This window comes from Anolis sagrei, chromosome Y (assembly GCF_037176765.1).
Source record: "Anolis sagrei isolate rAnoSag1 chromosome Y, rAnoSag1.mat, whole genome shotgun sequence".
Classification (NCBI taxonomy): domain Eukaryota; kingdom Metazoa; phylum Chordata; class Lepidosauria; order Squamata; family Dactyloidae; genus Anolis; species Anolis sagrei.
Window position 1 is genome coordinate 25,807,656 of NC_090035.1, and position 108,439 is coordinate 25,916,094.

Sequence of the window (108,439 nt, forward strand, 5' to 3'; positions counted from 1 at the left end):
CTCCCGGTTCCATGCTCCACATGCAAGAGCCTCTTCCAACTCTGCTCCACATGGAGGAGCCTCACCATCTTCCCCCATTGGAGCTAATGGATCCAGATTCTCACCTACAGAGTGAGCCCCTTATGGATCCCCCGGTGTCTCCTCCTATCCTCCCCCCTTCCCAATCATCTCCCCCCCCCCTCCTCTGTTCACGAGCCTTCCCCGGTTCCGCAACAAACTCCTCCTCAAAATCCATTACCTCTCGCTCACTCATCGCGTCTCCGGCACCGCTCCCCCTCCCCTTTGGAGCCCTATCGCAGCCAGCCTGCTCCAGCTCCCAAACACTCTCACATTCTTCCTCCTGATCAGTTCCAGGGATACCAAGACTATCCATACCCACCCTACCCCCCTCCTTACCCTATCTACCCTTTCTATTATCCTCCCCACCCTGAACATTTCAAAGGATATACTCTATCTGATTATGCCCCTGAGCATCCCTACCCCCAGCCCCCCCGGACACCTCCCACAGCTACACTCTCTCGCCCACCGCCTACACCAACCATGCCTCAGGAAGATCCTCCCCTTCAGGACCCCTCTACTCTTCCCCCTTTAGACCCCGAGACCATAGATCTCGAGTCTAATGATGACACACCTGAACTCCCTGAGACGCAGGCTGACACAGACCCTTCTCATTTACAATCAGAGGATTTTAAAAAGTTTTCAGCCTTGCTGATTCGCCTCTCCAGAACACTGAATCTTGCCACTCCTGAACCTTCTGACACAGTTCAGGACCTTCACTTCCTCAGAACAGCAAACCCCTTCAGCCACCATCCTTCCCACCTTACCTTACCTTCTCAAAATTCTAAAAAATACAGGGATCGCTCCAGCCCTGGTTCCAGCGACCCCTAAAAGAGCAGAAAACCTATACCGTATTGACCTTACCTCTGCCTCATGGCTGTCAAAAATGCCCAAAGCAAACTCTGTGGTAACTGATGCTCAACCAAAACCCATTCAAAGAAACCAAGCCTCTCCCTCTGACAAAGAAGGGAGGAAGCTTGATACCATGGCCAAAAAATTCTACTCCTCAGCATGCTTCTTTGCTCGCATGGCCCACTATAGAGTCTATATGAGCGTATACCAAACATGTTTATGGAACAAGATTTCCCCATATCTTGACCTCCTGCCCCCAGAGGAACAACCTATGGCTACAGCCCTCAAACAAGAGGCCCTTCTCTTGTCAAAACTTCAAAAAGACCTGGCAAAAAACACTGCTGATACATCTGGCAAACTCATTGCTGGCTCCGTGGCCTTACGCCGCCATGCCTGGCTGAGGGCAGCAATTCTCTCCCAATCAGCGCGCACGCTGATAGAGGACCTACCTATGGATGAAGCGGGGTTATTCAATCCAGAAACAGATTCCCAACTGAAACACTCACATGAGATGAAACAAACTGTTCATAAATATGACCAACAACCTTACCCTTATCAACGCCAGCGATGGCAACCATATTACCACCGCCCGCAATTCTACAACAGGCCTTACAGCTCACCCTTCTACAGAGGACGCTACCGCCCATATCCCTCTTCTACAGCCACCAGGAGACCTCTTCTTCCTGCTAGGGGTCAGTATCGTGGTCTTAGGTCCACATCTAACAATAAACGACGTTTTTAGCACTCCTCACGTACCTCAACCCCCCTCTCCCCACCATGACACCGTACCACTCATTTTTTTAGACAGACTACGCCAATTCCTTCATGCCTGGCAACTGATTAGTACGGACGCCTGGATCCTTGACATTGTTAACAGGGGTTATGCCATAGAATTTTTTTCCTACCCTCCTGTGGGTAACATCCTTCTCACTCCTCCATCCTCCACCATTTGGGAGGAAGTAAGCACCCTACTCCATAAAGGAGCTATTTCCCCTGTAGCTCCCCAGGAAGCATCCTCATGCTTTTTCTCTCGCTATTTTCTGGTGGATAAGAGGGATGGTGGCCTCCGCCCCATCCTTGACCTCCGTCAAATTAATACGTTCATCATTCCACGAAAATTCCGTATGCTTACTCTACCCTCCATCCTCCCCTTTATCCCAAAGGACTCCTGGCTAGCTACTATTGACCTACGAGATGCGTACTTCCACGTATCCATTAGGCAGACCCACCGTAGGTTTTTGTGTTTTGCTATACAACAAAATTACTATTGTTTCAATGTGCTCCCATTCGGATTGTGTACGGCCCCCAGGGTGTTTACCAAATGTATGTCCGTCATAGCGGCCCACCTCCGCCAACAAGGCATCACGATTTTTCAGTACCTGGATGACTGGATGTTGAATGCTCCATCCCAGTCTCAACTCTCTACTGATGTTCAATACACTTTGTCTCTCTTACAGACCCTGGGCCTGGTGGTAAACCAAGAAAAATCTCAGCTGACTCCTACACAGCGTATCCAGTTCATAGGAGCCGTCATAGACTCCACCATCCAGAAAGCCTTCCTCCCGGAGGACCGCTTCTCCAAGTTGCAGACAGCCATTTCAAACCTCCTACGTTCTCGCTCTGCGTCTGCCTGGGCCATCCAATCCATCCTTGGCCACATGTCCTCTACCACAAATGTCACCCCATTCGCACGCCTCCGGATGCGACCGCTTCAAAACTGGTTCATCCGTTCCTTCAACCCCCTCACGGACCCTCAATCCCGGATCCTCCACCTACCAAACTCCATCCTCCAGTCCCTCTCATGGTGGACAAAGGAATCCAATGTGTGCCTGGGGATGCCCTTCAACCATCCCCGTCCCTCCATGTCCCTCACAACCGATGCCTCCAACTCCGGTTGGGGAGCGCATCTCAAGGGCTTCAGGGTGAGCGGACACTGGTCCCCCCTCGAGCAGAAACTTCACATCAACGCACTAGAACTCATAGCGGTGGAGAAAGCCCTCCGGGCCTTCTCCCGAATCATCTCCAACCGCACAATTCAAATAGTCACGGACAACACAACAGTGAAATATTATCTCAACAAACAGGGAGGAACACGTTCACAAACACTTCTCCCCATCTCCATACGCATTTGGGAATGGTGCATTCAAAACAACGTCCTCCTCACGGCCATTCATCTCCCGGGCCAAGAAAACACCCTTGCCGACTCCCTCAGCAGATCTCTGAAAAACAATCACGAGTGGCAACTCCATCCAAGGGAATTCAACTCTCTCACTCTCAAATGGGGCAAACCATCAATAGACATGTTTGCCTCACCGACAAACACCCACTGCCACCTGCTTTGCGCAAGACTCCACCCTCACGCATCCCCAGGCTGTCTCGGGGATGCCTTCCTCTTCCAGTGGTCCCCCGGCCTCATCTACTTGTTTCTCCCCCTCCCCCTCCTCTCTCCAGTAATAGCTAAAATTATTCAGGACAACTCAAACTGCATCCTGATCGCCCCATGGTGGCCCCGGCAACACTGGTTTGCCACCCTCCTCCATCTCTCCCGGGGAGACTTTCTCCGCCTCAAGCCCACTCCAGACCTTCTCACAGTGGAAAACGGCCTCGTTCTCCACCCGGACCTGCAGTCCCTCCACCTCACGGCGTGGAGGATCAAACCTCATTAGGGATCTCTACAGAAGCCTCCCATATCATACTAGCAGCCCATAAACCAACTACACAGAGGCCATACACCTATAAGTGGTCTCTCTTTAAGGCTTACTCTCAGTCAGCTGGCCATGACCCTATCCAAGCCCCTACCCCTGTCATCCTCGACTTCCTAGTCCAACTCTCCAACAAAGGTTTTTCCCTCTCCTCTGTTAAATGTTATCTAGCTGCTCTTTCCCACTTTAGGAGGAAAGCAGGTTTGCCGTCCCTTTTTCAGGATCACTTGATCCAGTTGTTTCTCAAAGGTTATAAAAATGTTCATCCCCCTATATCTCCACCTTCTCCGCCATGGAGTTTAGAATTAGTTTTGTCACAACTTTCGAAACCCCCTTTTGAACCTATGGCATCGTGCCATATATCTCACCTATCATGGAAAACGCTATTCCTCGTAGCCATCACCTCTGCTAGGAGGTCCAGTGAGCTAGCAGCTCTCTGCGCAGACCCACCTTATATTCGTTTCCATGACGATAAGGTCGTTCTCCGCACCGATGTCACTTTCCTCCCTAAGGTAGTCTCCCGTTTTCATTTGTCTCAGGACATTGTTTTGCCTTCCTTTTTTCCTAATCCATCCTCTCCACTTGAATTGGCATTACACTCGTTGGACGTGAAACGAGCCCTGTCCTTTTACATTCATAGGACAGCTAATTACAGAAAATCCCCTAAGCTCTTTTTAAAGTATAGAGAAGACGTTCTGGGCCTCCCTATATCATCCCAAGGCCTTGCCTCCTGGATTGTTTCTACGATCCGTCTGGCTTACCAGTTGGCGGGCAAAGAGCTTCCTTCCCATGTCTGGGCTCACTCGACCCGCTCAGTTTCAACCTCACAAGCTTTTCTTAGAGGAGTTCCTCTTGACCAGATTTGCAAAGCAGCGACGTGGGCCAATCCTTCCACGTTTGCCTCTCACTACAAGCTGGACATCCTAGCCAAAAAGGACGCCGCTTTTGGCAGAGCTGTGCTCTTCTCCTGTGTGGCATGACCCTCCTCCAAGGTCAGTTAACTTGCTATTCACCCATAGGTGCTTATTTCACAGACGACACGAAGAATAAATATAGGTTGCTTACCTGTAACCATATTTCTTCGAGTGTACATCTGTGAAATTAGCACAACCCGCCCGTCCTCCCCGCTAGTCATGCCTTTACCTGGTTCCTCTTTGGCGCTAGGAAACTGGCAAGAAGCCACGCCTGCTGGCTATATACGGAGCGGGGGGGGGGGGAGGGGGAGCGATGGGCGGGCCATTCTTCTCATTCTAAAAGACTTTTTTAACTAGTATATTTCCGAAATGCTGCGCATGCGCGAGGTAGAACCCATAGGTGCTAATTTCACAGACGTACACTCGAAGAAATACGGTTACAGGTAAGCAACCTATATTTTCCTTCCCTTTCTGTTAGAACTCCATGTAGGAACAGACCACATTCTGTGCTTTTCCTTCTCCCTGTAAACATTCATTTCTAGGCTAGAGGTGCAATTCAGGTTATGTTCCGCTGTTTGGAAGGAAATAACAGCACTCCACCTCTGACCAGCCGGCTCATTAAAGGCAGCTCCACATTGATCATCATCCAATGCTGCCGTCTCAGGCCTCTAAACTCCATGTCTGGTGGATGTTAATAAAGGGCAACAAGATAGGAGGATCTCTCTAGTCCTTCTGCAGAATGGCCTTGGCTGACGTTTTGTGTTTCCTTCCAGTAAACAAATCAGTTGCTTGGCGAAAAACCCCAAAGTTAAAATCAAAAGAATATAGGGAGCCCCGTTGGATGCCCATAGGTAAAGGTAGACCCCTGACATTAAGTCCAGTCATGTCTGACTCTGGGGTGTGGTGCTCATCTCCATTTCTAAGCCGAAGAGCCAGTGTTGTCCGTAGATACCTCCAAGGTCATGTAGCCGGCATGACTGCATGGAGCGCCGTTACCTTCCCGCTGGAGCGGTACCTATTGATCTACTCACATTTGCATGTTTTCGAACTGCTAGGTTGGCAGAAGCTAGGGCTGACAGCGGAAGCTCACGCCGCTCCCCGGAATCGAACCTGCGACCTTTTGATCAACAAGCTCAGCGGCTCAGTGCTTTAACCCACTGCGCCACCGGGGGCTCCATGGATGCCCATATAGACCAGTAATATTAGCTGCAACTGATAGCTTTCAGGTAGATTATCTCAATGCTATGGCTTTTCCCATCCAAAGACCAATCAGGCCTACATGTATCCAGAATTTGTTGGTTTTTTCGGTGTTTGGAAGTTTAAGGCACTGGAAGAGTAGAGATCTAGATGCCACAAAAGAGAGGTTTAGGGATAGCATAAGGCCTGCAAGCTGGATGACCTCTCTTTGGGTCTCAGACCTTGGCACTGGACACAGTGCTCCTCAGAACACTTCTCCCTCCATTGATTCCTGCTTGGATTCCCACAGGTTTAGATGGGGAAAGTATAGCAACAAACAAAGCAGCTGCTGTAACCTTCCTACTTGGGGTTTTAACAGACACAACTCTCATAAAACAGGGCACACACCTAACTCAGTTTCACAAATCCTTTGCAGCCCATGATCCATTTTGTTGCCTTGTCTGGATCTCTGGCCATATGTTTCTCCTGCCTTTAGCCAATGTTGACTTAAATAAACCAGCGTCAGTGACACTTCCATTGTTCAGAAGATGTTCTCAGTTGTTACAGAGATTCTCAGTCGTTCTAGATGGCCACAGGCTGCATTCAAGGTCTGCTTTATCCACTTTAAGACTGTCCCACGGCCTCCTTCTTCCTCCCCTTGGTTTCCGTCATAGGACATTAATGGAGACACCGTTAAATCTTAAAATCTTTATTGGAAAATAAGTTGCAGTCAGTTCACAGACAATTAAAAGTACACAATCACAGATTGGTGGTTTTTGTCTTTCCAAATGGTCTTTTATCTTTCTAGAATAGTCATTATTATTATGTACATACAAAAAAACAACTGTAAACATTTTTTTAAAAAAAGAAAGAAGAAGAAACTTCTTTTACACAGATCACTTTTTGACCACAGTATACATTGGAGGAATAACAACTGCAACTGTATGTTGTTGTTGTTTTCTGTAGCAGCAGTTTCGTGCTTTGGAAGAGAGGTATCTGCATGTTTGGTATGTTTTATTGGACACTATGCGAAGGAGGTGGAAATGTGTACATCGCAGCAAACTGCAGGCCACTGGGAGGGAATCCCTCTTTTGCTCCCTTTCTTGTATTTCTATCATATGACTTACAAGCAACAGCGAAGGCTGTTATACCTATATATATATAAGTAAAATATATAGATATATCTATATAGATATATACAAATAGGTACAGGCATGTAGCCGGGGGGGGGGGGCTTTGAGGGGCTTAAACCCCCCCCCCCCCCCGAAATTCTCATGGTGGTTCGTGAAAAGGCCTTACTGGTGCATTATTTAAACTGTTATGTTTATTCATATCATGATCTGATCACCATACTCAATATATCCCATATGCATGGGGGTATTGGGGTAATGATACAAAAGGTTTGCTAGGCTAGACCCTCTTTCACTCAGACTCAGCCCCCCCCCCCAAATTTTTTTAGCCCCCCCCCCATTTTTTTAGCCCCCCCCCCCCCCCCCCGAAATGAAATCCTGGATACGGGCCTGTATAGGTATATCTCACAGGTAAAGGCAAAAGGGTTTGGCCCTTGTTGTGAAGAAACTCTGTACTAGAATGAAGGCGTTGTGAAGGGAGGCCTGGGTTAGTAACCTGTTTTTGCTCCTGTGGCATAAAAAGAAATTTGGCTTGGCAAACATTAGGACTTTTGCTAGGTAGCCCTAAAGGCTGGGGTTAACTGGATTAGTGAAGGCCACATAAGGCCTTCCTTGGCAGGGTTTTAGTTGGAAGTTCCTCTAAGATGGAGAGAGAGAGAGGTTATTCACTCAAAAGAAGGCCACCCAAATGTTTCCGTGACTTGAGCAGGAATTCAAACCCTAGGTTTTCTCCAAACTAGTCTCTGGTTGGAAATTCTCAATGCAGAGGGCCTGGGAGCAAAGGGAGGATGGGGTTTATGGCTTTGGGTGGAGAAGCAAATAGTTGGTACAGGAGGACCTGGAAATACAGAGGCACATTTTCTCTTGGCATTTTTAGGTCCTCCAGCACAATTCAATGGAATATTTCTGCAAACTAACCTTACGGTTGCACTGGATGGCCTGGAAATACTAGAGAGATGCCATTATATGCTTCCCATAATACACTTCCTCTAGAAGCAGCTCATTTGAGTAGGATTCACATTTCCATGCTGCTGAGTCCCCTGTGAAAATGGGGCTACATTTACTCAAGTCTCATGAGTCATTGAATCTAATGCACCTCCATTTTCAAATCCCTGAAACCAAAAAAAGTATTTGCTGATGAATATAATGTGCAGCAGCAGAAGGTGCACTCTTTGTAATATGCCCATTACAGTTGCTGCCTGCTTAGAATTCCTTCTGTAAAAATCATTGGAACACCAAAGCAATGGAAAAAGAAACCTTGGGGTACATCTGTGCTGTAGAATGAATGCACTTTAACTGCCTTGGTTCAATGCTATGGAATCAGGGGGCTGTACTTTTGCAAGGCCTTGAGTTTTCTCTGTTAAAGTGTGCAGATGCCTCACCAAACTACAAATCCTAGAATTACATAGCGTTGAGCTATGACATTTAAACTACGGGTGACATCCCTCAAATAGAAGCTGCAGGTGATTCTTAAGCAGCTTCCTCTATTGCTTTGGCTCAGCACTAAGATGACTGTATGACTCAGATCTAATGTGCACCCTAATTCTGGCAAGGTGATTTAGCCAAAAAAAGGTGTTAGATTCAAGTAAATCTAGTATATTATATGTCACAGATAGGATGCTGGCCACTGCCTTAGGCACCTTGAACACACCAGTGTTCAAGGGTATAATCTAAGCCAGTGGATTGGTCCATGGGTAACCTTCACAATTCCTTGTGCTGTCCAAGCTATTTGAGGATTCCCTTGCTGCACCTGGGTGAGCGGTGGGCCCTCCTTTTGGCCAAATGAGTTCTTTGGGGAAGTCACTTGACCGGGCCTTACTTGTCGGATAAGAAAGCCTTCCTACAAAGCGCCATTAAAGTCAATGCCTTTGGAGTCCTTTCAGGCTCAAGGAGAAAAAGAAACAAGTTGGGGTCAAGGATGGAGAAGAAAATACATCTGTAGGCATAAGGTGCATACATTCAAAATGGTAATATACAACACAACAACACTGCTTTCCACTCAGACAGAAGAACATGGACTCTCCTTTTTTTTTTCCTCCTCCTTTTTACAGGCAAATACACAGATACTCTGGAATAGATTCATCTTTTTATACAGTTAGAAAAAATACACTTGTACTGAACAGACATTTATATTTTGTACAATCTCAATAGAAAGAAAAGACATTAAAGGTGTATGACTGCTTCCGTCTGTTGCCTAAAAATATCGGAAAACACACAGTCGCCCGCTAGGATGGCAGTGTTCTCTCTAAGGGAAATATTGCTACAGTTTGACTGCTTTCAGACCCTGTTTGTTTCAGAAAACATTTCAGGTTCAGATCCTGCATGTTTAAGGTTTTTGGATACAAGACTGAACCCAGTTGTGTCCCGTTATGAAATTGTGAATGGGGGGCAGATGCTGAAATGTGAATACAGTCCGAATTGGTATTCTGATACCCATCAACATTTAATGGAGTTTAAATTATTCTAGTAATATGTCTCATGCAAGACTTATGAAGAATCTCTGTACACAAAGTTTGGGGTTTGCAGCAACTTTGGGAGGAATCCATAATTTTGGCCCCAAAACCTGCCCTCGACTTAAAAATGGGGTCAATTTACACATCAGTGTGTACAGGAAGTCGATCCCATTGATTCAATAGGTCTACTCATATGGAGATGGATAAGATGGATATGGGTTCAGGCCACTCGATCAATGGCTGATTGGTAAATCCAGCACTTTCTGTATAAGTTTAAACCAGCCATGGACAAACTTTGGCCTTCCAGGTGTTTTGGACTTCAACTCCCATAATTCCTAACAGCCTACCAGCTGTTAGGAATTGTGGGAGTTTATTTATTTATTTATTTACTTTACTTCTATACCGCTGTTCTCAGCCCGAAGGCGACTCACAGCGGTTCACAAGGCACAAAACACAGCAAAATTCAACGTCAATATAAAACCATTAATAACCTAATCTAATACACAATTAATACATAATTACTATAGTAACCATTCCCAAGCATCTCATCACTAAAAACATGATCCAGGTTCGTCGTCCATTGTTCCATTCCTATGTCGTTACCAGTCTTTGAACAAATCATTTGAACGCCTGCGCAAATAACCAGGTCTTTTGCGGAAAACCATCAGAGATGGTGCCAATCTGAAGTTTGCCCATGGCTGGTCTAGACCAATATATAGGTCATACTGAAATGTATAATGTTGACCCAAAACTTACCCGCAACTTATACATGATAATATATGGTAAGTCAATCCCATTGATTCAATAGGGATGGAGATGGGTTCAAGGCTACTCAATCAATGGCTGATTGGTCAATCCACTTGCTGTACAGATTCAACTTACAGATTACAATATGACCCTTGTTGAAGTTGAGAAGTCTATACAGAGTGTTTATCAATTTGCCATAGATTGAATGCATGTCTTTAGCAAAATGCCAGGTGCATAACACAGCCTTCCTCCTCAATGTATTGGATACCATTTTGAGAAGACCATTCCCATTGAGGGACACAGGATTTCCCATTCTAGACCCTCTTCTATTTATCCTTTCCCTCCAAAATGGCTTCAAATTCCTCTTTTTAATTTGGGAGATGGAGAAATGTATGAGTCGGAAAGTTGGGATGCTCCACTTGGCCTGTTTTAGGCCCTTCTGGACCTACCGTAATGCTTCATTTCTTGCTCTTGTGATGGCTGTTCCAAATCTGAAATGTTTCCCCCTTTAAGTGCAAAAATGTGATTTGAACAAATGAAGGGAAATGCTTTAAAGCCCAGAATACTATCTAAAAACCTATATGTTAAGCTAAAGTTTGCAGCCTAGATTCATTCATTTCAGGAATTTCAGAACTGTATAAAAAGTACCATAATTTAATATTTGGCTTAAGATTTTGGCACTTTTGGGGGGGGGGGATGAGAGGAACCCAAGTGATGTTTCCTATGGTTTAAAAGAGAAAGAATGAAGGAAGGAGGAAGTCCCTCGAATGGAGGAGAAAAGTGGAAAATTGGGGGGAAAGTTTTGGAAAAACTGACCGAGCGGTAGCTCGTTTCATGTGCGTTTTCCAGCCGTGAGCAGCAGCAACCGTCCTTGAATGTCCTGCTTAGAGGGAACACTGTTGAGTTTGTGTTTTGTGTGTGTGTGTATATATATATGTATGTATGTCTATATATCTCTTTTAAAAAAAGAAAGAAGGTCCTCGGAAAGGTAAAAGACAAGAACCAATACCACCATGGTACAGAATCACTGTATCACCAGATGAGCTAAGAGTTAAAAGTTGAACCCGGCACACATTTAAAACTCGCCATACATTTAGAAAACTAAGAAGAGGACTCTTGGACATTTTGCGACCAACCAGTTGACTATACTTTGCACCATAGAAAAGAAAGCCAGGCCCGTTTCCATTGGGCCAGGTCCCGTTTACTATACAACCACATGGGACGATACCCCCCCCCCCCAATAATAGCAGACCCCGCCATGCACCTCAATAGGCTGGCAACTGGTAGCCTTTGGGGCTCGTGTCCAAGGTCTCGGAGAATGGGGGGCTCTGGTAGGTGTCCGTGCTTTCCACGCCTGAGCCAGTGGGGTATCCGGGGTATCCTGCATTAGGATCTGGCGGGAACTGGTCCGTAGCAAAGAGCGACATGTCCGTCCCCAGGCGGAACCGCTGTAGCGCCTTCAAGGCCAGGACCACCTACATAAGGGGAGAAAGAGGATCTGTTTGGAGTGTGGGTGCAAATGGGTCTGTTCACACTTGGGGAAGGCGCCGAGCACTTCTCTGGGAAACTGAAGTCCTCCAAATTGACTATACAGTTATGATGGTGGACCTAGGTCAGGCATGAGCCAGCTCTCGCCCTCCAGGTGTACTGGACTTCAGCTCCCAGAATTCCTAACAGCCAAGGCTGTTAAGAATTGTGGGAGTTAAAGTCCAAAACACCTGGAGGGCCGGAGTTGGCCCATGCCTGTCCTAGAGGAAACGCTTCTAGCAAACTCCCTAGGTTCTCCAAGACAATCCTATGGTCATGTGGTAGAAGGTGATCATGGAGATGTGAAGGACTGCTTCATCTTGTGCTTCTCCTTTTCCCTCTTCTGCTGCTGCTTCTACTACTGCTACTTTTACTCCTTCTGTTTTTACTTCATCTTTGTCTGCTTCTCCTTTTACCCCTTCTGCTGCTACTTCTACCACTTTTTACTTCTATCTTTATTTCTGCTTCATCTCTTTCTGCTTCTCCTTTTTATCCTTTCACTGCTATGTCTACTATTACTTTTAGTTCTATTTTTACTTCTTCTGCTACTTTTACACCTTCTACTTCTTCTTCTGTTTCTCCTTTTATCCCTTCTACTTTTACTTCCATTTCATCATCTTCTGCTTCTCCTTTTCACCTTTCTGCTGCTGCTTCTACTATATTTTCACTTCATTTAATTCTTTTACTTTTACTTCTATTTATTTATATCCCACTTTTATCTTGACTGAGGTGCAACAAGACCTGGATTTTCCTAGACGAGAATTCCCCCAGGTTGTAAAAAAATTGCAACTTTTAATTAATTAATCCTGCAAAGGTGGAAAGCCTACTACAATTTATTTGGGAAGCAACTGTTATCTCTTTTTTGCTTTTTGCTTGACCAGGCGGTGCATAACGCATTTTAGACATCACATGAACTGTCAAGACTTGATGCTGTAGGTGTAGCTTTACATAGTATTTAGCACTGAGCAAAGTTCAAGTGGTACCAAACTGAATCAATTCTACAGTGCGGATGCACCACTGGTCATGGATTTGGGATGCGTGCAGGGGGTACTTGTGCAACTGGAAGGGCCTTGGTGGCTGAAACATTTACCCAGGAGATGATGGAGAAGAAGGAGAAGGCAATGGCCGCTCGTGCCGCATCTCCGGCGTGGGCAGCTGCTTTGCTGGGTGCCGTCCGCTGCCACTGGTTGGCCAGAAAGCAAAAGGACACAAACCACAAGAAGGCCCAGAAGCCTGCAAAGGAAGAAGGGAAAAATGCAAAGAGTGGTCAGTCACATATCATCCAGCAAGAGGATTCCTCTGCAGTACTAATTTCTTAAAGGAGTAGGGTACAGCGTTGGCTTTCTCTTTCCTTCTCAAAAGACTTCCTCCTTCACTCAGGCCTTTGACTTTATAATCTATACATTTGCTTTGCTACAAAACTACCGATGACAAAGGAGTCCTCTCCCATCTTGGTGCTTCCTGCCGGGACCCACCTGAGAAACCCAGGTCAGCCAGTACCACGCACTTGCGGTCCTTGACGCTGCTGATCTGCTGGAAGTAGAGGTCCACCACCAGGAAAAGGCTGCAGGCCAGGAAGGCAATGAGGCCAATGGTGATGGCGTAGTTACAGGCGCTTTCATTGGCATTGAATGCGCAGCGCAGCAACGGGGATTTGTCAGTGTTGATGTAGCCTTCGTTGATGATGGAGCCAAATACCACAATGGCAAAGACCTACAGGAGGGAGGAGGGAGGGGAAGGCAGTGAAACATCCATCCACGGATGTATATATGCTTCTGTCCATCTGTCAATCTGTCCACCTATCCATCCATCTTATCTATCCATCCTTCCTTCCATGTATTTATCTATCAATGTATCTATTCATCCAACAATCTGTCCACCTATCTATCCAGCTATTCATTTATCCATCCATCCACCTGCCTATCCATCCATGAATTTATATATACATCTGTCCACCTAACCATCCACCCACCTCTCCATTTATCCTCCTATCCATGTAGCTATCTATCTATCTATCTATCTATCTTATCTAATCTATCCATCCACCCACCTCTCCATCTATCTATCATCTATCTACCCACCTCTCCATCCATTTTTCCTTCTATTCATCTTTCCTTCCATCTATTTGCCTATCTGTCCTTGTATTTATATATCTATCTATATATCTGTCCACCTATCCATTCTTCCATCCATCCACCCATCTATCCAGCCATTTATTTATACATTTATCCATTCTTTCCATCTATCTATTTATCCACCCACCTATCCATCCATCTTTCCACCCATCCATCTGCCTATAAATATTCTTGTATTTATATAGGCATCTATCTATATATCTGTCCACCTATCCGTCCATTCTCTGATTCATCCACCCACCTATCTATCCATTCCTGTATTTATATATGCATCTATCTATTCATCTGCCTACTTCATCTATCCACCCACCCACCTACCCATCCATGCATATGTGTGTGTGTTTGTGTGTTGTGTGTGTATACACACACACCTATATATCTATCCATTGATCCAAACCCTTATCCATCCATCCACCTATCCATGCATGTGTGTATATATGCATCTGTCTGTCTGTCCGTCAATCCATCCATCCATTTGTGCACCTATCCAATTCCCTATCCATCCATGTACGTATATATGGAACGATCTGTCCATTTTTCATCTATCAATCCAACCTATTCATCCATCTGCCTACCTACATATCCGCCCATCCACTTATTCATATGACCAACCATGCATCCATCCATCTGGCCACCCACCATCCGTTTATTTATTCCTTTTATCTACCTAGCCATCCACCCTTCCATCCATCCACCCAAATTTTATCACACTTGTTTTCCAAAGTGTGATATATTTTGTTCCTTTTGGTTGACCAGATCAAGGTACCCCACACCATGGCTCTTCCCATAAAAAGATGTTCAAACCCAAGTGTGAAGTCTCGGCCTAGTTTTTACTCCCCTCTGTTTGCTCCCTGGAGTTGGACTGTTCCATTCTGGTAAGTTTTAGAGTGGGAGCTTAGGCTCCCCCTATAGGCCCACTCTTTTGGTTCAGCCCATTCTGGCTCATAGCCTGGTGGAAGGACCTTTTGGACATAGTTTTTAGTAGTTAGCCAGAACGTGTCTGGTCTGGCTTAGCAGTCTGAACAGGCCACCCTTAGCACATATATGCCATAGAATTGACCAATATTTGCCTTAGAGTTTATATCATTATAGTTATACATGCCTCATAGATTATAATATTTGCCCAAAGAGTATACAAGTATTTACCCAAAGAATATAAAGCACATACCACCATTATACCTCATAGCCTCCTGTTATCTATATTTACCTCAGTTATACCTTATACCTGTTTCTTAATTTTCTAATTCTATACCATCATAATCAAACTGCACCTTTGTATACCTTGTTTTGATTCATCTTGATTGTTTAGTAAACTTAATTGGTTAATTTTAGTCTCGTCTGTAGAGTATTATTTTGGGGGCATTAAAGTACATATAGGGCATACCGATGGTCACTGGGAAAATAGCCAGACACATAGTTTTCCCTTAATCTTCCCGGTTGTGCCATCATACCAAGAATAACGAGGAACAGCCGACGTACAAATGGAGTGACTGAGCGCATGAGGAGGATGGCGCTGAAATGACGGCATAATTGCTTTCTTTTTGCACTCTCTCCTTGGAGCTTTCCTTTGGGCTTTGATCTCATCCATGAATAATGAGGAGAGGCTCCTTCCCGCCCCATTCTGCCATCTGTAGAAACACCGGCAGCGATTTCAGGGGAATGTTTGCCAAAAAGGAGACACGTGGAGGAGAGGCGGCAGTACTGGGTTAGTCAGCCATTGGGTCAGTTTTGGAGAGGTCTACTCCATTTCCTCGCCTTCCAAATTCCTAATTTAGGATGCAAGAAGGGCGCCTCACCAAACTGCAACTCCCATTGGGTTGCTTTGAGTTTTTCATGCTGTATGGCTTTGTTTTTCATGCTGTATGGTTTTGTTCCAGCAGCATTCTCTCCTAACATTTTGCTTGCATCTGTGGCTGGTGTCTTCAGAGGTTCTGTTAATAGTGAGGCAAGTGGAGTGTATATATACCTGTGGAATAATGTCCAGGATGGGAAAAAGAACCCTTGTCTGGTTGAAGCAAGTGTGAAAGTTGCAATTAGTAAGCTTGAATAGAATGAGTAACCATGCAAAGTCAATAATGTAGGTGTCTGCATAGAGGTAGCCTGGTCTTTGTTGTCTTGAGGCATTCTCAGTTAACTGGCAATTTGATTGTTCGCTGTCTGCAATTTCCCTGTTTTTGAGTATTTACCCAATTTACTAGATTTTGTTCATTTTGGTAATTTAATAATGATAACCATGAAAATGAACAAAATATGATTACCAGTATTTAGAAAAACACCAGAATCAAGACACTACATAAGGAACACCACTCAAAAACAGAGGAACTCCACACAGCAAGAAATCAAGGACCAGTTAACACCTCCCAAACATAGGATGCCTCCAGGCAACAACAGCCAAGCTACCTCTATATAGAAACCCTCACTGATTGACTTTGCAAACTTCATGGCTACTCAAATGCTATTCAAGCTTGCTAATTGCAACATTCATACTTGCTTTAAACAGACAAGGGCTCTTTCTTCCACCCTGGACAGTCCTCAGATACACTCCACTTGCTTCACTGCCAACATAACCTCTGAAGATGACAGCCACAGCTGCAGGCAAAACGCCGGGAGAGAATGCTGCTGGAACATGGCCATACTGGCAAAAAAACTCACAGCAACCCAGTGATTACAGACATGAAAGCTTTTGAAAGCTACCTATTCTTCCTATAGGTAGAACGAATATGCTTTAAGCCCACTTTAATGGCGATGGCTCAATGCTATATGGAATAATGGGAGTTATTAATGGGAGTGGTAGTTTTACAAAGCCTTGAGCCTCCTCTGCCAAACTCCAAATCCCAGGATTCCATCACAATGAGCCAAGACTGTTAAAGCGGTATCAATCTGCATCCGCTCTACAGCATGGATGCACCTTTTGCATGACAGTCACGGGAAGGAAGTACAGTCAGAAGCAGAACAAGGTGCCATACTTCTATAGAAGTCAGTTAAAAATAAAACACTCCATTCCGGTTTTGGTGAAACAAAATGCAAACCGTTTGCACCACCGCTTTGGGGGTTTCGTCAATTTTTCAACGGTCTAGGTAGGAGCTTCCTTTTTCACAAAAGCAATGGTGCAAAGCACAAAAAAGGGGGGGGAATGGGTTTGAAAGGCCATTTCTTATTCTAAAACTCGCAGATAAGGTGGTTCAAACTGGACCAGTCCTACTGTGTAGATCATGCATGGGCAAACTTCAGCCCTCCAGGTGTTTTGGACTTCAATTCCCACAATTCCTAACAGCCTCTGGCCCCTTCCTTTCCCCCCTCAGCTGCTTAAGCGGCTGAGGGGGGAAAGGAAAGGGCCCGAGGCTGTTGGAAATTGTGGGAGTTGAAGTCCAAAACACCTGGAGGGCTGGGTTGCTCAGGCCTGGTGTAGATAGAGGCACCCAAAACAAAACAAAAAAAGGCACTCTGTGCGTGCTCTGGTGACACACACAGCTTGGTGGGATGCAACCACCCAGTTGCTGCTGGAAAGGCTAATAATAATAATCATTAATCTATTTATTATTATTGAATATTAACTATCCAGCCTTTCTCTGTTGTCGGAACTCAAGGAGTTCCACCAACACAAGAAAATGCTGCAGAGAAAAAAGGAAAGTGAAACGAAGCAGAAAGTAAGGAGAGGCCAAACAAGGCTGAGAAGCCAAATAAAAGTGCATCTACACTGTGGAATTAATGCAGTGTGACCAGGGGTGGCTCAACCCATTACGCAAAGTAAGCATTTGCAGTATAGTTGATTTTGGCCAGGGGCACTCTTGAGGTGCTCTTGGGGGAAAATACACCTTGACATATGCGAGTTGTAGTTACTGGGATGTATAGTTCACCTACAATCAAAGAGCATTCTGAACTCCACCAATGATGGAATTGAATCAAATATGGCACACAGAACTCCCACAACAAACAGAAAATATATATCAGTGATTGGTTTTGGGGGGGGGGGGGGGGAACGGGACCAAAATACTGTTTGCTTACCGTTAAAAATTACCTAGGGCCACATCTGAGTGTAACACCCCTTTGAATGCTATGACTCACTGCTATGGAATGCTGGGAGTTGTAGTTTCACAACTCCCGTGGTTCTAGGAGTGTTTGTGCTTCCCAGGGTTTGATACTTCTGAGCTAGGGTGGTTGAAGTGGAATCAAACTGCATTAATTCTACTGTGTACATGCACACGGCCATCGCAAATACACACATGCGCGCGCACACACACACACGCACACACACACACACACATGTTGTTTCAACAATACTAACCAACACAATGCCAAGACTGCAAGATGTCACATGGAATCCATCTCAGGCCTTGTGGATGCTGCAAGCAAGACATAGGAAAGCTTGCAATGCATGTGCATTTGCACATGCAAATACACATGCACTGGGCCTTCTAGATAGGGTTCTCCAACATCAAATGATCACAATGCCAAGGGTCCAAGGCGCCACACCATTTGTATTTCAGGCCAAAGAGATGCAAATAAGTCAGAGGAAGGCTTGCAATGCAAATGTGAGAACTCACCTGGCCATTATTATTATTCAATAATAATAAATAGATGAATTATTATTATTATGAGCCTTTCCAGCAGATTCTGAGTGGTTGCATCCCACCAAGCTGTGTGTGTCACCTAGATCATGTACAGGTGTTTTGGAATTCAACTCCCACATAACAGCCTCAGGCCCCTTTCTTCTCCTCAGCCCCTTAAGTGGCTGAGGCGGAAAAGAAAGGGGCCTGAGGCTGTTAGGAATTATGGGAGTTGCAAATCCAAAACACCTGGCCTTCAAGACAGTGCCAATCATCTCCATACCACAGTGCCATCCAGTCTCCATTTTGGGCAATAAAAGGCAAACAAAGTGAAGAAGGCTTGTAAGGCACAGGTGAAAGCTCACCTGGCTATTAACACAAATACACAAATCCATAGATACTAGGCCTTTGTTTTGACAATGCTAACCATCACAACGCCAAAGGCCCAAGGCGCTATCCTGTCCCCCATTTCAGGCCATAAACAAAGAAGACAGAGGAAGTCCTCCAATGCAAAGAGGGGAGCTCACCTGGCCATTAACACAAACACATAAAACACATTAGGCCTTAAAGACAATGCCAACCATCTCTATGCCAAGGTGCCATCTGGTCTCAATTCTGGAACATAAAAAAGCAAGCAAAGACAGAGGAAGGCCTGCAGTGCACATGTGAGAGCTTGCCTGGCTATTAGTACACACACACACACACACACACACACAAATGAATATGCATTGGGCCTTCCAGACAAGTTGCTTTGATGACATCAACTGATCACAATGCCAAGGGTCCAAGGTGCCAACCCATTTGTATTTCAGGCCAAAGAGATGCAAATAAGACCGGGGAATACCTGCAACACAAAGGTGAGAACTCACCTGGCCATTACACAGACACGCCAGGCCTTCCAGACAATGCCAACCATCTCTATGCCATGTGCCATCCGACCTCCATTTCGGGTCATAAAAAAGCATATTATTATTATTATTATATTATATTATTACTAGCTGTACCCTGCCACGTGTTGCTGTGGCCTATAGTAAATCTTTTCAAAGTAGAGGTAGATATCTGGAGTATTATGAAAGAGGAGTACCTACCTATTCCTTCCCCCTTTTTCTCCCCCTTTCCTTTCTTCCTTCTCTACCTCTTTCTTTCTTTCTTTCTTTCTTTCTTTCTTTCTTTCTTTCCTTCTTTCGCTCCTTGGTTTCATCCTTCTCTCTTTCCTTCATTCCCTCCCCCTTTCTTCCTTTGCCTCCTTTCTTCCCTCCATGTTTTCTTCCTTCTTTCACTTTTTATTTGCTGTGGCCAACCTTCCCTCTTTCTCTCCTTCTTTCCCTCCTTCCTTCCTTCCCATCTTTCCTTCTCCGCTTCCTTCTCTATCTCCTTCCTTCCTTCCCCCTTTTCCTTTCTCTTCTGCTGTCTCTCTTTTCTTCCTTCTCTCTTTCCTTCCCTCCCTCTTCCTCTACATCTTCCCCCTTCCTTCACTCCCTCTTTCCTTCCTTCATTCCCTTTTTTCTTTCCTCCTCTCCTTCCTTCTTTCCCCTTTTTCTTTCCCTCCCTCTTTCTCTCATTTCTTCCTTCTCTACCTCTTTCCTTCCTTCCCTCTTTTTCTTTCTCTTCTGCTGTCTCTCTTATCTTTCCTGTGGCCCAGTCTGTTGATCTTGAAAAAAAAGTAATGAGAAAGTGTTGGTTTCCAATATATATAATTTCTTTATGCTTGTGTGTAAACTTGAGTATTTTCTGTTGGTCATGGGGGTTCAGTGTGGCAAGTTTGCTCCAATTCTGTCGTTGATGGGGATCAGGGTGCTCTTTGAGGGTAGGTGAACTGTGAATCCCAGTGACTACAACTCACAAATGTCAAGGTCTATTTTCCCCAAACTCCATCTGTGTTCATATTTGGGCGTATTGAGTGCTTGTGCCAAGTTTGGTCCGGATCCATCATTGTTTGAGTTCCACAGTGCTGTCTGGATGTTGGTGAACTACAACTCCCAAACTCAAGGTCGATGCCCACCAAACCTTTCCAGTATTTTCTGTAGGTCATGGGAGTTCTGTGTGCCAAGTTTGGTTCAATTCCATAATTGATGGAGTTCAGAATGCTCTTTGATTGTAGGTGAACTATAAATCTCAGCAACTACAACTCCCAAATGACATTGGGAGGCATTTTCGTGGAGGAGGGTGAGTCCGCATGCTTTACACAGGGGGGAAGGGGGTGGGCGGAGTGAGAAGGGGGCGGAGTTTTGTGGCGGCGTGGGCGGCGTTTTGGTGGAGGAGGATGAGTTGGGATGCTTTAGACACTGGGGAAAGGGGGTAGATGGAGTTAAAGGGGGCAGGGTTTGGTGGCGGCGCGGGGGGCATTTTGGTGGAGGAGGGTGAGTTCGGATGCTTTAGACAGGGGGGAAGGGGTGGGCAGAGTGAGAAGAGGGCGAGGTTTGGTGGTGGCGTGGGAGGCGTTTTGGTGGATGAGGGTGAGTTAGGATGCTTTAGACAGAGGGGAAGGGGGTGGGTGGAGTGAGAAGAGGGCGGGGTTTAGTGGCGGCGTTTTGGTGGAGGAGGGTGAGTTGGGATGCTTTAGACATGGGGGAAGGGGGTGGATGGAGTTAGAAGGGGGTGGGTTTTGGTGGCGGCGAGGTGGGCATTCTGGTGGAGGAGGGTGAGTTGGGATACTTTAGACAGTGGGGAAGGGGGTGGGTGGAGTGAGAAGGGGGCGGGGTTTGGTGGCGGCGTGGGCGGCGTTTTGGTGGAGGAGGGTGAGTTGGGATGCTTTAGACAGGGGGAAGGCGGTGGGCGGAGTGAGCACGGGGCGGGGTTTGGTGGCAGAGTGGGAGGCGTTTTGGTGGATTAGGGTGAGTTGGGATGCTTTAGACGGGGAAGGGGGTGGACGGTGATAGAGGGGGGTGGGGTTTGGTGGCGGCGTGGGAGGCGTTTTGGTGGAGGAGGGTGAGTTGGGATGCTTTAGACAGGGGGGAAGGGGGTGGGCGGAGTTAGAAGGGGCGGGGCTTGGGGGCGGCTTGGGCGGCGTATTGGTGGAGGAGGGTGAGTTGGGATGATTTAGACAGGGGAGAAGGGAGTGGGCAGAGTGAGAAGGGGGTGGGGTTTGGTGGCGGCGTGGGCGACGTTTTGGTGGAGGAGTGTGAGTTGGGATGCTTTAGACACTGGGGAAGGGGGTGGACGGAGTTAGAAGGGGGTGGGGTTTGGTGGCGGCATGGGCGGCGTTTTGGTGGAGGAGGGTGAGTTGGGATGCTTTAGACAGGGGGCAAGAGAGTGGGCGGAGTGAGAAGGGGCGGGGTTTCGTGGCGACGTGGGAGGCGTTTTGGTGGAGGAGGGTGAGTTGGGATGCTTTAGACAGGGAGGAAGGGGGTGGACGGAGTGAGAAGGGGGCGGGGCTTGGAGGCGGCGTGGGTGGCGTTTTGGTGGAGGAAGGTGAGTTGGGATGCTTTACGCGGAGGGAAAGGGGTCGGCGGTGTGAGAAGGGGGCGGGGTTGGTGGCAACACGGGCGGCATTTTCGTGGAGGAGGGTGAGTTGGGATGCTTTAGACACTGGGGAAGGGGGTGGATGGAGTTAAAGGGGGCAAGGTTTGGTGGCGGCGCGGGGGGCATTTTGGTGGAGGAGGGTGAGTTCGGATGCTTTAGACAGGGGGGAAGGGGTGGGCAGAGTGAGAAGAGGGCGAGGTTTGGTGGTGGCGTGGGAGGCGTTTTGGTGGATGAGGGTGAGTTAGGATGCTTTAGACAGAGGGGAAGGGGGTGGGTGGAGTGAGAAGAGGGCGGGGTTTAGTGGCGGCGTTTTGTTGGAGGAGGGTGAGTTGGGATGCTTTAGACAGGGGGAAGGGGGTGGGCGGAGTGAGCACGGGGCGGGGTTTGGTGGCAGCGTGGGAGGCGTTTTGGTGGATTAGGGTGAGTTGGGATGCTTTAGATAGGGGGAAGGGGTGGGCGGAGTTAGAAGGGGGTTGGGTTTGGTGGCGACATGGGAGGCGTTTTGGTGGAGGAGGGTGAGTTGGGATGCTTTAGACAGGGGGGAAGGGGGTGGGCGGAGTGAGAAGGGGCGGGGTTTGGTGGCGGCGTGGGTGGAGTTTTGGTGGAGGAGGGTGAGTTTGGATGCTTTAGACAGAGGGAATGGGGTGGGCGGAGTGAGCAGGGGTGGGGTTTGGTGGCGGCGCGGGAGGCGTTTTGGTGGAGGAGGGTGAGTTGGGATGCTTTCGACAGGGGGAAGGGGAGGGCGGAGTTAGAAGGGAGTGGGGTTTGGTGGCGGCGTGGGAGGCATTTTGGTGGAGGAGGGTGAGTTGGGATGCTTTAGACAGGGGGGTAAGGGGTGGACGGAAATAGAAGGGGTGGGGTTTGGTGGCGGCATGGGCGGCGTCTTGGTGGTGCCATGGGCGGCGTTTTGGTGGAGGAGGGATGCTTTAGATAGGGGGGAAGGGGGTGGGCGGAGTTAGAAGGGGCGGGGCTTGGGGGCGGTTTGGGCGGCGTATTGGTGGAGGAGGGTGAGTTGGGATGATTTAGACAGGGGAAAAGGGAGTGGGCAGAGTGAGAAGGGGTGGGGTTTGGTGGCGGCGTGGGCGGCGTTTTGGTGGTGGCGTGGGTGGCGTTTTGGTGGAGGAGGGATGCCTTAGATAGGGGGGAGGGGGTGGGCAGAGTTAGAAGGGGGCGGGGCTTGGGGGCAGCATGGGCAGCGTTTTGGTGGAGGAGGGTGAGTTGGGATGCTTTAGACAGGGGGGAAGGGGTGGGCGGAGTGAGAAGGGGGCGGGGTTTGGTGGCAGCGTGGGCGGCATATTGGTGGAGGAGGGTGAGTTGGGATGCTTTAGACAGGGGAGAAGGGAGTGGGCAGAGTGAGAAGGGGGCGGGGTTTGGTGGCGGCATGGGCGACGTTTTGGTGGAGGAGTGTGAGTTGGGATGCTTTAGACACTGGGGAAGGGGTGGACGGAGTTAGAAGGGGGTGGGGTTTGGTGGCGGCATGGGCGGCGTTTTGGTGGAGGAGGGTGAGTTGGGATGCTTTAGACAGGGGGGAAGGGAGTGGGCGGAGTGAGAAGGGGCGGGGTTTCGTGGCGACGTGGGAGGCGTTTTGGTGGAGGAGGGTGAGTTGGGATGCTTTAGACAGGGGGGAATGGGGTGGGCGGAGTGAGCAGGGGCGGGGTTTGGTAGCGGCGTGGGAGGCGTTTTGGTGGAGGAGGGTGAGTTGGGATGCTTTCGACAGAGGGAAGGGGTGGGCGGAGTTAGAAGGGAGTGGGGTTTGGTGGCGGCGTGGGAGGCGTTTTGGTGGAGGAGGGTGAGTTGGGATGCTTTAGACAGGGGGGAAGGGGTGGGCGGAGTGAGAAGGGGCGGGGTTTGGTGGCGGCGTGGGAAGCGTTACGGTGGAGGAGGGTGAGTTGGGATGCTTTAGACGGGGGAAGGGGGTGAGTGGAGTAAGAAGGGGGTAGGGTTTGGTGGTGGCGTGGGAGGCGTTTTGGTGGAGGAGGGTGAGTTGGGATGCTTTAGTCAGAAGGGAAGGATGTGGGTGGAGTGAGAAGGGGCGGGGTTTGGTGGCGGCGTGGGCAGCGTTTTGGTGGAGGAGGGTGAGTTGGGATGCTTTTGACGGGGAAAGGGGGTGGACGGATATAGAAGGGGACGGGGTTTGGTGGCGGCGTGGGAAGCATTTTGGTGGAGGAGGGTGAGTTGGGATGCTTTAGACAGGGGGGAAGGGGGTGGACAGAGATAGAAAGTGGCGGGGTTTGGTTGCGGCGTGTGTGGCGTTTTGGTGGAGGAGGGTGTGTTGGGATGCTTTAGACAGGGGGAAGGGGGCGGGCGGAGTGAGAAGGGGGCAGGGTTTGGTGGCGGCGTGGGTGGCGTTTTGCTGGAGGAGGATGAGTTGGGATGCTTTAGACAGGGGGGAAGGGGGTGGTCGGAGTTAGAAAGGGCTGTGGTTTGCTGGCGGCGTGGGCAGCGTTTTGGTGGGGGCGTGGGCGGCGTTTTGGTGGAGGGATGCTTTAGAAAGGGGGGAAGGGGGTGGACGGTGATAGAAGGGGGTGGGGTTTGGTGGCGGCGTGGGAGGAGTTTTGGTGGAGGAGGGTGAGTTTTAGATGCTTTAGACAGGGGGGAAGTGGGTGGGCGGAGTGAGAAGAGGGCGGGGTTTGGTGGCGGCGTAGGCAGCCTTTAGGTGGAGGAGGGTGAGTTGGGATGCTTGAGATAGGGTGGAAGGGGGTGGACGGAGTTAGAAGGGGCGGGGTTTGGTGGTGGCGTGGGCGGTGTTTTGGTGGAGGAGGGTGAGTTGGGATGCTTTAGACAGGGGGGAAGGGGGTGGGCAGAGTGAGAAAGGGGCGGGGTTTGGAGGCGGCGTGGGAGGCGTTATGGTGGGGGAGGGTGATTTGGGATGCTTTAGACAGGGGGGAAGGGGGTGGGCAGAGTGAGAAAGGGGCAGGGTTTGGTGGCGGCGTGGGCGGCGTTTTGGTCGAGGAGGGTGAGTTGGGATGCTTTAGACATGGGGGAAGGGGTGGACGGAGTTAGAAGGGGGTGGGTTTTGGTCGTGGCGCGGTGGGCATTCTGGTGGAGGAGGGTGAGTTGGGATGCTTTAGACGGGGGAAGGGGGTGAGTGGAGTAAGAAGGGGGTGGGGTTTGGTGGTGGCGTGGGAGGCGTTTTGGTGGAGGAGGGTGAGTTGGGATGCTTTAGTCAGAAGGGAAGGGGGTGGGTGGAGTGAGAAGGGGCGGGGTTTGGTGGCGGCGTGGGCAGCGTTTTGGTGGAGGAGGGTGAGTTGGGATGCTTTTGACGGCGAAAGGGGGTGGACGGAGATAGAAGGTGGCGGGGTTTGGTTGCGGCGTGTGTGGCGTTTTGGTGGAGGAGGGTGAGTTGGGATGCTTTAGACAGGGGGGAAGGGGGCGGGCGGAGTGAGAAGGGGGCAGGGTTTGGTGGTGGCGTGGGTGGCGTTTTGCTGGAGAAGGGTGAGTTGGGATGCTTTAGACAGGGGGGAAGGGGGTGGTCGGAGTTAGAAGGGGCTGTGGTTTGCTGGCGGTGTGGGCAGCGTTTTGGTGGGGGCGTGGGCGGCGTTTTGGTGGAGGGATGCTTTAGATAGGGGGGAAGGGGGTGGACGGTGATAGAAGGGGGTGAGGTTTGGTGGCGGCGTGGGAGGAGTTTTGGTGGAGGAGGTTGAGTTTTAGATGCTTTAGACAGGGGGGAAGTGGGTGGGCGGAGTGAGAAGAGGGCGGGGTTTGGTGGCGGCGTAGGCAGCCTTTAGGTGGAGGAGGGTGAGTTGGGATGCTTTAGACAGGGGGGAAGGGGGTGGGTGGAGTGATAAGGGGGCGGGGTTTGGTGGCGGCTTGGGCGGCGTTTTGGTGGAGGAGGGTGGGTTGGGATACTTTAGACAGGGGAAAGGGGTGGGCGGAGTTAGAAGGGGGTTGGGTTTGGTGGCGGCATGGGAGGCGTTTTGGTGGAGGAGGGTGAGTTGGGATGCTTTAGACAGGGGGGAAGGGGGTGGACGGAGTTGGAAGGGGGTGGGGTTTGGTGGCGGCGTCGGCGGCATTTTGGTGCTGGCGTGGGCAGCATTTTGGTGGAGGATGGATGCTTTAGATGGGGGAAGGGGGTGGGCGGAGTTAGAAGGGGCGGGGCTTGGGGGCGGCATGGGCGGCGTTTTGGTGGAGGGTGAGTTGGGATGCTTTAGACAGGGGGAAAGGTGGTGGGCAGAGTGAGAAGGGGCGGGGTTTCATGGCGGCGTGGGCGGCGTTTTGGTGGAGGAGGGTGAGTTTTAGATGCTTTAGACAGGGGGGAAGGGGGTGGGCGGAGTTAGAAGGAGGCGGGGTTTGGTGGTGGCGTAGGCGGCCTTTTGGTGTAGGAGGGTGAGTTGGGATGCTTTAGACAGGGGGGAAGGGGTTGGGCGGAGTTAGATGGGGCGGGATTTGGTGGTGGCGTGGGCGGCGTTTTGGTGGAGGAGGGTGAGTTGGGATGCTTAAGGCGGGGGGAAAGGTGGTGGGCGGAGTGAGAAGGGGCGGGGTTTCGTGGCAGCGTGGGCGGCGTTTTGGTGGAGGAGGGTGAGTTTTAGATGCTTTAGACAGGGGGGAAGGGGTGGGCGGAGTTAGAAGGGGGCGGGGTTTGGTGGCGGCGTAGGCGGCCTTTTGGTGGAGGAGGGTGAGTTGGGATGGTTTAGACAGGGTAGAAGGGGGTGGATGGATTTAGAAGGGGCGGAGTTTGGTGGTGGCATGGGCGACGTTTTCGTGGAGGAGTGTGAGTTGGGATGCTTTAGACACTGGGGAAGGGGTGGACGGAGTTAGAAGGGGGTGGGGTTTGGTGGCGGCGTAGGCGGCCTTTTGGTGGAGGAGGGTGAGTTGGGATGGTTTAGACAGGGTAGAAGGGGGTGGATGGATTTAGAAGGGGCGGAGTTTGGTGGTGGCATGGGCGACGTTTTCGTGGAGGAGTGTGATTTGGGATGCTTTAGACACTGGGGAAGGGGTGGACGGAGTTAGAAGGGGGTGGGGTTTGGTGGCGGCATGGGCGGCGTTTTGGTGGAGGAGGGTGAGTTGGGATGCTTTAGACATGGGGGAAGGGAGTGGGCGGAGTGAGAAGGGGCGGGGTTTCGTGGCGACGTGGGAGGCGTTTTGGTGGAGGAGGGTGAGTTGGGATGCTTTAGACAGGGAGGAAGGGGGTGGACGGAGTGAGAAGGGGGCGGGGCTTGGAGGCGGCGTGGGTGGCGTTTTGGTGGAGGAAGGTGAGTTGGGATGCTTTACGCAGGGGGGAAAGGGGTCGGCGGTGTGAGAAGGGGGCGGGGTTGGTGGCGGCGCGGGTGGCATTTTGGTGGAGGAGGGTGAGTCCGGATGCTTTACACAGGGGGGAAGGGGGTGGGCGGAGTGAGAAGGGGGCGGAGTTTGGTGGCGCGTGGGCAGTGTTTTGGTGGAGGAGGGTGAGTTGGGATGCTTTAGACACTGGGGAAGGGGGTAGATGGAGTTAAAGGGGGCAGGGTTTGGTGGCGGCGCGGGGGGCATTTTGGTGGAGGAGGGTGAGTTCGGATGCTTTAGACAGGGGGGAAGGGGTGGGCAGAGTGAGAAGAGGGCGAGGGTTGGTGGTGGCGTGGGAGGCGTTTTGGTGGATGAGGGTGAGTTAGGAGGCTTTAGACATGGGGGAAGGGGGTGGGTGGAGTTAGAAGGGGGTGGGTTTTGGTGGCGGCGCGGTGGGCATTCTGGTGGAGGAGGGTGAGTTGGGATGCTTTAGACAGAGGGGCAGGGGTTGGGTGGAGTGAGAAGAGGGCGGGGTTTAGTGGCGGCGTTTTGGTGGAGGAGGGTGAGTTGGGATGCTTTAGACATAGGGGAAGGGGGTGGATGGAGTTAGAAGGGGGTGGGTTTTGGTGGCGGCGCGGTGGGCATTCTGGTGGAGGAGGGTGAGTTGGGATGCTTTAGACAGGGGGGAAGGGGGTGGGTGGAGTGAGAAGGGGGTGGGGTTTTGTGGCGGAACGGGTGGCGTTTTGGTGGAGGAGGGTGAGTTTGGATGCTTTAGACAGGGGGGAATGGGGTGGGCGGAGTGAGCAGGGGCGGGGTTTGGTGGCGGCGTGGGAGGCGTTTTGGTGGAGGAGGGTGAGTTGGGATGCTTTCGACAGGGGGAAGGGGTGGGCGGAGTTAGGAGGGAGTGGGGTTTGGTGGCGGCGTGGGAGGCGTTTTGGTGGAGGAGGGTGAGTTGGGATGCTTTAGACAGGGGGGTAGGGGTGGACGGAGTTAGAAGGGGTGGGGTTTGGTGGCGGCGTGGGCGGTGTCTTGGTGGTGGCGTGGGTGGCGTTTTGGTGGAGGAGGGATGCTGTAGATAGGGGGGAAGGGGTGGGCGGAGTTAGAAGGGGCGGGTCTTGGGGGCGGCTTGGGCGGCGTTTTGGTGGAGGAGGGTGAGTTGGGATGCTTTAGACAGGGGGGAAGTGGTGAGCGGAGCGACAAGGGGCGGGGTTCGGTGGCGGCGTGGGAGGCGTTTTGGTGGATGAGGGTGAGTTAGGATGCTTTAGACAGAGGGGAAGGGGGTGGGTGGAGTGAGAAGAGGGCGGGGTTTAGTGGCGGCGTTTTGGTGGAGGAGGGTGAGTTGGGATGCTTTAGACATGGGGGAAGGGGGTGGATGGAGTTAGAAGGGGTGGGTTTTGGTGGCGGCGCGGTGGGCATTCTGGTGGAGGAGGGTGAGTTGGGATGCTTTAGACAGGGGGGAAGGGGGTGGGTGGAGTGAGAAGGGGGTGGGGTTTGGTGGCGGAACGGGTCGCGTTTTGGTGGAGGAGGGTGAGTTTGGATGCTTTAGACAGGGGGGAATGGGGTGGGCGGAGTGAGCAGGGGCGGGGTTTGGTGGCGGCGTGGTAGGCGTTTTGGTGGAGGAGGGTGAGTTGGGATGCTTTCGACAGTGGGAAGGCGTGGGCAGAGTTAGGAGGGAGTGGGGTTTGGTGGCGGCGTGGGAGGCGTTTTGGTGGAGGAGGGTGAGTTGGGATGCTTTAGACAGGGGGGAAGGGGGTGGACGAAGTTAGAAGGGGTGGGGTTTGGTGGCGGCGTGGGCGGTGTCTTGGTGGTGGCGTGGGTGGCGTTTTGGTGGAGGAGGGATGCTTTAGATAGGGGGGAAGGGGGTGGGCGGAGTTAGAAGGGGCGGGTCTTGGGGGCGGCTTGGGCGGCGTTTTGGTGGAGGAGGGTGAGTTGGGATGCTTTAGACAGGGGGGAAGGGGTGAGCGGAGCGAGAAGGGGCGGGATTCGGTGGCGGCGTGGGAGGCTTTTTGGTGGATGAGGGTGAGTTAGGATGCTTTAGACAGAGGGGAAGGGGGTGGGTGGAGTGAGAAGAGGGCGGGGTTTAGTGGCGGCGTTTTGGTGGAGGAGGGTGAGTTGGGATGCTTTAGACATGGGGAAGGGGGTGGATGGAGTTAGAAGGGGGTGGGTTTTGGTGGCGGCGCGGTGGGCATTCTGGTGGAGGAGGGTGAGTTGGGATGCTTTAGACAGGGGGGAAGGGGGTGGGTGGAGCGAGAAGGGGCGGGGTTCGGTGGCGGCGTGGGAGGCCTTTTGGTGGAGGAGGGTGAGTTTGGATGCTTTAGACAGTGGGGAAGGGGGTGGGTGGAGTGAGAAGGGGGCGGGGTTTGGTGGCGGCGTGGGCGGTGTTTTGGTGGAGGAGGGTGAATTGGGATGCTTTAGACAGGGGGAAGGGGGTGGGCGGAGTGAGCACGGGGCGGGGTTTGGTGGCAGCGTGGGAGGCGTTTTGGTGGATTAGGGTGAATTGGGATGCTTTAGACGTGGAAGGGGGTGGACGGTGATAGCAGGGGGTGGGGTTTGGTGGTGGCGTGGGAGGCGTTTTGGTGGAGGAGGGTGAGTTGGGATGCTTTAGACAGGGGGGAAGGGGTTGGGCGGAGTTAGATGGGGCGGGATTTGGTGGTGGCGTGGGCGGCGTTTTGGTGTTGGAGGGTGAGTTGGGATGCTTTAGACAGTGGGAAAGATGGTGGGCAGAGTGAGAAGGAGCGGGGTTTCGTGGCAGCGTGGGCGGCCTTTTGGTGGAGGAGGGTGAGTTGGGATGCTTTAGACAGGGGGGAAGGGGGTGGACGGAGTTAGAAGGGGGTGGGGTTTGGTGGCGGCATGGGCGGCGTTTTGGTGGTGGCGTGGGCAGCCTTTTGGTGGAGGACGGATGCTTTAGATGGGGGAAGGGGTGGGCGGAGTTAGAAGGGGCGGGGCTTGGGGCGGCATGGGCGGCGTTTTGGTGGAAGAGGGTGAGTTGGGATGCTTTAGACAGGGGGGAAGGGGTTGGGCGGAGTTAGATGGGGCGGGATTTGGTGGTGGTGTGGGCGGCGTTTTGGTGGAGGACGGATGCTTTAGATGGGGGAAGGGGTGGGCGGAGTTAGAAGGGGCGGGGCTTGGGGCGGCATGGGCGGCGTTTTGGTGGAAGAGGGTGAGTTGGGATGCTTTAGACAGGGGGGAAGGGGTTGGGCGGAGTTAGATGGGGCGGGATTTGGTGGTGGCGTGGGCGGCGTTTTGGTGTTGGAGGGTGAGTTGGGATGCTTTAGACAGTGGGAAAGGTGGTGGGCGGAGTGAGAAGTAGCGGGGTTTCGTGGCAGCGTGGGCGGCCTTTTGGTGGAGGAGGGTGAGTTTTAGATGCTTTAGACAGGGGGGAAGGGGGTGGGCGGAGTGAGAAGGGGGCGGGGTTTGGTGGCGGCGTAGGCGGCCTTTTGGTGGAGGAGGGTGAGTTGGGATCCTTTAGACAGGGTGGAAGGGGGTGGATGGAGTTAGAAGGGGGCGGGGTTTGGTGGTGGTGTGGGCGGCGTTTTGGTGGAGGACGGATGCTTTAGATGGGGGAAGGGATGGGCGGAGTTAGAAGGGGCGGGGCTTGGGGCGGCATGGGCGGCGTTTTGGTGGAAGAGGGTGAGTTGGGATGCTTTAGACAGGGGGGAAGGGGTTGGGCGGAGTTAGATGGGGCGGGATTTGGTGGTGGCGTGGGCGGCGTTTTGGTGTTGGAGGGTGAGTTGGGATGCTTTAGACAGTGGGAAAGGTGGTGGGCGGAGTGAGAAGTAGCGGGGTTTCGTGGCAGCGTGGGCGGCCTTTTGGTGGAGGAGGGTGAGTTTTAGATGCTTTAGACAGGGGGGAAAGGGGTGGGCGGAGTGAGAAGGGGGCGGGGTTTGGTGGCGGCGTAGGCGGCCTTTTGGTGGAGGAGGGTGAGTTGGGATGCTTTAGACAGGGTGGAAGGGGGTGGATGGAGTTAGAAGGGGGCGGGGTTTGGTTGTGGCGTGGGTGGCGTTTTGGTAGAGGGGGGTGGGTTGGGATGCTTTTGACAGGGGGGAAGGGGGTGGGCAGAGTTAGAAGCGTGCGGCGTTCCTGACCGCATGGGCGGCGTTTTGGTGGAGGAGGCTTAGTTGGGATGCTTTAGACAGGGGGGAGGGGGTGGGAGGAGTGATAAGGGGCGGGGTTTGGTGGCGGCGTGGGCGGCGTTTTGGTGGAGGAGGGTGGGTTGGGATGCTTTAGACAGGGGGGAATGGGGTGGGCAGAGTCAGAAGCATGCGGGGTTTGGTGGCTGCATGGGCGGCGTTTTGTTGGAGGAGGGTGAGTTGGGATGCTTTCGACAGGGTGAAGGGATGGGCGGAGTTAGAAGGGGTGGGGTTTGGTGGCGGCGTGGGAGGCGTTTTGGTGGAGGAGGGTGAGTTGAGATGCTTTAGACAGGGGGGAATGGGATGGACGGAGTTAGAATAGGGTGGGGTTTGGTGGCGGCATGGGCGGCGTTTTGGTGGTGGCGTGGGCAGCGTTTTGGTGGAGGAGGGATGCCTTAGAAAGGGGGGAAGGGGGTGAGCAGAGTGAGAAGGGGGCGGGGCTTGGGGGCAGCATGGGCAGCGTTTTGGTGGAGGAGGCTTAGTTGGGATGCTTTAGGGAGGGGGTGGGAGGAGTGATAAGGGGCGGGGTTTGGTGGTGGCGTGGGCGGCGTTTTGGTGGAGGAGGGTGGGTTGGGATGCTTTAGACAGGGGGGAATGGGGTGGGCAGAGTTAGAAGCATGCGGGGTTTGGTGGCTGCATGGGCGGCGTTTTGGTGGAGGAGGGTGAGTTTATTTATTTATTTATTTGGGGTTCTTGTACCCCGCCCTTCTCACCCCGAAGGGGACCCAGGGCGGCTTACAGCTGCAAGGTGCACTTAGACGCCTGCTACACAAACAATCATCACAAAAATATAACAGTACAAATTCCCACAATTCAACATTATCCAATAAAATCAGTAAAATGATAAAATCAGTAAAACAATACAAACCTGGATCTTCCTCCTACCCATCAGTGTACATTAACTCAAAGATCTGTTTTTGGTTCCATTTCGACAATCCTGCCGATCTTACACATCTGATTGTCTTATTTGGTTGTCATTGTCTAATTGCCTGGTTGCCCAAAGGCCTGGTTCCACAGCCATGTTTTCACCCTCCTCCTGAAGGAGAGGATGGTTGGTGCTGTTCTGATTTCCCCCGGGAGTGAATTCCACAGGTGGGGGGCCACCACTGAGAAGGCTCTGCTTCTCGTCCCCACCAGCCTCACTTGTGAGAGTGGTGGGGTCGAGAGCAGGGCCTCCCCAGATGATCTCAAACTCCGAGGTGGGACGTAGAGGGAGATACGTTTGGACAGATACACTGGACCAGAACCGTATAGGGTTTTGTAGGTTAAGACCAGCACCTTGAATTGTGCTCGGAATTGAACTGGCAGCCAGTGGAGCTGGCACAACAGGGGGGTGGTATGCTCCCTGTATGTCGCTCCGGTGAGCAATCTGGCTGCCGCACGCTGGACTAGTTGGAGTTTCCGAACAGTCTTCAAGGGCAACCCCACGTAGAGCGCGTTGCAGTAGTCTATCCGGGATGTAACAAGAGCGTGGACCACCGTGGCCAGATCAGACTTCCCAAGGTACGGGCGCAACTGGTGCACAAGTTTTAATTGCGCAAAAGCTCTCCCGGCCACCGCCGAGACCTGGGGTTCCAGGCTCAGCGGCGAGTCCAGGATCACTCCCAAGCTGCGAACCTGCGTCTTCAGGGGGAGTGTAACCCCATCCAGCACAGGCTGTAACCCTATACCCTGTTCGGCCTTCCGACTGACCAGTAGGACCTCTGTCTTGTCTGGATTCAATTTCAATTTGTTAGCTCTCATCCAGTCCGACACAGCAGCTAGACACCGATTCAAGGTCTGGACAGCCTCCTTGGTGACAGGCGGAAAGGAGTGACAGATCTGGACATCATCTGCATAGAGATAACACCGCAGTCTGAAACTCCGAATGATCTCCCCCAGCGGCTTCATGTAGATGTTAAACAACATTGGGGACAGAATAGATCCCTGAGGGACTCCACACGACAATGGTTGTGGAGCCGAACAGGTGTCACCCAGTAACACCTTCTGGGACCGTCCCTCAAGAAATGACCGGAGCCACTGCAAAGCAGTACCCCCAAGTCCCATTTCTGTGAGTCGTCCCAGAAGGATACCGTGATCGACGGTATCGAAGGCCGCTGAGAGGTCCAGGAGAACTAACAGGGACACACTCCCCCTGTCCAGTTCCCTGCGCAGATCATCTACCAAGGTGACCAAGGCTGTTTCCGTTCCATGTCCCGGTCTAAAGCCAGACTGTGCCGGATCAAGATAATCAGTGTCTACCAGAAATCCCTGGAGTTGAGCTGCCACCACACGTTCCAGGACTTTGCCCAAATAGGGGAGATTGGAAACTGGCTGATAGTTGTCTAATTGAGTGGGGTCCAGTGATGGTTTTTTCAACAGCGGTTTGATAATAGCCTGTTTTAGGCTCGCTGGAATCTTGCCCTCCTTTAAGGAGGCATTAACCACCACCTTCAACCACTCTGCCAAACCCCCTCTGGCTTCTTTTATAAGCCAGGATGGACAGGGGTCTAGGATGCATGTGGTAGGCCGCACCTCTCCAAGGATGCTGTCCACATCCTCAAGCTGAACTAATTGAAAAGAATCCAACAAAACTTGACAAGCAGATGCTCTCGTTACATTCTCAGAGACTGCAGGTAAAGTGGTGTCAAAACCCGACCAAATCCGCCCAATTTTATCTGCGAAAAATCGAGCAAACGCTTCACAGCGAGCTCCAGAGCTGTCAGGGATCTCGCTTTTCGGCGGATTTAACAGACCCCTGACAACTCGAAAGAGCTCAGCTGGACGATTCTTCGCAGATGCAATATTGGCAGCGAAAGATGTTTTTTGTGCTGCCTCTATTGCCACACCGTAGGACCTTAAGAAGGTATTCAGATGTGTTTGGGTTGATTTAGTCGGGTTACTGCGCCACACGCACTCTAGCCACCTCTTCTTTCGCTTCATTGCTGCCAGCTCCTCAGTAAACCAAGAAGCCAGGTTAGCTCGGTTACTCGAGAGGGGGCGTTCCGGAGCGATTGTGTCGATTGCCCTAGTCATCTCGGTGTTCCAGTGAGAGACCAAGGCATCGACAGGGTCGCCAATCGAGGAGGTGGGAAACTCCCCAAGAGCCATCAGGAAACCATTTGGATCCATAAGCCTCCTGGGGCGGACCATTCTAATGGGTCCACCACCCCTGCGGAGGTTAGGAGGTACAGTAAGTCTAAACCTAATCAGGTAGTGATCGGTCCATGACAATGGAGCGATGGTCAGCTCCTCCGCCCCGACACTATCACCCCATCCCTGAGTAAAGACCAAATCCAGTGTGTGTCCGGCAGTATGGGTGGGACCAGATACTAATTGGGACAGGCCCATGGTTGTCATGGCGGCCATAAAGTCCTGAGCTGCACCTGAGAGGGGGGTCTCGGCATGGACGTTGAAATCCCCCAGGACTAAAAGTCGCTGGGAGCCCAGCACCATATCCGAGACCACACCTGCTAGCTCAGGTAGGGAGACTGTCGTGCAGAGTTGGGATGCTTTCGACAGGGTGAAGGGATGGGCGGAGTTAGAAGGGGTGGGGTTTGGTGGCGGCGTGGGAGGCGTTTTGGTGGAGGAGGGTGAGTTGAAATGCTTTAGACAGGGGGGAATGGGGTGGATGGAGTTAGAATAGGGTGGGGTTTGGTGGCGGCGTGGTCGGCGTTTTGGTGGTGGCGTGGGCGGCGTTTTGGTGGAGGAGGGATGCCTTAGATAGGGGGGAAGGGGGTGGGCAGAGTTAGAAGGGGGCGGGGCTTGGGGGCAGCATGGGCAGCGTTTCGGTGGAGGAGAGTGAGTTGGGATGCTTTAGACAGGGGGGAAGGGGGTGGGCGGAGTGAGAAGGGGGCGGGGTTTGGTGGCAGCGTGGGCGGCATATTGGTGGAGGAGGGTGAGTTGGGATGCTTTAGACAGGGGAGAAGGGAGTGGGCAGAGTGAGAAGGGGGAGGGGTTTGGTGGCGGCATGGGCGACGTTTTGGTGGAGGAGTGTGAGTTGGGCTGCTTTAGACACTGGGGAAGGGGGTGGACGGAGTTAGAAGGGGGTGGGGTTTGGTGGCGGCATGGGCGGCGTTTTGGTGGAGGAGGGTGAGTTGGGATGCTTTAGACAGGGGGGAAGGGAGTGGGCGGAGTGAGAAGGGGCGGGGTTTCGTGGCGACGTGGGTGGCGTTTTGGTGGAGGAGGGTGAGTTTGGATGCTTTAGACAGGGGGGAATGGGGTGGGCGGAGTGAGCAGGGGCGGGCTTTGGTAGCGGCGTGGGAGGCGTTTTGGTGGAGGAGGGTGAGTTGGGATGCTTTCGACAGGGGGAAGGGGTGGGCGGAGTTAGAAGGGAGTGGGGTTTGGTGGCGGCGTGGGAGGCGTTTTGGTGGAGGAGGGTGAGTTGGGATGCTTTAGACGGGGGTAGGGGTGGACGGAGTTAGAAGGGGTGGGGTTTGGTGGCGGCGTGGGCGGTGTCTTCGTGGTGGCGTGGGTGGTGTTTTGGTGGAGGAGGGATGCTTTAGATAGGGTTAAGGGGGTGGGCGGAGTTAGAAGGGGCGGGTCTTGGGGATGGCTTGGCGGCGTTTTGGTGGAGGAGGGTGAGTTGGGATGCTTTAGACAGGGGGGAAGGGGTGGGCGGAGTGAGAAGGGGCGGGGTTTGGTGGCGGCGTGGGAAGCGTTACGGTGGAGGAGGGTGATTTGGGATGCTTTAGACAGGGGGGAAGGGGGTGGGCAGAGTGAGAAAGGGGCGGGGTTTGGTGGCGGCGTGGGGGGCGTTTTGGTGGAGGAGGGTGAGTTGGGATGCTTTAGACAGGGGGGAAGGGAGTGGGCGGAGTGAGAAGGGGCGGGGTTTCGTGGCGACGTGGGTGGCGTTTTGGTGGAGGAGGGTGAGTTTGGATGCTTTAGACAGGGGGGAATGGGGTGGGCGGAGTGAGCAGGGGCGGGCTTTGGTAGCGGCGTGGGAGGCGTTTTGGTGGAGGAGGGTGAGTTGGGATGCTTTCGACAGGGGGAAGGGGTGGGCGGAGTTAGAAGGGAGTGGGGTTTGGTGGCGGCGTGGGAGGCGTTTTGGTGGAGCAGGGTGAGTTGGGATGCTTTAGACGGGGGTAGGGGTGGACGGAGTTAGAAGGGGTGGGGTTTGGTGGCGGCGTGGGCGGTGTCTTCGTGGTGGCGTGGGTGGTGTTTTGGTGGAGGAGGGATGCTTTAGATAGGGTTAAGGGGGTGGGCGGAGTTAGAAGGGGCGGGTCTTGGGGGTGGCTTGGCGGCGTTTTGGTGGAGGAGGGTGAGTTGGGATGCTTTAGACAGGGGGGAAGGGGTGGGCGGAGTGAGAAGGGGCGGGGTTTGGTGGCGGCGTGGGAAGCGTTACGGTGGAGGAGGGTGATTTGGGATGCTTTAGACAGGGGGGAAGGGGGTGGGCAGAGTGAGAAAGGGGCGGGGTTTGGTGGCGGCGTGGGGGGCGTTTTGGTGGAGGAGGGTGAGTTGGGATGCTTTAGACATGGGGGAAGGGGTGGACGGAGTTAGAAGGGGGTGGGTTTTGGTGGTGGCACGGTGGGCATTCTGGTGGAGGAGGGTGAGTTGGGATGCTTTAGACGGGGGAAGGGGGTGAGTGGAGTAAGAAGGGGGTAGGGTTTGGTGGTGGCGTGGGAGGCGTTTTGGTGGAGGAGGGTGAGTTGGGATGCTTTAGTCAGAAGGGAAGGATGTGGGTGGAGTGAGAAGGGTGCAGTGTTTGGTGACCGCATGGGCGGCGTTTTGGTGGAGGAGGCTTAGTTGGGATGATTTATACAGGGGGGAGGGGTGGGAGGAGTGATAAGGGGCGGGGTTTGGTGGCGGCGTGGGCAGCGTTTTGGTGGAGGAGGGTGGGTTGGGATGCTTTAGACAGGGGGGAAGGGGGTGGGCAGAGTTAGAAGCATGCGGGGTTTGGTGGCTGCATGGGCGGCGTTTTGGTGGAGGAGGGTGAGTTGGGATGCTTTCGACAGGGTGAAGGGGTGGGCGGAGTTAGAAGGGGTGGGGTTTGGTGGCAGCGTGGGTGCCTTTTGGTGGAGGAGGGTGAGTTGGGATGCTCTAGACAGGGGGGAAGGGGGTGGACGGAGTTAGAAGGAGGTAGGGTTTGGTGGCGGCGTGGGCGGCGTTTTGGTGGTGGCGTGGGCGGCGTTTTGGTGGAGGAGGGATGCTTTAGATAGGGGGAAGGGGGTGGGCAGAGTTAGAAGGGGGTGGGGCTTGGGGGCAGCATGGGCAGCGTTTTGGTGGAGGAGGGTGAGTTGGGATGCTTTAGACGGGGGAAGGGATTGGCCGGAGTTAGATGGGGCGGGATTTGGTGGTGGCGTGGGCGGCATTTTGGTCGAGGAGGGTGAGTTGGGATGCTTTAGACAAGGGGAAAGGGGGTGGGCGGAGTGAGAAGGGGCAGGGTTTCGTGGCGGCGTGGGCGGCATTTTTGTGGAGGGTGAGTTTTAGATGCTTTAGACAGGGGGGAAGGGGTGGGCGGAGTGAGAAGGGGGCGGTGTTTGGTGGTGGCATAGGCGGTGTTTTGGTGGAGGAGGGTGAGTTGGGATGCTTTAGACAGGGGGGAAGGGGGTGGGTGGAGTGATAAGGGGCGGGGTTTGGTGGCGGCGTGGGCGGCGTTTTGGTGGAGGAGGGTGGGTTGGGATGCTTTAGACAGGGGGGAAGGGGGTGGGCAGAGTTAGAAGCGTGCGGGGTTTGGTGGCCGCATGGGCGGTGTTTTGGTGAGGAGGGTGAGTTGGGATGCTTTTGACAGGGCGCAAAGCGGCACGGCAGAAGGATGGGGGCGTGGCTTGCCCGAGGTAGCGTTGGCCGGCAGGCCATGTGCGCGCGCCAAGGAACTTGCGGTTGGGTGCCATTGCGCATGCTCAGTTGTTTTGTCGTTTTGTGAGTGTGTTGTGTTATTTTTTATTTTGATTCGGTTTGTTTGTACCTAGTGGGTTGAGGTATGTGCATGGGAATTTTGGTTAATTTCCATTGGGGGCTTTTTGAGTTTTGCTTCTCGGTTCGACGCCACTTTCAGATTTATATATATAGATTATTTAAAAAGCAAACAAAGACAGAGGAAGGCCTGCCATTCACAGGTGAGAGCTCACCTGTCCATTGCACATAAACACATAGCAATACATTAGGCTTTCCAAACAAGGGCGACCATCTCTTTGCCAATGTGCCATCCAATCTCCCATTTCGCGCCATAAAAAACAAGCAAAGAAAGAGGAAGGTCTGCCGTTTACAAGTGAGAGCTCACCTGGTCATTGCAGATAACCACATAGAAATACATCAGGCCTTCCAGACAATTCCAACCATCTCTATGCTAAGGTGCCACTCTCCCGCATTTCGCGCCATAACAAAGCAAAGACAGAGGAAGGCCTGCAATGCACAGGTGAGAGCTCACCTGGCCATTAACACCAATATGCCTGGCCTTAAACAATTTCCATGCCAAGGTGCCATCTGTTCTCCATTTTGGGCCACAAAAAAGCAGGGCGTCCAATGCAAAGGTGGGAGCTCACTTGGCCATTGCACATAACCATTTACAAATACACAAACACGCCAGGCCTTTCAGACAATGCCAACCATCTCTATGCCAACATGCAATCCAGTCTCCATTTCAGGCCATTAAAGCAAGCCGAGGCAGAGGGAGGCCTGCAACACAACAGCGTGACCTCACCTGGTCGTGACACACAAACAAGCAAACATACAACAACATATAAACACATGGGCAAGCCCCCCCCCCTTCCTTTCTTTCTTCCATCCTTTCCAAATCAATATTGTACAACATATTTTTCTGCCAATTACAAATATATATATATATCAAATTTCCCATCATTTAAAAATAATAAATATATATACTTTGCGTCAATTAAAATGAATAAATATACAATTTTCCTGCCATTTTAGGAAATCATAAATGCATCATTTTCCTTGCTGTGTAAAAAATGAATAAGCAGATATTTTTTTCTTGTCTCACACACACATATATCTGCCACGAATAAGGGTGCAAATGGAAAAAGGAATCCCCTGCACATAAGGTCTTTATGGCATCTCCAAATACGGCCAAAAACTGGACCCAATGGGGACATTGGGAGGCCATCTCTCATTCTTTGTTTTTGTTGTTTCAGACAGGTGTGGCAATGCCTTTTAAATACTAATAATGACAATAATAATGTGTAGGATTGGATAGGCATTTTGGGAAGGACCCCGGAATTAAACTGGGACAATTGAAGGAGAAACCATTTCCTATTTCTGTTTATTTCCTTGAGCCATACAATCACTATTTAATAATAATAATAATAATAATGGTTTGCAATGGAGTTGGTTGGGCATTTGTGGGACACCATTGCTAGAATCCCATTAGAAGTCTTTCTTATTCCTGCTTATTTTATTGAACTACTATTTAAAAGACATTTAGTAGATGATGATGATGATGATGATGAGGTTTTCATGGGGTTGAATGGACATTTGGAAAGCACCCTTGCTGGAATCACAGAAAGAATAATGACAATAAATAATAATAATAATAATAACAACAATAATAATGTTTTCAATGGGGTTGAATGGACATTTGGAAGGCAGCCTTGCTGGAATCATAGAAGGAAGGAAGGGGGAAAGGGAAGAAGAAGAAAAAGAAGAGGAGGAGGAGGAAGAGGAGGAGGGGAGGAGAAAGATAATAATAATAATAATAATAATAATAATAATAGGAAGAAGAAGAAGAAGAAGAAGAAGAAGAAGAAGAAGAAGAAGAAGAAGAAGAAGAAGAAGACAAGAATAATGACAATAAGGCTTGTAATGGGTTTAGGTGGGCATTTTGGGAAGGCATCCTGACTAAAATCAAATTAGAAAGATAAAGAAACCCTTCCTATTTCTCTTTATCTTCCTGGAGCAACCACTTTTGTTTATAAAAAAGCAATATAATAATAATAATAATAATAATAATAATAATAATAATAATAAGGTTTTCATTAGGGTTGAATAGACATTTTGTGGGCCCCATTGCTAGACTCAAAATAGAAGGAAAAAAGAAACCTTACATCTCCCTCTTCTTGAACAAATACAATCACTACATTGAAAAATGCAAAATAATAATAATAAGGCTTGCAATGGAGTTGGATGAGCATTTTGGGGGACTTTGCTAAAATCAAATTAGAAGGATAAAGAAACCTTTTCCCTCTCCTTGGACAAATGCAATCACTATATTAAAATGTGATATAATAATAATAATAATAATAATAATAATAATATAAGGCTTGCAATGGGGTTGAGTGAGCATTTTGGGGAGGGGGGCACACTTGCTAAAAATCAAATAGAAAGATAGGAAACCTTTCCAATTCATCTCCCTGGATCACACAATCACTACATTAAAAATGCAATATATGAGAATAATGATAATAATATAAAATATGATGATGGTGGTGATGTTTGCAATAGGGTTGGATAGACCTTTTGTGGGGCACCTTTGCAATGTCTATATGAAAAAATGCAAAATATGAGGGGAATAATAATAATATACAATACAATGATGGGGATGATGTTTGCAATGGAGTCGGATAGGCATTTGGAGGGGAACCTTTGCAATCACTGTATGAAGAATGCAACATAATAATAATATGCAATATGATGGTGATGTTTGCAATGGGGCATCTTTGCAATCACTATATGAAAAATGCAATATATGAAAATAATAATAATGATGATGGTGTTTGCAATAGGGTTGGATGGGCATTTGCTCGGCTCCCTCCTAGGATAAAGAACCCTTTCCTTAGACCAATGCAAGCACTATATCAATAAAATGCAATAACCGATGCCTTGTTTGCATTGCCCCTGAGGATGGTTGGCAGCCCTCTTTTTGCATTGCAACCTGTCCCATTTTTGCATGGAAGTGACCTTTGCAATGCATTATAAAGATAGGTTGATATGATACTCACCCCAGAGATGATCCTAAGGATGGTTTGGGGCCTCTGGATGAACTCTATGGGGTCCACAGCAGCCCCTGCCCGCCCGGCCCCAAAGGATGCGCCTTCCATGGTGGATGATGGGCCTCTCAAATCTCTCCCTCTTATTGTATCCTTTGCAAAGATTTCCAAGGGAAGGGCGAGTCCTGTTTGCAGCGCCTCGCCTTTGCAGCAGCAAAGCAGGAGGAAGAAGAGGAGGAGCAGGAAGGCGACAGAGAAGGGGGAAGGATGGGCCACAGAGCCAGCCCACTCGCCCACACCTCCCCACTTTTTTCCCTCCCCTCTGGAGGCTGCAAAGGGGCGTCTCTCTAGCCCTTCAAGCCCTCTTTCTCCTTTCTCCCCCGCTAAGGAAAAATGGACTCGCCCGGCGCCACGGCCCTAAAGCAGAGGACGGACTGTACCATTGCAGAAATAGGGGGGAAGCGGAGGAGAGGTTGCAGCCTGGGAACAGGGAGGATTCTCATGGATTCCAAATAATTGTAATAATAATTGTATTGTAATAATTATAATAATCGATATAAATTATATATATATATATATATATATATATATATACACACACACACACACACACACACACATATACATAATTTAAATATAATAATAATAATAATAATAATAATAATAATAATAATATAAATAATTAATTAATAAATAAGCAAGCTTTTAGGAGCTGCCCTAGGTCTATGCAAAGGTCTCAATCTGGAGGGGGAAAACCTTCAAATGGCAAGCATTTGGGGCTGAGAAAGTGTCACAATGAGCATGGGGGGGGGGGTGACAAAAGTTGTTACAGCCTTCAATAATAATAATAATAATAATAATAATAGTCACACAATCCTAGACGCTTGGGAAGTGTTCGACTTGTGATTTTGTTTTTTGTTTTTTTGAATAAATTTTATTAAGTTTTATCGGATACAGCGAAAGAGGGGGAATATAGTCAAGAAGATAGTAAAGTAGGAAATTGGTAGTGAAAGGAGACTAAATACAAGTGAACGATTAGAAAAATATGTGCAAGAGAGAGAAAAAAAGGAAAAAAATACCCAAAAATACCAAAAAAATTTCCAAAAATACAAGAAAAAAGGGGGACTTCCTTCTGATTCTGTCCGTATACGTTCTATTTAGTGTCTAATGTTATATATTTCTTCTTTCCAGTTTGTTGTTACCTCAGTTCCATTAAATAATTTTGTACCCAATTCCAATATACTCGTCTATTATCGACCAGTTTGTCTGTCTAATTGGGTTACCAGTATTTTTTTTAAGTAAAAAAGTTAGTTTGTCCATGTCTTTAATTTCGTTTATCTTCTTTATCCATTCAAATTTGTCTGGTATTTCTTTCTGCTTCCAGAGTTTTGCAAAATGTTTATTATAGAGTGTTTATTATAATGTATTTAAACTGTATTTAGGTTTTACATTAGTTGCTATGGCCTAACTGTGAGGGATAGGTTGCCATGGTAACACAGCCTCAGAGGAGGTGGGCGGAGTTTAAGGAATAAAAGGTTTGAAAGCGTCAGTTAATATTTAGTCTGGTGGATGAGACCCGGGGAAGAGGAGAGCTAGTTAAGGGCTCTGGGAAATAGCAGAGTCAAGAAAGGACTCTGGGAAAAGTAGTTTAGTCCGGTGGATGAGACCCGGAGAAGAGGTTAAGAGTGTTGTGAAGCTGTGAGAATTCAGTAGTTCTTAGAATTTGTGAATATTTCTTCAGCAAGAGAGCTGAAGGTGTTACCTTGTTAGATTGCTTAGGTTAAAGAATCTAACAGAGGGGGTTTAAAGGATCGCCAGTAAGGAAAGACTGGTGATCAGTGGTTTGTTCCGAGTATAGGGCAAACAGTGTGGATATTCACAATAGGGAACTCTGAAGTAGTATAAGCACTTCACTAAAGAAGGAGTTTGTAGAATTGTAACATCAGAAGCCTGTATGTATCTCAAACCAGCCATTTTGTAACATCAAGCCTTGTGCCAAGTTCAAATTCTCAAAACTGCAACAATTACGTTCTGTTAACAATAAAACTTGTTCTCTTTATATTTCAAACCTGCCTCCTCCATTGCTTTTAGGCTTGGTGCATTCCACACTACCAAAGTCACCTCACAACACAACTAAAGATAAACAGAGACATAAACCAGCGTCTCTAAACATATTGGTGGCAGCTTAATTGATATCTAAAAGAAGGTTCCTCACAGAATATTGGCGGCATTAAAGAAGATTAATACTTCCTCACATAATTTTGTATTGACAAGCGGTGGGATTAACGCTTCCTCACATAATTTTGGTGACAAGCGGTGGGATTAACGCTTCCTCACACTCGTCTATTATCGACCAGTTTGTCTGTCTAATTGGGTTACCAGTATTTTTTTTAAGTAAAAAAGTTAGTTTGTCCATGTCTTTAATTTCGTTTATCTTCTTTATCCATTCAAATTTGTCTGGTATTTCTTTCTGCTTCCAGAGTTTTGCAAAAACCATCCTGGAGGCTGTTGTGAGGTACATAAATAAAATATCTTCGTTGGGGTCGAGAGTTATTTCCTTGTCTGTAATTCCGAGAAGATAGTATTCCGCTTTTCTCGGAATTTTTTTATTAAAAATAAGCTGCATTTCTTTGTGAATGTCTTTCCAATACTTCTGGATGGCTGGGCACGTCCACCATAAATGAAAAAAACTGCCATCCTGTTCTGAGCATTTCCAACAGGCTTTCGATGTTCCTTTGTACATGTGATGCAATTTGACAGGGGTCATGTACCACCTATGGAACATTTTCCACCAGTTCTCTTTTAGGTCCATTGCGTAGGAGTATTTAAGCTTTTTGTTCCACATTATTTCCCAGTCGCATAATGCTATGGGTTTTTTAAAGTTCTCGGCCCATTTAATCATACAATTTTTATTGCTTCTGTCTCCGTTGACCATTCAAGTAGCTTATTGTATAGTTTTGTTATGCATTTTGTTTCCGTTTCCATAAACTTATCCCAGAACACTTCTTTTATTTGAAAATCTTGCTTTTTATCGAGATTATATTTGTAAGTAATTCAACCAGGAGATTTTAGGACTTGTGATTTTGTGATATGAAATCCAGCATATAGATCTCATTTGTTGTGACAGGCTGTGTTTTTGTGTCATAATAATAATAATAATGAAAAACTCATCTATACTGATGAATCATAAGGAGGAGGGAAGAGGAAGCAAGCTTGTTTTATGCTGCCCTGGAGAACAATGGCTTCAAACTATAGGAAAGGAGATTCCACCTGAACATTAGGAGGAACTTCCTAACTGTGAAAGCTGTTCAGCAGTGGAACTCTCTGCCCAGTAGTGTGGTGGAGGCTCATTCTAAATAAAGACTAATTGAATTGTAACCTTCACTTCTTCATAGTGATACATTGTGTCTATTTCCTGGCTCACAAGTATCTGATGCAAAGGTCTCCAAACTACGGCCCGCGGGCCGGATACGGCCCCCCAAGGGCATCTATCCGGCCCGCAGGCTGTGGAGAAGGGTGAGAGGCGGGCAAAGGGGGAGGGAGGCAGCGGGCGAAGTGGGGAAGGCGGCGGGCAAAGCGGCTTGGGCCCGCTTTGCCCTCCACCTCCGTGGGTCTAGGCTCTCCTGCCCTCGGGATGCGGCCTCACCGCATCCCGGAGGTAGGAGAAGGGGGGAGGCGGCGGGCAAAGCGGCTAGGGCCCAGGCTCTCATGCCTTCGGGATGCGGCCTCGCCACATCCCAGAGGCAGAACAAGGGGGGGAGGCAGTGGGTAAAGCAGCTTGGGTCCGCTTTGCCCTCCGCCTCCGTGGGCCCAGGCTCTCCTGCCTTCAAGATGCAGCCTCCCCACATCCCAGAGGCAGGAGAAGGGGGGGAGGCAGTGGGTAAAGCAGCTTGGGCCTGCTTTGCCCTCTGCGTCCATGGGCCCAGGCTCTCCTGCCTTCGGGATGCGGCCGCGCCACATCCTGGAGGCAGGAGAAGGGGGGAGGCAGCAGGCAAAGTGGCTTTGCCCTCCGCCTCCATGGGCCCAGGCTCTCCTGCCTTCAGGATGCGGCCTTGCCACATTCCAGAGGCAGGAGAAGGGGGGAGGCCTTAAATCCAGGCATGTCTGTCTCTGGGACTCTGCTGCTCATCTCTATTTCTAAGCCGAAGAGCCGGTGTTGTCCATAGACACCTCCAAGTTCATGTGGCCGGCATGACTGCATGGAGCAGCGTTACCTTCCTGCTGGAACAGTATCTATTGGTCTACTCATATTTGCATGTTTTCAAATTGCTAGGTTTATATTTATTCTAAACTGCTAAGTTTATATTTGTTAAAATCTTCATTTTAATTATTGAATTATTTAAAGTGTTTTTTGCACTACAAATAAGATATGTGACGTGTGGATAGGAATTCATTCATGTTTTTTTTTCCAAATTATAATCCGACCCTCCAACAGTTTGAGGGACTGTGACCCGGCCCTCTGTTCAAAAAGTTTGGGGACCCCTGATCTAATGCATGAATTTATCCTTTTCCCGGCCGCGGGCAGCCACCAGCCCACCTGGGATGCCTTCCAGGTGTCCCAGGGAAGCCGAAACTGCATTTCTTTAAATTGTGGACACTGAAACCCCTCGGGTCCCCGTATCCACAAGTTGACGAAATGACTTCATTTTGGTACCATATTTTGGCCTCCCTCCCTCCTGATTCGTCAAAGCGCCGAGGTGACAGAAGCCCTCTGATTGGCCCAGGCATGCAGCAAAGACCTTGTGATTGGCCCAGGCGCTCGAGAAGCGGCCGAGCCTCCTCCCAGCTGTTGAAGCTCCAGCCAATCACCTTCAAGCCGGGCGGAGAGCAGGGAGCAGGAGATTCAAACCAGACAACTCTGTTTTTCTATTAAAATTACTTTTATTTCTACTCATGCATGCATTGTGAAATATTGCTGCTCTGCATCCTTTTCAGCTGAATCGCTAATAAATCATCTCAGTGGTGCTTCCTTCAACCTTGGTGAGATTCTTTTTGGGAACCTAGGGAAAAAACAATTATTTTAAAATTGGGCTTCTCTTTGCTCACCATTGTAGCGATCCCTCTTTGGTGGGGCCGCAGGGTCTCTCCTTCTGGATCAGGCCTTTTTAAATTCCCTATAGACTTGAAGAAGAAGAAGAAGAAGACAGTTTAATTACTCCATCATGATCAATTATAAATTAGGTGCTCTTACTGCCTATTACAGGGGAAACCAGCTGATTCCTAATCTATCTAAAAAGCAGACATGTGCTTTCATCTTAAGACGAGACAAGCATCTCAAGCTCTTAGGGTTGCCTGGGAAGGAATTCCACTGGAGCATTGTAGCACACCCAAATGCCTGGAAGTCACTTTCTGGACCATTCTCTGGTCTACAAGAAGCACTATTTGAATAACAAGCAAAAAGTGGGCTCCAAAAATAATATCATACGAAAGGTGACTGGCACATCCTGAGGATTACAGCCAGACACAGTGAAGACATCTGCCCTTGTGCTTTGCTACTCTGCTGCTGAGTACGCATGCCCGGTGTGCAACACATCTCACCACACTAAAACAATGGATATGGCTCTTAATGAGACATGCTGCATTATCACAGGATGTCTGTGCCCTACACCACTTGAAAAAATTATACTGTTTAGCTGGTATTGCCCCACCTGACATTGAGAAGTAGCAGCCAGTAGTGAAAGGATCAAGGCAGTGACATCTCTGGCCCATCCTCTTCTCAGATATCAGCCAGCATGCCAAAGCCTTAAATCAAGAAACAGTTTTCTAAGATCCAAAGAGATACTCACAGGAACACCTCAGCAAGGAAGAGTCCAAAAGTGGCAGGCTAAAACCCAGTACCTCGATCCATGGCTGATACCAAATGAGAAACTCCCTCCTGGGCACACAGAAGACTGGGCGACTTGGAAGATAGTGAACAGAGTGCCCTCTGGCACCACGAGATGTACAGACCACCTACTACAATGCAGTCTGAGCTCTGCCACAGCAACAAATTACTATAATAATAACGGAGATTCAGCCTGGATGATGGTGATGATGTAATAATAAGAACAATCTATATCTATATCTATTTATCTATATCTATATCTATGTCTATACATATAATAAAAGTCAAAACTTGTATGTGGCGGATGTGTGGCGGTGTGGCGGGAGGAGTATGTGCCAGCGTTTTGATTGGCCAGCCTGAAAGTTCCAACATTCGGATTGGCTGCTGCTGTGGTGCTATTTGCATATGGTCTCTGATTGGCCAGCTTCAAGAAGAGCCCCTGTTGGAGAAAAGAGTTCATGGAAGAAACGGGGACATGAGAAGGAAATTTGCATATGGTCTCTGATTGGCCAGCCTCAAACCCAACATTCCGAGATGACAAAGAGAGGAAAGGAAAGGCCGGGGGCTGGGTCAGAACACTCCCAATACAGACCGAAATAGGCACACAGAGCCTCCATCACCCACTCTACATCCTACTGCAGTTTGGAGGACTATGAACCATGGATGATGGGACTTGGAGTACCACCACTCACATTCTGAGACCGCTGTTAACCTCATCCAATGACTGATCAGGACCAAACTTGGCACATAGACCTCTCATGCCCCACTTTACATCCTGGTGTGGTTTGGTCGGGGATAGACCTTGGATTATGGGACTTGCAGTACCTTTGCTCAATTCTTGAGACCACTGCAACCCTCATCCAATTACCGATAAAGACCAAACTTTGCACACTGAGTCTCCATGACACACTCTACATCCTGGTGCGGTTTGGGGGAGGATGCACCATGGACGATGGGACTTGCAATACCAGCACTCCCTTCCTGAGACCATTACAACTGCCAACAGTGATGGATCAGGATCACAATTCGCACAGGGAGCCCCCATGACCCACTCTACATCCTACTGCAGTTTGGAGGAGCATGAGTCATGGATGTTGGGACTTGCAGTACCATCACTCACATTCTGAGACCACTGTTAACCTCATCTAATGACTGACCAGGACCAAACTTGGCACATAGTCCTCTCATGACCCATCTTATGTCCTGGTGCGGTTTGGCCAGGGATGGACCATGGATTATGGGACTTGCAGTACCTTTGCTCAATTCTTGAGACCACTGCAACCCTCATCCAATTACCGATAGACCAAACTTGGCACACTGAGTCTCCATAACACACTCTACATCCTGGTGCAGTTTGGAGGAGGGTGCACCATGGACGATGGGACTTGCAATACCTGCACTCCCTTCCTAAGACCATTACAACTGCTAACAATGATGGATCAGGACAACAATTTACACAGAGAGCCCCCATGACCCACTCTACATCCTGGTGCGGTTTGGAAGAATTTGACAATGGATGATGGGACTTGCAGCCACTTAACTCACTTCCTGAGACCACTGAGACCCTCGCCAATGACTCATCAAGACTAAACTTGGCACATGGAGCTCCAATGACCCACTCTACATCCTGGAGCAGTTTGGAGGACGACAGACCATGGATGATGGGACTTCAAGTACCTCCACTACCAAAGACTGCTGCAAAACTCATCTAATGACTAATCAAGACCAAAGTTGGCACACAGAGCCCCCATGACCCACTCTACATCCTGCTGCAGTTTTAGAGAAGGGTGGACCATGGATGATGGAACTTCCAGTACCTTCACTCACATTCTGAGACCGCTGCAAGCCTCATCCTATGACGGATCAAGACCAAACTTGGCACATAGACCTCTTATGACCCACTTTATGTCCTGGTGTTGTTTGGAAAAATTTGGAGATAGATGATGGGACTTGCAGTACCTTTGCTCACTTCCTGAGACCACTGAGACCCTCGCCAATGACTAATCAAGACTAAACTTGGCACATGGAGCTCCAATGACCCACTCTACATCCTGGTGCAGTTTGGAGGAGGACAGACCATGGATGATGGGACTTCAAGTACCTCCACTCCCTTCCGAAGATTGCTGCAACCCTCTTCTAATGACCAATCAAGATCACACTTGGCACACAGAGCCCCCATGATCCACTCTACATTCTGCTGCAGTTTGAAAGGAGATGGACTTTGGAGGATGGGACTTGCAGTACCTTCACTCACTTATTGACACCACTGCCACCCTCATCTAATGACTAATCTAATGACTGATAAAGACCAAACTCGGCACACAGAGCCCCCATGGCCCACTCTATATCCTGCTGCTGTTTGTAGGAGGATGGCCTGTTCCGTCTCCCAGGGGACTGGGTTTATTGTCTTTTTGGGTTGCTTAAATTGGTTGCCCCTTGCCTTTCGCCTAGGCCTCTGCAGCCTCTGCAAAGGCCAAAAAAGTTAGCAGCCAGAGGCAGGAAAGCCAGTTTTCAGGCCCTCTGCAATAATTGGCCAAAGAGTAGCTCTTTGGGCCCGCCCCTGTTTCCAGGATAGAAGCAGCCATTTTGGAGGTCTCCCTGCCCCTTCAGTTTTAGGAAGAATCCATGATGTGCTGTTGGCAGACAGGTACCTCTGCAAATACCATTGTAAAAACAATTTAGTATAATAGATTAATTGAGTTTAATTGAGACCGATAGATAGATAGATAGATAGATAGATAGATAGATAGATGATAGATAGATGATAGATAGATAGATGATAGATAGATTCATTGAGTTATTGAGCTATAGGGAATAATTGAATACAGATAGAGTTTATTATGCTATAGAGAAATTATAGATAGATCAATAGAAGAGCTACTGAGTATTTAGATAGATAGTATTGGGCATTTGCCTCCAAAGCTGATTTTGAGTTATAGATAGGAGAAAAATCTGCTTTTTCTTACCATAGGGGGTCAAGATTAGGGTAGAAGAATTCCACAATTCATTATACCTTTTGGAGGAAAGGTGCCTCAATATCTGTATATAAGAAAACTTGTCTCTATACTTTACTCATTGATTGTTGGTAACATTAATAAGCTGAGCCAAGTCTACAAGGACTTTGTTAATAAATACTCTGTTTATTGCTTAAAATTGAAGTGGACTCAGTTATTCCAGAAAGCTCAATCTGCCTAAAGAAAGACCCCAGCAGTTTCGCCCAGATATAGATAGCAGCACGCCAAAGTTTTATTTTAAAGCGTCTGGGTGTAACGGCAAATGGCCCATGGATGATGGGACTTCAAGTACCTTTACTCGCTTCCTGAAAAAAATGCAGCCGTTATCCAAAGACCAATAAAGACCAAACTTAGCATACAGAACCGCCATTACCCACTTTCTCTAATAACCCGGGCAATGCCGGGTCCCCAAGCTAAAATATAATGAAAGAGAGTGTTTGTATGGGACAGAGGAAGGGCGGAGGAAAGGCGGAAGGTGTATGTGGCAGCGTTCTGATTGGCTGCTGCTGTGGTGCTATTTGCATATGGTCTCTGATTGGCCAGCTTCAATAGGAGCCCCTGGTGGAGAAGAGGGTTCATGGCAGAAACGGGGCATGACAGAAGGAAATTTGCATATGCTCTCTGATTGGCCAGCCTCAAATCCAACATTCCGAGATGACAAAGAGAGGAAAGGAAAGGCCGGGGGCTGGGTCAGAACACTACCAATACAGACCGAAATAGGCACGCAGAGCCCCCATCACCCACTCTACAGCCTACTGCAGTTTGGAGGAGTATGAACCATGGATGATGGGACTTGCAGTACCACCACTCACATTCTTAGACCGCTGTTAACCTTATCCAATGACTGATCAGGACCAAACTTGGCACATAGACCTCTCATGCCCCACTTTACATCCTGGTGTGGTTTGGTCGGGGATACACCTTGGATTATGGGACTTGCAATACCTGCACTCCCTTCCTTAGACCAATACAACTGCCAACAATTCACACAGAGAGCCCGCATGACCCACTCTACATCCTGGTGCGATTTGGAAGAATTTGACTATGGATGATGGGACTTGCAGTCACTTCACTCACTTCCTGAGACCACTGAGACCCTCGCCAATGACTGATCAAGTACCTCTACTCGCTTTGCGAGACTGCTGCAACCCTCAACAATGACTGAACAACACCAACCCTGGCACATAGACTTCTCATGACCCACTTTACGCCATGGTGTGGTTTATCTGTGGATCAAGCATGGGTTATGGGACTTGCAGTACCTTCTCTCAATTGAGACCACTGCAACCATCATCCAATTTCCGATAAGGACCAAACTTGGCACACTGGGTATCCATGATGCAATCTACATCCTGGTGCAGTTTGGAAGATGATGCACCATGGACGATGGGACTTGCAGTACCTTCACTCACTTAGTGAAACCACTGAGACCCTCATCCTGATAAAGACCAAACTTGGCACACAGAGCCCCCATGGCCAACTCAACATTCTGGTGAGGGTTGGGGAGAACAGACTATGGATGATGGGACTTCAAGTAACTCCACTCACTTCCCAAGACTGCTGCAACCCTCATCTAATGACCAATCAAGACCAAACTTGGCACACAGAGCCCCCATGAGCAACTCTACATCCCGATGCTGTTTGGAGGAGGATGGACGATGGATGACGGGACTTCCAGTAACTTCACTCACTTTCTGAAACCACAGCGACACTTATCCAAATACCAAGAAAGACCAAATTTGGCACAGAGAGCCCCCTTGGCTAACTCAACATTCTGGTGAGGTTTGGGGGAGAACGGACTATGGATGATGAGACTTGCAGTACCTAAATTCACTTTCTGAGACCACTGTGACCCTCATCCAATGATTGATCAAGACCAAACCTGGCACACGGACCACCACCCCGCAACACCCACTCAACATCCTGGTGCTGTATGACCGAGGATGGGCCAGTAATGATGGGATTTGCAGTACCTTCACCCGATTCACTTCCCACATAATATTGCAGCCCCTACAAATCACAGACCAGGAACAAACTTGGCACACAGAGTACTCATGGCCCACTCTGCATCCTGATGCAGTTCTAAGGGGGATGGACCATGGATGATGGGAATTACAGTATCTTCACTCATTTCTACAGACCACTGTGACCCACACCAATGACTGATCACAATTGAATTTGGCATACAGACACCCCATTATCCACTTTACATCCTGGTGCAGTTTCGTGGATGATGTACCATGGACGATGGGACTTCCACATGGTAGTTTTAGTTCACCTGTACCCACTGAACCAAGCTGACATTGCATCTAGGTTAAACTTGGAGCACAGACAACATACTGTAGAAGTTTGGGCCAAAATGACCTTTCCTCAGGGGAGTTATAGTTCACGTACACCCAAAAATAGTGTCCCCCCCCCCCCCCCCCCCAGGCAATGGACAGGAACTACACTTCACACTAAAAAGCCTCAATGACAAACTGAACATACTACAGGAGTTTGTGGGAATTGACCTTAATTTTGGGAGTTGTAGTTCACAACAGGGGAAAGGAATGTTATCATTTTAATGATGCCTTTTTATGCTTATGAACACTTCAACTCGCAAACCTCCTATCCCAGCCCCCTTTGATCCTTCTGCTAAATATTTGAAGGCTGGCTCCATCCTGCTAGGCACTGAAAAGGAAAGGGCAGGGCTACTGACCAATCAGGTGGCACCACATGGCCTTCAGGGCTATTGACCAATTAGGTGGCACCGCATGTCCAAGATTCCTGTATTGCAGGAGTTTCCCTTCCCTAAGTATTCTAATATTTGATAGCTGTAGTATGCTCAGGAATTGAATTACTGTCTCTTTTGTAGGAGTCTATATTTTTTGTGCAGGCTCCATCCCCTCTTGGCTCTGTGCTAACAAAATGGATTCCCGTTTTCTCCGCCCCCTCAGCTCTGAGCTTTTATAAAATGGCTGCCTGGCTTTTGGCCTATTAAAGAAACCAGCTCATTACAGGCCCTAAAAGAGGATGCCACCTTCACAAATTGGCCTACAGAAGATAGCTTTTGCCTAGGTCGTTTGAACAGGCACTTTCATTCTACAAGGTAAGCCTCCAAACTTCCTATCCTAGCCTCCTGTAAAACTTCTCCTAAATTCTTGCAGGCCTCGCAGGCTGGCTCTGCCCTGCTAGGCCCCAAAAGAGGATGCTGTCCTCCCTGCACAACATCATTCCAAATAAGGTCGCTTTTACCAAGATCATTTGGATATAGCACTGTCCATCTCTTCAGGGTAAGGCATGGCTTTACTCTAAAGAGTAAAGACAATTTTTTAAATGTTTCCTTTTTATGTTTATGAAAAGTTCAACCACCCCTCCCCTTGCCGCCTTCAACACTATCCAGCCAAAAGGTAAAGTCCTACTTTATTCAAAACATAAAAAGTAAAAATATTTATCTTCTAAATGATGCCTTTTAAACAAAAGATGTAGTTTGACACAGTATTCCTCCCATTCTGACTCCTTTCCACCCCCCCCCCCCCTAAACAGCACTGTCCTAACACAAGGTAAGGCCGTACTTTATTCAAAAGACAAAACGGCAAATAATGATCTTTAACAAGTTTCCCTTTTGACAACAAAATGAGGTTTGGCAGACTATTCCTTTCATTCTGACTCCTTTCCATTTTCCCCCATATCAACTGCTGCACAACAGCCCGCCCTCCTCCTGGTTCAACATTGTTACAAATAAAGCAGATTATTGCAGGATCACTTGGAAAAGCACTGTCCCACTGCAAGATAAGGCACTACTTTACTCAAAAGACTACACAGCAAATAATTACTATATTTTCCATTTCTGCCTTCTTAACAAGATGAGGTTTAACACAGTATTCCTCCCCTTCTGACTCCTTTCCATTCGCCCCTCCCACCTCCATATTAGGCTATATATATATATATATATATATATATATATACATACATACAAACACACACACACACACACACATACATATATACACACACACACACGGGGTGTGTGTGTTTATGAAGAGTAGTAACCACCACCCCTCCTTTGGCCCTTCTGCTAAACCAGGGGTTCTCAAACGAAGGCCCGGGGGCCGAATACGGCCCTCCAAGGTAATTCACCCGGCCCTCGCTCAGGGTCAACCTATGTCTGAAATGACTTGGAAGCACACAACAACAACAATATTCCCATCACATCAGCCAAAAGCAGACCCACACTTCCCATTGAAATACTAATAGGCTTATATTTATTGAAATTGTTCTTCATTTTAATTACTGTATTGTTTTAAAGTGTTTTTGCACTACAAATAAGATATGTGCAGTGTGCATAGAAATTCATTTTTTTTTCAAATTATAATCCGGCCCTCCAAACGTTTGAGGGACTGTGACCTGGCCCTCTGATTAAAAAATTTGAGGACCCCTGTGCTAAACTCTTGCAGGCCTTGCAAGCTATCCTGAGCCTCTTAGGCCACACAACAGTATCTATATTCCCAGTTTAACATTGTTCCAAATAAGACTGCTTTTTCCAGGATCATTAGGAAATAGCACTGTCCTAACACAACGTAAGGTCCTACCTTATTCAAAATACAAAATGGAAAATAATTATTTTTAAAAAAACAAAATGGGATTTGACACACTACTTTTCTTTTGACTCATTTACATTTTTTCCCCATATCAGACCTTGTCTATCTATGTATATAATAAAAGTCAAAACTTGTATGCGGAGGACAAAAGTGTGGCGGGAGGAGTATGTGCCAGCGTTCTGATTGGCTGCTGCTGTGGTGCTATTTGCATATGGTCTCTGATTGGCCAGCTTCAAGAGGAACCCCTGGTGGAGAAAAGAGTTCATGGCAGAAACGGGGACATGAGAAGGAAATTTGCATATGGTCTCTGATTGGTCAGCCTCAAATCCAACATTCCGAGATGACAAAGAGAGGAAAGGAAAGGCCAAAGGGGGCTGGGTCAGAACACTCCCAATACAGACCGAAATAGGCACACAGATCCCCATCACCCACTCTACATCCTACTGCAGTTTGGAGGAGTATGAACGATGGATGATGGGGCTTGCAGTACCACCACTCACATTCTGAGACCGCTGTTAACCTTATCCAATGACTGATCAGGACCAAACTTCGCACATAGACCTCTCATGATCCACACAGAGCCCCCATGGATGATGGGACTTCAACTACCTTCACTCACTTCCTGAAAACAATGCCACTGTCATCCAATGACCAATAAAGACCAAACTTGGCATACAGAAGCGCCATTACCCACTTTCTCTAATAACCCCGGGCAGCACCGGTTCCCCAAGCTAGTCTATATCTATATATATAATAAAAGTCAAAACTTGTATGCGGCGGATGTGTGGCGGTGTATGTGCCGGCTTTCTGATTGGCCAGCCTGAAAGTTCCACGATTCTGATTGGCTGCTGCTGTGGTGCTATTTGCATATGGTCCCTGATTGGCCTGCTTCAACAGGAGCCCCTGGTGGAGAAAAGGGTTCATGACAGGAATGGGGACATGACAGAAGGAAATTTGCATATGGTCTCTGATTGGCCAGCCTCAATTCCAAGATTCCGAGATGACAAAGAGAGGAAAGGAAAGGCCAGGGGCTCTGTCAGAAAATTACCAATACAGACCACACTTTGCAAACAGAGCACACAAGACCCACTCGACATCCTACAGCAGTTTGGAGGAGGATGAACCATGGATGATGGGACTTGCAGTACCATCACTCACATTCTGAGACCGCTGTTAACCTCATCCAATGAGTGATCAGGACCAAACTTGGCACATAGACCTCTCATGACCCACTTTACGTCCTGGTGTGGTTTGGCTGGGGATGGACCATGGATTATGGGACTTGCAGTACCTTTGCTCAATTCTTGAGACCACTGCAACCCTCATCCAATTAGCGATAAAGACCAAACTTGGCACACTGAGTCTCCATGATGCACTCTACATCCTGGTGCAGTTTGGAGGAGGATGCACCATAGACGATGGGGCTTCCAATACCTGCACTCCCTTCCTACTACCATTAAAACTGCCAACAATGATGGATCAGGACCACAATGTACACAGAGAGCCTGCATGACCCATTCTACATCCTGATGCGGTTTGGAATAATTTGTCAATGTATGATGGGACTTGCAGTCACTGCACTCACTTCTTGGGACCACTGAGACCCTCGCCAATCACTGATCAAGACCAAACTTGGCACACAGAGCCCCCATGACCCACTCTACATCCTGCTGCAGTTTGAAGGAGGATGGACTTTGGATGATGGGACTTGCATTACCTTCACTCACTTACTGAAACCACTACCACCCTCATCCAATGGCTGATAAAGACCAAACTTGGCACACAGAGCCCCCACGACCCACTCAATATCCTGCTGCTGTTTGGAGAAGGGTGGACCATGGATGATGGCACTTCAAGTACCTTCACTCACTTCCTGAAAACAATGCAACCATCGTCCAATGACCAATAAAGACCAAACTTGGCATATAACCACCATTACCCACTTTCTCTAATAACCCGGGCAGCGCCGGGTCCCCAAGCTAGTATATAATAAAAGTCAAAACTTGTATGCGGCGGATGTGTGGCGGTGTATGTGCCGGCTTTCTGATTGGCCAGCCTGAAAGTTCCAAGATTCTGACTGGCTGCTGCTGTGGTGCTATTTGCATATGATCCCTGATTGGCCTGCTTCAACAGGAGCCCCTGGTGGAGAAAAGGGTTCATGACAGAAACAGGGACATGACAGAAGGAAATTTGCATATGGTCTCTGATTGGCCAGCCTCAATTCCAAGATTCCGAGATGACAAAGAGAGGAAAGGAAAGGCCAGGGGCTCTGTCAGAAAATTACCAATACAGACCACACTTTGCAAACAGAGCACACAAGACCCACGCGACATCCTACTGCAGTTTGGAGGAGGATGAACCATGGATGATGGGACTTGCAGTACCATCACTCACATTCTGAGACCGCTGTTAACCTCATCCAATGACTGATCAGGACCAAACTTGGCACATAGACCTCTCATGACCCACTTTACATCCTGGTGTGGTTTGGCTGGGGATGGACCATGGATTATGGGACTTGCAGTACCTTTGCTCAATTCTTGAGACCACTGCAACCCTCATCCAATTAGCGATAAATACCAAACTTGGCACACTAAGTCTCCATGATGCACTCTACATCCTGGTGCAGTTTGGAGGAGGATGCACCATGGACGATGGGGCTTGCAATACCTGCACTCCCTTCCTACGACCATTACAACTGCCAACAATGATGGATCAGGACCACAATTTACACAGAGAGCCTGCATGACCCATTCTACATCCTGGTGAGGTTTGGAATAATTTGTCAATGCATGATGGGACTTGCAGTCACTGCACTCACTTCCTGGGACCACTGAGACCCTCACCAATCACTGATCAAGACCAAACTTGGCACACAGAGTCTTCATGACCCACTCTACATCTTGGTGCAGTTTGGAGGAGGACAGACCATGGATGATGGGACTTCAAGTACCTCCACTTCCTTCCCAAGATTGCTGCAACCCTCATCCATAGACCAATCTAGACCAAACTTAGCACACAGAGCCCCCATGACCCACTCTACATCCTGCTGCTGTTTGGAGAAGGGTGGACCTTCAAGTACCTTCACTCACTTCCTGAAAACAATGCAACCATCATCCAATGACCAATAAAGACCAAACTTGGCATAGAGAACCACCATTACCCACGTTCTCTAATAACCCGGGCAGCGCCGGGTCCCCAAGCTAGTATATAATGAAAGAGAGTGTTTGTATGGGACAGAGGAAGGGCGGAGGAAGGGCGGAAGGTGTATGTGGCAGTGTTCTGATTGGTTGCTGCTGTGGTGCTATTTGCATATGGTCTCTGATTGGCCAGCTTCAATAGGAGCCCCTGGTGGAGAAGAGGGTTCATGGCAGAAACGGGGCATGACAGAAGGAAATTTGCATATGCTCTCTGATTGGCCAGCCTCTCCGAGATGACAAAGAGAGGAAAGGAAAGGCCGGGGGCTGGGTCAGAACACTACCAATACAGACCGAAATAGGCACACAGAGCCCCCATCACCCACTCGACATCCTACTGCAGTTTGGAGGACTATGAACCATGGATGATGGGACTTGCAGTACCACCACTCACGTTCTGAGACCGCTGTTAACCTTATCCAATGACTGATCAGGACCAAACTTCGCACAGAGACCTCTCATGACCCACTTTACGTCCTGGTGTGGTTTGGCCGGGGATGGACCGTGGATTATGGGACTTGCAGTACCATTGCTTAATTCTTCATACCACTGCAACCCTCATCCAATTACCGATAAAGACCAAACTTGGCACACTGACTCTCTATGACCCACTCTACATCCTGGTGCGGCTTGGAGGAGGATGCACCATGGACGATGGGACTTGCAATACCTGCACTCCCTTCCTAAAACCATTATAACTGCCAACAATGATGGATCAGGACCACAATTTACACAGAGAGCCCCCATAACCCACTCTACATCCTGGTGCGGTTTGGAAGAATTTGACAATGGATGATGGGACTTGCAGTCACTTCACTCACTTCCTGAGACTACTGAGACCCTTGCCAATGACTGATCAAGACCAAACTTGGCACACAGAGTCCCCGTGACCCACTCTACATCCTGGTGCACTTTTGAGGAGGACAGACCATGGATGATGGGACTTGAAGTACCTCCACTCCCTTCCCAAGACGGCTGCAACCCTCATCTAATGTCTGACCAAGATCAAACTTGGCACACAGAGCCCCCATGACCCACTCTGCATCCTGCTGCAGTTTGAAGGAGGATTGACTTTGGATGATGGGACTTACAGTCCCATCACTCACATTCTGAGACCGCTGTTAACCTCATCCAATGTCTGATCAGGACCAAACTTGCCACATAGACCTCTCATGACCCACTTTACGTCCTGGTGTGTGTTTGGCTGGGGATAGACGATGGATTATGGGACTTGCAGTACTTTTGCGCAATTCCTGAGACCACTGCAACGCTCATCCAATTACCGATAAAACCAAACTTGGCACACTGAGTCTCCATGACGCACTCTACATCCAGGTGTAGTTTGAAGGAGGGTGCATCATGGATGATGGGACTTGCAATACCTGCACTCCCTTCCTAAGACCATTACAACTGCCAACGTTGGATCAGGACCACAATTTACACAGAGACCCTGGCCACACAGTTAGCAGGTTAGGTTTCGCCCCCCACGAGTTAACAAATTTTGGGGCAAATGTATGCTCAATTGTATACCAAAGAGCTCTCGACATTGCTGCACAAAATGATCTAATGAACATAGCGCAAGCTAGAGCCACTCCATACCTGGCCAAATTTAAATGTAATGTGGGCATGGAACCTTACCTCTCTTTTATACTTCCACTCTATCTTAGAAAAGTTTTTACCCGGGCTAGATTTGAGCAGGTCGACATTAAGTCCAAGTTGGGACGACATCAGAATATCCCCTACATGATGAGAACCTGTGGGTGCCGTGAGGTAGATGCAGAAGTGGAGGACTCAGAACATTTTTTCTTAAAATGTCCCTACTACAACAGGATCAGGTCTCACTACCTAGAGCCTCTGCTGGAGAACCATACTTATTCAGAAAATAAGGAGAAATTGTGCATCCTTCTTCAGGGTTCAGATAAAAACTCTATTTTAAAACTGACCCTTTTTACCCAAAAAGCGCTGGCCATCCGTGAGAAGATGGAAGCAGAGAGAGGCGACCTTGCTGCCATCAACAAAACTCAAACTTAAAAACTTAATATGGACACGCCACTAGTTTTACCTACCCATGCCCCCCACCCTAACCCTATTTTAAGGAATTAATCAAGTTTTAATCTTTTAGCCTCTTTGTCTTGTAGTTGCTCAATTATTTGGGAGTGGGTCGACAGGCCAGTAGGCCATGATGCCTTGTGTTCATATGTGGTTTTACTGTATGTGTATGTTTTGTATGTTTTGCATGTTTTGATATGGTCAAAATTGACTAATCAATAAAGAATTGTTGTTACACAGAGACCCAGCATGACCCACTCTACATCCTGGTGCGGTTTTGAAGAATTTGACAATGGATGATGGGACTTGCAGTCACTTCACTCACTTCCTGAGACCACAGAGACCCTCGCCAATGACTAATCAAGACTAAACTTGGCACATGGAGCTCCAATGACCCACTCTACATTCTGGTGCAGTTTGGAGGAGGACAGACCATGGATGATTGGACTTCAAGTACCTACACTCCCCAAGACTGTTGCAAAACTCATCTAATGACCAATCAAGACCAAAGTTGGCACACCGAGCCCCCATGACCCACTCTACATCCTGCTGCAGTTTTGGAGAAGGGTGGACCATGGATGATGGAACTTCCAGTACCTTCACTCACATTCTGAGACCTCTGCAAACCTCATCCAATGACGGATCAAGACCAAACATGGCACATAGACCTCTCATGACCCACGTTACGTCCTGGTGTTGTTTGGAAAAATTTGGAGATGGATGATGGGACTTGCAGTACCTTTGCTCACTTCCTGAGACCACTGAGACCCTCGCCAATGACTAATCAAGACTAAACTTGGCACATGGAGCTCCAATGACCCACTCTACATCCTGCTGCAGTTTGGAGGAGGACAGACCATGGATGTCAGCTTTTCCAGTTGTTTCTTTTCAATTACATAATCCTGCTGTCACCTGAGATTGCAACATCGACAATCCACACTTTGTTTTTTAATACGATTGTGAGGTCAGGATTCTTGTGCTCCAGAACTCTGTCTGCCTGAATTTGGAAGTCCCAGAGTATTTCCATAACATTTTCAGGCTTGTGATCCCACCAGTTCTTTGTCATAGGCAGATGGTATTTGTGGCACAAGTTCCAGTGAATCATCTGAGAAACTGTGTTATGCCTCTGCTTGTAGTCTGTCTGCAATCTTTTTGCAGCAGCTGAGGACGTGATCTATCGTTTCATCTGCTTCCTTGCAGAGTCTACATTTGGAACCTGTCGTCGACTTTTCAGTTGTGGCTTTGATGGCATTGGTTCTAATTGCCTGTTTTTGGGCTGCCAGAACCAGGCCCTCTGTTTCCTTTTTCAAAGTTCCAGTTGTGAGCCACATCTGTGTTTTTTCTTTGTTTATTTGGTTCTCAATTTTTCCCGGGAACTGTCCATGGAGAGCCTTTTTTCGTCTGTTTTCTCTTCTGCTCTGCATTGTGTTTTTACCGTATCCCCTATTTGTCTTTTGCACTTGAAGCTATTTTCTACTATTGACTTCCCTCAATGTTGGTTCTTGACTGCCTTTCACATAATCTGCTAGGGTATGTTTCTCTTCTTCTACTGTTTGTTTCACTTGCAGAAGCCCTCTTTTTGCTTCCTGATTTTTTGGGCAGGTTAAGTCTGTCGACATCACTACGCAGGTGCAATGAGTAGTGGATTGTCATCAGTTTTCTTGTTTTCCTGCCCAGATCATCCAGCTCTGCTTGTGTCCAGTTCACAATTCCAATTATTCACAATACATTATTATTATTATTATTATTATTATTATTATTATTATTATTATTATTTTACTGACACAAAAGCACAGTATGTCACAGCAAACGAGATCTATATGCTGGATTTCGTATCAAAAAATCACAAGTTGAACACTTTCCAAGCGTCTAGGACTGTATTATTGAGGATTCAACCTGTAACAACAACAACTCACATTGAGTCTTCTCTTGTTGTTTCTTGTGGTATCTATGTACCATCTATTTTTCTGTCTATCTAGCTGTATTTTTCTATGTATTTTATGTATCTTACCTATTTTTCTATCTATCTGTCTGTCTATCTATCTAATCTATTTTTCCCATGTATTTTTCTATCTTTATTTATATGTATTCTTCTATGCCTCTGTTTTTCTGCCCAGCTACCTATGTATCACCTATTTTTCTATCTATCTATCTATCTATCTATCTAACTATCTAACTATCTATCTACATATATATCACCTATCTATTTTTTCTATCTTTATCTATTTTTCTGCCTATCTTGCTTTCTATGTATGTATATATATTTATTTCCCCATCTATGTATTTTTCTATTCTTCTATGTATTTATCTATGCATTTGTATGTCTCTGTTTTTCTATCTATCTATCTATCTATCTATCTATCTATCTATCATCTCCCTACTTACCTACCTACCTACACATATCTGTCTATCCATCCATCCATCCATCCATCCATCCATCTATATCTTTTATTTTTCTATCTATTCATCTATCTATCTATCTATCTATCTATCTATCTATCTGCATAGATATCACCTATCTATTTTTCCATCTTTATCTATTTTTCTATCTTGCTTTCTATGTATGTGTATATATATATATATTTCCATCTATGTATTTTTTTTATCTTTCTATGTATCTATCTATGCATTTTTAGGTCTCTGTTTTTCTATCTTCCTGCTTACCTACCTACCTAAGTATCTTCTATCTATTTTTCTATCTGTATCCATCCATCCATCCATCCATCTCTATTTTTTTATCTATTTATGTATATCTATCTATTTTTCTGTATCTATCTATCTATCTATCTAAATGTTGTTTCTGGTTGCTTGAGAGTGATTATTAAAAAGAGGCCTCATACTACACCCCACTATGCTTCACTATGCCATCAATTTTGCATTGATATTAATATGGAAATACAGTCAATAAAGACAAATAGACGATCTTAACTTCAACTCCCATTCCTGCAAAATTTTATTTGTGTTTTCATTTTTAGTTATTTTAAATCTAAGTTCTTATTAACCGAGAGTCTACTGTCTATAAGATAACTATTTAAAGTACTACCCTTTTGAATTTTGCTTGCGAGTTCTGGTTAACTGAGAGCCTGCTGTAAATATGATTACTTCTTAAAGTAGTATTCCTTTCATCAGAGTTCTATAATAATAATAATAATAATAATAATAATAATAATAATAATAATAGAGAATTTATGGTATTTATATGATTACTATTTAAAATATTATTCATTTGATTTTTTGTTGCCAGATGCTTGAGAGTTCTGATTGCTTGAGAGTTCCAGTTAAACAACAATAACAATAATAATAATGGTAACTACAAGAACTGAGAGCTTTCTGCATATATGGCTTCTTTGGTACAACAACAACAACAACAACCACAGAGAGTCTACTGTATATATATATGGCTTGTATGGTGCTATCTGTACATATAGGGCCTTGCAAAAGGGGCAGGTCAAGTAATCAATAAGTGTTATGGTTTGAAATAATACAGGAAGGAGTAGGAGTGGAAAGCAGGCCAAATGGAGGAGAATATGCCCTGGTTTCATTTGTAAGAGGAAAGGCTTATCAATGGAGGCTTATCAGTTCCATGCTTTACAGTGTTTAGCTTTATCAGTTGCAACAGGACGTGGCAAAAGCCTTAGATCCTGTAAGCCTGTTCTATGAATTAATGGGCTTTGCCACGTTTCCGGCCTTGTAAAAAAAGCTATACCATTATGGAGATGATAATAATAATAAGGAGGAGGAGCAGAAGGAATGGTACAAAAGTGTTCAGGACACTGAGCGTCCAATATTACTTCTGATGTGATGCATGGCTCCATGTTGTGCAATGCGGGGAGTTGTAGTATAGGAACGTGATTAAGAAAAATAAATTTCCAGTTATTACAAGTCCCAGAATCCCTGTCTATTGAGACCCAGAATCCCTGTCTATTGAGAGAGCTTTGCTTGCCAACAGCTGCTGCTGATAGGAAAAAATAATTGCCTGTGCTCAGACACAAGCAGATCTTACTCCCACAAATTCTTTCTGCCTTGGATAACTTGCAGATTGCAGCCCAGGGTCACACATTCAACAGGATCAAATATGCTGTGATGTTAGAAACATAGCAACCAATCAAAAGTTGCTTGAGTGTTGTTTTTTAACTATTAGAGTATAAAGGCTTTGTTTGAAATGAGATCGGGGCGGGCAGTCTTTGTTCTTCGGCCTAAAATGGCCAAGGGCTGTTCCGTCTCATGCTGATCAGCTTGAAATAAAAGACTTGTTGAAAACCTCATCGGAATCTCATTTCCTCCCTTGCCTTCTGGGCCTGTCACCATAAATTCCCAGTCTCTAACAGTAGTTTGGTGAGGCTCAAGCCCTCTATTTCCTACCCCTCTTTCTTTCTCCCTTTCTTCTCTTCCTTTCCTCTCTGTTTCCTTCTTTCCTTTCTTTTCTCTCATCCTTCTCTGTTTTCTTTCCTCTCTCCTTCCCTCTGTTTGTTTTCTTTCTTTCTTCCCCCTATTTCCTTTCTTCCTTTCTTCCCTTCTTTCCTCTATTTTCTTTATTTTTCTTTTAATTCCCTCTGTTTTCTTCCTTACTTTCTCTTTCTTCTCTTCATTCCCTCTCTGTTTCCTTCCTTCCTTCCTTCCTTCCTTTCCTTCTTCCACTCTTTCTCCCTTTCTTCTCTTCCTTTCCTCTCTGTTTCCTTCCTTTCTCTTCAATAACAGTGGAAATCTACCTTATAGGGTTGTTCCTTTCCTTCTCCCTTTTTTCTTCCTTCCTATGTTTTCTTTTTCTTTTTTCTTTTCCTTCCCACTGCTTCCTTCCTTCCTTTTCTCTTTCTTTTCTTCCTTTCCTCTCTTTCCTCTTTCTTTCTTTCTTTCTTTCTTCTCTTCCTTCCCTGTTTCCTTCCTTCCACTCTTTCTCCCTTTCTTCTCTTCCTTCCCTCTCTGTTTCCTTCCTTCCTTCCTTTGTTTCTTCTCTTCCTTCCCTCTTGTTTTCTCCCTTTCTTTTGCCCCCTCGAATGGTGGCAGAGCCTAACATCTGGTACGGGGGTCGGAGACAAAGGTCTTGATGGTCTGGTTTTGGCCCGCGGGCCGTAGTTTGAAGACCCTGGTATGGCTTTTCCATCTGGAATAAATGCATTTTCCCTTTTTATTTTACCGATGGGTCTATAATAAATGTTGTTGCTATTTATCCCTTTTCTGGAGCCCTCACTGGCACAATGGGTTAAACCCTTGCACTCGCAGGGCTGCTGACCAAATGGTCAGTGATTTGAATCCCATCTGTTAGCTCCAGATTCCAATGCAGGGACATGAGAGAAGCCTCCCTCAGAATGGTAAAACACCTGGGTGTCCCCTGGGCAACATCCTTGCAAAAAGCCAGCTCTCTCATACCAGAAGCGACTTGCAGTTGCTCAAGTTGCTCCTGACTTGGGGAAAAAAAAACCCTTTCCCCTTTTTTCATTCTCAGAAACTTACTTTTCCAACCATAGAAACTAGTACACCATTGCGATCCATCCCTACGCATTGACCTTTGTGGTTTTCCTTCCATGTTTTGTAATTCTGCATTTGAAAATGCCATCGGCATAGGATATCTGTTTTATCGTCTTTTGCATGTAAATACTGCATATTAATAATATGTATATAAGCATGCAAAGTGGTTCAACCCTACAAGGTAGATTTCCACTGTTATTAATTAGAAGGTTGGGAAACCGAGACTCTGGGTGCAGAAAAACAGCTTGCACAAGGTTGCATTATTTTATTTATTATTTTATTTGCTTCATTTGTATACCACCCTTCTCATCCTCTTTAATGTAGTTTATCTTGGCCCCTTGCCCTTAGGGAACTATAGATCTTTTTTAAACACATAAAATTCAAATAATACTTTAGCTCAGCATTTCTCAACCTGGGGTTCGGGACTCCTGGGGGGCCCACAGGGGGTGTCAGAGGGGTCGCCAAACACCATCAGAAAATACAGATTCTGTGTGGGAAGTTTGACCCAATTGGTGGGGTTCAGAATGCTTTTTGATTGTAGGTGAACTATAAATCCCAGCAACTACAACTCCCAAATGACAAAACTACCCCCCCCCCCCCAGCCCCATCAGTATTCAAATTTTGGCATATTTGTACCAAATTTGGCCCTGCATATCAGATATTTTCATTACGATTCATAACAGTAGCAAAATTATAGTTATGAAGTAGCAACGAAAATAATTTTATGTTTGGGGGTCACCACAACATGAGGAACTGTATTAAGAGGTCGCAGCATTAGAAAGGTTTAGAAACAATGCTCTAATGACAAATGGCTTAGGGAGGTGGGGATGTTTAGCCTGCAGAAAAGAAGGGAGAGATGGACCTGGAGTACAAAAATAAAGTTGTTGTTGTTGTTGTTGTTGTTGTTATGTACAGATTTGATAAATGTGGATTTAATATGTGTGAATATGAACTGAATGAAAGCAATGAATGACTGAGAGCTAATAATTCTGAAAACACCATTTTAAAGATTAAGGCCTCCTATGTGTTCTGTCGCTGCTGGAGCCGAAATTAAATGCTTCTAAAAGAGAATGCAAGGCTTGCGTCCAGCGGGAAGCCCGGGGGACCAAGAAAGAACCTTTAGATGAATTTCTCCTATTAAACAGGCTTTAGGAGACTTAAGCTTAAATACAACAGACTTTATTAATGAACAAGCAGGAATTGTAAAATTTCTAAATAGTCTATTGGCTTTTGCAGTCTTGTTTGCAGGAAACAGGCACTATCTTCAAGAATCTTTGTTTAAGAGCCGTAGCAAACTAGGATTTTGCGAGAGCAAACTAAGACAGCACGAGCGATGCTCCGCCTCTTTCTCCGCCTATTTCCCTTTGCTAGGGCAGCATTGCGAGCATACGCTCGTGCTGCAGCAAACTACAGGAAGCTTGCGCTCGGGCTTGCTCCGAAGCCCCGCCTTCCCCCCCCCCCCCCCCGAGGCTGCTCTCTCTCTTGCTAGCATGCCTGTTTTCCATTGCAGAGGGCAGGGATGCGAGCGTACGCTCACAGTTGAATTCTGCCAACTGCGAGAGTACACTCGCATCGCTTCCCTAGCAAGGGAAAACAGGCACACTAGCAAGAGAGAGAGCAGCCTCGGGGAAAAAAGGCGGGGCTTCGGAGCGAGCTCGAGCACAAGCTCGCTCTCGCTTCCAGTAGTTTGCTACGGCTCAAACAGAAAAAATCCCCTTTAAAGCTCCTCCCAGGCTGCTGTGAACTTAAACCTGACTGGTTTGAGTCTGCTACTGGCTGAACTGCGTTTCAGAACCAAACAAACATACCAGCAGGCTTGAAATCACTTAACTGAAGATGAAGAGCTGTTATTCCCTCCGGGGGTCCTCAGGGCTGTAAGGCTGCTCCCTGGAACCCTTTGGGAATCTGTAGAGGCCTTCAATCTGTTCTTCCCCAGGAAGTCTTAAAAGACGAAGCTTTTGCACAGGAGGAATGTCTGTACGCATCCTCTGCCTTGGCTTCCCTTGCTGTAACTAACTAAAAAATGGCCCCTTCCTTCCAAAAGGCAAAAAGGGGGCGGGACCAGGGATCCTAACTATAATTGGCAGGTGGCTTGCCCTATGATTGCAGCCTATAACAGGAAGCCACCCTGCTGCAAAATCCCAAGCCTGGGATTGCAAACAAACATTAACTGCAAAGCAAACAAAATAGGAGCTCCTGGTACAGTTGTACCAGCACACTATGACTAAACCATTAAGTACCTGGGTTGTTGTGGGGTTTTTTGGGCTATATGGCCATGTTCTAGAAGCATTCTCTCCTGAAGTTTCACCTGTATTTATGGCAGGCATCCTCAGAGGTTGTGACCTCACAACCTCTGAGGATGCCTGCCATAGATGCAGACGAAATGTAAGGAGAGAATGCTTATAGAACATGGCTATATAGCCTGAAAAACCTACAACAACTGAGTGATTCTGGCCATGAAAGTCTTTGACAATTCATTAACTACCAGTTTGCTGAATTGTAATAAAAACCTACTAATGAGAACTGAAATGGTTAACCTGCCCTAGTAAACTGTGAAAAAAACTGACAGTGATAAGAGAAATATTTACATCTGTCAACATTTGCTGACCAGAAACGGGATTAACTCTAAAGGAAATTATCTCTTTTACATTATCAGGGGCAATGGAGCCCCCGGTGGTGCAGTGGGTTTCAACCCCTGTGCTGGCAGGACTGAAGACCGACAGGTCACAGGTTCGAATCCGGGGGGAGTGCAGATGAGCTCCCTCTATCAACTCCAGCTCCTCATGCGAGGACATGAGAGAAGCTTCCCACAAGGATGATAAAACATCAAAACATCTGGGTGTCCCCTGGGTAATGTCCTTGCAGGACGGCCAATTCTCTCACACCAGAAGTGACTTCCAGTTTCTCAAGTTATTCCTGACACGACCAATGGTTCTTTAAGTTAAGGAAATGTTTTTGAGGTTCCTCATGTTACAAAGGAAGTCAACACAAGGGTCTTTACATTTACCAACACCAATTAAGGAGAGTCAACATCTGCCAGGAACTGAGATGGAATCAACATCTTTCATTCACTTACAATTTTGGAACAACATCAGCAGAATATTCCTATAAAAGACTCCATCTAATAATTCTCAAGTGTGGCAGACCAGAGGAGTCTGGCCCACCCGCCGCTCCATGGGAATGGGATTGTCAGCTGTGCTATGGGAAAGCAGGATTCTGGTCACTTGCCTCCTTTTTTCAAGGGAAGAGAAAGGAGTGTGATTTTGGAGTCATGATACATTTGCAGGGAGTCAGTTTCTGCTGGTCCTGATCCTTGGCAGTGTTCTTAGGAAAAGAACATTTTGGCGTTTTGGAACTGTGTGTTGGCAGGCTGCAGAGAAAGCAGGGCCTGGCCTAAGCAGGTGCTTCTCCAAGGAGGGAGAAAGGATATGGTAATATTTGGATGGATGAGGATGGCTGAATGTGTACATGTAATGTGAATGTTACTAGGTTATTTGTAAATTCAATGTAGTTACATAGAATCTGTATGTCTATATGTCCAATATCATTCTTTGTGTAAAAGTGTAAGATATCCTTTATCTTACTGGCAAATTATAATAAAAAGAACGTATACTTTAAAGTTATTAAAACTTTATTTATAACAGGAGTTAGGAGACAACTGGCTGAGCTCTGAGGACAGTTGGTCACTCTCCTCATCGAGGGGCTGAGGGGATCCAGGCATGCCTTCATAGTCTTCCATGGTCCAAAAGGAGCTATCTGTCTTCCATGGTTCATGAGAAGTTATCACTATCTACGGTGGTCCATGAAGAGCTATCAGTGTCTTCTGTGGTCCATGAGGAGCTATCAGTGTCTTCTGTGGTCCATGAGGAGCTATTAGTGTCTACTGTGGTCCATGAGGAGCTATCAGTATCAGGGGTGACCTCTGTGCATGCCCCTGTGGCTCCCCTGCCAGAACTGAGTTGTAGTTCTCTGGTCCTCCTGCGTAGTGTTTTCTGGAGCTTCTTCTCCGTTTGCTGAGTCAGCCCTACCACTAACTCTTCATAGACAATGTCAGTGTGGTGAAGGAAGGATCCCAGAGCTCGGTGGTAGATGCGTGTCCGGTGCGGGCGGTGCATGGCTGCTTCTGTGGGCTGGAGGAGGTCCTCCTGAGAAATGCTGTTCACCTCGGATGGAAAACAAGGATGGAGGAGGCCTCCCTGGTCATCAACAGAGGAAGAGCAGGTACCTTGCAGGACAGTGAGGGAAGGAGATCCCTGCTGCTCTTCCCAGTGGGGACTTGAGGGTTTCCCAGCCACAGGCAATGCCAGGGGAAAATGGCTGCTCTGTTGCATTCCTAGGACTTCAGATTCCAGATGCTGGAAAATCTTCATTTTGTCCTTGAGTACCTCTTCAATGCTGGTGTTAGGGGTCACCTGGCTGCTACTGCTGCTGCCACCTGCAAGACTAGGCTCCAGGAATGGCCAGCCACTCTCCATGCTGGGTGGAGAAGTCGGAGGGGATTCAGGTGTGTTTCCATGGTCTTCTGTGGCCCATGAGGAAATATAGGTGTCAAGGATGGCCCCCTCCTTAGTTGCAGGTGGGCTCAGTGGCTCAAAAGTGACTGCCAGGACTCTTTCCACAGCTGACTCTTCAGATGTGTGGGCACTCTCTCTACTAGGTCTTCCTTCAGTGGTGGTGGATGAGCTTTGTAAATCTGTGGCATCCGTTTTGTCCCATAGTTGTGGTCTTTGCTCAGGGCACACTCTTGTAACCCCATGGCTTCCCCCTGAGGGGGGCCTTTCTTTCTCTGTGGTCTCCAAGGTCTCTTCCTGGGAGGTTTCTGTATTCACCTGGGTCGTGAAGTCTGGTGGGCAGAAGGCTGTCAAAGAGTTCTGCACAATGAGTGGAAGGCCCCAGCGGTGGCAGATCTTCTTATGCATAATGTGGAAATCTAGCAGTCCTCTGTTCCCTTCCTGGAAGGTTTGGAGATCCATGGCCTGACCACCTGTGGATTCTTTTGCCTTCAAATGTCTGCCAAAAAGCTTTCCCTGGTATTGGTTTCTTTGTTCTTCTGTAACCGGTAGACTACTCTCTCCAGAGATGTATGACCTTTCAGATGTTTGGGCATTGTCAATACTAGGACTCCCTTCCATAGTGGTTGATGGGCTTTGTGAATTGGAGGTATCCGCAGTCTCTTTCCGTTGTGGGCTCTGCTCAATCCTTTCTACTGGGACTCCATGACTTCCATCTGAGAGGAACATCTCTTCCTCTCTATTCTCCAAAGTTTCTTCCTGAGGAGTCTCTGGGCTCACTTGGGTTTTGAAGAGAGTTGTGTTGAAGGATTCTGAAAAGTTCTGGATCTCTAAAGGGAGGCCTCGATGGTAGCAAATCTTCTTATGCACGATGTGGAATTCTCCCAGTTCCATTTTCCATTTGTGGGAAACTGGAGGGTCCATGGCCTTCCCTCCTGCAGGTGCTTTAGTCATGGGTCTTCTTCTTGGTTGGTCCCTTACCTCACATCCCTCTGGGACCATCGGAGCCCTACCTTCCCCCAATGCTTTGGTGATGGTGGGGATCTTCTTGACCTCGGGTCTAGCTTTTGCCCTCCAGTCTCTCCAGTATAAGGAGTCTGTGTGGTCACTGGGCAACCCCCAGAGGTACCTCAGGTACTTGAGCTGGATGTTCATGTTCACTTTATCCACCACCCACTCCTCCAGGAAGGGCAGGAATGGGCTCCTGAGCCGCTTCTGACTGAAAACAGGAACCAGCTTAGGCAAAGGGTCAGCAAATGTGGCCTTGCAGCCTTGTGTGGCCCAGAATTGTTTTTCCACTGAGTTTCTTGACAGGTGGAATGCCAGTGTGTTGATCGTTAGAGACTGATCTGGAGTGGCAACTGAAGAAAGGGCTACTTGTGGTTTGTGGGATTTTTCCTTGGGCACCCTTTGGACCACATTTTCCTGAGTAGAACCATATCTTGGTGGTGTCCCTTTCACTTCCTGTGGTTGCTGGCCTCCTCTTGTGAGTTTTGCAGACTGGGCTTCTTCCTGGTGGGACCACTGTGCCCTAGTGGCTGGAGCAGCAGACGAGAGTGCAGAGAGAGAAACCTGGACTCTTTTGGGGAGGCCCCACTGACGGTGAATAGCCATCTTCTTCAAACTGGCCTTCAGGTCCTTCTGAACTGGGTCAGAGAAGAAAGGTGGTCTCTTTGTCTGAATCCCTACTTCCTGGACTCTGCTAACCAGGTGATCTTTTGGCGTTGGCACCAGCAAAGGAGATGAGAGGAAGGCCTGAAGAGACCTTTGAATGATAGTGGGAAGACCCCACTGGTGTTGAAGCTTCTTCCACTGGATATGGCATTCCAGCTTTTCCTTTTCCTCAGCCTGGAGAAATGGGATACCCACTTCCTGGAAAGGAGCCATCACTATACATCTCTTGTGCATTTGTTCCTTTTTCCCATCCAAGTCTTCCTCTACAAAGCCTTTCCTGGAAGAAAGCTGGAACCTTGCTGGGTGTGATGGTAGAAGAAGGTATTTCAATGACCTCAGCACTTGCTGTGGTAAGCTCCAAACATGCTCCACCTTCCGCCTCTGAAGGTGCCGTTCCAAGGAGGTCCTGGTGACTTCAGGGAGGAACAGGGGTTCTTGCATTGAAACATGGACCTGAACCTCCTGCTTTTTAGGTTTGAGCCATGAAGGATCGTTGCTCATGAACCCCTCAAGAGACCTCTGGACAAGGCCTGGTAAGGCCCATATATGGTGAATCCTCTTCCATATCACATGAAGTTCTAAGGCTTCTCTCCTCTCCTTTGGGAGGAAGGGTGTCTTATTCTCCAAGAACTCAACTTCGACCTGTCTATACCTGGGAAGCCGGATGGATAGCTCTGGACCCATTCCTGTGAGCCCCTCTATGTAAGTCTTGCCCAGGCCCCACAAGGAAGCTAAGTGGCAGCGTTGGACAGCCAACTCCATCCTCCCCAACTCTTTGTGGGATACCATGGGCAGAGCAGTGCTTTGAGGCTGTCTGGTGCCATGGCCAGGACGGATCAGCTTGGGAAGGGCTTGTCTTTCCAGGGAATCTCCATCTTCACAGGACGCTCCAGTGTCCATTGAGGGAACCCTGAAATGAATCTCCATGTGTCTCCTAGCCACATGTTGCTGCACCTTCTTCAATATCTCAGCATCCAGCATTGGCTCTGCCCCTCTTCTTTTCCAGATGTACTTTTCTGCACCTGTTGCTCCCATTGGCCAACTTTCAATGGGGGTTATAGCAAGGTCAGGCCCTCTGAGGGAGGTCCTCCTGCTCTGGCTATCAGATTGTTTTTGGTGAAGACCATCATCCTTTGAGGCCATCAGGCGGATGGACTGGAGCACCCTCCTGGGCAAGCCCCACTGATGCTGGGTGCTTCTGTTATGAATGTGGAGTTCCAAGCAACTCGAGACATTTTGGGAAAGGAAGGAGAGCTCCCCTTGAATGATGTTGATCTCGATCATTGTCTTCTGATTAAAGAGTGTTTGTGGAGGCTCTGGCACAAAAGCCACCATGGACTTCTGGACAAGACCTGGTAATGCCCATTCATGGTGGATCTTCTTCTTTGACACATGAGTCTCTAAAGCTTGCCTCTCCTCTTTCAGGAGAAAAGGTGTTTCTGATTCTGAGAAATCAATATGGCTCCCTCTGGTTCCTGGATGCTTAGGAGTGGGTTTGGGCTCCATCATCCCACTCAAAGTCTCTGCATAGGGAGACCCCAAGCCCCAAAAGAATGCCATGTGGTGGCACTTCACGGACATCTCAATCTTGTCCATTTCCCCTGCCTGGAGAAATGGGAAGGAGGAAGTACGGAGCTTTTGTGGCATTAAACCCAGAGGGATATTTCTGGGGAGGGGTTCCCTGGAAAGGAGGGCCATCTGCAGCCAAGAGCGCTTGACCATATCTGGAACGGATTCCAGGTGCACCTCCATGTACTTTCTGGCCAAGTGGACCTCCATCCTGTTCATTATTTTGAGTGCCAACATGGGGTGCAGATTCCTTTCTGTTCCCCAAGGGATGGAGAGCCCAGGATCCACACAATGAGCAGGACACTGGGGGAGTACCACCCCATCTTCCATCCGCTGGGCATCAAGGGGACCCACCATAATCCCAGGACAGAGACCCTTCAGCGATTCCAGGATCCTCTTGGGCAGCCCCCACTGCCACTGCAGCTTCATTCTCTGAAGATGGAAGTCCAAGTGTTTGGATTTGCTTTGTGGGAGAAAGGGAGGATCCTGCCACAGAACATTGACATAGATATACACCTTTGAGTGGCTGGTCTGTGAGCGGGGGCCTGGCCTGAATGCTGCAAGTGACCTCTCAACCAATCTGGGCAGGCGCCATTCATGCTGGAGCCTCTTCCTTTTAACATGGAGTTCCAAGGCTTCCCTCTCCTGCTTTTGGAGGAATGGGGTCTTCTCTTCTGCGAAAGAGAGGGCCTTTGCCTGCTTGGGCCTGAGGGCCTGCAAGCAGGAGGGGGCACAGGGCGCCCTTGGACCCAGATCCTCAAGGAAACAAGTACCCCGTCCCCAGAGGAACATCAGGTGGTTGTGCCGCAGGGTCAACTCCAGGCGGTCCATGTCCTCCTGGCACCCAAAGGTTAGGGAGTGGCTGCGTAGTTCGGGGCATCTCTGGCCAGGGAAGATACTTCGGGGCAGAGGATGCCTCAAAGGAGGTGAGGGGCTTTGCCAGGATGGTTGGGTCAAGGCCAGAGAGACTCCCAGTTGCACCTCCACACACTTCTTCTTAAAGTGGAGCACCATCTTCTCCGGGGTTTCACACTGCAGCATGGGGAACATGCTGCAGTGTGGAGCTGGTTCTGCTCTACCTCTCAGTTGCTTCAATCTGCGCTCCACATCTGCACTCCTTACCATCTCAGGGCAAAGCAGCCAGAGTGAGTCAAGGACTCTCTTGGGCAGGTGCCATTGCCGGAAGATGACCCTTTTCCTCAAGTTTCTCTCCAGTTGTTGTTTGGTGGCCTCACTGAGGAAAGATAGCTGAGCAGGAAGCACAGCCACGTCCATCTGCCCAGGTCTCTGCATGTGAGGGGCTTCTGGGGAAAGCTTCCCCAGGGACCTCTGGAGAAGATGGGGCAGTCCCCACAAGTGCTGCAGCGTCTTCCTTCTGATGTGCCATTCCAGCTCCACCTGTGTTTCCCGGCCAATGAACAGCAGGGTCTCTGTGGAAGGGAACCCGACCCTTGTGCTCCTGCAAGTTGAAGAAGGAGGGGCTCCCTGACACCTGACATCTGCAGACAGGAAGGAGAGGGATGTTTGGTAGAGCGTGGGCAGGCCCCACTTGAAAATCAAGTATTTATGGATGAAGTTGAGTTCAAGGTGGCCCAAGGCTCCACATTCCACGAAGGAGAGCTCTTGGGTTCGCAGCTGATGGGCTTTCATCTCACGTGGGATAAGCTTTGGAAGGCTGTGGCATTCCTTGACCTGATTGGCAGTTGCTGGGGACACCTCAAATGTCGCACCTGCCAGTTCCAGGTAGATCTGCACAGACTCTCTGGATATGTGCCTTTGCATTATTGGGGGCTGGCTGCTTTCTGGACACTGTCCTTGCATGAAACTTAGTGCCTCAGTGGAAGTTGTCCAAGTTACCTTACCTTGGAGAGATGTTGAGGCCTCCCTGCTATTGCTGGGTGCCTCTTCCATTGCAAGGGGGGCTGGCATGAAATTATGGGGAGAATCCATGACCCTCTTGGAAAGATCAAAACTTTTCCCTGCAATCTTCCTGTGAATGTGGTTGTCTAGGCACTGCACAGTCTCTACACAGATGAAAGACAGGGAGCTGCCAAGGAGTTCCTTCACGTCTGGTTCAAGGTCTAGCACCTCAGCCAAAGATGACATCCTCCCAGTTGTTTCTCCTTGGAGAGACATTGAAGCCTCTCTGTTTTCCCTGAGTGCACCTGGCACCGCAAGGGGGGCTGGCATGAAATGATTAAGAAAATCTATTACCTTCCTGGGAAGGCCAAACATCCCCTCTGTGATTTTTCTCTGAATGTGGTTGTCCAGTTGCTGCATGGTCTCTGTGCAGATGAAAGATGAGGAGCTGCTGAGGATCTTCTTCAGCACAGGGGCTGGACAGGAAATTGTCTGTGGTGGGCCTGAGAGGAAGCTCTCCAAGGACCATTGTACCGGCCTCGGCTGTCCCCACTGTTGCTGGAGTTTCTTCTGAATGACATGGGACTCCAAGAGCTGGCGTGCACGGTAGAGTAGAAATGGTGTGTCTACACCTCTGAATTCAATGATGGGACATATCCGAGGTTGAATATCTGCTTGTGGCTGAAAAGGACTGGGTGCAATCTTGGGTAGGGACTGGGGGCACTGGGTTTGTGGGTTCCATAGGACATGAAGGGACTTGCACTTCATGATCACATGGTTGGTCTTCCGCTGGAGAAGGAGGCTTCGTCCACTGCACTCCTGTGGGCGGCTGTTACGCAGTATCAGCTTGGGCAGAGGCCGCTTCCTCCCCTCTTCTGGGGCAGTGGTTTTCTGGGAGGTCACCATCAGTTTAGGAATGATCTTGTGACCAGTCTGGAGTGACTTCTGCACAACACAAATCCGAAGTCTGACTTGGAAAGGGAGGGAAGTGTGAAAGGATCCATCCTTGGTAGCTGTGGAAGCATGGCAGGGAAGATCCTGGTGAACCTGCCTTGCCCTCCCACTCTTCACTAGATCAAAATTGCCCTCCGTGAATGCAACGCTTGTCAAACCCACTTCCACAGGGCTTAACTTTCTTGGGTGTCTTCTCCCATGCAGTTCCCATTGCCTGTGACCAGCCATCTTCCAGAGGTGTCTTTCAAAAATCCTTCTGAAAGTCACATTCTGGGAGGCATTCATGTGAGGCCTTGGCACCACAGCAACCTGCCTTTCTGGCGGCCATCGGGAAGTGTGGTTCAGAGCAGGTGGCGAAAAGGCCCTCCGCAATTTGAGGACAGGAGGCAGCCCCATTTTGTGCTGGGGTCTCTTTGTGAGCTGGTGTTTTTCCAAAGTTTCCTGCACAGAGTCAGGCACAAAGGAAGTCTCTGAGGCACCAAAAAGAGCTTCATGGGACCGGTGGCTGCTTCCTGAGGACCTGGCGAAGGGGGAACGGAAATAAAGCCTTTGTACAGGAAGAAAGTCTTGGTCTTCTTCTTCTTCTTCTTCATCATCATCATCATCATCATCATCATCATCATCATCATCATCTTCCAAGGAAGACTCTTGGCTCTCCAAAGATGTCAGAGAAGAGCAAAAACTCAGGAACTCATCCTCATCTTCTTCTGGCAAAGAAGAATCCACTGTCATGCTCTTCAAAGAAGTCGTGAAGCTGCTAACCTCAGGAGACTTCAGGGCTTCCCAATTCTTTATTATCCTGAAGATGGCATAGCCGAAGATAAGCAGGGTCTCCCAAAGAACAGAACAACAAAAGACCATTTGCCACAGGGAGAGACAAGGGCAGTCACCAGGCTCCATCTTTCCACCTGTGAAATGGAATCTCTCCCAACAAAGACTGCATTATCTCCTATTGAAACAGAAGTGGGTCACCAAGGAGCCATTCTCCTGGCCTTCTGAGACCGACAATCCATCCAAACATTCCATTTCTATGGATGCAGCCTAGGATTAACACTGGTCTTGTAAAGGCTCCTAACAAACAAAATGACTTGCACATGGACAATGGTGGGGTTGTTTTTGCACAGACAAGCTTATAAAATAAAAGCTTCGGAGTGTGATAAATTATCCCCAAACAGACAAGATTAGCTCCATGCAGTGAAGAGGGAACTTTTAAAAAGTATTGCGTTTTGCAAGCAAAGTGCCATCCAGGAGGGTTTGTTCTCTAGTGTGATGTCGAGCACCCCACCCCCCAAAAGTAAGGGATAGTGACTTATAGTTCTGCAAAGGGCAGGGGCACCAGACTACACAACATGGGTTAAGTCTTGGTCACATTGCCAAGGCACTGACAACAACAAGGACCCCACGAGGCTTTTGGGAAATGGCTGGATTTTGGGACTTCTGCCCTTTGTGAGAGTTGTAGTTTCCAAAAGCGTGAATCAGTTGCAGCACAGCTGGGGTTTCATCTGCCAGCCTTCCCAATGATCATGGACTCTCTGCCTGCATGTCTTGGACTTCAGTACATACTATTTCCCTCATGAACTTTCCTCAAGGACCTTTTAAAACATTGGACTTCAGGCTTCTTCATGAAAATTAATTCTCTTATTAAATATACTTGGAATGTGGGACAAAGATGGGGGTTTTGTTGCTATGGATGCTTATGATTTGAATGTATGTATCTTGCTATGAAATACTGCCTTTCCCCTTTGCCTTTTGTCCTAGAAAATGTGACCCAGGACTGTTGAAATGCTCGAGGGAGAACCCCTGCCTCCCTCGAAACTTCTTTTTTGATTAATTCATCAGCATGGACAAAAAAAAGCCATTTATGATTTCCTTTGTCTCGCTCTCTGAGTTGGTCTGGCGAGATGAGGAAGTCTATTTGGATACGGACATTATAATTGATTCTACAAAGGGCAGCGTTGATCCCCCCCCCCCCCCCCCGAGGGCCGCTGCCCTGATCCTGTTTGTTTCCCTCACCAAAACCCATCAAGGACAGGAAAGCCTTTGTTTATGGAGATCGCACCTTGCCAGCCAAAACAAAGCCTCACATTCCAGCTGGCTGGCAATCCATAATCCCATTATTTCCCCCATTGTCTGCGGTTGGCCCACCTTCTCGCTTCTGATTCGTCCATCTTCAGAAGCGAGAGAAATGTGCTGATTGGCCCTCCAGAGGCGGAGGAACTTGCTGATTGGCCCAGAGCAAGGTGGGCCACCAAGCCTCCTCCCAGCTGTTCGAGCTGTCAACCAGCTGTTAACCCCCAGCTCCTTCAAGGTCAAGCCAGCCACTTCAAGGATACCATCAACCCATCATGCCCTTGGTCAGCCCCTCTTCCTTTCTCCTTCCATCTTCCCCAGCTTCATTGTCTTCTCTAAGCTTTCCTGTCTTCTCATGATGTGGCCAAAGTACTTCATCTTTGCCTCTAATATCCTTCCCTCCAGTGAGCAGTTGGGCTTTATTTCCTGGAAATAAAAGATATACATAGTTTTACCAAGGACAGAGGACCCGAGGAACTAGAAATGGCCTCCGTCCTTGCAGTCAACTCAGGATACCCCAGAAGACTGGCAGCAGCCCCTCGGATTTGATCCATATACACCACCGAACCAGCCGTTTGGCTTGGGCCATTCCACTCTGCGGAGACTCGCCAGCTGATGGCCCCAATTATCCAAAGTGCCTCCTTTTGACACCAGCCACGCTGTATCCCCTTTCTTTCTGCAATGCCAGAAATACAGCTTAATGGTGTAATATTAGAAACATTTACCATTTCTGCTCCCTTGGCAGCCACCTCTCCACAAAAGTCAACATTGACCAAAATACATCGCCTGAGCTCTGCAAGTGCAGCATTTTTCTGAATGAAGCAGAGAGTGTTTGAGGACCAAGACATCCGTAGGGATACCAAAGTGCTTGTTTACAAAGCTGTTGTCCGCCCAACCCTGCTTTATACCTGTGAAACCTGGACTGTTTACAAACATCACACTCAACTCCTGGCGCTGCCTCCAAAAAATCCTGCAAACCTCTTGGGAAGACAGGCAGATAAATGTCAGTATGAATGGGGGTGGACTAGATAGCCTCCGGGGTGTCCTTCAACTCTATGAAGAGGTTGCAAAGCTCATTTATACATGTGTGTGTGGTTTATTTGGGGACAATGTTGGCCTCCAAGCTTTATTTAGTTGCAGAAAAATGGTTTAAATGTTGTCGTTATTCAAGTTATTTTCTGGCTTACGGCAACCCCATCATAAGGTTTGTGGACTGAGAGTGTGGGTTTTCATAGCGGAGTTGGGATTCTAGCTCTGGACTCAAATCACTACATTATTATTCCTATTACTATTATCCCACTTGATCAGTACAGAATGGCACAGCTGGTTTGCAAAGGGATTCTCTTCCCTTCATTTCCCCAGCTTTGCCATCTCTTTTCCCAATGCACATCATCATCATGACGCCCCTTTTTGGCTCCATGGCAATCGGATGCCATGGCAACTGTGACATCACTTATGTGCTCAGGACCGGGAGGAGACTCACGCACACCTTGCACTCCCAACCTTGCAACCACTCCCTCCAATCACTCTCTGTTTTGACCCCAAAACTAATGATATGGGGTATGAGTTCTGAATGAGTTTCAGGACCAATCTGCCCACCCTTCTAATACTTTCTCCCCCTCTTCTCTTTTGGTCCTCCTTATCCCACCTTCTTTGTCCGTCCGTTTCCACCTTATTCTCCATCATCACAGGTGAGTCCTTGTCTTTCTACATTACACTTTTAAACAGAGAGAAACATCCTTCAACAGGAAAGAAACTTAAGAAATAGAGATACTGGAAGATAATTTTATCCATCCACTCATGCTACCCATTTATCCATCCTATCTACTAATGTACATCGTATTTACATACTGACTTACCTATCCAACCATGGTATCTACCCTGCCTCCATATTTCCTTTCTATCGATTCATCCTTCCTATTTATCCACATACTATCTATCCATTCAATTTCCTATCTGCCTACCCATCTATCCATCCTATCTATTCATCCATCTATTCATTCTTCCTAGCCATTCATCTAAGGTAAAGGTTTTCCCATAACATTAAGTCCAGTCGTGTCTGACTCTGGGGGGTTGGTGCTCATCTCCATTTTTAAACCAAAGAGCCGGCATTGTCCATAGACACCTCCAAGGTCATGTGACTGGCATGACTGCATGGAGTGCCGTTACCTTCCTGCCAGAGGTATACCTACTCACATTTGCATGTTTTCAAACTGCTAGGTTTGCAGAAGCTGGGGCTAACAGTGGGAGTTCACACTGCTCCCCGGATTTGAACCTGCGACCTTTCAGTTGACAAGTTCAGCAACTCAGCGGTTTAACTCACTGCGCCACTGGGGGCTCTATCTATCTATCTATCTATCTATCTATCCATCTCTATATATTTATCCATATGCTATCCATCCCCTAACTATCCATTCATGCTACCCATCCATCCTATTTATCCAATCTTTCTCATCTATATATTTATACACATACTATCCATCTTCTTACCTTCCCATCTACCATCCACCCGTGTTATCTACCCATCTTTCCATTCTCTCTCTCCACCCCCATCCTTTTTATCCCTCCCCTTATCTACCCACCTTCCCACCCATCCCTTCTGCCAGTTTATGCATATGTATGTATGTATGCATTCTGCATTTTAACTGGAAGCCTTGCCCATTTCTCCACAACACAATAAAACATTCTATTGGGGAAACAATACGCCTTCTTCCAAGGCCTGTTATCATTAGAGGGAAATGTTATTTTTTTAAAAGGTAAGCAGTAGCAGTCAAATATTCCTTTTTATTCTTTGGACACCTATACACACATGTTGAGGTACACTTTATTTACCATTGCCTTCATAGAGTGCTCTCAAGCAATTTGTATTCTTCATCATGAAATGGTTACAGAAAAAATTAGATTATGGTTTTTTATTTTCAAAATTCAAGATTTCCGTTATGAAAAATGCATCCAATGTTGGCAAGAAAATCATTAATACAACTTGGATTATGGACCATTTTTTAAATGTGCTAAACAAGGCTGCCGTTGACTAGTTTTACACACATTGTCCCCATTGGCTATCTTAATTCTAGCAGAATTACAGAGAAATTCAGATGTCCCACTGAATTGCACCATCTCCAGTCCCAGTTGGAGTAACATACAGTCCATAAGTGTATTGTTCTAGACTTGGGATTATGTGCTCCTAATCAGACCTTGGGAAAGTTACTTTTAGGACTCTTAAGACTGGCATTCCAAAAAGGAGTGTTACTAAGCCCAGAAAGGATCACAAAACAAAAGCAACATTGTATAAAGATTAATTGCACAGATGGCCAGAAGTCCCCAGCCCTTGAGTCCTTCATTCTTCCATGGAAGGATTGAAGGCACAGAAATGTATACTATCTAAGTCAGTGCTTTTGCAAAAAAAATCATGCCAAGTCTTTGTATTGGGGTTTCAATGGATGCCGTTTCCCACTTCTACTGTAATGTCTTTGCTGCGTAATTCCTAGGTTTACAGGGCAGGAAAATGCAGCTAAAACAGATCTATGCAAATTATTAGAAATGTCTCAAAACAAGAATTCAGCAATGACTCACTTAAACCCATTAACCAGATGCCCACAATCTGCCAGTTTAACAAACTCACTGTAATGATTTTGAAATACCAGTAAATGCAGGAGCTGCAGCAAATGCAGAAACAGAAGTAACAAACTGAGTATCAAAGGATTATCTTACTATTAACAACTATGTTTATGTAATAATAGTTTATCCAAACCACAGATTTCAACATTCAGGTAAAATGGAAGACCGCAGTTAGATGCAAACTGGGATCCCTGAAGTCCAAGTTACATGAATCCAATATGTGGCTTAAATTACTCCCATTGTTATATGGATGTAATTTGACCCGCAGCTCTGAATGTTTTGTAGCCCTGGACATACATTTTTGGCACAAACGTTGCATGGCCCAAGATCTACCCAAATGTTCTCCAGCCTCCCACTTTACTGTCACACGAGAGATGGGTCCATCTGATATCTTCAAAACATTTGAAAACACACAGCACACACTTCCTTACAGGTAAAAATAATGCTCAAAATAGGGAGATATTTATGTGCCTTTTTGCATGGTCTGGCTCAGGAGGCGGAACAATGAGATCTCTTACTAGCAGCTGAAACGAGGGAGATGAATGTAAACAGCTATTATTTTATCTTCCCTGCACTGGGTCCATCCAGACTTGATTTTCATGGGTTTTTCATTAAAAATATATATAGATAGATCCTTTGATCCAGTTCCAATAGTCTCTCAAGTTCTTCTAATCACAGGAGCCGTCTTTCCATCCATCCCGCCAGCGCTCATCAACGAGGGAACAGTCAAACTCGGGCTTCCCCAGTTTCCGGTTCACCTCATTGTGGATCCGGCAAAACCACTGTGTCAGATTGCGCCGGCTGGAGGCGTCTGGCTGATTCCGTCGTATCCTGTCAAAAAACAGAACAAAACAGTGCGGTTCAAGTATCATCTACTGACTCTTTACCTCCAGCCCCTGAAACTGAAAAGATCTGGTATGAGTCCCCATCTAGATTACAGTTATAGTGCAGATTGAACTGCGTAAGTTTGCCCATGCCTGGCATAGACTCAAATAAGGCAATTTACATGCATTGAACTGGATTATATGAGCTTATGATGCAGTTCCATCTTCATTATAATGGAAGTAGATGGGGCCATAGAAGGCAGGCTTAAATTGGATTGTTTATCCAGTTTGAGCCCCTATTCAGAATGAGACACAGAAAATCATGCATCCACATCGGACAACTCTGTCCCCTCTATTAATTTTTTCTGTCTTGTGAATTTTGATAAATTATAATTAAAAGAAGTGGCAATCACAACCATCCACTCATGGTTTGGTGTGTGTGTATCTAGTTTTAGTCCAGTACAATTCTTCTCCTTCTACTTCTCATTCCTGGCATCAGCAGCATTTTTCATCTCTTGATAGAGAAGTCAAGGCTACAAAGTTGTGCCATCAGAGATCTTCTCTGCCTTCGAGCAAACAATATATGTGATCAGCCAAACCTAATTGCCATTTTGCTTCCATGTAAAGACAAATGCATCTGCAGCCAGGTACTCCATTATAGCCTTGTTAAAACAGAATATTCTTAACCCCTCCCTTCTCTGAAGAAGTAGATCCAGGAATTCGAATTCTTTCTGGCCTTGGAGTTAAAATGGATTGATCAAATCTCAATCCTTCTAAGTCTCAGTGATTCGGAGAACTATGCACAAAGGATAAATCACTACAACAAAATCTTACAATTTTGGTCAGAGTAACTATGGATCATATCTAAAAGACAACACCGATAAATGCAAGGTTTCAGATCTATTTCATGTTTATCTAGTTCAATACCAAGTAGTTTCTGTATAAGCCCAAGAGAGCCAATTGAAACAAGGGCTTCTTAATTTTTTTTCCAGTTGTGACCTTTTTCAGTCTGATAATTTTTTACATGACTCCAGGTGTGTGTATCTCTCTCAGGCATTTACTTATAATAAACCAGCACATGCAAGGCTTGCTAAACAGGCAAATTTTCCTTTTATAAAGTACAGATAAATCATTTTCTACAGTCCACTGTAACAATTTGTGTAAATGGGTGGCATTCAGAAACCTTTTGTTACATTTTTCATAAGTCAACATTATGCAAAAGGAGACCCCATTTGGGGTTGGGACCTACAGTTTAAGAAGCAGTCATTTAAATGAGGAGACATGATTCTTTATCCAGGAATGAGTGAGCGAGAAGGCTTCCAGCACAAAAGGCATACAGCCAAAATTAGCTAGTAACTGTCACATTCCTCTGTGTGTAAATACAATCATGTTGTTTATATAGATATTATCACAGAAATACAGAAAACACAGATGAATGTGGCACTGTGTGGATCAATCACCCAGAATTTCAAGAAAAACAAGTTCCAACATGAATATTATTGAAAGTGTGTGGCTTTCTCAGAAGACAGGGGTACATGTGAACAAGAAATCCAATGGACTGAAAACAGCTATTTGCAAGTCATCTGTGGCAGAATCAAGCAGAACAAAGCATTTATGTAAATATCCTTCATTTATATAACATAACCAGACTTTTTTTGGAGCAGAATTGCTATTTATCTTAGTTCTGGGCACAGACAGGCAATCCCCGAGTTAGAAATATCTGACTTAGAAATGACTTCTAGTTATAAACCAGGGTGGGGTGGGAGTGGGTGAGGAGACAACAGGAAGTGAGAGAAATCTTCCCTTCAGAAAGAAAATCAACACCTGGGAGAGTTATTATCAAGGGGGAAAGGGGTCTCCACTGAAGCTTTATCGCCAATCCTCATTTTCACAACAAGCAAAATTTTCCAAAATACAATTTTATAGGGACAGAAAGTGAGGTGGAATTTTCTGAACAGTGGCTGGGATAGCAAAGGAAACACAACAGAGGTGCTAATCCTTCCCTATGCCACCCAAAGCTCTCTCTCTATATATAGCTGGAGTTACACTTCAAAAATGTACCTGATCCTACTTAAAAATTCAATTTATGAACAAACCTACAGAAACTATCTTGTTTATAATGACCTTCACGCACACACAGATAAATAACCCTCACCTTTTCCTAAAATCTGCTCCGCATTCATCACAAGGGAAAACCTTGGAGAATAAGGTGATGAACTGCATCATTTCCTGCTGCTCGGTTTTGTTTGGCCGGTTGGGGTAGTAAGCCGCCATCGTATGGAGGAAGGACCAGGAATTCCTCCCCAACTCCTCCCGATCTAGAGGACAATCCGAGGGAATCTCTTGCAATTCGGTTCCGGCCTCCTGTTTGGAAGATGATCATAGTTTTTTCCAAGTTGGTGGCAGTTTTAAACCCATTTCAACCATGGTCTTGTTTAATATGTCTTTTAAAAAACATTCAGTTTTATATGTAAAAGTGTTTGTAACTGCAAGGCCCACCTCAGCTCCAAAGAGAAATGCTGAGATGTAAATATTTTAACACATAACAATAACAAAGAATAGATTTCCCTTCTCTAGAATTAGGCAGAATGAGGCAGCTCCCTCCGGCAGAAACTTTTGACTAATTACTAAATGACAAATGCATTATTGCTGGATTTTTATTACCTGGGAGAAAGGCTTTTGAGATTTCGTGTTTCAAATATGGGCAGTTCACCCTTTTCTGATTTTAGTTAATCTACGCATGTTAGGGAATAGTTTAAGGAGATATAATGAGAGAAACTCCTGGACCCCAGTGACCAGATTCAGGATCATGGGAGGTTCAGTCCATATCTATAGTTACCTATTTATCTATATGTCATTGTAAAAAAGGCTCCTGGATCCTTTTGGCCAAGCTGGAGATTCTGGGAGGTGCAATCTATAGCTACCTATTTATCGATATTTCCTTTAAGTCGCCTTGTGGAGAGAAAAAGTGGGGTACAAATAAACATAATAATAATAATATGGTTCCACTGCCTAAGCTGGGGGTTCTGGGAAGTGAAATCCTATCTATCACTCTATTTATCTATCTCTTCTTATAAAGAAGGCCCTTGGATCCCAGTGACCAGGCTTGGGATTCTGGGAACTACAGTTCTCTCTCTCTCTATTTAGCTGTTTATCTCTATATCTCTCTCTTCCTATTTCTTTATTTATATATCTCAATTAATCTTTATCTCAATCTCTTTATCTCTCTTTCTGTTTATCTCTATCTATCTCATCTGTTTATCTATCTCTTTTTATAAAGAAGGCCTTTGGCTCCCAGTAGCCAGGTCTGGGATTCTGGAAAGTGCAGTTGTATCTCTCTCTCTCTATATATATATATAGCTATTTATCTATCTATTTATGTCTATATCTTTTTATTTTATCTCTCTATCTCTCTTTATCTATCTATTTGTCTATCTCCTCTATCCATTTATATCCCTGGCCCTTGTGCGCTCCAGATGGAGGTCAGCTGTGACCAGCAGTGCTGTAGAATTTGAAGAGGCACAAATGGAGGGCAAAAGAGAGAAACGTACCAAGAGGAAGGAGCGTCAAGCCAACCCCGACCGAGACCGCCTTCCACCTGGAAACCAATGCCCTCACTGAGGGAGAAGATGCAGACCAAGAATAGGGCTCTACTGTCACCTATGTACCCATCACCAGTACACCCATCTTGGAAGACAATCTTATTCGGACAACGAGGGATCGTCTAAGTAAGTACTTCTATTTATCTTTTTATGTCTCTATGAACGGATTGGGACCTGCCTACCTGCGTGACCGCATTAGTGTATACGAATCCACACAATCTCTTCGATCATCTGGAGAGGCCCTTCTCACGCTCCCACCTGCATCGCAAGCACGGTTGGTGGGGATGAGAGAGAGGGCCTTCTCGGTGGTAGCCCCTCGACTCTGGAACTCACTCCCTAAGGATATCAGGCATGCCCCATCTCTGGCAGTCTTCAGGAGGGTTGAAAATGTGGTTGTTCCAGTGTGCCTTCCCAGAATAATGAACCCTTAGCATTATGTCCTCCAAAAGTACTTTATATCAATTTAGGTCTGCTTGTATGTCTCCTTCAACGCCCCACCTTCTTTGTTTTGTTCATGCCTAGCATTATTTTTTAAACTTCAATTACATTTGGCCCAGCCATAGATTTTAAATGTGCACTGTACCTTGTTTAATATTTATGCTATTTGTGTATGAGATTTATTTTAATTGCTTTGTATTGTGTCTGTTATTGCTTGTATTGCCTGTATTGATGTATTGTCGGCTCAGCCTCATGGTCCAACGGGCAGCAGCCAGGATGTTAACCGGGACTCATTACAGAGAGAGGTCAACCCTCCTGTTTAAGGAGCTCCACTGGCTGCCATTTATTTTCCGAGCCCAATTTAAGGTGCAGGTGCTTACCTACAAAGCCCTAAACGGTTTGGGACCAGCCTACCTGCGTGACCGTATTGTGTCTACAAACCCACATGCTCACTCCGATCATCTGGAGAGGCCCTACTCGTGATCTTGCCCGCATCGCAAGCGCGCTTGGTGGGGACGCAAGACAGGGCGTTTTCTGTGGTGCCCCCCCCCCCCCCGACTCTGGAACGCCCTCCCGAAAGATCTCAGACAGGCCCCTGGCTGTTCCGATGTGCCTTTTCAGATTAGGAACCTCCAGCACCAAATCCTAGAAGCACCTTAGTAGAACCAAGATCACTGCACACTGCACTTATATTATAATCCTACATTCCTCCTGCCACATCAGCACTTTTAATCCTGTACCCCTACTCTGGCCGGCCCAGTTTTAATATTGTCTTGTTGTATTGTTACTGTGATTGTTTTCTTGCTTAACTGTTTTTAATTTGCTTTAGGTATTGTATTGTTGTATTGTGTTTTGGGGCTTCGGCCTGTGTAAGCCACATCGAATCCCTTGGGAGATGCTAGCGGGGTACAAATAAAGTTATAATAATAATAATGTAAGCCGCACCGAGTCCCTTGGTGAGATGGTACAAATAAAGTTTTTATTATTATTATTATTAGTCTCTATTTAGCTCTCTTTTTCTCTATTTATTTCTCTCTCTCTATCTACATGTCATTGTAAAGCAGGCTTTCCCTCTATCCCAGGACAGGGCCAATTCGGGCCCTCGTTGTGTTTTGGACTCCAATTCCCACCATTCCTAACAGTCTTAGGCCCCTTCCTTTTTCTCCTCAGCCGCTTAAGCTGAGGGGGGAAAGGAAAGGGCCCGAGGCAGTTGGAAATGGTGGGAGTTGGAGTCCAAAACACCACGAGGGCCCAAGTTGGCCTGGTCCTGCTCAGTGCATTCCCGGGCCCGCACGGTGATGGCAGGCTCCAGGCCGCGGACTAGGCCTCACCGCGGCGCCTTGCCTCTTCTGCTCGCGCATCCAGCTGCGGAAGTCTGTGCAGGCGCGGCAGGCCGGCTTCTTCCGCCTCGGGCCTTCCTCCTGGGCCTGCCTCCGGGCCGGGCGGTCCTCCTCCTCCTCGGCCGGGAAGCGGAACGGGAAAGGAGGGCGGCTCGGCTCGGGATCGGTCGCCGCCATATTGAAAGGGTGGTGGGGTAGGGAGGGAAGGTTACGCGCAAAGCATACCGGGCCGGGGTGGGCGGGGAAAAACCATCGCCCTGGCAACACTGCAGAGCGAGGGCCAATAGGGGGCGGGAAGCCGTCGCCATGGCAACGCCTGAGTGGGGCAGGGCCTTCAGGTTGCTCTGCAATCAGCAACACTCTCAACCTTTTTCAAAACCTGAGTCATAAGGTCTGCTGCTGTTCATGTTTTTAATCTTTTAACATATGCATGTGAGTAACTTTATGTGTTTTTAAAATCTATGTATGTATTAACAAATAAAATTATTATTAGGTTCTTGTAGGTTTTTTCGGGCTATAGAGCCATGTTCTAGAAGCATTTCTCCTGACTAATCCATATATATAAATTAGTAATCAATACATGCAGCAATAATCAAATGAATATTATTATAAAATAAATAATAAATACATATAATTTAGTAATAAATGCATACAATAATCAAATCAATATTACTAATAAATGCATATAAATTAGTAATAAATATATACAACAATAATCAAATCAACATTACTAATCAATACATATGAATTAGTAATAAGTTGATACAACAATAATCAAATGAATATTATTATAAAATAAATTATTGATAAATACATATAAATTAGTAAATACATGCAACAATAACCAAATCAATATTATAAAATAAATTACTAATCAATACATATACATTAGTAATAAATACATTCAGCAATAATCAAATCAATATTATAAAATAAATTACTAATAAATACATATAAATTAGTAATAAATGCATACAACAATATTCAAATCAATATTATTATAAAATAAATAACCAATAAATACATATAAATTAGTAATAAATGCATACAATAGTCAAATCATATTATTATAAAATAAATTACTAATAAATACATATAAATTAGTAATAAATGCATACAGCAATAATCAAATCAATATTATAATAAAATAGATTAATAATACATATAAATTAGTAATAAATGCATACAACAATAATAAATATTATTATAAAATAAATTACTAATAAACACATAAATTACTAATAAACGCATACAAGAATAATAGAATTATTAAAAAAGCTGAGTTGTACTAGGCCTGGCAAGGCCTCAGACTGCTGCTGCTGCTTGCCACAGGAAACCTGAAATCTTCCCATCCAGCTCTGCTGTTTTCCAGTCTACTTGTGAGTAGCAGAAGCCCCAGGCCCATTCCATCTGGGTGTGACTCAGCAACCTCCAAGGAGGGAGTGACTATAAAAGCTGAGTTGTACTAGGCCAGGCAAGGCCTCAGACTGCTGCTGCTGCTTGCCACAGGAAACCTGAAATCTTCCCATCCAGCTCTGCTGTTTTCCAGTCTACTTGTGAGTAGCAGAAGCCCCAGGCCCATTCCATCTGGGTGTGACTCAGCAACCTCCAAGGAGAGAGTGACTGTAAAAGCTGAGTTGCACTAGGCCTGGCAAGGCCTCAGACTGCTGCTGCTGCTTGCCACAGGAAACCTGAAATCTTCCCATCCAGCTCTGCTGTTTTCCAGTCTACTTGTGAGTAGCAGAAGCCCCAGGCCCATTCCATCTGGGTGTGACTCAGCAACCTCCAAGGAGGGAGTGACTATAAAAGCTGAGTTGTACTAGGCCAGGCAAGGCCTCAGACTGCTGCTGCTGCTTGCCACAGGAAACCTGAAATCTTCCCATCCAGCTCTGCTGTTTTCCAGTCTACTTGTGAGTAGCAGAAGCCCCAGGCCCATTTCAACTGGGTGTGACTCAGCAACCTCCAAGGAGGGAGAGACTATAAGAGCTGAGTTCAAGGAAGATGGCGGCGGCCATGCAGCTCACGGACAAGGAGCTTCTCTTAGAGGGCCTAGAGCTACAGTGCCTGGGCTTCTTACTGGGTCCGGTGATGGAGGGCACGTGGCCAGAGGAACAGGCTTCCAGGTCTTGCAGTGACGGTTGCCTTTTGTGCCCGGGGCCGGGAGGTGGGCAGGCCGAGCTCTCCCTTCTTCCTGATGGCGATGGTGGCGGCAAATGTGGAGTCTTGCTGGGTCCCGGCTCAGGTGGGCTGAATGCCGAGGCAGGGCCTTCAGGTTTCGGTGGTGGCGGCAGCAAGAAGGACCATGTGTCAGTTGCACGCTGGGAGCTGAGGCCTAGGGTCCCTTTCCTTAGCCATCCTAGCCATCCTTGTACTGTTGAAATATCCAGGTTGGTCGACAGGAAAGTGCCTTCTGTTGCAGCATGCCCCCCTTGGACTATGCAGGAAGATCCGTATGGCAACTCCAAAGCTTACACCAAGGCAGAAAGGGACCTGGTGAGCCTTCTGCTCGCAGAGTACGACTGCCTTGCTAATGGTTTGAATCACTTTGGAGAACTTTTAAACTGCCTCTTTTCCCCGCCGTACGTGTCATCAGTCTTCTCGACCAGTCTGGACACCGGAGATACTGTAGATCCAGCTTGTCGGGGAAATGGGGAGTGGACCCATGACCAGACCAGTGACCAGACTCGTGGTCTTGTTGGAGAGCCCCCCCCTTCCCAAGAACAAATTGTTCTCCTGTGTGACCAGACCCCAGGAGTGTTTGTTTGGAGACTCCTGCCCTTTTGATCAGAGCTCGGATGGTTTCTGTCCGTGGTCCGGCCGAAGGGACAGGGTGGAAGCGGTGGAGTCCTTGAATGTTACTGAATTTTTGAACTGGGGTCCGGAGTGGTCTGAGCGACCCCAGAGCTTGGACATCCGCCGTCGGCGCCACTGCCTTTCTTTGTCAGCGAGGCAGGCCCTGGATTGCGCTCCAAAGATGGCGCCTAGCCCTGCAGACAACGAGAAGGGATTGCCCCCCCCTCCACCAAATCTCTACAAGCGAGCACGTAGGCGTGGACACCGCCCAAGAGGAACAAAGCAACAATCCTCTTCTGCTCTATGCTCTGCCCCTAGTACAGTTATCCCCGAGGGACCCACTCCAAGTACTGAATACTGGATGCACTTCTAACAGTTGGAAGTACTTCCAGTACTCAGCCTAGGAAAGAAATATCGATAGGCCAACAGGGTAAAGTTGGTAGGCAACAGCCTCGGAAGCACAGAGTTTCCTCAGTCTTTATGTCTAGGACTTTCTGGGGGGCTGGATATAGGAAACGGGCAGGTTCAACAGCACCAGCTGCCACTCAGAATCTCAATCCAACTATTAAAAGTACCGAGAACCTGCCCAAGATGGGGGAGAACACATTCCCTTTACCTCTCAGGATTATAAGTTCCCCTGATCCCCCCTCTAGAATCCTGGCTTTTGCCGCTATTAGATCCCCATTAGATTCTAATCGACAACCGGGAGACCTGGTCTTTACGCCTTCCCCAGCCTGTTCAGGAAATCCCACTCAAGAACTTCCTTTGTTCGACCGTATTCTGTCCCTTTTTCAGTTAGCCGGACGAACACCGGACACTTAGCAGGCTGTAATTTGGAATGTAAATCTAGGTGGGGGATTCCGGTTATCATTAGTAAAGGGTCAAATGGCAGCAGTCCTAGGTCAAGCGCCAAAGCGAGGTTGAGTCGTTTGGAAATTCACTCCCTTGCCAACTTGCGTTCCATCCCCAAGCATACGACCGAGAAGGTGCTATCTTTGTCCTCCCCCCGTCCATGCTACTAATCAATGCTAGGTCTGTTGTTAACAAAACTGCTACCCTTTATGACTTCATTCTTGACCAAGCAGTGGACCTGGTTTGCATTACAGAGACCTGGATTCGTGAGGGAGATAACATCCCCTCACATTAACTGACACCTCCAGGTTTCCAGATATTTCAACAACCTCGGAGTGCGGGATGGGGTGGAGGGGTTGCATTACTCCTCCGTGATTATTTTACCATCAAAATTGTTCCAACTCCGAAGATAGCCGGCATCAAATGTCTCGGTGCGGTCTTGGCCAGTAGGGAATCCTTAGCCATTCTTGTAGTTTACCGTGCACCGGGGTTGCCGGGAGAGAGTCTGCTTAAGCTATTAGATCTTGTTGCGGACTGGGCCCTGAGATTCCCCAGACTTATTGTCCTGGGTGACTTCAATGTACATGCCGAGGCACCATCATCCTCATCAGTAACTAAGGACCTAGTACTAATCTTGGAAACTTATCGGCCTGGTCATACTTTAGACCTGATTTTCTATATTGGAGTACAGACATCTTTATCGGCGGTAATTGATGTCCCCTGGTCTGACCACGCTGCCATGAAGGTCTGGATTGAGACTCCATCTCCTCCTTCCCAAGCTGTCAAACCAATTCTCGCCCGCTCCAGAGGACTCATGGAACCTGCCAGGTTCTTGTATGCCCTTAAGGGCCTTGGAACTGTGTGTGTCACTCTCAATGAGCAAGTCAACAACTGGAACACCAGTCTGTTGGCTGCCTTGGATGAGATTGCTCCCATGCGCCACTTCCGCCCTCGCCGGAATCGCTCCCCTTGGGACACTAACAAGCTACGGATGATGAAGCAAGCACAAAAGCAGCTGGAACATCGGTGGAGACGGAAACCTGACGAAGTGTCAGTGTCTACTTTTAAGGCTTTTCGCAAGTCCTATGAGTCAGCCGTCAAGGATGCTAAAAAATCTTATAATTCTTCCTTAATAACCTCTGCTAGATCGAGCCCAGCACAGATATTCAAAATTGTTCGTGCCTTGATTAGTCCGGCTCCTTCAGTCCAGAACCCAACAATTATGCCTATTACAGCTTTGGCATTCCAGGAATTTTTCACTAACAAAATTACCATGCTTCGGCAGGAACTCCCTCCCACAGTCAACACTTTGAGTGAGCTGGAGACCTTATGGCTGCTTAGCGGGCCTATCTTCGATCAATTTACACCACTTCACATGGAGGATGTCGCCAGAATTCTGGCTACTGCAAAAGCAACCACCTGTTCTCTTGATCCATGCCCCTCTTGGCTGATCAAGAGTTGCTTGGAAGGTCTACTCAATCCATTGTGCAGTATAATCAATGGCTCTCTTGAACAGGGTTTTTTTCCGGACAACTTAAAAGAGGCAAGGGTTCGTCCCTTGTTAAAGAAACCTAGCTTGGATCCTATGACCCTTGCTAATTACCATCCTGTTTCTAATCTGCCATTCTTAGGCAAGGTGATAGAGCGGGCTGTACTGGGACAATTGCAGCAATTCCTGGATGACACAGCTGGCCTGGACCCTTTCCAGTCAGGTTTTCACCCGGGTCATGGGACAGAGACAGTCCTGGTTGCCATTACGGATGAATTCCGTCACCAGTCTGACAACGATGGATCCACGCTACTGGTACTTCTCGACCTTACCGCAGCGTTTGACACCGTCGACTATGATCTAATGATTCACCGTCTTGCCATGTCTGGAGTTCATGGTCAGGCCCTCAATTGGTTCAACTCATTTCTCCGGAACCGGAGTCAACGCGTGGAGTACATGGATCAAGTCTCCGATAGATCCCCCCTCCTATGTGGGGTCCCCTAAGGTGCAATTCTCTTCTCTTCAACATCTACGTTAGACCCCTTGCTAGTTTGGCTCGGAGTTTCGGCCTGGACTGCTACCAATATGCAGACGATACCCAACTCCTTCTGTGCCTGGAGCAACATCAATACCAGACAATTTCACCCTATGTCTGGAAGCTCTGTCAAACGGGCTACGTGCTAACAGACTGGAGGTGAACCCAGAGAAGACTGAGATTCTCTGGCATGGCCCGGCACGTCTGACTCCTCCATTACCCACCTTCGACGGTGCCGCCCTATCTCCATCGACCACTGTTAAGAGCTTAGGTGTCATCCTGGATTCACAGCTGACAATGGAAGCTCAGGTCGCTGCTGCCAAAAACAGGCCTTTTTCTATCTATGACAAGTGAGGCAACTGGCACCCTACCTATCTGACGAGGCTCTGGCAACTGTCATCCATGCCACGGTCACATCTAGGCTGGACTATTGCAATGCCCTGTATGTGGGCCTTCCAATGTCTACGACTCGAAAGCTTCATATTGTTCAGAATGCGGCAGCCAGGCTACTCACAAGAACGCCCATGAAATGCCATATAACACTAGTGCTGCAACATTTACATTGGCTTCCAACTGAGTATTGTGGCCTGTATAAGATGCTAGTTCTGACCTTTAAAACTCTTTATGGACAGGGTCCATCGTACCCTAGGGACCACCTCTCCTTCTCCCATCATCGGAGGTCACAACGACCAGCCCAATGTGACTTACTCCATATACCGGGTCCTAGAGAAGTGCACTTGGAAAGGACCAGACGCAGGGCTTTTTCTATTTCTGCTCCTGCCTTGTGGAATTCCTTGCCGCCCTACATGAGAGCCATGCGTGACTTAGGGCCTTTTACTCTCGCATTTAAGACCTGGCTTTTTACTAGAGCATTCGATCTCTGTTAATTTTTAACTTTTGTATGTATGTATTTTATCTTTTGTAATTTAGCTGTAAATCGCCTAGAGCATTCTCGTATGGAGGGCAATTAATAAGTTATTAAATGATGATGATGATGATGATGATTATTATTATTATTTCTATACCGCTTTTAATCTTTATCCTGTGCATTTCAATATATGCATTTAATAGCTTAATTTATGGATTTTAATTAACTTGAGCCTAGAGAAAAGGAAATTAACACATAAAATTATTTTATATTAGATAATGATAATAACACACGAATAATACATATGCCTATGTAAGTCGTCCTAAGTCCCTCTTTTGGGTTAGAGAAGAGACTGGATAAAAATATCAGAAATAAATAAATAAATAAATAAAGTAATTATACAAATAGTACTATTATTATTCTATGTATATATATCATGCTTTTCCTCTCTTAAGAGAATCTTAAAACATATAAATATTAAAATAGAACTAAATCAAGAGCAATTAAAATACATATCAATAAAACTAAGAAAACTTTTTTTAATATTAAATTTGTTATATATTAGTTGTATCAATTATGGGTTTCTGTGAGTTTTCCAGGCTTTCTGACCATATTCCAGCAGCATTCCCTCCTGACATTTTGCCCACATCTATGGGAGGCATCCTCAGAGGTTGTGAGGTCTGTTGGAAACTTGGCAAGTGGGGTTTATATATCTGTGGAATGTCCAGGGTGGGAGAAAGAACTCTTGTCTGATGGGAACAGCAATAAGAAAGCCCACTATATGGTTCAGATATGTGGGTGACACCACCATTTGGAGCCATGGAGAAGAAGAACTCAGCAAGTTCCTGGATCACCTCAACAGCATCCACCTCTAACATCCAATTCACCATGGAAAAAGAAAATGAAGGGAAAGTGCAATGTTTAGATGTCATAGTCATCCCCAAATCTAATCAACAATTAGGCCACACAGTTTACAGAAAACCTACACACACTGATAGATACCTATATAAAAACTCCAACCATCACCCAAGACAAAAAAGAAGCACAACCAAAGCCCCAGCAGGCCATGCAAAAAGCACCTGCGGACCTCACCTCCTCCAAGGGGAGCTGAACCACCTAAACTGGGCTCTATAGACCAATGGAGACTCCACCACAGACATCAGAAGAGCTGCAAGACCAAGAACAAACCACGAGAGTAAAGACAAAGATCCACCCAGAGGAAAGGTGTTCTCGCCATACATCAAAGGAACCACTGACTGCATAGGGAAGCTGATGAGGAAACACAGCATACAAACAATCTACAGGCCCACAAGAACAGAGGGATCCTCTCACCTCTGCAAGAGTCTACCGTATCCCATGCAGCTGTGGACAAGTCTACATAGGGACCATCAAAAGCAGCAGCATTGCCCAGACACAAATCAAGGAACATGAAAGGCACTGCAGACTGAGTCAACCCATAGCAGAGCACCTGGACACAGCATATTATTTGAGAAAACAGAAATGCTGGACCGCTATAAAAACCGCCATGTCAAATTATACAGAGAAGGCATTGAAATCCACAAGCATTGGACAAATCAACAGAAAAGTGCATAAAAATTAACAAAATATAGCTAATAGTATTAAAAAAATCTAAAATTAAGAACAACACTCAAAAAGCAGGGGAATTTATCAGGGAACAATCAGGGCCAGCTAACACTTCCCAATAGAGGACTCCCCAAGGCAGGAAGCAGCCAGACTTTGAAGCTGCAAGGTCACTCGATGCTAATCTCAGATTATTCAGGGAGGCCCTGCTCTTACTCCCGTCAACAGCACAGATGTGCCTGGCGGGGATGAGAGACAGGGCCTTCTCGGCTGTGGCCCCCCATCTATGGAACACACTCCCAAATGAGGTAAGATCCACTCCCTCCCACCTGACTTTTATAAAAAAATTAAAATAATGGTTTTGGGACCAGGCCTTTGGACAGTAGAAGTAAATGTATGCAGTTTTTCTGGAAGACAATGACTGGAATAGCGATTTGACAAACGAGACTGTTTTATTGTTTTAATGATTGTTTTATTGCTTATGGATGTATGGTTTTAATTTGATTTATGTTTAATTGTAGTGTATAATTGTAATTGTTTGTACTGGCATTGAATTTTGCCATTACTTATGTGTAAACCGCTTTGAGTCCCCCTCGGGGTGAGAAAAGCGGTATAGAAATACTGTAAATAAATAAATAAACAAGATGGCCAATTGCAACATTCACACTTGCCTCAAGCAGTCAAGAGTTTTACTCCCACAGTGGACATCATTCTACAGATATATAAATCTCTCTTATCAAGTTTCCAACAGACCCCTCAACTTCTAAGGATGCCTGCCCATTGATGTGGGTGAAAGGTCAGAAGAGAATGCTTCTGGAACATAGCCCTACAACTTGGAAAACTCACAGCAACCCAGTGATTCCTGTCATGATATGCATAATAAATAATAGGATTAGATCCACTGAAATAACTAATACAATGTTTTGTTGAAGAACATTGTATTAGTTATTTCAGTGGATCTAATCCTATTATTTATTATGTATATTATATCTTATTATTTATGATATACTATTATATATTCTATCCTATTACTATTATTTATTATATTATATCCTACAATTTATTATATAATATATTATCCTATATTATATCCTATTATTTATTAACCCTTCCTAACACAATTAACCCTTCTTCAGGTTGTTCCATCAAAACCTCTCCATTGCCTGGCCCTCCTTCCCCTCTCCCTCCCACTGTTTAAAACATTTGAGGACCCCTGAGATGAGGACAAGGTGCTGGCACTGTTACCTTCCTCTTCCTCTTGTGCTGCTTCCTCTTCTTCGGCTTCTGTTGGGGCCCTCTCTGGATCAGCTCTGCGATGGTCGAGGTGGAGGGGAAGGGGCACAGGGCCGCATCTTCAGTGAGGGGCAGCGGTGTCCTGAGTCTTTTTCCTATATTTGTTCCATATTTCTGTTCTATCTTTAAAGTTGCAGAGGCCCCTTTAAAAGCCCAAGGCTTCATGGCTGGTCCCTTTGTCGCCACCTAGTAAGAATATTTAAAAATGTACCCTTTGGTTTGCAAGCTACAGATCATGGGGTGGATATGACCCACCCAATCTCATTGTAGAGCATGTTACTTAATGATTGGATGAAGGTTTAGAGCAGGCATGGGCAAACTTCGGCCCTCCAGGAGTTTTGGACTTCAACTCTCACAATTCCTCACAGCCTACCAGTTGTTAGGAATGGTGGGAGTTGGGAGTCCAAAACACCCAGAGCGCTGAAGCAGAGCACTTGATGAACCAACCTGGTCACAACATATTATTTGAGAATACAGAAATGCTGCAACGTTAGTCTCTGAGCCTTGGACCTTGTGCTTTAGAGACCCATGGACACGGATGAAACTTGGGACTTTTTCATGACTTCAGCATTGGATTGTGGACACTGTTTCATCATATGAAAGTTCAACAACTGGATGGACCTGCAACTGTTTTCTGACTCCTCTGTTGATTGTTTCCATTGAAGTTTGTTGTTACTGAGAACTAATTAGCTGACCTGGGACTGAAATACTACACCTTTGGTGATTTCAGGGCGAGGTGCCTGATGCCCCTTCCTCCCCTCTGTTTTTATGCTTGTATATATTTATATTTTAATTTATATGCTAATGCTTTTATGTTAAGCTGCTTTGAGTACTGTGAAGTCTCGGCCTGTTTATTTCCCTGTTTGCCTGTTGGACTGTTCCATTTTGCCAAGTTTAGGGGAGAAGCTTAGGTTCCCCCTAGAGGCCGGGCTCGGTTGGTGCAGCCCATTCTGACTCAGAGCCAGAATGGGCTGGTGATAGAACTTCTTTTGGCATTTCTTTTTTGGTCATAGCTTGAAGATAGTTAGCCAGATAGTGTCTGGTCTGGCCTAGCAATTTGAACAGGCCATCTTTATCACATATTTGCCATAGAATAGTTATATTTGCCTTATAGATAGAGAGTTCACAGATAACACATGTTTCATAGAATAGTTATATCTGCCAAAGTTTATAGATTATAGATTAGAATATATTTGCCTTAGAGTTTATAGTATATGTAATAAAGAATAGATATAGCTATACATGCATTAGTGTTTATAGATTATAGAATATGCCATAGTTAGTAGTTATATTTACCTCATAGAAATTATAGTTGTTACCTCAGAGTTTATATTTCACTATTCAAACTGCATTTTTATACCTTGATTATTTAGTAAACAATTGTTGAATTTAGTCTTGTCTGGAGAATATCAATTTTGGGGGCATTAAAGTAATTTAGGGCATACCGATGGTCACTGGGAAAATAGCCAGACACATTTAGTTTCTCATTAGATCTTCCTGGTGTGCCATCATAAGTACCCTTCAGGAGAGATAAAGTGGGGTATAAATATAATAATAATAATAATAATAATAATAATAATATAGCCTTTTCTCCTGGCTCTCGCCTTTGTCAGCTCTCCATTGCCTCACCAAGGTATTTCCAATAACATAGTCGCCAGTCCACCAGTTGGTTCGCAATAACAACAACTTTCCAAGAGTAAGATGAAGAATGCTCAAAATCACAGACCTTGACAGAATTGTCCAAACTCCAGTTTACTGAATCCAAAGCATGGTTTCAGACATTGCCACTGTGACTAATGTGATAAATGGTTTGAAAGAAATTGTATGGAAGGTGTATGGCTGGGGCCTGTAGAGACCAAAGATGCCATACTTAGAAACAAGTCCTGGAAAACTACAGAAAGGAGATGAAGAATTCATGAACTGTAATTTAAAGTTGCTGATGAGAACTGCTGGCATTGATTAACTGTTGAACTCTTGATGGAAAACAACATGTTTACATTACCAGAGACAATGATTATTTTCAGTTGAGGAAGTCAAACAATGCTCCTTCCTTAAGAAGAAAAACTAACATCAGTCCGGAACTGATGGAAACAGCAAGTTTTAGCTGGAAAACAATCTGTCAGTCATTTACAATTTTTTTAGAACAACATCGGCAAGAAATTGCTATATAAGAGATCTTTTTACTTTCCAAAAGCATGGCAGACAGGAAGAGTTTGGTCATCTGCTGTTCTGGAACAGCTGTTTCAGGGGCTCCAATTTTGTGCTTTGCACTGAGTGTTTGTTTATAGTTCTAAGTTTCAGGGACTCTACAGATAGGTGGCTTCTTTTGGCTGCATTCATAGGGCAAGCCATCTGTCAATTATCATTGGGTTTATTTATTTATTTATTTATTTACTTCTATACTGCTGTTCTCAGCCTGGAGGCAACTCACAGCGGTTCACAAGACACATGACACAGCAAAATTCAATGCACCAATATAAAACAGTTAATATCCTAATCTAATACACATTTAGTACACAATTACTATAGTAACCATTCATTAGCGTCTCATCACTAAAAAAACATGATCCAGATTCATCATCCATTGTTCCATTCCTATGTCATTACCAATCATTGCACTAATTATTCGAACGCTTGCACAAATAACAAGGTCTTTACTTTTTTGCGGAATACCATTAGAGATGGTGCTAATCTAATGTCTGTGGGAAGGGCGTTCCACAGCCGGGGAGCCACCACCGAGAAGGCCCTATCTCTCGTCCTTGCCAGCTGTGCTTGTGAGGCTGGCGGGATCGAGAGCAGGGTCTCCCCGGAAGATCTCAAAGTCCTGGTGGGTTCATAGGCCGAGATGCAGTCGGATAGGTAGCTTGGGCCGGAACCGTTTAGGGCTTTAAAGGTCAATGCCAGCACTTTGAATTGAGCCCGGTAGCAAATCGGTAGCTAGTGGAGTTGGCGCAACATGGGGGTTGTATGCTCCCTGTGTTCCGCTCCTGTTAGAATCATGGCTGCGGAGCGTTGGACTAGTTGAAGCTTCCGAGCTGTCTTCAAAGGCAATCCCACGTAGAGAGCGTTGCAGTAATCTAGGCGGGATGTAACCAGAGCGTGGACTACCATGGCCAAGTCAGACTTCCCAAGGTACGGGTGCAGCTGGCGCACTAGTTTTAACTGTGCAAATGCTCCCCTGGTCACCGCCGAAACCTGGGGTTCCAGGCTCAGCGATGAGTCCAGGATCACACCCAAGCTGCGAATCTGCATCTTCAGGGGGAGTGCGACCCCATCCAACACAGGCTGTAACCCTATGCCCTGTTCGGCCTTGCGACTGACCAGGAGTGCCTCTGTCTTGTCTGGATTCAATTTCAATTTGTTCGCCCTCATCCAGACCATTACAGCGGCCAGGCACTGGTTCAGGACCTGGACAGCCTCCTTAGTAGCAGGTGGAAAGGAGTGACAGAGTTGGACATCATCTGCGTACAGATGACATCGTACCCCGAAACTCCGGATGATCTCCCCCAGTGGCTTCATGTAGATGTTAAACAACATGGGAAACAGAATTGAACCCTGTGGAACCCCACAAGACAATGGTTGTGAGGTTGAACAGATGTCTCCCAATAACACCTTCTGGGATCGGCCCTCTAGGAATGACCAGAGCCACTGTAAAACAGTGCCTCCAAGTCCCATCCCTGCGAGGCGTCCCAGAAGGATACCGTGGTCGACAGTATCGAAGGCCGCTGAGTGGTCCAGCAGCACCAACAGGGACACACTCCCCCTGTCGAGCTCCCGGCGCAGATCATCCACTAAGGCAACCAAGGCTGTCTCGGTGCCATGCCCGGTCTGAAACCAGACTGTGCCGAATCCAGATAATCTGTGTCTACCAAGAATACCTGGAGTTGTGAGGCCACCACGCGTTCCAGGACTTTGCCCAAAAAGGGGAGATTGGACACTGGCCGAAAGTTGTCAAATTTAGTGGGGTCCAGTGATGGTTTTTTCTACAGTGGTTTTATTATAGCATATTTTAAGCTCGCTGGAATCTTGCCTTCCCGAAGGGAGGCATTCACCACCACCTCAACCCACTCAGCCAATCCCCCTCTGGCCTCCTTTAGAAGCCAGGATGGGCAGGGGTCTAGGATGCATGTGGTAGGCCTCATTCCTCCAAGTATCTTGTCCACATCCTCAAGTTTCACCAATTGAAAAGAATCCATCAAAATAGGACAAGCAGGTGCCCGTGTTACATCCTCAGAGACTGCTTTTAATGTGGTATCTAGACCAGAGTGGATCAAAGCAACTTTATCTGCAAAGAACCAAGCAAAAGCTTCACAGCGAGAGGCCGAATTGTCATGGTTCCCACCTTGAGTGGTGGGATTTAAAAGGCCTCTGACAATTCGGAACAACTCAGCCGGATGGTTCTTTGCAGACGCAATAGTGGCTGCGAAGAAAACTTTCTTTGCGGCCTTTATTGCTGCGGCATATGCCCTTAAAAAGGACACAAACTGTGTGGGTTTCCTGGTTCCACCCCCTTTCTAGGCTTTGGAGGGAAGGGAGCCTTTTCCAGTCAGTCACTGCAAGGTAGCCAATGTATAGGATATGTTTACTTCCCTTGTACAAAGGCTCCAACCTTTGAGAGCTCCAGGGAAAGAATGCCAGGGAAGCATTCCCACAGCTTTAAGGGTCTCCTAAGAACTCCAGGGATTCCTTCCTACAGCCTTGGGAGTTTCCAGGAAGACAGCCAACTCTAAAGAACATCCATTGCCTGTCTGGTAGGTCCTCTCAGTGTTTCGAGAAGCAGTTCGGCCTGGCAGAGGAGCCCACACCAATGAGGGTTGGATTTTAGTTAGCCTTGGGAGAAGTTAAAAAGGGAAATTTTGCTTTGAAGAAAGTTATTGAAGATAGTGCCTTTTCCCTGTGGACAAGTTTGAGAAAACTGATACTTTACCAAGAAAGCTTTACAATTCCTGTTTGATTCATTAATAAAAGACTTTGTTGTACCTTTTAAGCCATTTGAAGATTCCTTTTGTAAAGGAAGCCTCTGAGAACTTTTCCTAGGGCCCCTGGTTTCCTGCTGGGTAAAGGTTACACATTCTATATCTAAAGTCAACTAGCTATAGGCCCAGCGGCGATAGAACATCCACTGTTTTCTCAAAGGGAGGGAGAAAGCTGGTGTGTTCAGCAGAATGGCAGATTAGCAGGGAAAAGCAATCTGGCCTATGCACGGATCTCTTCTCGAGGAGCAGGAAGAGGGGATGGTAATGTATGCATGGATGAAATGCAACATCTCCTTTTTTTGTATAACCAATGTAGCTATATGTAGTCTGTCTGTCTACCTTCTTTCTCTGTAAAGTGCCTGTGATATACTGTCTCACTGTAAACAAAATAAAAGAGCCTTTTTAGCATTTAGCAAGTATTCATGACATACCAGGCAACAGACTGGAAAGCCTTAAATCAGTGGTTCCCAACCTTTTTTTGACCAGGGACCACTTTGGCCAGGGACTCCTTTGACCTGGTTCCCCTTTGACCAGGTACCCCTTGACCAAGAACTACTTGACCAAGGACCACTTTGACCAAGTACTCCTTTGACCAGGTACCCCTTTGACCAGGGACTACTTGATCACGGACCACTTTGACCAGGGACCACGTGACCAGGGACCACTCCACAACATTAGTATCAAAAGGGTTACAAATCAGTTTTTGATCAACTTTAGATTCAGTTTGTACTGTTAGTATTTTAAAAACACTAGAATCAGGATAGTAAATAAAGAGCAACACTTGCAAAACATGAAACAATCAGGGCCATCTAAACTCCCCAACAAAGGATTCCTCCAGACAGGAAGCAGCCAGTCTTTGAAACTGCAACGCCATTAAATGCTAATTGAGCTGGCCAGTTACAACATTCACACCCGCCTCAAACAGACAAGAGTTCTTTCTCCCACCCTGGGCATTCCATAGATATATGAACGCCATATGCCTAGTTTCCAACAGACCTCACACCTCTGAGGATGCCTGGCATAGATGTTGGTGAAACATCAGAAGACAATACTTCTGGAACATGGCCATACAGCCCAGAAAACTCACAGCAACCCAATAAATACACAGTTACAAAATTGTACTGGGTTTAAAAACATATTGCATCACACTGGAGGCAAACCTACTGTAGTTAAAAATTAATAGGTATTGACAAGGCTAAAAAACCACCCTCATAATGAAAAGTAGTCAACTGTTTTTGAAAGCTAGTTTCCACATCCAGGTTTTTATTTCTTTGCTAAAGTTAGCTAGAGAGGGGGCTGTCTGATTTCTTTGGGGAGAGCATTCCAAAGTCAGGGTTCCACCACTGAGAAGGCCCTTTCTCTCGTTCCCACCAGCCATGCTTCTGAGGGTGGTGGGACCGTGAGAAGAGCCTGGAGGATCTTAAGGCCCAAGTTGGTTCATGGAAGGGGGGGGGGGGGGAGACACAGTCACACAAATAGGCTGAACGCGAACAGTAAAGGGCTTTATAGGCTTCATGGGCTACTGAGGAGGAGGATGAAGGAGGGAAGGGGGGGGGGGCAAACATTGAAACTTTGCAAACTCCAAAGATGCCTTTCACAGATGCAGTATACGGGTGAAACTTTCAAGAGAGAATGCTTCTGCAACATGGCCAGACAGTCTGGAAAACTAACATCAACCCACTTTATAAGAAATGCTTTCCTCCACAAACAAAACCTACCCCATGGAAGAAGAAGAGGGCCCCCAAAGGGCATCTAGTCCAACTTCTTTGATAAGAAGACTGCTCCTCCAGCAACAGAAAGAGTATTCCTCTTGAGAGAAAGCAGGGGAATGGAAGAATGCTTGGAATATTGACTCAGGAAGGAGAAGAAGGGGTTAAGAATTAGGGGTCGAAGACAAGGAATTAAAGAGGATGATAGTTAATGGGGAGCAGAGGCGGAGTTCAGGGGCAAAAAGAAGTGAAAATTAAAAGGGTTAGGAAGAGGTTATCTGGCCTTAGAGATTGAGATCATTGCAGTCTACAGCCTCCTCTAGAGATTTAGAGATTTCCTGAAGTCCAGCCTCCTATAGAGTGGAAGTCAGTTGTGCTCCTTAGTTAAGAAGAAAAGCTAACAACTGTCTGGAACTGATGGAGTCAGCAAGTTTTAGCAGGAAAACAACCTGTCAGTCATTTACAACTTTTTTAGAACAACATCAGCAAGAAATGGCTATATAAGAGACCATTTTATTTTCCAAAAGCATGACAGACAGGAAGAGTCTGGTCATCTGCTGCTTTCTCCAAGGGAGGGAGAAAACTGGTGTATTCAACAGAATGGCAGATTCACAGAGGAAAGCAATCTGGCCTTCTCGAGGAGCAGGAAGAAGGGATGATAATGTATAAATGGATGAAATGTAATATCCCCTTTGTTTCTGTAGTCAATGTAGCTATATGTAGTCTGTCTACCTTCTTTCTCTGTAAAGTGTCTGTCTCACTGAAAACAAAATAAAATAACAATTTTAGTGTTGAAAAAGTATTCATGACACCACCAGCCAGAGAATCATAGAATCATAGAGTTGGAAGAGACCTCATGGACCACCCAGTCCAACCCCCTGCCAAGAAGCAGGAAAATCACATTCAAAGCACCCCCGACAGATGGCCATCCAGCCTCTGTTTAAAAGCTTTCAAAGGAGGAGCCTCTACCACACTCTGGGGCAGAGAGTTCCACTGCTGAACAGTTCTCACAGTCAGGAAGTTCTTCCTAAAGTTTAGATGGAATCTCCTTTCTTGTAGTTTGAAGCCATCAGGCAACAGACTGGAAAGCCTTAAATGCTGCTTTCGCGACTGATTCCTATTCTTGGCCAACTTCTCCATGATTCTGCTTGAACATCTCAGCTAAGTGTTTTCTCTGCTCCAGAAAAGAAGGCACCATTAATCCTTCCTCAGGTTGCTCCATCAAAACCTTTCCATTACCTGGCTCCCCTTCCCCTCTCCCTCCGGCTGTTTAAAAAGTTTGAGGACCCCCGAGATGAGGACAAGGTGCTGGCACTGTTACCTTCCTCTTTCTCCATTGCTGCTTCCTCTTCTTCGGCTTCTGTTGGGGCCCTCTCTGGATCAGCTCTGCGATGGTCGAGGTGGAGGGAAAGGGGCACAGGGCCGCATCTTCAGTGAGGGGCAGTGGTGTCCTGAGCCTTTTTCCTGTCTTTGTTCCATATTTCTGTTCTATCTTTAAATTTGCAGAGGCCCCTTTAAAAGCCCAAGGCTTCATGGCTGGTCCCTTTGTCACCACCTAGTAAGAATATTTAGAAATGTACCCTTCGGTTTTCAAGCCACAGTTTGTGGAGCAGATATGACCCACCCGATCTCATTATAGAGCATGTTTCTTAATGATTGGATGAAGAGCAGGCATGGGCAAACTTCGGCCCTCCGGGAGTTTTGGACTTCAGCTCTCACATTTCCTAACAGCCTATCAGTTGTTAGGAATGGTGGGTGCTGGGAGTCCAAAACACTCAGAGGGCCGATATTTGCCCGAGTCATTAATAAATATGCCCTACAATAATCTTGGAAGTCCATATCCCCTCACTGAGAGGATGGCCAGTAAGTGGGATCAACTGTGAAAGCTGCATTTAAGAGCTTACAGTGGAATACCTTATTGTTGGTGGCAACGTTAGATCCCAAGCCTTGGACCTTGTGCTTTAGAGTAGCAGAGCACTTGATGAACCAACCTGGTCACAACATATTATTTGAGAATACAGAAATGCTGCAATGTTAGTCTCTGAGCCTTGGACCTTGTGCTTTAGAGACCACTAGACACGGATGAAACTTGGGACTTTTTTCATGACTTCAACATTGGATTGTGGACACTGTTTCATCATGTGAAAGTTCAGCAGCTGGCTAGACCCACAACTGTTTTGCAACTCCTCTGTTGATTGTTTCAGTTGAAATTTATTGTTACTGAGAACTAATTAGCTGACCTGTGACAAAAGGGTTACGAATCAGTTTTTGGTCAACTTTAGATTCAGTTTGCGGTGCTGATTCAAAAAATTGCATTGGATAGACCACATTAGCTCTAGTTTCTGATACAGAACATATGCCATGGTCAGCGACAGCGAAGGTGTAGCAGGAGGCATGAAAGAAGCAGAAATAAACTAAAATAAATAAATAAAAGAGGAAGGAGGCTTGCAGACCAGATTTTCGTCCTTGTGGCCACTGGTGATCCACGACCTACAGGTTAAGAACCACTGCCTTAAATGCTGCTTTCACGGATGATCCCTATAGTTGGCCAATTTCGCCATAATTCTGCTTGAACGTCTCAGCTAATCATTTACCTTTCTCTGCTCCAGAAAAGAAGACACCATTAACCCTTCCTCAGCTTGCTCTACATCATCTGGCTCTCCTACCCCTCTCCCTCCCAGTGTTTAAAAAGTTTGAGGACCTCCTAGATGAGGGCAGAGTGCCGGCACCATTACCTTCCTCTTCCTTCTTTTCTTTTGACACTGCTTCCTCTTTTTTGACTTTTGGCAGGGCCCTCTCTGGATCAGGTCCACATTGGTCGAGGTGGAGGGGAAAGGACACAGGGCCGGCTCTTCAGTGGGGGGTAGCGGGGTTGCGGACCTTCGGGGGGATCTCCTCAGATCACACTGTTTGCTGCGGGTGAAGTAAGGCGAGGTGTGGGGGGCCTTGCAGTTGGGTCCGGGGGCCACGTTCTCCTCCTCCTCCGCCACCTTCTTCTTCTTCTTCACCCAGTAGAAGACCAGCATCATGTGCCGCTTCTTCCTCCTCTGGCCAGTGGTCTCTTTGGATGACATTGCGAACCCTGAGTCAAAATCATGGGATCCCTTCCCCAAAGGACAGGGAATAAAGGCCTCCAAAGGGACCAGGAGCTGTCCTCACAATGGCAACCCTTGGATGTCATCACTCAGGATGTCACAATAGGTTTCCCATGGTTTGATAGATGGATAGACTGAGCCCTGATTACACTGTGACACCATTTTTGTTCTTGGGTTACAAGTGTCATTTCCTAATTGGGTCTATCATAAAAACATGGGGAAAGTTTATTAAACTGCCAAAACTTTGCTTTTGTGGGACTGACATCTTCCAGCACATTTAGCTCTAGTTTTTCAATGAAATCATCATCGAATCTCAACTGATTCAACCTTGTTTGTGGCAGCCACAAAAAAGGAGTTTTTGGAGTAGAATAACTACTTTCAAAGTAGGTACCACACAATTAAACAAGAAATAACACTTTCAAACCAGGAACAGAATATTTTTGTTTCCAAATTTTGTTACATAGTGTAATTGGGTGTGAGTTATGGCAGCAGCTTTTCATTTGACTTTCTGTAAAAGAAAAATAGAAATGGAAGAGTGGAGCCCAGTGAATCATCCCAATGCAGGCATTACGAAACATCATCATCATCAGCATGCATGTTTTCATGGCTCTTAAAATCCCATTTTTGGCACAAAGAGTGAATCAGGACCCTCCAGTCCTCATTTTATAGAATAGTATCCAAAATATTGTCAAAGGCTTTCATGGCCAGGATCACTGGGTTGTTGTAGGTTTTTCCGGGCTATATGGCCATGTTCTGGAGGCAATTTCTCCTGATGTTTCGCCTACATCTATGGCAAGCATCCTCAGAGGTAGTGAGGTCTGTTGGAAGTAGGAAAAATGGGTTTATATATCTGTGGAATGACCAGGGTGAGACAAAGGACCCCTGTCAGCTGATCACCTTGATTTGCATTCAATGGCCTGGAAGTGCCTGGGGGGAATCTCTTGTTGAGAGTGATTTTATGTGCCTGTTTGTTTCCCAACTGTTGTTTTGCTGTTGTAATTTTTGAGTTTTTTAATGCTGGTAGCCAGATTTTGTTCATTTTCATGGTTTCCTTTCTGTTGAAATTGTCCACATGCTTGTGGATTTCAATGGCTTCTCTGTGTAGTCTGACATGGTGGTTGTGAGAGTGGTCCAGCACTTCTGTGTTTTCAAATAATATGCTGTGTCCAGGTTGGTTCACCAGGTGCTCTGCTATGACTGATTTCTCTGGTTGGAGTAGTTTGCAGTGCCTTTCATGTTCCTTGATGCGTGTCTGGGCGCTGCATTCGGTGGTCCCTATGTAGACTTGTCCACAGCTGCATGGTACACGGTAGACTCCTGCAGAGGTGAGAGGATCCCTCTTGTCCTTTGCTGAACACAGCATTGGTTGGATTTTCTTGGTGGGTCTGTAAGTGGTTTGTATGTTGTGTTTCCTCATGTTTCCCTATGCGGTCAGTGGTTCCCTTGATGTATGGCAAGAACACTTTTCCTCTGGGTAGATCTTCATCTTTACTCTCGTGGCTTGTTCTTGGTCTTGCAGCTCTTCTGATGTCTGAGGTGGAGTATCCATTGGCCTGTAGAGCCCAGTTTAGGTGGTTCAGTTCATCTTGGAGGAGGTGGGGTTCGCAGATTCTTTTTGCACGGTCTGCCAAGGCTTTAATTGTGCTTCTTTTTTGACTTGGGTGATGGTTGGAGTTTTTATATAGATATCTATCAGTGTGTGTGGGTTTTCTGTAAACGGTGTGACCCAATTGTTGATCTGGTTTGCGGATGACTAGGACATCT

At 47.2% G+C, this 108,439-nt stretch overlaps 2 protein-coding genes across 3 annotated transcripts; both read right to left on the minus strand.

Moving 5' to 3' along the window:
* Nucleotides 1–8,781: 8,781 nt before the first annotated feature.
* On the minus strand, nt 8,782–67,065 carry LOC132781937 (synaptogyrin-3). Of its 2 annotated transcripts, XM_067461355.1 has the most exons (5): nt 66,833–67,065; nt 45,941–46,015; nt 13,034–13,271; nt 12,649–12,791; nt 8,782–11,506 (listed from the first exon to the last, which is right to left on the minus strand). In XM_067461355.1, the coding sequence occupies exons 2-5, from the start codon at nt 45,941–45,943 to the stop codon at nt 11,297–11,299; spliced, it is 594 nt and encodes a 197-aa protein (XP_067317456.1). In that variant the 5' UTR covers nt 45,944–46,015; nt 66,833–67,065; the 3' UTR covers nt 8,782–11,296. The 2 variants fall into 2 exon arrangements, with proteins under 2 accessions (XP_067317456.1, XP_060642500.2); XM_060786517.2 differs by lacking the exons at nt 45,941–46,015; nt 66,833–67,065 and adding an exon at nt 40,907–41,248.
* A 13,361-nt stretch (nt 67,066–80,426) lies between these two features.
* LOC137095435 (FAD-linked sulfhydryl oxidase ALR-like) lies at nt 80,427–87,708 on the minus strand. Its single transcript, XM_067462106.1, has 3 exons — nt 87,476–87,708; nt 84,260–84,468; nt 80,427–82,111 (listed from the first exon to the last, which is right to left on the minus strand). Exons 1-3 carry the CDS (start codon nt 87,659–87,661, stop codon nt 81,949–81,951), a joined length of 558 nt encoding a protein of 185 aa, XP_067318207.1. The 5' UTR covers nt 87,662–87,708; the 3' UTR covers nt 80,427–81,948.
* Between the last annotated feature and the right edge of the window lie 20,731 nt (nt 87,709–108,439).

What these genes read in the sequence shown, in the direction of transcription:
- LOC132781937 (XM_060786517.2), bottom strand. Translation starts at nt 41,005, where the DNA reads ATGGAAGGCGCATCCTTTGGGGCCGGGCGGGCAGGGGCTGCTGTGGAC. An exon ending in TCCTTAGGATCATCTCTGGG is followed by an intron (nt 13,272 to 40,906) that starts GTGAGTATCATA and finishes TCCCTCCTGTAG; the next exon opens with GTCTTTGCCATTGTGGTATT. An exon ending in GGCTGACCTGGGTTTCTCAG is followed by an intron (nt 12,792 to 13,033) that starts GTGGGTCCCGGC and finishes CTTCCTTTGCAG; the next exon opens with GCTTCTGGGCCTTCTTGTGG.
- LOC137095435 (XM_067462106.1), bottom strand. Translation starts at nt 87,661, where the DNA reads ATGGCGGCGACCGATCCCGAGCCGAGCCGCCCTCCTTTCCCGTTCCGC. An exon ending in AGAAGAGGCAAGGCGCCGCG is followed by an intron (nt 84,469 to 87,475) that starts GTGAGGCCTAGT and finishes TCTTCCAAACAG; the next exon opens with GAGGCCGGAACCGAATTGCA. An exon ending in GGAGCAGATTTTAGGAAAAG is followed by an intron (nt 82,112 to 84,259) that starts GTGAGGGTTATT and finishes GTTTTTTGACAG; the next exon opens with GATACGACGGAATCAGCCAG.